Source organism: Tasmannia lanceolata, unplaced genomic scaffold (assembly GCF_043159265.1).
Source record: "Tasmannia lanceolata isolate RefF3 unplaced genomic scaffold, GAP_Taslan_0.1 ptg000015l, whole genome shotgun sequence".
NCBI lineage: Eukaryota > Viridiplantae > Streptophyta > Magnoliopsida > Canellales > Winteraceae > Tasmannia > Tasmannia lanceolata.
The window spans coordinates 42,306,447-42,450,625 of record NW_027518692.1 but is presented as its reverse complement, the minus strand read 5'-3'; the positions used below and the strand labels follow the sequence as shown (position 1 = coordinate 42,450,625).

The following is a 144,179-nucleotide window of genomic DNA, read 5'->3' as shown; positions in this document are numbered from 1 at the left end:
GTAGGGGTGTAAATGAGCCGAGCTTGGGCCAGCTCGGCTCGGCTTGTTAAGCTCAAAAGCTCGGCTTGGGCTCGAACCAGGCTCGCGAGCCTTACCGGGCTCGGGTTATATTAAGAGCAATGATATATTCACACCCTTCATCTTCCCTGAACAGCCCTATCTACTGTAATTTGACTACTATTTTTACACCACGGGGGTGGTCCAAGTAACAAATGGGGTTCCAAAAAAGAAGTGACATATTTTGCCTCTCCCTTTCACTCTCTGGACAACCCTTTTAGTGTATATATTAATATATAATATATATATTTAAATATATTAAATCCTTAACGAGCCTTAACGAACCGAGCCGAGCCTGGCCTAGCTCAAGCTCCGGCTCCGGCTCGGCTTGTTAAGGATTCGAGCCGAGCCCGAGCCAAAATTGACACCCTTAACGTGGCGGTTTGGAATGCGTTTTGTGTGTTCTTTTGGAGAAACAGTTCTACCTATTGGGAAATCGAGACCGTTGATCTTGTAGAACAACACGAGGGGACCAAATTTGTGATAGATTATCTTGTAGAACATCACGAGAGGAGCTCTCTCTTCTTGGACCATCAACTATCATATGAGAAGTAGTAAGTTTAGATTAGGTAACCAATTTCGATTAGGTTTAGGGAAATGATATCTCCAAAGGAGAAAATCCCCTCTTTAATGGTTTCTGTGAAAATAAAGAAAGGGGGGTATCACGATTGCAGTCAGCAGCTGATCAATGACATGAACTGCCCATCTGACAAGTCTTGCTGTCACTCGCCTTCCCAGCATACAATAAGAAATGTATAAACTAAGTTCTTGTATGGTGGAGGGTCTCTGATGCTAGTGTAGTAATAATTACAATGGTACCCACATGTGGGTGATATAAATCATTCATTTATTGGCCAACAGGAAGAGAGTTCGTGCCTCCAAAATCTTATCCATAGGATGATTCCAACTGTCTGATCTATGGATGTTTAAAAATGGTGTAGTATAGAAACTCTCATGGATTGGAGGGTTTGGATCATCCTATACAATATTAGTATACAATATTAGTATAGTATAGAAACTCCTATGGGTTCGAGGTAGACCTGGCAAAAGCGACCGTGCCCGTCGGTCGACCAGACCCACCCGCGAATTTATGGGCACAAGTCTGAGTTTTAGTGACCAGTCAAAACTAATCCGTGGGTGATCCAACCCGCAAAAACACGGGTCGGGTCGGGTCAACCCGCGGGCACCCGCGTCTCTTTCTATGTCTCTCGTTTACCAATAATAACTCTAAAATATTCGAAAAATTGAGCTGTTATACAGGTAGTGTCTGTGTATTTCCTACATGGAGGCCCCTATGGACGAATCATGACAAAAAAAGATTTTCAGAACATGGCCCAGCAGATAAATGGTTTAGATCATTTTAGGCCCCACCTATAATTGTAGGTGAAGTAATTTAGGATTTCATGTAAATTACCAAAATACCCTTCCTTTCCTTCTCTTCATTAATGAGAGGGTAGACGTGAAATTGATGAGGGATGGAAATCCCTGCAAAAAAATCATGAGTCATGACCATTGACCAAGGAGACGAGAATAGAAAACGATAATTCATAAATAGACTCGAAGGGGCTGTCCCAGGTAAGAAAAGAGTATGAATATATAACTTTCCAAAAAGGTAAAAACCCAGTTGGCAAACAGATTGAAGACCACGAAAGGAATTAAAAAGAGAAAAAAGGGGCGTTGCAAGAGTGAGATTCTCAGCAGATGAAATAAAAAAACAAATGCTGAAACCATAAAAAAATAAAATAGAAAACTCATCTGCTTTTGCCTATTTGTTTGTTAAAATGCTGTTTGTCTGATCTGCCTTTAGAATCCAAATTTCATCTCCCCCCCCCCCCCCTCCCTCTCTCTCAGCAAATGGCTAAAGAGAAGCTCAGTTCAAAAGGTCAAGCATGGTAAATTTTTCCCTATTTTTTTCCTTCCTCTTCTTCTTCTTCTTATTCTTCTCTTTGAAAACTATTGATTTGGGGCACAACCTATTTAGGCTGTGGGCCATCTAATGGACGGTTTGGATCATCCCACGGTGCCGGTCATACCCCCGTCATCAAAATCCAGTGATAATATTTTCCAAAATAAACTACTGTTTGAATTTGCGGGTGACCCACGGGTTGACCCGGCCCACCCGCGGGCCGCGCGGGTCACCAAAATTCTGACCCACAAAAATGCGGGTCATCTCCTTACCCGACCTGTGTGACCTGCACCCGCTGGTTGACCCGGCCCGACCCACCCGTTTGCCAGGTCTAGTTCGAGGGTTTGGATCTTCATATACGGAAGATTATTGGGACAAGGCCTGTCTATGTCAAAGTCCAGCAACTGAATGGTTTAGATCACCCAATAATGTGGACCCCACTTTATGTGTTTTGCTATGGATAAGTTGTAAATTGGGGTGCAACTTGGGTCGGGCTCAACCCAAACCCGATGGGTTCAACCCCAATTTTAGCTTGGGTTTGGCATTTCCACGAGTTGGGTAGGGTTAGGGTTGGGAAAGGCCAACCCGATTTATTTTCGGGTTGGGTTAGGGTTGAGGCCTTCACAACCCGACCTGACCCAAACCGACCTCCGTCCTCTAATTTTATCTCTATTTTCTTTGACTTATTGCATTCTTCTGTTTAGCCCTAGGTGAACTTGAATCCAACCCGACAACCCGGCCCGATTTCAGGTTAGATGGGTTGGATTAGGATTGAGAGACTTAGAAGTGGGTTGAGTTAGGGTTGACCATCCTCAACCCAAGGCTCGGGTTGGGTTAGGTTAGGGTTGAGGGAGTGCTAACTTGGGTTGCGTTAGGGTTGGCCTCAACCTGATCCACCCGACCCAAGTTGCACCCCCTAGTTGGAGACGTGGGTTCATAAGATTTTGATCACCCGATAATGTGGGCCCCTTCTTGAGTTTTTTAATGGGAAAATCATTAAAAAAATGCAAAGTTTATGCGAAATTGTGAACAAAGGGTATTGATTTGAAATTTATAAAAAATGTGTTGTCAGGTGAGAAAAGATGGCTTTTAGGACAAATATACCCCTCATACCTCGTTTTTCTCTTCACCTTTTTGCACCTATCTCTATGCACTTATTACCTTCTGTAGACACCCCATTTTGACCGTGCCCTGCACCTCCTTGTTTTGTGCATAACCTTTTCAAATCAGTGTGTGTGTGGACCCCAAAATACGCCTTAGGCTAGCTTAGGGTCCCACCAGGATCCCTGCAAAATTTCGTCGGAATCCGAGCTAATTTGCCCAGCGAGCAAACCTCAGAAAGTGTCGTGAGGCAAATTCAGAAGGGTGGCGATTTAGCCAGAAAAGGGGCTGTGCTGGAATCTGAAAAACCAGTTCAAATTAGCCGTTGAGGGCTGTCCAGGGGGATGTGTGGGTGCACAGATTAATGTATTACATAATCGAGGGGTGCATTATCCAGGAGCTGGGCATTTCTGTAAATAAGAAAGATTCCTTTCTTCTTTTGCAAGTAATCATTAGACCCTAATCCAGTTTAAGGGGGGGTTAAGGGTTATGATTAGTTGAGAGAGCATCTTAGGAAGCTTCCTTGGAAGCTTCCTAGGTTGTTAGGTTGTTAAAAAGCCCTCGATCCCAGCCCTCCATCCATAAAGGTGATTTGGAGGGTTGAGATCAAAAGAGAGAAGATATTTTGCAAAGATTTATCCCCCCTATTTCCTACCTGGACCACTAGCCCTGTATAGAAGAATACCAAAATACATGGATGGGGGCTGCCCAGGGAACAGCAGGGCTTTGAACAATATCATTTCCATTTTTCTCTCCCTGGCCACCCCCTTTGCTGTGTAAAAGAGGGGTCATTGAATACATTAGAGGGGTTGTCTGGGAAGAAATGGGGGGGGTCGGATTTATCACTACCCCTTCGTTACATAAGCCCGTCGAGTTAGGGTTAGGGAGATTGTTTTTTTTTTTCTTGACCAGAGAGCAGAGAAAGAGGAAAGCAGAAATCCCTAAAAATCCAAACCCATTCCCACCACCTAGCCACCATCCTTATCACCATTTGCAACCCCCAAATCCACCACCAAAACCCATTTTCCATCAAAACCCTCATCCACCGAGCTCCGACGAACCCACCGGAATCACCACCATCAAGCTCCACCATCGGCCTCCACCCGGGCAACCATCTCTCAACCATAGCCGCCGGCCAGCCACCAAACCTTCACCACCGTCGGCCGCCACCCCCATTCTCTCCTCCATCACCGTCGGCCACCACCCTCATTATCTCCTTCACCTCCATCGGCCGTACCTCCACCAAGCCTCTTCCACCGAAACCCACCGAAACCCTCTTCTCAACCACCATTCACCACCACCAACCGCACCACCCAAACCCAAAACCCATTTCGAAAAACCCAAAAAAAAAAAACCCACACCAGCCTCCTTCCCCTCTGCAACCCATTTCCATCTATCAGCAAAAAAAAAGAAAAAAAGAAAGAGAGAAACAGAGAGAGAGAGAGAGAGAGAGAGAGAGAGAGAGAGAGAGAGAGAAGAGAAGGGGTCGGCCATTGTTGGAGCTCCAATTCCGGCCAACCTCCGCCACTCCATGCTGGAATTTGGTGAACCCCCATCATTCCCATCCCCTGTACAAGCCACCTTGGCCTCTCCCCATCAAACCCATTCCTTGTTCTCCCTTACCATCAGATCCTGACCTCCATTGACACCATCTCAAACCCTTTTCTTCCATCAACCTGAACCCACTTGCTCTGGCAATTTTTTTTTTTTTTTTTTTGCATCTCTGAAAAAGAAGAAAGGGAAGGGTCGTAGTCCTTCTTGTTTCAGAGGAAATTCTGAGAAGGGAAATCAGCTCATCATTGAAATTAAGGTGATATCCAAAAATCCTTTGCATTATCTTGATTGATTCTTATTCACTAGATCATAGTGTTCTTGTGCTCATATGCTTATTCTTGAACTGTATTGCTTGTTTGGATAGCATTTTTGTAGGCCTCTTTACAATTTTGGGGTTTTAGAGGATTTCATTCGTTTTATGTGTTTTCTCTGATTATGGCTTTGCACAAATCATACTCCTGATCTGGGTTGCTTATGGTTCGGAGTCATTTATTTATTTTCGTAATCTGTGTGAATTGCCTTCGATCTTCGTTATCAAGTTAAGTGTATATCTTGTATAGTTTTTCCAGGTTAAAATATATATATAAAGTTAAATCCCTGTGAAGGTCTTTGTGTCCCATTGCTCTTGGTTGGCATTGAATTGTTTGAAAGTCAACTAGACAGCATCATTTAAGAATCCAAGAGTCAAATAGCAGGGTGCAGCTCTCTACATGTTTCTTCACCTGCATTTATTCACCATACTATATTCGTGTCAACTTTCCTTACATCTTGTGCCATTGCATTTATAAAAAAGAAGAAGAGGAGGGCTTCATTTCAGAGAAGATTTGTAGAGTTTTGTTACTATGAGTAAAATGTTCTCATACCTGAGTTGCGCATGTTTTGAAAAAGAAAAAGGAAAGACGCAATCATTTTCTATTGCCAGGACAATTCAAGTCTGTCCCCTTTCTCTGATTGGGTCTCAGTAGTCTCTTGTTATCATTGTTGAGGTTAATATTAGCGCAATTATGTTTAATGGCTCTTGACCTTTGTCAAAGCGTTACTCAGGTTTCTTGCTACTGTTCACTTTTGACATGAGCATTCACTATAGTAGCATGCTCCATCTTTCGATCTCCTGGACCCATGTTTCTTTTCATTTTTGATTCTACATTTGCAATCTCTCAACTCAATAGGTTATTGATTCTTCCTGCTTATCCTAACTCCTGATTTTTTTTGCCCCTCGGCAATTCTAGTGTAAGGAAAAGTGATAATGAAATTTCATCAAGGTTTCGACCTCATGAATTGTCCATTTAAATCTTGCTTTTGTAACAAAATGTATAAAAAAAAAAAATGATACCCAATGTTCATTGAATTGAGCGAGCTTTACCTGTCTGCCTCGTCCTATTCCTTTTTGGATCACAGGAGTTGCTCATAACTAATGTGATAAAGAGACAAGTTGAGTGGGGTGATTAGCTAGACATATGCATGCTGCATGCTGTTTCTTTTAATAGGCTTGTGAGAGCTTTCGGAAGTTGAAATAACATTCTGACAATTCTTCAATTACTTACTGTTTATTTTAAATTGTTTACTGCTTAGAAGTGTGGGAATTGGGGTAGATACAGCTAAATATATTTTAAATTGCTTGCTGCTTATTCAAATTTTCCTTGATTCTTTAGGTTGCTTGAGAAACTTTGAGTTCATATGACATAGACAGGTTTCTATAACAATGATGATATTGCTTAAGAATTTTTCATCTCTCTGATGCCATACATAATTGAAAGTTTGTTCTAGAATGATTTTATTGCAGGGGCGATGAAGGCGCTAGCCCAAGCCCATCCTTAGGGGACTTGCTCAGTCCAAGTAGCGTTCCCCTCATTTGTATAGTAGACTTGTTTAGTCTTTTAGATGCCTCTTAGATATTAGTAGCCCCATTCATTGAAAGGGCAATGATGAGGTTACTTGGAGCCCGTCTTTATGTTTTATGGCTCACCGCTTCACACTTGGATCTGCACAAGTTGATGTCCCATGTATGCACTGAAATTTTTAATAAATTGGAATTATCATAATCTTTTGATATTTTTTTATATATATTCTTCTCTTGTACTAATCTTTGAGTTAGGTTTTGAAGATGATAATAAATGGACTGCTCAGGTAAGACTCTCTTGAGGTTCATAAACTTGTCTTTTATTTAAATAAATTGTTTTAGGAAAGAAGGAGATCAGATGACTACTCTATTCGATATTATCGACATGAGTACTGTCTGATCTCAAGGCGGTTTGTAGGAATATTATCATGTGTATTATGATATCAGATGATTACTTTAGCATCATCTGATTTCATCCCCATATTGGGGTGGTGTTTGTGGTTGGGCATAGAAGTGTTTGATATTGTTTTCTTTTACTTTATTAGGCTATCCAGCGGCTGGTCTGGACTAATTAATGTTGTTTATCATTTTATGATTGCTATAGATTGTGTATTTCTTCTATTGAAAATTCTTCTTTGCTTAGCACTTGATTTATTTTTATAGGAATAAAATGGAATTTGCGATTATCTGGTAGCCTTTTCTTCTCTTTTTGATAGACTAACACAGTCTTATGGATTTCTGTTAAATTTCTTTAGATACTAGAATCCCCTCTCATTGCGAGGGCGATGAAGGCGCTAGCCCAAGCCCATCCTTAGGGGACTTGCTCAGTCCGAGTAGCATACCCCTCCTTTGTATATAGGAGACTTGTCCAGTCTCATTCTCTTGCTAAACCTCGTCCTTGTGTGTCGTTTGGTTTTGGGAGAACACCCTACTCGGCTTGGCAGCATACCCCTATCCTTATGGGTATTGGGTTGCACATTTGTTGCACCCTGCGGCTAGGTAGCTGTCCGGCCCGGCTGGGTGTTTCACCTTTGCCAAATATGCACAAGGTCTCTTATTCCTTTTAGACCCGCCCGGTCTCTTTCTCTTCCTAAACCTCCTCTTTGTGCGTCGTTTGGTTTTGGGAGAACACCCTACTCGGCTTGGCAGCATACCCCTATCCTTATGGGTATTGGGTTGCACATTTGTTGCACCCTGCGGCTAGGTAGCTGTCCGGCCCGGCTGGGTGTTTCACCTTTGCCAAATATGCACAAGGTCTCTTATTCCTTTTAGACCCGCCCGGTCTCTTTCTCTTCCTAAACCTCCTCTTTGTGCGTCGTTTGGTTTTGGGAGAACACCCTACTCGGCTTGGCAGCATACCCCTATCCTTATGGGTATTGGGTTGCACATTTGTTGCACCCTGCGGCTAGGTAGCTGTCCGGCCCGGCTGGGTGTTTCACCTTTGCCAAATATGCACAAGGTCTCTTATTCCTTTTAGACCCGCCCGGTCTCTTTCTCTTCCTAAACCTCCTCTTTGTGCGTCGTTTGGTTTTGGGAGAACACCTTACTCGGCTTGGCAGCATACCCCTATCCTTATGGGTATTGGGTTGCACATTTGTTGCACCCTGCGGCTAGGTAGCTGTCCGGCCCGGCTGGGTGTTTCACCTTTGCCAAATATGCACAAGGTCTCTTATTCCTTTTAGACCCGCCCGGTCTCTTTCTCTTCCTAAACCTCCTCTTTGTGCGTCGTTTGGTTTTGGGAGAACACCTTACTCGGCTTGGCAGCATACCCCTACCCTTATGGGTATTGGGTTGCACATTTGTTGCACCCTAGGGCTAGGTAGCTGTCCGGCCCGGTTGGGTGTTTTACCTTTGCCAAATATGCACAGGGTCTCTTATTCCTTTTTACGTCATTTGTGTCTCGGAGACAAGCCTTGTCTCCTGTAGAGAGTTTCTCCTTTAGGAGGCTTACCTAGCCTCATGTTAGAATAACCCTTCCTCCTGGCGAGTCTTTGACTTTTTTTTTACCCCTTTCTTGGTAGTGTTTTTAGTGAGTCTCTGACTCATTTGTGCTCTTCTCTTTTAGTGTGTTAGTTGGTAGTTCGCCTTTAGATTTGTTGTCATTCATCCTTGTTTGAGACTAACTCAGTCATATAGAGCCTTCCCTGCTTGGGATCTTAGATTGTTTTCTCTGTTCTTGGGGCACTATCTTTCTTGTTGTGGTTTGTCTCTTTGAGACGCCAGTTTCTTGTTGTGGATCGTCTCTTTGAGACCTTTGTTGCTTGTTTGGGGTTTCCCCTTTTTGCTTTAAGGCTTTGCCTTAGTTTATGGTATTACTTGCGTGTCCCCTTTAAGATTGAAAACATTTAAAGGTTTAGAGCATTGGAAAAGCTTTAAAATCCAAAAACATTAGAAATTTAAAACTCAAAAACATTTGAAAACTTTAAAAATATCAAAAACATTTGAAAATATACGAAAACCTTAAAAAAATCTGAAGTGTTGAGTGTTTATTTTAGAAGCGTAGTTTGAGAGTTCGTTCGAACTACGTTGGCTTGATCCTCTTCCACGAGGTACGTAGTGCAGCTTGGGATTCTTATCCCAGGTCCAGCCAAACTTTGTAAATAAATGCTTTAACCCATTTTCTTCAAAACCTTGTTTTCAGCAAAATCTTCCTCTAGAGTTAGGAGTCTATCCTAGATAGAGAGTTTTAGAGTTAGGGTTTTTGTCTTTGATATGTTGTGTGCTTGTTTGTGTTGTTTTAGAGTTAGGAGTTGTCTTTTGTTGTGTGCTTATTTGTGTTTGTTTTAGAGTTAGGGGTTTGTCCTAGCTAGGAGTGCCTCCGCCCGGTTAGTTGGCGATTCACATCGCCGACTGATGACTAGGTCTTGGATACGTTAGCAATCCTATTGTTTTCCTTAGGGCATGCAGCCTAGTTACACGTAGGTTATAGGATTCACCTGCATTAGCTTAAGGTTAACTTGCATTTAGTTAGGGCATATAGGGTGTCCTAAAATCTACAATTCACTGGAATTTAAATAATCGTTCAAGAAGCTTTAATAACTAGTCCGGTCTTTTAGATCGAGTCTAAGATAGAGGTCTAGGTGTCTTAGGCATCCTAGCTTAGAATAGACGCGAAGAACTACGTTGCCTTGATTCTCGTGGAGGCGGGGATACGTAGGCTTCTTTGGATGAACATCAGACCATCCGAGGACTCGGGCTAAATCATTTAGAGTCTTAGGATTTGTTGTGTTGTTATATTGCATATTTTGTTGTGTTTTCTTACTTTCTTGTGCAGACCTTATACCTGTAGTTGTGGCATGCATGTGTTCGTCCACCAGAACTTAGACACCAGTTAGGTATGTCACTCATAACCTAGCAATCATTAGGCGACACATCTTTTATTTTATTTTATGGGTGTTTATTATCTTTATCCTCAGGAAATGCATGCTTAGGTAGACGACTCCTGAGGATTGTTCCCATTTCACATGATTTTCGCCTAAAACTCTTCAAGGTTAATAATAAATGGCATAAGAGACCAAGTGTTCGCACTCGGGCGAATTGGGGGCGCTCTTCGGACCTTCTCCATTCGTCATCAGGCACGGACCTTTTGTATCTCTGGTTATCCATTGCAAACAGAGCATTTGTTTTGGTTCCATGGCGTGTCCATGGATGGCGACTCTGAGTTATTTTTCAGATACATCTTGGTTTCGAGCCCTGGCTCCTGATCAGGATGTATCTCTTTCTTTTTATATCGCCACTCATGCTATGCTGTGAGGGTGGCATCCGTTTCGAGAGTTCCTTGGCAGAGCTCTCTTCCGTTGTGGAGATCTTAGAGGATTGCAGGAGGGATCTCGTGTCCCTCGCCGCGCTCGTCCTCGGATCGGGTTCCACAGGCTGGCGACTCTGCTGGGGAATTCTTGAAACATTGCCTAACTCTATAAAAATGCCATTTTTACTAACTTTGGAGAAATTTGAGCTAAAATCATTTTAAATGGGAATTCTATCGTTAGAATCCAGGGGCACCAGATAGGTGCGTAATTAAAACAAGGGATTCACACACTGCACATCATGCATTTTCATATTTGTTATTTGTTTCATTGTTTTTATTGTTTTTTATTATTGGCTCCACGGGATAGATATAATGCGTGCCTCATGGGATATCACTATCCAGATGTGCTGTTGTATCTATTACCAAGCTATGCGCCGGTGCTGCAGCCGTAAACACTAGGTGTACTTGTGTTTACAGCAGCCGATGAGCAATGAAGCATATTATGTATAACACTAGGTGTACTTGTGTTATACATGTTAAGTATGTTTCATACGCATAGTACCCATTAGATTGAGTCCGGAGCCCTACTCTGTTTTATATATTATGTATATACTTACTGACCTAGTGAAATCCAACTAGGAAGTACCCTTGTGTATATAAGTATATTGCATTCATATAAGGGTCGAACATGTGTTGCTCACGCATGCGAAGCCTAGAGTTAGGAGCCTTGTCCCATCTGTAGACTAGGGTAGCTCACCTTGCGTGGCTACAGCACGGTCTTAGTACACTCACTGATCTGTCGCAAGTCGAGACTTTCTCGACTCCGTTAGATAGATTACGGCTGGTGCCCCTGGTTAGGATATATGTATATGTGAATATACCTATATATATATATATACTGATTATGTATATTAGGGTTCTCTTAGTTGGAGTTCCTTATTCATTTCATTTGGTTATATCCATTCTTTGTTCAGATCTAAATTTAGTCAGTGGTTTTGCTTGTCGTTACTGCGGCCACGATCTGTCCTTTGATCTGTTGTCCATGGGATTTGACTAGTTGTCGTAGGTTCTCACCCTGGGTCAGCCCTTCAGTTGATCGCCATTATCTAATGATCATATTTCAAGCTCATCTTACCCCCCATTATTCGCATCCCCTTTGGTTGAGCTGTGGGAATCCTTGGTGTAGCCGTTATGCTGCCGGATATTGTCCAGACCACTTTTGAGCATAAATGCTACTTCTTAGAGTTAGGAAAAACCATGAGTTTACCTTACCTTGACTTTCTTGTTTAGCGTCGTTATGCTGTCGGATTTTATCCAGACCATTTTCGGGCATGACCGCTATTTCGTAGAGTTAGGAAAGCCATGAGTTTACCTTATCTTGACTCTCTTGTCTAGCCGTTATGCTGCTGAATTTTTCGCAAAAATATTTTTAAGCATAACTTCTATTCTTTAGAGTCAGTTTACCTTGTTTTGATTCCCAGTCATAGCCTCAATTAGCTTAGAACCCATTTTTTGGTAAAAGCTTCGGGTTTGGTCAGCTGTATTTGCACCCTTTCAGTTTCACTAAGTGCGTGGCCTGTATATGTTGTTCTCGTGGCCGCAATTTATTTGCTACTCATTGATTGTATATTTATTCTTTTGTTGTGTCATAGATTCATTTTTTGCATCTATTATTGATTAGGATATATGCTTGTCTGTTTACTTATCTCGTCTTGAGATCTGGCCGGTAGCTTGTCACTGTTCCTATGGCCGCGGTCTATCACTTTGATCTCCTCGATTGTATAGTTATTGGTATTCATCGCTGGATTTAAATCCGGTCTATGACCTACTTCTGTCATTTTGTGGCTGTGATTTATTTCCTTATTCACCGATCATCTTTGATCGCTGATGAAAAATTTGGTGTCGCCGATTGTATCCTCCCCTTATAATTGATCATCAAGTTTATCCTTATCATTTGTTTATGGATATCTCCATTCTCTCTGATTTTGTCGTTGTATGAGTGTTAGGTTTGATCATGGCGAACAACGTGTTGAAGAGTTGGATAAAGGAGACTATTAAAACTCTTCCGTGTGAGCATTCAAAGCGGAGCATGGCCGAGAAGTTTATTAGTGCATTCAATCATTTGAGCATACTCGGCATAGACTGGAAGTTTCTCCAAGCAGCTGCCAATCTTTGGGATCCTACTCTTCATGTCTTTAGATTCGGTTCATTTGAATTTTGTCCTATCTTTGAAGATTGGTGCGTCTTATTGGAGCTCCCATCGGAAGGACTCTGGGTCCAACCTCTGAGTCCAGATGACCCTCATTCCATTTTCTGCAAGTTGTTCAAAAATACCACGGTTGACGCTCTGTCATATTTTACAGACACAGGTGTGCGAGTTCAAGACCTCATCAAACTTTTTTCTAAAAATATCGACCCTGTCGACTCCCGTTTTCAGAGTTGTCGGCGCAGCGCCTTGATTTTCGGCGTCTTCGCGCGTTATGTCATTCGTGGAGATTCTTATAATGCTCCTTTGGCCTTGTTAGCTGTGGTGGATCAAATCAATGAGGGAAGGAATCCTGTTCCCACCATACTAGCAGAAACTTTCTCCGGACTGGACCTTATTGCTCGTCAGGAGGTTCATGATAATTTCTTTGGGTGTGTCAAACTGCTTTATTTGTGGCTTTGTGAAAAACTCACCATCCTTCGGCCGCAGAGCTCCCTTCAGTACACCCTCAAGGATCACCTTTCGTGGCAACCAATGGCCAATAAACCCCAATCCATTGATGAGTGGCATAATTGGTTGCAGCACGTGGAGAGTGATCAATTTCATTTGGTGAGTCACTCATGCTTGCACGTTATCACTAGCACCCACCCATATCCCTTTGTGTATCTTATGGGTTTGGAAAAGTCAACCTTTTATGCACCAACCCGTTTGCTTCATCAGATCACGGGACGCCCATGTTCTCCCGGAACTGTAGCGCCTCCTCCTTGCGAAAAGCTATCCCCTGATCTTATCAATACCATTGTGGCTGCTTGGAGAAACAAGGTCGTAGAGAGGAGATTTGGCTTAATATCTAAGGTCCGATGTGGGGAATTAACAGGAAAGCTCGTGGGCAAGAGAGCTCGGATCGAAGAGCTTTGAAGATTCCTTTTCATAAAATTGTCATTTTAATTTCTTCAAATTTCATTGTAAATGGTTACTTTCATCCAATTGTTAACGAAGACTAATGTTTTGATTGTAACTACATTTTGACTATTGATCAATGGAATAGCATTTATGTCTTTCTCTTATCTTATTTGGTACAGAGTACTTTATCTCAATGTTTATCGTTTTAATGTAGTATGTTAATTTCCAATTCAGGATTCTAAAATCGAGCAAACATCGCTCCCTCAGGTGTCAGTCAACCTGCGTGGTCTAGACAGTCAACCACGTCTAGACTCATTCGTCAATTCGAACCGCTAACCTTACCTGAACAATCTGCATCCTCTTTATCTGAATCATCTGAATCCCTAGAATCTGTCCAGATGGCTGAACCCAATGATGCGCTAACTAAAATTCAAGAGATGATGGTGAATCTTACCCGGGATATGGCCTTTATGAAAGAAGAGATGGCCCAAATGAAAGCCCAGTCTAATGAAAAGGTCTCTACTTCTAGAGCACCTGCAGTTCAACCCCCTCCCGGTATACCGGCAAATCCGAGCCCTGCAAATTTGAACCACCCTTTCATTTCACCAGTAGACGTCGACCTAGAAGAAGGGCAGTACGCTGCAGAATATTGCATTCCAAATGTGGCCCAGTATAATAAGGAAAAACAGGTAGCTGATCAATTGGAGAAGCTGACAAAAGAAATGGAAAGCTTGAAGCATCAAGGCCCAAAGCAGTTCGATATATCTGAGCTGATAATGTCTCCGGGAGTCACCTTGCCCCCTAAATTCAAAACCCCCGATTATGACAAATATGATGGGACTGGATGTCCCCGGAATCATATGAGGTGGTTTATTGAGATGTCGCAGCAGTGTGGGCTATCTCCTGAGCAAATGGCCAGGGTCTTTCCAATGTCTCTTACTGGGGTGGCGAAGAAGTGGTTTCTGCGTCGTAAACCTGAAGAGGTGCAGACCTTACAAAGCATCTCCAACAAATTTGTAGAGCAGTTTTCTATGGAAGAAGGGATAGAGGTTACCAAGAGGGATCTCAAACAGTTAAAGCAAGGTCCTCTGGAGACCTTTACCTTTTTCATCCGTCGTTGGCGTCGAAAGTCTGCCCAGCTGAGCGAGAGGCTATCAGAAGAAGATCAGATCAAGTTGGTGATCAAGGGTTTGTCGCCGCAGTATTTTCATTTTATGTCCCCTCAGCATTACACCGATTTTGACCATCTGATTAAGACTGGGACGAGGACTGAGGATGCAATAGCTAAGGGTCTGAGGGCCAGACTTCCATCAGACATCAAGGAAGGAAAGAGACCCGTGGTCGTACAGAAAGAAGTTGACCACGTAAACCATGTTCGCCCAGCGGCCAGGACTGTAACAGAGGTGGCGAGACCAGCGCCAGCCCCGGTAGAGCAGAAACCTCAGAGGCACTTTGATCCCTTACCATACCCTTTACCTCTGATTCTGAAAAAATTGATAAGGGATAAGAAAATCAGACTACCTGATATTAGGCCAGTACCTAACCCGTTACCCCCATATTGGAGAGCAGACCAGTATTGTGAATACCACAGAAATTCGGGTCACCTCACTGAAAGATGTCTGGCCTTAAAGCATGCGCTCCAGACTATGTTAGAGAACGGAAAGCTTGAGGTGGAAAGGCCCAATGTAACGCGGAATCCCCTTCCCAATCATCGTGCAATTCCTCCTCCTGTAGCGAATGCCATTTTTGTCGAAGAGCCGGTTCTTGATCCATCCATTCTCATTTGCGCAATCACTCCTGATGAACCTTATATTCTAAGATTTGATCCTGAAGAGATCGAGGAGATGGAAAGGGAAAAGTCTTATGACCTCTGGAGGGGGAGCACCAGTTTGGCAGAGACATCCTCTCCATGCGTCCTTCGATGTGAGGATGTTGAGGCAGAAAAGGAAACGCCTTATGTTCTAAGGATGAGTGATTTTGAAGAAGAGGAGGCAATTGAAGCTCCGTATGTTCTGAGAATGGATGCAGATGATTTGCTTCTGTTAGAAGATCAGTGTGACGAGCTTCGTCACGTTACCAGGGGTGGCCGTGTGTTCAAGCCCGCGGAATTGAGAGCAGAAAACCCCGCAGAAGCAGTGAGAGCAGCCGAGAATCAGGGGCAGAGTAGGCCGAGTGCAGATGAAGAAGAAGATAATCTGTTGAAGCAGTTGAAGAAGACCCAAGCAAACGTTTCTATTTGGGGCCTACTTATGTCTTCGTCTAAGCACAGGAAGGTTGTACTCAAAGAGTTGAATGCTGCTCAGGTGCCAACTGAGATCACTCCCGATGAGTTGGTAAGCCTAGTCGCTGTAACTAGGGCTTCCAAGGTGATATCTTTCGCAGACGATGATTTACCTCCTGAAGGGAGTGACCATGCTCGTTCACTCAAAATTACCGTGATCTGCAACAAGAAAAGGGTACCTGAAGTACTAGTCGACAATGGGTCCGCTCTGAATATTTGTCCACTGAGTACTGCGGCGACTTTGGGCTTTGGACCTGGAGATTTTATTCCCTCAGAGCAGGGTATATTAGCATATGATGGCACCCGGCGAGATGTCATCGGAACCCTGGCCACTGAAATTCAGATTGGGGGAGAAGACTTTGACATAGAATTCCAGGTTTTAGATATTAAAGCTTCTTTCTTGTTGTTATTGGGTCGACCTTGGCTGCATAAGGTCGGAGTTATCCCTTCTACCCTTCATCAAAAGTTGAAGTTTGTTCATAACGGCAGGGTAGTGACTGTGAAGGGTGACCCAGATTTAGAAATTGGACAGATTTCGCAGGAGCTCGTAGTTGGGAAAGAAGCCGATGTCAGCTTGACAGGTTTTTCACTAGAGGTGTCGGTCATATCCATGAAAGAAGCCATGGGCGAAGAAGTTTTCTTCTTGACTAGCACCAACTCGAATGTGGTCAGGATGATCCGTAAACAGGGTTATATTCCAGGCGCAGGGCTGGGCAAATATCATCAAGGCCCTACTGAGTGGCCTGTGCTCAGAACTTTCAATGGTCTCTTTGGCCTGGGATATGAGCCGACCAAGCAGGAGGTCAAGGAAATGAAAAGATACATGCTGAAATGGGCCGAGTGCCGCCGCCGGGGTTTAGAATTGCCTATGGGGCCAATCAGTCTGATCAGAAATGGCATTTTCAGAAAAGAGGGGGCAGATTTTCCATTTTGCGGGTTTGCTGAGCCGTGGACTGATGATGTGACAGGGCAGAGGTTTCCAGGTTTCGAAATTTTCTTTAACCTAGAGTTATCAGAAGCGCCAATGAGTGCGCAGATTACTGAGGCAGCACCGAAAACTGATTGGGCCGATGTTTTAGAGCCGGGCTGTCTGAATGGCATGTTTCAGATTGAATATCCAGTGGCAGCAGTGGTTGGCAGTGAGACCGAAGCGTCAGAGGTGGCAGTGATAGGCAGAGATGCATTCATTCTGAACCCCGCAGAGTTAATCACCCCAGCCGAGGGACCCTTGACCAACTGGACCTCCCAGGTTTTACCTCGAGTAGTCTTTCAGTATAGTCCCGTTTCCTCAAAAGAGTCAGTAGTGTCTAAGTATACGTCTACTTCCCAGTCTGATATTGAGTTTGTTTATTCTAACGATTCTTTTGATGCAGGTACTGTAGAAGTTGGATCTGGTTCCGGAGTCGGTGACAAGTCTCTTTCTAATAAGGTCGAGTCCAAGAGTACTTTAGATGATGAGTTTATTTCTTCAACTGCACATATGCCAGAGTTGGCTGAGTTCAATGTTGAGTTGTCTGTTGAGTCTGTGAATACATCGTTAGAGTCCAATACAATGCCTGCTGTGGGCTATTCCATTCTTGATGTAACCAATACTATGAATGAAATGAAAGACTCTTTTACATACATTCCTGTTTCTGTTTCTCCTGTTTCCATTTCAAGTACTGAATCTGCTCTTAAGACTGATAATATTAATAATGATAATCAAGATTCCTCCTCTGACGAGGATGCCGACGAAACTCCCCTTGAAATCAAACATATGATTCAACAAGAGGAGAGTCGCCGAGCAAGACCGCTCGAAGAGGAAATTGAAATTGTAAATATTGGTGACGAAACCTTAATTCGGGAAATTCGAATTGGCAAAACTTTATCTCCCGAAGAGCGTGAGGAATTAATCACTTTACTTAAGGAGTTCAAGGAGGTTTTTGCTTGGTCTTATGATGACATGCCGGGATTGAGCGAAGACATTGTCCAGCATCGGTTGCCTTTAATCCCTGGCGCGAAGCCAAAGAAGCAAAAACTCCGAAAACTTAAAACAGAATGGGAGTTAAAAGTTCATGACGAAGTTAAAAAGCTATTAGAAGTAAAATTTATTCAAGTTGTTGAATATCCAGAATGGCTAGCGAATATAGTGCCGGTGCCCAAAAAGGACGGAAAGGTCAGGATGTGTGTGGACTTCAGGGACCTCAACAAGGCGAGTCCGAAAGATGATTTCCCGCTTCCGAACATTGATCTTCTGGTGGACAATACAGCTGGTCACGCTCTGTTATCTTTTATGGATGGGTTTTCGGGATACAATCAGATTAAGATGGCGCCGGAAGATATGATCAAGACAGCGTTTACTACTCAGTGGGGAACTTACTGTTACAGAGTAATGCCTTTTGGGTTGAAGAATGCAGGCGCTACTTATCAGAGGGCTGCGACTGCTCTTCTTCATGATATGATCCACAAAGAAGTCGAAGTCTATGTAGATGATATGATCGTCAAGGGAAAGACTCGGCCGGAGCATACTGTCTCTTTAAGAAAATTCTTTGAAAGAATCAGACAGTATCAGCTTCGTCTGAACCCTAGCAAGTGTGTATTCGGGGTTACTTCAGGAAAGCTACTGGGATTCATGGTGAGCGAAAGGGGAATTGAAGTAGATCCTCAGAAAATCAAAGCGATTCAGGAGATGGAACCGCCGAAGACCGAAAAGCAGATCCGAGGTTTTCTCGGAAAAGTTCAGTATCTGAGACGGTTTATAGCTCATCTAACTATGACCTGTGAGCCTATTTTCAAGCTTCTAAAGAAGAATTCATCGAAGAAATGGACCGAAGAATGCCAGGTGGCTTTTGAAAAAATCAAGCAGTGTTTGTCCTTACCTCCTGTTTTATCCCCTGTCATCCTGGGTCAGCCATTATTGTTGTATTTGTCCATCACGGATACGGCGATGGGTTGTATGCTTGCTCAGCAAGATTCAGGGTCTAAGAAGGAGAGGCCTGTATACTACATCAGCAAGAAGATGCTAGAATACGAAGTGAAGTATACAATCTTGGAGAAGACCTGTCTAGCATTAGTTTGGGCAACTCAGAGACTCAGACATTATTTGTTATCAAGCAAGGTACTTCTGCTTTCACGGATGGATCCGTTGAAGTATTTGTTTGAGAAGCCTGCTCTTACGGGAAGAACCGCAAGGTGGCTGTTATTGTTATCTGAGTTCGACATTACTTATGTCACTCAGAAATCTGTTAAAGGGCGGGTCATTGCAGAGCAGTTAGCTGATTCACCTGTGGAAGAGAACGCATTCCTGAAGGCTGAATTTCCTGATGAAGAGATTATGGATGTTGAAGAGGATACTCCAAATACAAGATGGGCAATGTATTTTGATGGTGCAGTCAATAACCAGGGTCAAGGAATAGGAGCAGTACTCGTATCCCCTCAGAAGGAGTATATTCCTATATCTATCAAGTTGCAGTTTGAGTGCACCAACAACATGGCGGAGTATGAAGCTTGTATTGCCGGACTGGAGGCAGCCTTAGCTTTACAGATTCAAGACATTGATGTGTTTGGAGATTCCATCTTGATCATTTACCAGACTAATGGAAAATGGAAGACTCGGGAAGATAGATTGATCCCGTATAATGCATATCTCGAATCTTTGGTCCAGAAGTTCAGGAGTATTACATTTACTCACTTGTACAGAACAAAGAATCATTTTGCTGATGCTTTGGCTACACTGGCTTCTATGTTAGACATTTCAGCAGCAATGGAGGTCCAGCCGCTTACAGTGCGATTGCAATGGGAACCATCGCATGTGAACGTTATCGAAATAGCAGCTAGGTGTCCAGATGGAAAGCCCTGGTATACAGACATCAGGAATCTCATATCCGGTGAAGGGCATCCACCTGGGGCTTCTGGGAAAGAGCGCAAAACCCTTCAGAAATTAGCTGCCAATTTTGTTATTTGTGGTGGTCAGTTATATCGCAGATCTTTTGATGGGATCCAGCTTTTGTGTGTTGATGAAGACAAAGCAGTTGAGCTTATCGAGCAGACCCATGAGGGAGTTTGTGGACCTCATATGAATGGGAAAATGTTGTCAAGAAAGATTTTGAGACTTGGATTCTATTGGCCCACAATGGAAGCAGACTGCTTCGCATTTGTGAAGAAATGCCATAAGTGTCAAGTCTATGCTAATCTTATTCATGTACCTCCTTCGGAGTTGCACTCCATGACTTCTCCATGGCCGTTTTCAGTATGGGGAATTGACATAATTGGGAAGGTTCATCCAAAGTCTTCGAGCGGGCATGAATACATTTTGGTCGCAATTGATTACTTTACGAAATGGATTGAAGCCGCTTCGTATGCTTCCATTACTTCGAATACAGTCGCAAAGTTCATCCGTGCCAACATTATTTGCAGATATGGAGTACCTCATGAGTTAATCTCGGATAATGGTTCTCACTTCAAGAAGGAAGTAGCGCACTTGTGTGTAGAGTTTAAAATAAAGCATCACAAGTCGTCTCCTTATAGGCCGCAGACGAATGGAGCCGTTGAAGCAGCAAACAAGAACATCAAGGTAATCATCAGTAAGATGACAGAGACTTACAAAGACTGGTCAAACAAGCTTCCTTATGCTTTGTGGGCTTACAGGACATCGATCAGATCTTCTACAGGTGTCACTCCGTATTCTTTAGTGTATGGAATGGAAGCAGTTTTGCCTGTTGAACTTAGAATTCCATCTCTAAGAGTGATGATAGAGGCAAGCTTGCCGGAATCTGAATGGGTGAAGGCCAGGCATCAGGAGCTGCAGATGATAGATGAGAAGAGGCTACGAGCTCTGTATCATATCCAGGGGTATCAAAGGCGGATTGAAAGGGCGTTCAATAAGAAGGTTCGTGTCCGAGATTTGACACCAGGGGATCTTGTCTTGAAGTCCTATAGGGCACCGGTATTTGATCCGAGAGGGAAGTTTCGTCCAAATTGGTCTGGTCCTTATATTGTCGATGAAGTCCTGCCGGGAAAAGCCGTAAGACTCCTCAATGAAAATGGAGAAAAATTAACAGAACCTACAAACCTGGATCAGTTAAAGAAATATTACGCCTAAAAACACTAGAAGGCCATCTTTGGACGACTTGAGCTTTTTAAGCCAATAGCCCAGATTTCAAAAATGAAAACCCTTTTTGCTAAACTCCTTTGAGCCAAAAGCAAAACCTCCTTATCAAACTTAAACCAGGGGCATCTTTTATGACTTTCGTCATAAAAGATATTAACCTCGAACTACGCGGGACCTGATTCCCATTTTCTTTGGGGATACGTAGGCAGTCTGGATAGTCCAGATTCGGTCTAATTGCTCAAAACTTACCAAATGTTATCCTGTTTGAACCCGAGCCTACCTAAAAGTCCTTCTGGTGTTATTGGCCCAGGTTTGTAAAAAAAAAAAAAAGAAAAAAAAAAGAAAAAAAAAAGGGAAAGAATGATGGAGTCTTGGACCCGCTAGACTGAAAACCCGCAAGGGCGGTTTAGGCAAAAGTTAGGGTCATTCACCCGCTAAGTTGAAAACCCGGAAGGGCGGCTTAGGCAAAAATCAGGGTGCTGAGCCTGCTGGATGGAAAAAGCTGCAAGGGCAGACAGTCCAGGCAAAAATTAAGGCGTGCGGTCCGCTGAATCGAAACCCTAAAAGGGGCAATTCAGTATGGCAGGGATTTCACGAAGGATGGCTTTTGAAAGCCGATTGTGCTTCCGTTTTGGGCATTACTTCAGAGTCTGAGTAAGCGCCAGCATAATTTCTTTCGATACTTCTTCAAGTTAAAGTGGTTAAAACTAAGTAATCCAAATGAGGTAATAACCATGACTGAAATACCGAAAAGAGGAATGAAACACTTTTAGATGCGGTATTCAAAAGATCCTAAGAGCGGTAGACTGTTACCACCTTAAACATTTATCAAATTAAGAAGCAGATTCAGTCTCTTTTAGAGTCTATGTTGTGCATTTATCAAAGTTTTCGTCAGTCATCTGTCAAAGTCTCGTTTATCGTGTGTCAGAATCTTTCATTGTCAGGTCAAAGTCAGGTCTTTAAGGTCAAGTTTAGCCTTTACTTCTCTTGAGGCTGGGGCGATAAACTTTAAAAGCAAGAAGTTGCATCTCCTGCGGACAGAGCCAAACAGAGCAGAGTTCAGAAGGGGCAATTTTTCAAGTTTATTCGGAATGTTATCACGAAGTGCAGGAGGAAGAATGCTTTGAGCAGAACCCTTTTTCCTGTATTTGTAAAAGCTTTGTAGCCTCAAGTATTTCTTTGAAATGAAAGCCTTCAGTTGAACCCTTGAGTTTGGCTCTCTTTTGAATCTTGTAATGGAAATAAAATCATACTAGGGGCATCTTTTATGACTTGGTTTCCCAAGTCATAAAAGACGTCGAACAAAACTTTAGAGTTGAGATGGCTATTCTTGTCAAATAAAGATAAGAAAAGCTCAAGCATCCCTTTTCGAGCTAAGCTCCTTGATCAGTTTTTTTCAAAAAAAAAAAAAAAATAAAAAAAATCCAATCATCGTTGGAATTTAAAATTGAGTTTTGTTTTTTTTCAAAATATAGGCGGGGTTTTGGTTTATTTGTTTAAAGGGGCCAATGCCCGCGAGATTTCATCGAATGCCTTTGAGTTATACCTGTGGTAAAGGTTATGATTTCCAGATCTATTCCAGCTGTGCTGTGTCTTAACTATCTTTCCTCCTCTCTGACCTCTAGGAGGTTAAGTTCGGAGTGACCTGATCGTCTTTTTCAGAATAAAAAGCTTGAGATATCATCCTCTCCGGTATTGAAAATTTGGGTCTTCTCAAATATTCTCTACCCGTCTTGTAATCCGGTATTGATAGTTTGAGTCTTCTCAAACATTCTCTACCCGTTTTGTATCCGGTATTGATAGTTTGAGTCTTCTCAAACATTCTCTACCCGTTTTATAATCCGGTATTGATAGTTTGAGTCTTCTCAAATATTCTTTACCCGTTTTGAATGATCTGGCTCTCGATTCCAGGATAAAAACTCGATGTATCCGGTATTGATAGTTTGAGTCTCCTCAAACATTCTCTACCCGTTTTGTATTCCGGTATTGAAAATTTGAGTCTTCTCAAATAATCTTTACCCGTTTCGAATGATCTGGCTCTCGATTCCAGGATAAAAACTCGATGTATCCGGTATTGATAGTTTGAGTCTTCTCAAACATTCTCTACCCGTTTTGTATCCGGTATTGATAGTTTGAGTCTTCTCAAACATTCTCTACCCGTTTTGTATCCGGTATTGATAGTTTGAGTCTTCTCAAACATTCTCTACCCGTTTTATAATCCGGTATTGATAGTTTGAGTCTTCTCAAATATTCTTTACCCGTTTTGAATGATCTGGCTCTCGATTCCAGGATAAAAACTCGATGTATCCGGTATTGATAGTTTGAGTCTCCTCAAACATTCTCTACCCGTTTTGTATTCCGGTATTGAAAATTTGAGTCTTCTCAAATAATCTTTACCCGTTTCGAATGATCTGGCTCTCGATTCCAGGATAAAAACTCGATGTATCCGGTATTGATAGTTTGAGTCTTCTCAAACATTCTCTACCCGTTTTGTATCCGGTATTGATAGTTTGAGTCTTCTCAAACATTCTCTACCCGTTTTGTATCCGGTATTGATAGTTTGAGTCTTCTCAAACATTCTCTACCCGTTTTATAATCCGGTATCGAAAGTTTGAGTCTTCTCAAATAATCTTTACCCGTTTTGAATGATCTGGCTCTCGATTCCAGGATAAAAACTCGATGTATCCGGTATTGATAGTTTGAGTCTTCTCAAATATTCTTTACCCGTTTTGAATGATCTGGCTCTCGATTCCAGGATAAAAACTCGATGTATCCGGTATTAATAGTTTGAGTCTCCTCAAACGTTCTCTACCCGTATTGTATTCCATATTGATAATTTGAGTCTTTTCAAATATTTTCCACTCGTCTTGTATTCCGGTTTTGATAGTTTGAGTTTTCTCAAACGTTCTCTGCCCGTCTTGTAGTCCGGTATTGAAAGTTTGAGTTTTCTCAAAATACTTATTTACCCGTTTTGGTAATTTCATAATCCGGTTTTGAGTCTTCTCAAGTATACTTTACTCGTTTTAGCACTCGATAATTAGCCAAGTGATTCTTGGTTTAAATTGTCAATCAAAATCTTCATTCTTCCATGCAAGCACCGAGTTAAGAGTCGGTGAGAGGTTATCTCCCTTTTGTTTTCAGTCTTTGAGTCTCGTAGTGTTATTCTGTTGTTTCACCCTTGTGAATACCATTTTAAAATCAAAACCCAAAAATTTGCTTTTTTCTTATTTTCGGGCCGGCCAAAATGTGTTGCCTTGTCAGCTTTGCCATTCGTGTGACAAGCACACTCTGCCAAAGAGGGGCATCTGTAGACACCCCATTTTGACCGTGCCCTGCACCTCCTTGTTTTGTGCATAACCTTTTCAAATCAGTGTGTGTGTGGACCCCAAAATACGCCTTAGGCTAGCTTAGGGTCCCACCAGGATCCCTGCAAAATTTCGTCGGAATCCGAGCTAATTTGCCCAGCGAGCAAACCTCAGAAAGTGTCGTGAGGCAAATTCAGAAGGGTGGCGATTTAGCCAGAAAAGGGGCTGTGCTGGAATCTGAAAAACCAGTTCAAATTAGCCGTTGAGGGCTGTCCAGGGGGATGTGTGGGTGCACAGATTAATGTATTACATAATCGAGGGGTGCATTATCCAGGAGCTGGGCATTTCTGTAAATAAGAAAGATTCCTTTCTTCTTTTGCAAGTAATCATTAGACCCTAATCCAGTTTAAGGGGGGGTTAAGGGTTATGATTAGTTGAGAGAGCATCTTAGGAAGCTTCCTTGGAAGCTTCCTAGGTTGTTAGGTTGTTAAAAAGCCCTCGATCCCAGCCCTCCATCCATAAAGGTGATTTGGAGGGTTGAGATCAAAAGAGAGAAGATATTTTGCAAAGATTTATCCCCCCTATTTCCTACCTGGACCACTAGCCCTGTATAGAAGAATACCAAAATACATGGATGGGGGCTGCCCAGGGAACAGCAGGGCTTTGAACAATATCATTTCCATTTTTCTCTCCCTGGCCACCCCCTTTGCTGTGTAAAAGAGGGGTCATTGAATACATTAGAGGGGTTGTCTGGGAAGAAATGGGGGGGGTCGGATTTATCACTACCCCTTCGTTACATAAGCCCGTCGAGTTAGGGTTAGGGAGATTGTTTTTTTTTTTCTTGACCAGAGAGCAGAGAAAGAGGAAAGCAGAAATCCCTAAAAATCCAAACCCATTCCCACCACCTAGCCACCATCCTTATCACCATTTGCAACCCCCAAATCCACCACCAAAACCCATTTTCCATCAAAACCCTCATCCACCGAGCTCCGACGAACCCACCGGAATCACCACCATCAAGCTCCACCATCGGCCTCCACCCGGGCAACCATCTCTCAACCATAGCCGCCGGCCAGCCACCAAACCTTCACCACCGTCGGCCGCCACCCCCATTCTCTCCTCCATCACCGTCGGCCACCACCCTCATTATCTCCTTCACCTCCATCGGCCGTACCTCCACCAAGCCTCTTCCACCGAAACCCACCGAAACCCTCTTCTCAACCACCATTCACCACCACCAACCGCACCACCCAAACCCAAAACCCATTTCGAAAAACCCAAAAAAAAAAAACCCACACCAGCCTCCTTCCCCTCTGCAACCCATTTCCATCTATCAGCAAAAAAAAAGAAAAAAAGAAAGAGAGAAACAGAGAGAGAGAGAGAGAGAGAGAGAGAGAGAGAGAGAGAAGAGAAGGGGTCGGCCATTGTTGGAGCTCCAATTCCGGCCAACCTCCGCCACTCCATGCTGGAATTTGGTGAACCCCCATCATTCCCATCCCCTGTACAAGCCACCTTGGCCTCTCCCCATCAAACCCATTCCTTGTTCTCCCTTACCATCAGATCCTGACCTCCATTGACACCATCTCAAACCCTTTTCTTCCATCAACCTGAACCCACTTGCTCTGGCAATTTTTTTTTTTTTTTTTTTGCATCTCTGAAAAAGAAGAAAGGGAAGGGTCGTAGTCCTTCTTGTTTCAGAGGAAATTCTGAGAAGGGAAATCAGCTCATCATTGAAATTAAGGTGATATCCAAAAATCCTTTGCATTATCTTGATTGATTCTTATTCACTAGATCATAGTGTTCTTGTGCTCATATGCTTATTCTTGAACTGTATTGCTTGTTTGGATAGCATTTTTGTAGGCCTCTTTACAATTTTGGGGTTTTAGAGGATTTCATTCGTTTTATGTGTTTTCTCTGATTATGGCTTTGCACAAATCATACTCCTGATCTGGGTTGCTTATGGTTCGGAGTCATTTATTTATTTTCGTAATCTGTGTGAATTGCCTTCGATCTTCGTTATCAAGTTAAGTGTATATCTTGTATAGTTTTTCCAGGTTAAAATATATATATAAAGTTAAATCCCTGTGAAGGTCTTTGTGTCCCATTGCTCTTGGTTGGCATTGAATTGTTTGAAAGTCAACTAGACAGCATCATTTAAGAATCCAAGAGTCAAATAGCAGGGTGCAGCTCTCTACATGTTTCTTCACCTGCATTTATTCACCATACTATATTCGTGTCAACTTTCCTTACATCTTGTGCCATTGCATTTATAAAAAAGAAGAAGAGGAGGGCTTCATTTCAGAGAAGATTTGTAGAGTTTTGTTACTATGAGTAAAATGTTCTCATACCTGAGTTGCGCATGTTTTGAAAAAGAAAAAGGAAAGACGCAATCATTTTCTATTGCCAGGACAATTCAAGTCTGTCCCCTTTCTCTGATTGGGTCTCAGTAGTCTCTTGTTATCATTGTTGAGGTTAATATTAGCGCAATTATGTTTAATGGCTCTTGACCTTTGTCAAAGCGTTACTCAGGTTTCTTGCTACTGTTCACTTTTGACATGAGCATTCACTATAGTAGCATGCTCCATCTTTCGATCTCCTGGACCCATGTTTCTTTTCATTTTTGATTCTACATTTGCAATCTCTCAACTCAATAGGTTATTGATTCTTCCTGCTTATCCTAACTCCTGATTTTTTTTGCCCCTCGGCAATTCTAGTGTAAGGAAAAGTGATAATGAAATTTCATCAAGGTTTCGACCTCATGAATTGTCCATTTAAATCTTGCTTTTGTAACAAAATGTATAAAAAAAAAAAATGATACCCAATGTTCATTGAATTGAGCGAGCTTTACCTGTCTGCCTCGTCCTATTCCTTTTTGGATCACAGGAGTTGCTCATAACTAATGTGATAAAGAGACAAGTTGAGTGGGGTGATTAGCTAGACATATGCATGCTGCATGCTGTTTCTTTTAATAGGCTTGTGAGAGCTTTCGGAAGTTGAAATAACATTCTGACAATTCTTCAATTACTTACTGTTTATTTTAAATTGTTTACTGCTTAGAAGTGTGGGAATTGGGGTAGATACAGCTAAATATATTTTAAATTGCTTGCTGCTTATTCAAATTTTCCTTGATTCTTTAGGTTGCTTGAGAAACTTTGAGTTCATATGACATAGACAGGTTTCTATAACAATGATGATATTGCTTAAGAATTTTTCATCTCTCTGATGCCATACATAATTGAAAGTTTGTTCTAGAATGATTTTATTGCAGGGGCGATGAAGGCGCTAGCCCAAGCCCATCCTTAGGGGACTTGCTCAGTCCAAGTAGCGTTCCCCTCATTTGTATAGTAGACTTGTTTAGTCTTTTAGATGCCTCTTAGATATTAGTAGCCCCATTCATTGAAAGGGCAATGATGAGGTTACTTGGAGCCCGTCTTTATGTTTTATGGCTCACCGCTTCACACTTGGATCTGCACAAGTTGATGTCCCATGTATGCACTGAAATTTTTAATAAATTGGAATTATCATAATCTTTTGATATTTTTTTATATATATTCTTCTCTTGTACTAATCTTTGAGTTAGGTTTTGAAGATGATAATAAATGGACTGCTCAGGTAAGACTCTCTTGAGGTTCATAAACTTGTCTTTTATTTAAATAAATTGTTTTAGGAAAGAAGGAGATCAGATGACTACTCTATTCGATATTATCGACATGAGTACTGTCTGATCTCAAGGCGGTTTGTAGGAATATTATCATGTGTATTATGATATCAGATGATTACTTTAGCATCATCTGATTTCATCCCCATATTGGGGTGGTGTTTGTGGTTGGGCATAGAAGTGTTTGATATTGTTTTCTTTTACTTTATTAGGCTATCCAGCGGCTGGTCTGGACTAATTAATGTTGTTTATCATTTTATGATTGCTATAGATTGTGTATTTCTTCTATTGAAAATTCTTCTTTGCTTAGCACTTGATTTATTTTTATAGGAATAAAATGGAATTTGCGATTATCTGGTAGCCTTTTCTTCTCTTTTTGATAGACTAACACAGTCTTATGGATTTCTGTTAAATTTCTTTAGATACTAGAATCCCCTCTCATTGCGAGGGCGATGAAGGCGCTAGCCCAAGCCCATCCTTAGGGGACTTGCTCAGTCCGAGTAGCATACCCCTCCTTTGTATATAGGAGACTTGTCCAGTCTCATTCTCTTGCTAAACCTCGTCCTTGTGTGTCGTTTGGTTTTGGGAGAACACCCTACTCGGCTTGGCAGCATACCCCTATCCTTATGGGTATTGGGTTGCACATTTGTTGCACCCTGCGGCTAGGTAGCTGTCCGGCCCGGCTGGGTGTTTCACCTTTGCCAAATATGCACAAGGTCTCTTATTCCTTTTAGACCCGCCCGGTCTCTTTCTCTTCCTAAACCTCCTCTTTGTGCGTCGTTTGGTTTTGGGAGAACACCCTACTCGGCTTGGCAGCATACCCCTATCCTTATGGGTATTGGGTTGCACATTTGTTGCACCCTGCGGCTAGGTAGCTGTCCGGCCCGGCTGGGTGTTTCACCTTTGCCAAATATGCACAAGGTCTCTTATTCCTTTTAGACCCGCCCGGTCTCTTTCTCTTCCTAAACCTCCTCTTTGTGCGTCGTTTGGTTTTGGGAGAACACCCTACTCGGCTTGGCAGCATACCCCTATCCTTATGGGTATTGGGTTGCACATTTGTTGCACCCTGCGGCTAGGTAGCTGTCCGGCCCGGCTGGGTGTTTCACCTTTGCCAAATATGCACAAGGTCTCTTATTCCTTTTAGACCCGCCCGGTCTCTTTCTCTTCCTAAACCTCCTCTTTGTGCGTCGTTTGGTTTTGGGAGAACACCTTACTCGGCTTGGCAGCATACCCCTATCCTTATGGGTATTGGGTTGCACATTTGTTGCACCCTGCGGCTAGGTAGCTGTCCGGCCCGGCTGGGTGTTTCACCTTTGCCAAATATGCACAAGGTCTCTTATTCCTTTTAGACCCGCCCGGTCTCTTTCTCTTCCTAAACCTCCTCTTTGTGCGTCGTTTGGTTTTGGGAGAACACCTTACTCGGCTTGGCAGCATACCCCTACCCTTATGGGTATTGGGTTGCACATTTGTTGCACCCTAGGGCTAGGTAGCTGTCCGGCCCGGTTGGGTGTTTTACCTTTGCCAAATATGCACAGGGTCTCTTATTCCTTTTTACGTCATTTGTGTCTCGGAGACAAGCCTTGTCTCCTGTAGAGAGTTTCTCCTTTAGGAGGCTTACCTAGCCTCATGTTAGAATAACCCTTCCTCCTGGCGAGTCTTTGACTTTTTTTTTACCCCTTTCTTGGTAGTGTTTTTAGTGAGTCTCTGACTCATTTGTGCTCTTCTCTTTTAGTGTGTTAGTTGGTAGTTCGCCTTTAGATTTGTTGTCATTCATCCTTGTTTGAGACTAACTCAGTCATATAGAGCCTTCCCTGCTTGGGATCTTAGATTGTTTTCTCTGTTCTTGGGGCACTATCTTTCTTGTTGTGGTTTGTCTCTTTGAGACGCCAGTTTCTTGTTGTGGATCGTCTCTTTGAGACCTTTGTTGCTTGTTTGGGGTTTCCCCTTTTTGCTTTAAGGCTTTGCCTTAGTTTATGGTATTACTTGCGTGTCCCCTTTAAGATTGAAAACATTTAAAGGTTTAGAGCATTGGAAAAGCTTTAAAATCCAAAAACATTAGAAATTTAAAACTCAAAAACATTTGAAAACTTTAAAAATATCAAAAACATTTGAAAATATACGAAAACCTTAAAAAAATCTGAAGTGTTGAGTGTTTATTTTAGAAGCGTAGTTTGAGAGTTCGTTCGAACTACGTTGGCTTGATCCTCTTCCACGAGGTACGTAGTGCAGCTTGGGATTCTTATCCCAGGTCCAGCCAAACTTTGTAAATAAATGCTTTAACCCATTTTCTTCAAAACCTTGTTTTCAGCAAAATCTTCCTCTAGAGTTAGGAGTCTATCCTAGATAGAGAGTTTTAGAGTTAGGGTTTTTGTCTTTGATATGTTGTGTGCTTGTTTGTGTTGTTTTAGAGTTAGGAGTTGTCTTTTGTTGTGTGCTTATTTGTGTTTGTTTTAGAGTTAGGGGTTTGTCCTAGCTAGGAGTGCCTCCGCCCGGTTAGTTGGCGATTCACATCGCCGACTGATGACTAGGTCTTGGATACGTTAGCAATCCTATTGTTTTCCTTAGGGCATGCAGCCTAGTTACACGTAGGTTATAGGATTCACCTGCATTAGCTTAAGGTTAACTTGCATTTAGTTAGGGCATATAGGGTGTCCTAAAATCTACAATTCACTGGAATTTAAATAATCGTTCAAGAAGCTTTAATAACTAGTCCGGTCTTTTAGATCGAGTCTAAGATAGAGGTCTAGGTGTCTTAGGCATCCTAGCTTAGAATAGACGCGAAGAACTACGTTGCCTTGATTCTCGTGGAGGCGGGGATACGTAGGCTTCTTTGGATGAACATCAGACCATCCGAGGACTCGGGCTAAATCATTTAGAGTCTTAGGATTTGTTGTGTTGTTATATTGCATATTTTGTTGTGTTTTCTTACTTTCTTGTGCAGACCTTATACCTGTAGTTGTGGCATGCATGTGTTCGTCCACCAGAACTTAGACACCAGTTAGGTATGTCACTCATAACCTAGCAATCATTAGGCGACACATCTTTTATTTTATTTTATGGGTGTTTATTATCTTTATCCTCAGGAAATGCATGCTTAGGTAGACGACTCCTGAGGATTGTTCCCATTTCACATGATTTTCGCCTAAAACTCTTCAAGGTTAATAATAAATGGCATAAGAGACCAAGTGTTCGCACTCGGGCGAATTGGGGGCGCTCTTCGGACCTTCTCCATTCGTCATCAGGCACGGACCTTTTGTATCTCTGGTTATCCATTGCAAACAGAGCATTTGTTTTGGTTCCATGGCGTGTCCATGGATGGCGACTCTGAGTTATTTTTCAGATACATCTTGGTTTCGAGCCCTGGCTCCTGATCAGGATGTATCTCTTTCTTTTTATATCGCCACTCATGCTATGCTGTGAGGGTGGCATCCGTTTCGAGAGTTCCTTGGCAGAGCTCTCTTCCGTTGTGGAGATCTTAGAGGATTGCAGGAGGGATCTCGTGTCCCTCGCCGCGCTCGTCCTCGGATCGGGTTCCACACCTTCTCACCTACCACCTTCTTCTCCCTCAAGACTTTTCTAACGTGGAAAACTCCATGGAAGGGTTTTGAAGGTTGCCATTTACAACAGGGTTTGGTAATCATGAGGGTTTATTCATGATAAACTTATCGAAGGAGTGTTACAAAATGCAAAGAAAATGAATTTTGGGCTTAAAACTGAATTTTGTTGTTTTCCCCATTTTCAAGATAAATCTATTTTCTTTGCATTTTTTTATTCTAAAACATTAAAATCAAGCTTCAATTTATGGTTGCCTGCATGACACTAAGATCACAATGTATATCCCTATTGTCCTTCGAATTTTTACTCAATTTGAAAATAAAAATCTTTGGAATTATCCCTATTCTACTGGCTTCCGTCGGAAGTCCGAACAAAACTTCAGACTTCCGAATGGAAGCCAGTATACATAACCAAAATATTGGTTTCATTCGGAAGTTCGAAGGTTTGTTCGGACTTCCGAAAAAAGACGGTCAAATTTTGTAGTTCGGTAATTGTCATATGTTAGTGCATCCTTTTGGTATTTTTTCGTAATTTTTCATTTAAAACTTAGCACTTCAGCCACAAATCCATAATGATTACTATTTTTTGCAATTATACTTTTGCTAGCCACCTTTGCACCCATATTACTTCTGCCAATCTTTGCATCATAAGATGGGCCACAAGCCGAGAAGTTGCCCCGGCAAAGGTAGCTAGCAAATTCCCATACAAAAAAAGGGAAATGTTATCCACACTACTGTATTTTGATGAGGGCACTCCTCATTTAATTAAAAGTACGGTATGGCCCCCCATAGGATGATCCAAAGCGTCAATTATATGGGCCACAGCCTAAATTGGTTGTGTCCCAAAAATCATTTCCGTAGGTTGATCCTAACCCTCCGATCTATAGAGGGTTAGGACCAACCCTCTAACATTCTGATCAGAGGGTTAGGATAAACCTACGGAAATGCTTTTTGGGGCACAACCTATTTAGGCTGTGGCCCATCTAATGGACGGTTTGGATCATCCTATGGTGCAGGCCATACCGTACTTTTAATAGAGTGAGGAGTGTCCTTATCAAAATACGGTAGTGCGGATAACATTTCCCAAAAAATCTTAAAAAATACGGCAAAAATTCGGGTGACATGCTGGTCGACCCGGCCCGTACGGGCCCGGCGTGGGAACCACATTTTCTAACCCGGAACCAGTAGGGAACCACATTTTATACCCCGGAACCACTAGGGAACCACATTTTCTACGCCGGAACCACTAGGGAATCACATTTAATATCTCGGAACCACATTTTATACCCCAGAACCATTACGGAACCACATTTTATACCTCGGAACCACTACCGAACCACATTTTATACCTCGGAACCACTAGGGAACCACATTTTATAACCTCGAACCACTATCGAACCACATTTTATGCCTCGAAACCACTAGGGAACCACATTTTCTACCCCGGAACCACTAGGGAAACACATTTTATACCTCGGAACCACTAAGGAACCACATTTTCTACTCCGGAACCACTAGGGAACCACATTTTCTACCCCGGAACCACTAGGGAACTACATTTTATACCTCGGAACCACTACGGAACCACATTCTATACTCCGGAACCACTACGGAACTACATTTTATACCTGTGGGACCCGATCCCGCGAGAGGGGTGGGGCGCGAGCCGCCACGCTCTCTTCTCTTGGTCTCTCGTACCCACGCGATTGGCGTGTGCCTTTTATTATTAATTTTAATTCATCTTTTATGTGAACTTGGGATCACTAAGGCAATCCGAATTCCACACAAAAGAGACTGACAGAGTCGCCACCTAGATGTGGGATCTAGGACCCATAATTAACCAGAAATCTAGACTCGCTACCTGGTTACAAGAATGGAAGGTATGGGGATTTATCCACCACATGCACCATTCCTGCCCGATAATCGGTCTTCAATTCCAAAAGTTAACTCTTTTAAATTCATTTTTAATGGCTCATTCAACTCTCTGTTAATGTGCTATCTATGTGACATGCATCCTATGATCTAATTTCAATGTGAATCCTAAATGTGTATCTTGATTTCTTAATTGGTTTGGATTCAATCTAAGTGAAAGTTCTCCTAAAATTCTAATTTCATGGAAAATCCTAAGTGATTTGATTGTTTCAACAGTTTTAAAAGTGATTAGCCCGAGTCCTCAGATGATCTGGTATTCATCCAAAGAAGCCTACGTATCCCCGCCTCCACGAGAATCAAGGCAACGTAGTTCTTCGCGCCTATTCTAAGCTAGGATGCCTAAGACACCTAGACTTCTATCCTAGACTCGATCTAAAAGACCGAACCGGTTATTAAAGTTTCTTGTACGATTATTTAAATTTCAGTGAATTGTGGATTTTATGACACCCTATATGCCCTAACTAAATGCAGATTAGCCCTAAGCTAATGCAGGTGGTTCTTACAACCTATGTGTGACTAGGCTGTATTTCCTAAGGAAAACCAAGGGTGGACTAGCGTATCCTACTCTAGTCATCACTCGGCGATATGGATCGCCGACTGACCGGACGGAGGCGCTCCTATAACTCTAGGGCAGACCCCTAACTCTGAAACAAACAATCAAACATTCAAACAACCTATCAAAAGAAAAACCCTAACTCTAAAACTCTCTATCTAGGAGAAACTCCTAACTCTAGAGGAAGATCTTTTGAAAACAAGATTTTAAAGGTTTTTGAAGAAAGTTTAAAATATTATTTACAAAAAAGTTTGGCTGGACTTGGGATATAAATCCCAAGCTGCACTACGTACCTCGGAAGAGGATCAAGCCAACGTAGTTCGAAAACGAACTCTCAAACTACGCTTCTAAAAGAAACACTCACACTTCAGATTTTTTAAGGTTTTTTTATATTTTCAAATGTTTTTGATATTTTTAAAGTTTTCAAATATTTTTGAGTTTTAAATTTCTAATGTTTTTTGGATTTTAAAGCTTTTCCAATGCTCAGGACCTTTAGATGAATTCACTCTTACAGAGAACAAACAAGCATAACCATAAACTAGGGCAAAGCCCTAAAGCAAAAAGGGGAAACCCCAAACAAGCAACTAACGCCTCAAAGAGACGAACCACAACAAGAAAGATAGCGTCCCAAGAAGAGAGAAAACGATCCAAGATCCCAAGCAAGCAAAGCTTTAATAAGACTGAGTTAGCCTCTAATCAAAGCGAAGTAATCAACAACTCTAAAGGAGAAACTCCGAACTAACAACACTAAAGAGGGGAACAAATGAGTCAGAGACTCTCTAATACTACAACTTAGAGGAGGAATGAGTCAAAGACTCCCAAAAAACGCCAACAGAAGAACCAATGAGTCAAAGACTCCCTAGTAATACCACAAAAGAACGAATGAGTCAAAGACTCTCTAATAATACCTACTAAGAAAACGAAGTGAATCAAAGACTCTCTAAAAGAAAAGGAAACACGAGTCAGAGACTCCACTAACACCCACTAAAGGATAGATGAGTCAAAGACTCTATAAAAGAAATGGAAACATGAGTCAAAGACTCCACTAACACCAACTAAAGATAAATGAGTCAAAGACTCTCTAAGAGAAAAGGAAACACGAATTTGAACATTTGGCAGAGGTAAAACACCCAGCCGGGCCGGACAGCTACCTAGCCCTAGGGTGCAACAAATGTGCAACCCAATACCCATAAGGGTAGGGGTATGAAGCCAAACCGAGTATGGTGTTCTCCCAAAACCAAACGGCGCACAAAGAGGACTAACGAGAGAATGAGACCGGGCGGGTCTCCCAAACAAACACAAAGATGGGCTCCAAGTAACCTTATCATTGCCCTTGCAAGGGGGAAGCAAGGCTAAGACAACTAATTGACCAAATTGGTCTCTAATTAACAGAGGCACAAATTGAGGTGCAACCTCAGAGAGGATTCTACAAATGAGGCAAAGCAGACCTTCTTAAGGAATTAAGATGTGACAGAATTTAAGGTCCTTTAGAGATTTTAAGATGATTTTCAATTAATTTCGGATTTTCAATGAATTTTATCAATTTTAATCATATGAGTGATTTTACAAGTGAAGTTGTTGCAAACGAACTCAAAATGAGTTGAAACTTCTCCAGCAACAAGATATGATGAGATGTAACTTACTGGAATATTTTTATAGATTATTACATTAAACTCATATTTAATTTGGATTTAAAAATTAATTGACCAGATTGCAAAAATAACACAGAAACTACTAGAAATAGAAATCTAAATTCCATGAAATTTCTACAGTAGTAAGATATAAGTGAAAATAGCATGCTGTGAGATTTTCATGAATTTAGAAAACTATTTACTATCAGTTTCGGATTTTTCAAATGTCAAACCAGATTATGAATTAAGACTACAGCTCATATGAAACAAGATCAAAATCACTTGAAACTTTTACAGAAGCAAGAAGTATAGAATTTAAGACTACTGTAAAAATTTGGAGAATTGAATCTGTGATTTGACATCAGTAACAATTCTCCCAAAATCTGATAATTTTCAAAGAATGCGTAAAATAATATACCAAACAAAATCCAAAAATGCTCACAAATTCATGGTAGAATGTATCATTATCATATTATTTTCCCACGAAATTTCATTATTTTTGGAATCTGTTTAGTATATCTTTTAGTTTTCTTCGTTAAAAATCATACAAAAATCCGAAAATATACCAAATAATTCTAAACAATTCCGAGAACGGTGTACCTACCTGTGATCGAAATCCTCGCCGAATCCGAGAGCCGAAAAACTCGAAAATTCCGCCTCCGTGCGATCGCTTCCGCTTTCTTTCTCTTTTTGCTTCTTTTTTGTTTCTTTTTCTTCTTTTCTTGTTTCTTTTCTTTTTTTTTTCTTTTCAACCCCTCATAGCAACTTTGTTAGAACACATGATAGAAGAGAAATGAGTTCTCCCTCCCTCTTACTCACCCTCATTGAACCATTTATAGCAAAGGAATGGGAGGGTGGTGGCCACCATTGTGGACTTATTCCATGGTAGGTGGCCACCATTGTGGACATATTCCATGGTAGGTGGCCACCATTGTGGACATTGAATTTTGACATGTGTGTGGCCCCATGCATGTTTTTTAAAGTTCTTTTGAGTAGGTAAAAGATAACCCAAATGGGTCCCATATGTGACCAAATTCCCAATTGTGCATAAAATCATATGCCCCACTCCAAAGTATGATCGGAACCGTTCATTTGATGGGCGACAATGTGATTTAATTTGTGCTCCGCTAATCAATCCTATGGGCTGATCCAAGCCATCCAATAGATCAAAATGTGAATATGTTACCCCATTTTTAAATCACTCCCATTTGATGATCCGAACCGTCCATTTGATGGGCGACAATTGATGATCTTGACCGTTCAAATGGTGGGTCGCAATGTAAATTGGTTGTGCCCCCTTAAATCATTCCTCTATGACGATCCAGACCATCCAATTGATGGGTCCCCTACCTAAGTAGGTTGTGTCCTCCTAAATCATTTCAATGGGCTGATCCGAGTAACTCAACCTGATGATCGAAACAAAATTGGTTGTTAAAACGACTTCTCTGAGATCTTGACCGTTCTCTTGATGATCATCTTTAGGTGTTGGATCGAAGTAGGTTCAAAACTCATTTTTCACTAAAACAATGTGCGGGCCACCCTGTTTGATCCAAATCTAAACAAATGCTCAAGACGGGCCCATCAATCGGATCCAAATTCTCTCTTGTTCGGATTCTTGGGAATAATCTCTCTCAACACTTAACGGAAAAGTGCGAAACATGGCGGAAATGATTGAACGGGATTTCGCCCAAGCATAGCGAACTTGGGTCCGGTCAAAATGGGGTGTCTACAATACCCCGGAACCACTACGGAACCACATTTTATACCCCGAAACCGCTAGGGAACCGCATTTTATACTCCGGAACTACTAGGGAACCACATTTTATAACTCGGAACCACTAGGAAACCACATTTTATACCCCGGAACCACTAGGGAACCACATTTTATACCCCGGAACCACTAGGGAACCACATTTTCTACCCCGGAACCACTACCGAACCACAATTTATACCTCGGAACCACTAGGGAACCACATTTTATACCCCGGAATCATTAGGAGGGGTATATTTGTCCTAAAAGCCATCTTCTCTCACCTGACAACACTTTTTTTATAATTTTCAAATCACTACACTTTATTCACAATTTCGCATAAACTTTGCATTTTTTAATGATTTTTCCTTTTTTAATTAATGGTCATTGTGGTCAAGATATATTGTAGGAGATTTTATATGGTGGCCGTCCGTCAGGTCCAGTGAGAACGGTACGGGAGACCATCCACCCTCAAAATCTCATCCAACGTCTATTCACATTTTGAGTGTAAAAAATTGGGTTTTTTTTGCAAAAGAAGTCTTCTACTTTGCTTTATTTGCCAAAAGATTCTTCAAGTTTCACAATTTGCAAATAGAGTATCAAGGTTCGGGTGAATTTTGCAAATCGAGTCATTCCATCAATTTGTAAACAAAATACCTATAGCAGATTTTTTTTTACTCACAAAGGACCAAAATGTCCTTATATCTGAAAATCTGAAAATTACGTCAGTGATGTGTTTTGATAGGATGGGTCCCACCTGCTCAATTCACACACATGCATCGGGTGGGGCCTGCCATTTTTTCCTCGCATTTTTTTGACGGGTCTTTCACATGAAAATTACCTAGTAAAGGACCAAAATACTCGTGATGGCAAGAGAAAGAGATAAAATGTCAAGAATCTTGTACTTGTTGCAGAGATTTTGGTTAAGACTTAAGAGAGATGTCTCACAAGCCTTTTTATCTCTCTCACCCCTCTCTCCTCTCTCCTCTCTCTACATCCATTTTCTCTTTTCTGCTCGAGAACCAGAAAAAAACGAGGAAATTGGATTTGCCTGCAGAAATTGAAGTTTGTGTGTAGCTTAGAATCCTAGAATCTCAGACCCAAATCATCTGTTTCTATTAATTTAATATCTCATTTTTCTTCTCTTTTGTCTGTAATAAAAGAAGGAGAAACGAGTAGTCATAAAAAGGTTCTCCAAATTTTTTTCCAGGAAAATGTTTTTCTTGCAATCCAATGGTCAGTTTAGTTGATCTACAACACTTCAGATGGGTGGAAGCTGAAAATTGTATCTACTAAATGATCCTGGCCGTCCAATCTTGTGGCATACTTTTGGTTCTTCAACTGAAGGAGGCCTTAAAAACGGCAATCAATCCAACGGATAGGGTTATTGTGAAATTTTTTGTACTTTGGTTGATCCAATTGGATGGTTGGATCAAAACAAGGCAGCCCACATGGTACATCCCACATGTAAATATATGACACAAAAAAATCATCTTGCCAAAATCTTAAACAAGGCTTATGGATAGGGAGAATTACATTGAGAAATTCGTCTTTATTGGCTGCAATTGAAGACTTTCTTTAAGTTTTCTTCTTCAAAATCAATTGGAACCTACTACGGGTGCAACTCGGGTCGGGTTGGGTTGGGTTGAGGCCAACCCGAACCCGATCCGAGCAACCATTTGCTCAACCCGACCCGAGTTCCAACCCAACGAACCCTTTTTGCCAAACCGAACCCGACCTGAACCCAGTTCAACCCGACCCAACCCGAGATTTTGAGCTTAAATAATAATAAAATTATTAAAAATGTCGGGTTCACTCTGGTCGGGTTGCCAAAGCCCTAAATCTTAACCCGACCCGAACTCAACCCAGGTTGAGAAAGCCCAACCCGAACCCGACCTGAACTCAACCTAACCCGACTTTTTTCCGGGTTGAACCGGTTGGGTTCGGGTTGAGCCCGCCCAAGTTGCACCCCAAGTACCTACATATTTGGTGAACTTTCTATTCTTAAAGTTTTAAACCATGGAACTCTTTGTATTGCAAGAAGAAATCGAGTTCAGATTGCAAGGATCACATCGTGGTTTAGAAGATCTGAATATTTTGCCCATTTGATACAATTCTCTACATTGAATTCATCTTTTGCAGTAAATTCTACTAGAGGACTCAAAACTTGAGCAGAAACATCAATTTATGGTACAAATATGATTTCCAAGTGATTTTGTAAGCAAATTGTGTTGCATGTCTTAGTCTTTTAATTGTGAAGACTTTATGTAGAGTTAAAGTCATGTGCCCATTTGCCCGTACCATTTTAGCACCTTGGTGATAATGGCCTAAGAGGCCCTTGGGAGTATTTTTGGTAGGGCTGCAACTTGGGTCGGGTAAACCCGACCCGCATCGACCCGACCCGAAAATAGCTTGGGTTGGGTTCATGTTTCTCAGGTTTCGGGCCGAGCCAGGTCTACAATCCAAAAGCCCGCACGAATCTAGGGTCAAACCGGGTTTGAAGGGGTTGTTACTTTAAAAGTGAAAACTTAAAAGTAAAACTCACGCACGCAAGCAATCACAGGGGTTTTTTCCATCTTCTGTTCAATCCCCCCTTTAGCTCTATGGTTTCAAGTTTTAACTAAATAGATTGTTGTTTATCTCATATGACTAAGCCAAATTAAAGAGGAAACAAAAGTTGGAATATGTTTCCTGTCCCAAGAGGTGGTATTCTAATTCCACCCCAGCTGGAATGAAATTTTTTATTGTAATTTTTTGAATTAAATTGATATTCTTTCTCCATTTCTACAGCTTTATTCTTGCAGAAAAAAACCAAATTAATTTCTTAATTGTTCTTAGAAATGATATGAAATGAAGGAAAATTACTTGGAGAGAGAACAAAAATCATTTTCATTTGGTAATGCATCAATTTATTCTCTTTGGACTACTTATTAGTTAATGCACTAAAGAGTTTCTTTTTTTGAAATAGAGCACTAAAGAGTTTCATGCTTGAGTTTTTCTACTTCTATGAGTTGAGTTGAGTTGCCTTGCCAAACAAGAGTTTTCCTTAAAAAATTGCGTCAATGTAAAAAAACCCGACCCGAGATTTATCATGGGTAGGGCCGGGTTTGGTAATTGTGGCTTTTCCAAAAAATACCCGACCCGACCCAACCCGAGTTGCAGTCCTAATTTTTGGGCTCAAGAGATTTATCATGGGTAAGGCTTATCAAATGGGACGGTTCAGATCATTCATAGATGGGAACTAAGGCCTGTTTAGATTACAGGGATTTTCTGAAAAAGTTTAAGAAGGAAAAATATTACTAAAATTTCCTAATTTTTTACACACCAAAAAAATTACTTGAACCAATCCTATAACCCCACACCATATATCTCCGGGTGATCCAAATCATCCACTAGGTGGCCCAATCACTCTGCATATATATAAGCGAAGGTGGAAATTCATGACCAAAAACATATATTATAGGACGCTAGAATTGTCCCATTGGTATAATTCCCGGGCAATTGGATTTCCAACATAGGACTTATCTATTGGACGGTCAAGATCAACCAAAATAGTAAACTCAAATAGCTACGAAGTTGGTTTTTCCCGAGGTTTTATTTGGTCAGTCGGCCTGAAATCCAGTATTTTTCGAAAAAGTGCAGTGGGGCCACTTCATAAGATGATCCTAACCGTTCATTTGTTTGGACACTAGGGTAGATAGGCTGTACCTAAAAAATCATTTCCATAGGATGATACTAACCCTCTGATCACGTTATAGAAACATCCATAGATTTGACGGTTAGGATCATCCTATGGACTTCCTATGAAGTGGCCCAACAGATAAACGATTTGGATAACCCTATGAAGTGGGCCCAACTGCCAACAAATAAACGATTTCTATGAAGTGGCCCCACTCCACTTTTCAAATAATACTGGACTTCAGGCCCACAAACCTTATAAAATCTCGGACTTTCCTATCACGTTTCCATTTATTCAAAATACACAAGACCAAGTTCCACTCTGTTTAAAACTCTTCTAAAAGTTTCCTATCACGTTTCCATCTATTCAAAAGTCAAAACACACAAGACCAAGTTCGACTCTGTTTAGAACTCTTCTAAAAGTTAAAAACAGAAACAAGAACTTGAGCGGGATTCTACCACTCCCAGTCCCACACATTATAAATTTAATCCTCACCACTTTTTCTACCTGCAATCTCAATTCACATCTGGGTTTTTCTGGGTTTTGAGAGATACCAATTGCAGAGAAATTTCTTAAAGTTCTAAGCAGCATCTGGTCTGATCTGTTTAGCCATGGGAGGTGGTGATATAACACACTGTTGTGGAGGATCTCAATGTAGTCAAGAACCATGGGGAGGCAATGGAGTTGAAGAACTAAAGGGATTGTGGCTTCAACTTGACTTGCTCTATCAAATAGGATTTCAAATTGAACCAAAATTAGTACCTCGCCTCGAGAAACAAAGACTGAATTTGTGAGCAATTCGTCATCAGATTTCCCAGATGAAAAACTATTTCCTTTGGTTATCACATCAAGAAGAAGAAGAAGAAGGAGGAGGAGGAGGAGATGGTTCTTCCTCATCGTTTTTTTCTATTAATTTGGACTCTGACAAGGAAGAAGAAGAAGAAGAATTAGTAGCAAGAAGCACACAAGCACACCGTCCCATAGCAGCACAACTAACCCATTTGATCCAAGGAGATGATTCTTCCTTATCTGATTTTTCTATTAATGTCAACTCTGACAGTTCGTTGTATACGTCAACTGAGGAAGAAGAAGAAGAAGAAGAAGAAGGGGAAGACGAAGACGAAGAGGAAGAGGAGGAGGAGGAGGAGGAGGAGGAAGAAGAAGAAGAAGAAGAAGATGAGGAGGAGGAAGAAGAAGAAGAGGAGGAGGAGGAAGAAGAAGGTTTTTCAAAATTCTTCTTCTCAAAAATCTCATGATGCTTCTCCTCTCCTTTCTTATTCGTCAGAAACAAACTCATCAGATTGAGAATATATATACTCCTACCAGCTCTTGCTTCTGATCCATTAATCCTTTTTTTTTCTATACATTCCTCTGTTCTTCTCTGTTTTTTCTGTCAATCCAATTTAGTTTTCAAGTAGGAATCTGTTCTTAGTTATCTTTTGAGTAATTCTGCAGTCTTCAGAGTTCAACTTCCCTTCCATATTAAAGGTGATTTCAATCTTTTTTCAAAGGAGTCTTTATCTTGTTATAATTAGTTTCCTTCTCTATCAAAGAAAATAGGCGATGAGATTTGAAGAGAACTATGCTCATAAATGTATGAAGGTCGAGTTAGTGTTTAGATAATGATAATACTTCCCTTATTTACCATTTTTGGTTTCAAGATTTCAATAAAAGATGTTTGTTCTGTTATCACTTCTTTGTTTGTCACAGGCTTCCTCTATGGTTACCATAAGGAGCATTTTTAGAAATGAATCTCTTACTATTTAAATTTTATTGGCCTCCTATTGCCATAAGATTTCCCAAAAACTGTAATTGGAAAGGATCTTGTTACCATGATCTACAATATAGCTTGACTACAATGACCAGATCGTCTACAATATATCTTGACCACAATGACCATTAAATCGGCTACGTTTGGTTGCCGGAATTTTTTTGATTCTCGGGACTTTTGTGGAATTTTCGCAGGAAACCCACGTTTGGTTGGTGGGACCAAAATAATCCCAGGAACCAAAATAACCCCGCAAAAAACCCCAGGAAGGGAAACAAAATACTCACAGGAACCAAAAATAAGCTGGCAGAAGAAATTTTTTTCTTCCCAACAGTTCAATCGACCAAACAAAGCATTTTTTTCCCACCATAGTCCGGTCAACCAAACATGGGATATTTATTTTACCGGGATACTTCCAGGGAGTTCCTTTTCGCACCAATCTCCCAGGAAGTTTTTTGTTCCACAAAAATCCCAAGAGCCAAAAAAATTCTGGCGAATGGTATGGGAAACCATCCACCCTCAAAATCTAATCCAACGCCTATAGACTTTTTTAGTGTAAGAAGATTTTAACGAAGAAAGAAAAGGAGATAAAAAGTCAGAGACTTGTACTTGTTGCATAGGTTTTAAATGTGTGAATAGGTATAGGATGAGAAAGATGTGTGACAAGTCTCTCTCTCTCTCTCTCTCTCTCTCTCTCTCTCTCTCTCTCTCCATCCATTTTCTCTTCTCAACTCTACAACCAGAAACTGGAAAAAACGAGGAAGACCCTCTCCTCTTGTTGTACAACAGAAAGGAGAAGAAGAAGAAGAAATCGAACCGGGGATCTCTACCCATCTCACCATATCTCTCCGGCCTTAAAATTTTCAGGTTTTTCATTATTGTTTTTTTCCATTTGTGTTATTTTTATAGAGAAACATTTTTGTGAAGTTTTTTTAACCCCACGAATATCTAGGGTTTGTAAACCCTAAAAAAATCAGTTTTCCCATCTTCTTGAAGAATCATGCCATTTATGTAACTTTAACCGATCCTTGAAGGATCTAGGGTTTTTAAAATTGCAACAATCAAAAGACCAGCTAAGAATCACTTCTTAGGTCTGGAATTTTGACACTTGTTTTAATTTCTAGGGTGTGAACATGGTTTCAAATTTTGGTTTTGTAATGCGTTTTGGTCCTCACTGAAACCAAATTTTCGAAATTTCGGCCAAAATCCGACGAAATCAATTAAAATAATATTTTATCTCACACAAAATTTCGGCAGAGATTTTAGGAAAATATTAAATAATGAACAAAATCGAGATTTTTCATTTTTGGGGAGAAATTCCTTAAATTTCAGTGGAATCCAACCTTGATTGTTCCATTTTTCCTGAACAAACACTAATCAAGATGCGGGTTGCGCCTAGCGATTACAAACGCTTGCTATCATGGCAATCCATTTTTTTGTTGTAGTTAAAAAACTATTGTTTTTGGCAAATTGTCATGGGGTCATGGCAATCCATTTTTTGTTACAGAAACTTCACTGATAGCTACTTGTAATCCACTTTTTGGAACACAGTAATGACATATTGGGCATCTTTCTTGGGGCCATGGTTTTTTATCTTTCCTTTCATTCACAACTGTTTATGTATTTATTTATTTATAGAATGGTTGCACAACTGTTTAGCTTGTGTTGAAGATCCCATTCTGCTAGTTATGTTCTTCAAGAAGGTAACGATGTTCTTCAAACTCCATACACAATGTCACAATTAGTCAAGTTGGTAAACTTCTTCAATTGGTCAAGAGTTTATTGCAATTTGTTTGTAAACTTGCGCTCTAAATTGCATACCGAAACATCAATGGGTGGTTTTCTTAAAGGGTTTGTGGAGTAAAATTCTTGTTTGTTTTTCGCAATGAATTGAAGATGATTTTGTCATTGGTCCCTAAATGCGTAGTGGTGTATGGTGTTTCTTTTCTTAGTTAGTGGAGATGATACAGACGTGAATAAATCAAGAGCTAAGGACATAAAGATGCAAAAAAATGAACTAGGAAAAGCATCCAATAACCTCTAAGCCTTTGTGATACATACTTAGTATGGTGTATGTGAATTAGTACAAAGTAGTTATTACAGGATTTTGCATTTTAAATTTGTGGGTGTTATTTACTTGTTATGTGTCATGTAAGTAGGTGTTGGTTAGTTGTTATGGGTTGTGTAAGTGGGTTAATGGGGGTAGTGATGTAGCACTTCTTCATGCTTGTATTTAAGAAGTGTATTGTAATAAAAATAGGGAGAAGAAAATTTTTACAGCAAAGGAGACTTAATTTATGAGAGTTATGGTTCCTCTCGAATCGAACCGTTAGGAGGTCCGGTTGCCTCGAATCAACATCTCTCCCTCTCTTTTTCTATGTTCTGTTTGTTTGCTTGTGTTACGGCCAATTAGGCACGTAACACTCTCTTGTTCTATTTTTTCACTGAATTGCAGATACAATATACGTTGAAAATGCTTATATTTGTTTTGGTTTTTCTTGGACTACTTAGGTTTGTGCTTGATGTATCGTCAGAACCAGGGCGGATGAGGACGATGGGATTAAAATTGCATGCCATAGGCCCACTATGCTTCACGCTATTACTAACCACTATCTTAGTTTTGGATTAACTTTGGGATAGACTGACATATTTGCTTGCAACCCATCACATTGAATGGGAAGGAGAAAGAAGATGCAGAATGGTATCGGGAGACAAGCTAAGATTGGGTTTCCCGTCCTTCTTTATTTGTACCGGGAACTATGATTGGGTTTTCTCTTCTGAGAGAAGAATTCATGTGTTTGGTTTGTGTGTGTGTGTGTTTTTTTTTTTTTTTGGGTTGAAAATGGTGTTTGGTTTGTGTTCCTTCAAGGAATTACTGATATTTGTTGCAGTGGTGATTTAACAATTCAAATTCCCATTTAGCAGTCTTGTATTTGAATTTTTTTCGGTGACATCGTAGTAATTTTTGGGCCATTGCAATTAGAGTCTCTCTTTAGGGCTTGCACCAAGCAGACGTGAGATGGCCATCTATTGGGTAGGCATCATTGCAAGCTCTCACTAAGAAGAGAAAAGACAAGGTGAGTCGGTGCAATTAATAAAACATGGTAGTCCCAATATCAGTAGCCTCATTTATGGAAGTGATATAAGCGCCCCATTTTATGCTTGTGACAGCCCTCTCTAGTGTATTTATGACTACTCTTTTACCCTAGATGGGGATGTCCCAAGTCAACAAAAGGGGGCGAATATATCATTTCCCTTTTTCTTTCATAAGTATTATTGGCGCAACCAAAATTTGATATTTGCACAAACCCAGGTGTCTTTTCTTTGTGAGGGCTTTTTGGGAATGTGTTAACCTTCTGACAGCTCTTTAAGTACTAAAAGACAAGATGTTGTTGAACGTAAATTTTTACTACGAAATTTTGACCCCTCCCTTTATAACGACAGAAGTACATATTTAAAAAAAGACAAACAAACGTTAACTGAAAATTACATAGTGAATCTAGCTGTTTCACGCAAACACCATCTCCTTCAATTTGTCAACGAGATCTCTAATGAACTTCTCGTGAATCTCCTTATCAAGAAGAAAATCTTTCCATTTCTTTTGATTAGCCCTCACGGATTTACCCGGTTCTTCTTCCACTCTAACCATAACCGATATTACTGCTTCACACAAATCATCCTTAACAAAAGACCCATCTTCATCCTTCCTATTGACTTCCAATCCTGCTTTCAAATCTCCACTCACCAGTTTGGAATTCAAGTATTGATCTCCCCTCATTGGCAAAAGAACTAACTGACAATCGTTTATCAACCCTTCTGTGATAGAGCTAAAACCCGCATGGCAAACGAAGCATCCAACGCTCGCATGGGCCAAAATCTGTTGTTGTTGGACCCACCCTGTATGAACCCTGCCCTTCTCCTTCACCTGTTGGGACAATTTGGAATGGTGAAAGTAAGAGACACAAAGGAAAATTAGAAAGAGGGTTAGAAATGAGAAGTAGACGAGGCAAGCCTAAGCTTTTTGTTATAGACTTTAATTTCCCCACTTATACAGGTGGCTACAAGGAAAAGAGTCCCAAGGATACAATGTCTACTTCAGCTAATTAAGAACAAGAACAAGGGTTACACCCCAAGTTCAAGACAATCAGTATGCCCCCTAGAGAAAAAGAAAATAATGAAAAAGGAATCTTTTGAAAAATAAGGAGATTTTATATGCCTTCATGTCGTTTTATCTTATGTAAAAGAAGGTTTAGGCTCTCATTTTTGAGATTTTATATGGTGTAGGCCTGTATATTCCGGTATCTCTTAAAAAGTACCGTATGGCCCACTTTATGGGAAGATCCGAGACGTTCGTTTGTTGGGCTACAACATAAATAGGTTGTGACCCAAAAATCATTTCCAAAAGTTGATCCTAATCCTCCTTATCTATAGAGGGATTGCACATTTAAAATAATAGCTTTTATCAACTTCGACACGGATAGGGTAAATCTTCAAATCCATGAAGAACAATCACTACTTTCTAAAGAAGAAAGAAGGAAATTTTCCATTGTTTCATAAAAAAAAAACTAAAGAACACTTTGTCAATAGTTCACACCCTTGCTATACCTACCTCTCTCTCTTATACAAGGGTAAGATTGTAAGGATGAGATTATTTCTAATACGCCCCTCTCTCTCTCTCTCTCTCAAAGTCACATCAAAACAGGTTTGATAGGTCAGAGATTTTTTTCCTAAAAAATCTATAAGCTTTTCTGAAAAATCCATATTTGGAATTTCGTTCAAATATGGCATGAATGCCTGTTATTTCTCTCCAAAATGACTCCCCTTTCCTCTGCTAAAAGACAAAATAAACCTGTCTCCATACCGTGTGTGGAAGGAATAGATGTAAAGTCAACATTTACGCCTGTCCCAACCCCTCTCTCTATACAGTGTGCTGTTTTCCTCTCCCTCTAATCTATTAGAATATCATATTATGGGGTTTGCTACCCTCCTTCTCAAAAAACACCTCCGCGCTGTTCCCCAATAAATCCTTTCGTTTATCTTTTCTAATTCTAGGTTAAAATTCCATTTCCAATTCGCCATTATATCACACTTTTCTTATAAATTTCTTTATGTGGTACGAGTAAGAGGAAGAGAAGGCAAATCTGAGAATGATCCGTTCTCAGGGAAAAGAGGTGTCTCTTTCACAAATTCATATCTATTCCAAACACCTGCTCTCATTTCTGTCTATTTTTTTATTTTATTTTTTTGTATTTTCAGCTTATTCTTCCGATGCATAAATGGGTGTTGTATTAGCAAGTTACCGCCACCGATGTGTGGCAAATGTTTGACCGACTCCATTGTAAAAAGTGTTCGCATTTCATGTTCTTCTCTCCTGTTCATTTTTTATTTTGTCTTTTTATTTTTTCTAAAAGTAGATACATATTTTAATTTTTCATTTGGGCTAATTGTTATTGATAAATTTAATTAATCTTGCAGCCAGGCGTATGCATTCCTCTCATGCATTTACCCTCCACCAAAAATTTCATAATTATAATAATACGAGAGCAAGTGAAAAGGCAATTTGGATGAAACGTGGCCGCAAGCTTCAAGCCCAAGAGAAAGCTTAATCGGCCTTCGGATCACATGTTGATGTGTCATTTTCAAGGTCCTTGATAATGACCTTGGTTGAAAATTTTTCAAAGATAACCTTCATAATTTGTTGATGTGCCATTTTCAAGGTCCTTGATAATGACCTTGGTTGAAAATTTTTCAATGATAACCTTCATAATTAGCCATCAAATCACATGCTGATGTGCCATTTTGTCCATCCAATCTCACCTTATTTCTCTTGGAGCTCTATTGTATGCGAATTGCAAATCTATTCACCTAGAAATTGAGATAGTTTCACTTCGTTTTTTTTAAGGTCCCACAAATTTTATTTTATTCAGTTTATTCACCATTTACAAATATGACTGCTTTCTTATTTTCTATTTTCACTTCTATGATTTTTCATGTGTATGTTGTGAAATACTATTCTTAGAAAAGTCATTTTACTAATTTTTACCTAATTATATGTTGTTATTATGTATAATATTTAGCTCAATCAACTTTCCCTTTCTATGGGTTTCTTTCCCATCAAAATTAACATTCAACCCTTGCATCGCACGGTTGGTCCCACTAGGTTTTGTTAACAGAGAGGTTAACGAAATAAGACATTTTTCATTGCTTCTCTATGGTCATTCAATGGGTTAACAATTAGGAATGCTTATTCGTCATGAATTATTTTTCATTGTTCTCTCTCTAACTTTTCATTAGTTGTTAGAGCGACAACTTTTTCCCCTTGTTCTTATTTCCTATACAGGATCAAAGTGAACTTGTTGTCTTTTGTCAATCTTTTCCAAGCAAATCTTCTGTCAAATCTTATTTTTTTAGAAAGTCAATATTATCTCTAATTCTATGAAAATTAATTGATTTAGGAGACTTACTCCTTTTATATTTGGTGAAAAGAACCGTGCTGTTTTAGATTTCTTTGAGAGGGGGTCATTATAAAATCTATGACATGAGTAATCTTATCTATAGGGTATTTTATAGTCTTTTAAAAACTTTCATTAAGTAATTTTTTTAACCTATAAAATAAATTAAATATTGCCCAATAGCCTTTCCCAGTTCAAAGACTCGGATAGAGTTCATATGAGAAAATGACCGGATTATATGAGTTTGACATGGATGTGCATACGAGTGTTTTTAGGAATGCAAATAGCAAATTAATTCACCCTAAAACGTGATCACCTTTTAAGGGATCGAGACTGTGATCACCTTTTAAGGGATCGAGATCTATGGCTAGATAAGAAATCTGTTAGGAAAAAAAAAAAACTAATTCCACGCATAAAAGGTGACTTAGAAATGCTATAAAAGCAAACAATTTTTCACTGTCGTATATTCTTAAAACTTTTAGTTTCTTCTAACGCCCGCATCGTACGAGTGTGCAACTAGTTCCATAAATTACTAAACCCGTACGGACTCAACTACGGGTGTGCAACTAGTTCCATAAATTACTAAACCCATATGGACTCAACTACGCATTCCCCTAAACTCTAGCAACATCAACACTAATATACCACGACTCTTTGTAAGTTTTACAGAACAAAACAAATAAAAACTTAGCAGTATGCTAAAGTTTAGGGACTAACGCTTTTGAATTTTTCAAAACTCTTATTTTATGAAGGCATGACTCAGGAGACGTGTGCTACGTTCATCTTCACACCACCAACACCCCCACCAAAAAATAGGGTATCTTTAAAATGAGTTTTTATATGGTATCTAACCGTCAAGTCCCCTCTGAGCCGTACCACCATCGATGTTTGATCCAACAGCAGACCACTTTTTAAGAGGCTGTTGTCGGATCAAACATCAAGGTAGTACTCTTGACGCGGGACTTGCGGGCACCATATAATTTCTCCTTAAAAATAAAGCTCATTTTTCTATTTTAAACAAGAGGAATGATAGAACGAAGAGCACCTTTCAAAAATCAGCTCCAAGGGAGCCCCTATTGGTTGATTTTTGAAAAGTGAAGCGCATAAAAAATTCAACCAATAGGTGCACCCTTGGAGCTGATTTTTGCAGCGACGCCCTTCATTCTATCATTCCTCTAAACATTTTGAAAATATCCAACATTACCCTCTCTTCGAATCCCTCCGGCAATACTGTCCTCAAACGGGCTTCACTGTCTTCCCCTCCTTGAAAATTCAGAACCACCAAAAAAGGCAAACCCACCATTTCCAAACCCAAAACAAGCTCTCTAACCTGTTCATCTTTGAGAAAAGTCTCACTCCCAAAAGAACAAAACACAACGGATTTTGAAGAAAACCCATTTAACCATTCATCCCATCTTTGCGCCAGCTTCGCCGGATTCGGGTCAGGAACCACCGGCCCGGCCAAAAGAACCGGTTTACCTGTTAAAATAGAAAAGATTAAATAACGTCATGTCCCACAACTTAAGCTTATTGAGTAATTGTTTGTTTCACATGCTATCAGAGCACTTGCCCAGGATTCAAAACTGCTCGATGTAAAAGATCCACATGTAATGGCCAGCCCAACAAAAAAAAAAGAGTATTAAAGATTATACCGTACTGGGTTTCCACAAACTTGATGTAAGGCCCTTCCATTTCAAGACAAGACTTGATAACAATGGCAGAGCAGTTTTTTTTACAGGCCACGACTCTGTCAAAAACGGAGGGCCCACCAAAGTTCTCAAAAACATAAGTGAAATCTCGGGCAATGAATGTTTTGAGGGAGATGATCGAGGAGTCACCGGACGGGAATCCCGGCGGCGGATATTTCAGGTCGCCGGCGGTGGGGGTTTGGCCGGAGGCGGTGAGGAGGCGAGCAGGGTTCATTAAATAAGCAGATGAAACTGCGGCGAAAACAGAGAAAAATAGGGTTTTGATGCCGAGAGGGGAGGCTATAGAGGGGAGCCATTGGTGGGCAAAATCGTGGAAAATAATGTGGGGTTTGAGTTGGGGGAGGAGAGTGGAGATTTGGGGGGTCATATTGTCGACTGCTCTTTTGAGGAGTTCGGCCATATGGGGTGTCATTTCGGAGGTGGATTCGATACCGGGAGGGAGGCCTTGGAGGGGTGGGATTTGGATTGGGAGGATTTGGATATGGGGGGCGAGGGAGGGAGAAATGCGGGGTATGTTTGAAGGGGCAGAGAGGAAGGTGATTTTGATGTTGTGGGAGGAGAGTTTGTTGGAGAGTTGGATGAATGGGCTTATGTGACCGAATGCAAACCACGGAAACATTATTACGTGAAGTGACTCTCCATTGTTTTCCATTTCTCTCTCCCTCTCTGTTTTTGCTACTGCCTCTATGTTCTTGGTCCTTAATCTCTACTCATTGGAAGAGGGGTTTGTGTTCGTGTGGTGGTTGGAAAGAGAGAGGGAGTGGCACGTGGTGTAGGGGTGTAAACGAGCCGAGCTTGGGCCAGCTCGGCTCGGCTTATTAAGCTCAAAAGCTTGGCTTAGGCTCGACGAGCCTTACCGAGCTCAGGTTATATTAAGGGCAATGATATATTCACACCCTTCATCTTCCCTGAACAATCCTATCTACTGTAATTTGACTACTCTTTTTACACTACGGGGGTGGTCCAAGTAACAAATGGGGTTCCAAAAAAGAAGTGACATATTTTGCCTCTCCATTTCACTCCCTGGACAACCCTTTTAGTGTATATATTAATATATAATATATATATATATTTAAATATATTAAATCCTTAACGAGCCTCAACGAACCGAGCCGAGCCGAGCCTGGCCTAGCTCGGGCTCCGGCTCTGCTCGTTAAGGATTCGAGCCGAGCTCGAGCGAGCTTCCGAGCCCGAGCTAAAATTGACACCCTTAACGTGGCGGTTTGGAATGCGTTTTGTGTGTTTTTTTGGAGAAACAGTTCTACCTATTGGGAAATCGAGACCGTTGATCTTGTAGAACAACATGAGGGGACCAAATTTGTGATCGATTATCTTGTAGAACATCACGAGAGGAGCTCTCTCTTCTTGGATTATCAACTATCAAATGAGAAGCAGTAAGTTTAGATTAGGTAACCAATTTGGATTAGGTTTAGGGAAATGATACCCCCCCTTTAACGGTTTCTGTGAAAATGGTTCATTGCATGAGGATAAACTCACCACCTAACGTTTTTCTTTGCATTTAAAACTTAAAGAATAACGTTTAGAGGGGATTTTATCCGTGAGAGGGGGGGGGGGGGGGGAATATTGTTTCCCTAGGTTTATTTTTTTCTAATATTATCTTTAGGAAGATGATATTTTCACCCATCTCTTCAAGTGAAATCATGCGCCCCATTGGGGCGCATGATTTGAGGTGAACAGTGGGAAACTTTAATGCTTTTTGACGTCAAATCATGTTAAAAGTGGGGCGCATGCATATTGCGTGGGTGAAAATTAGATTAGTGAAAATCACAAAATTTATCTTGGTATTAGAGCTTAACGGTTTTGTGAAAATGGTTCATTGATTGAGGATAAATTCACGTCCTTTAACGTTTTTCTTTAGCTTTGAAACTTAACGAATAACGTTAAAGGTGGGGATTTTAGCCGTGAGAGGAGGGAAAATATCATTTCCTGAGAATTTATATGATGCCCGACCGTGAAAATCACAAGGGCAGCGATCTAAAAAAGGCAAGGTTTTGACACCCTGCCTTTTGACTCCCTGCCCTTGTGATTTTCACGGTCGGGCATCATATAAAAACTCTCATTTCCCAAAGTTTATCTTTTTCTAATATTATCTTTAGGGAGATGATATTCTCACCCATCCCCATGCGCCCCCCTTGTAACATGATTAGTCATGAACAGTGGGAAACTTTAATGCTTTTTGACGTCAAATCAAAAAATATCATTGTCCTTATCTTTGTTTCTTTCTATATGGCTATGTTCACTTGCCTTCGAACGGAAAGGAGAAGAGAGTAAGCCAAATTTTTTCGTGATTGGACATGATTTGACATTTTCGCTGTTTACTTGTTTTCTCGGGAAAAGCGGAATTACACAGGTGGAAAATATAAATAATAATGTGGAAACCAACTTTCTTGTATTTTCCCTCTAAATTTTCTCACCAAAAGGATGAGAAAATCACTTTCCTTAGAATACCACTTTGCCTGCATAGTTTCTTTTCCTTTCTTGGCAAGTGAACAGTGGAATTTTCTCATAAAAAGGAATTTTCTCACCAGCTCTTTTCCTTTCTTTTCCAGTTTTCCACGTCATATTATTTTCCTTTCTTTTCTTTTCTTTTCCTGCAGCTAGAAACAGAGCCTATGTTTAGCTGTAACTACTTTATTTAAACATTCATTAGATATTGATGAAAATTGTGTGTGATTAGCGAAAATCGCAAAATTTATCTTGGTAATAGAGCAATAGATCTTGTCACTCACTATCTAATGATGAAATTTATCTGTGATTAGCTAGTGAGAATCGCAAAATTAATTTGGTATTAGAGCAATAGATCTTGTCACTCACTCTCTCTCTCGTCAAGTAGCAAAATAAAGAAAGGGAAGTAGCACGATTGCAGTCAGCAGCTGATCAATGATCTGAGCCGCCCATCTGACAAGTCTTGCTTTGACTCGCCTCCCAACATCCAGTAAGAAATGTATAAACTAAGTTCTCGTATGGTGGATGGTCTCTCATGCTAGTGTAGTAATAATTACAATGGGACCCACATTTGGGTGATCTAAATCATTCATTTATTGGCCAACAGGGAGAGAGTTCGTGCCTCCAAAATTTTATCCATAGGATGATTCCAACTGTCTGACCTATGGATGTTTAAAAATGGACGGTGTAGTATAGAAACTCCCATGGATTGGAGGGTTTGGATCATCCTATACGGAAGATTAGTATAGTATAGAAACTCCTATGGGTTGGAGGGTTTGGATCATCATATACGGAAGATTATGTCTATGTCAAAGTCCAGCAACTGAATGGTTTAGATCACCGAATAATGTGGGCCCCACTCTATGTGTTTTGCTATGGATAAGTTGTAAATAGGGGTACAACTTGGGTCGGGCTCAACCCAAACCCGATAGGTTCAACCCGATTTAAGCTTGGGTTTGGCATTTCCGTGGGTTGAGTAGGGTTAGGGTTGGGAAAGGCCAACCCGATTTACTTTCGGGTTGGGTTAGGGTTGAGGCCTGCTTGCGAGGGTTGAGTTATATTGATGATATTCCAAACCCTCCCGGTCTCATCCATAAACAAGCATTGCCAAATGTGTGGATTCGTCAAGGTGTCCAGCTAGGGCTGCAACTTGAGCCGGGTTTTACCCGACCCGAAAATAGCCTGGATTGGGTTCAGGTTTCATGGGTTTTGGGTCGAGCCGGGTTGAGCATTCAAAAGCCCGCATGAATCTCGGGTTGAGCCGGGTTTGAAGGGGCCCAACCCGAGTTACATAAGTTATAGTATGTACATTTTTTTCTATTGTTAGTTAAAAGTTAAAAGTGAAAACCCACTCACCCACTGTTATTGTATGTGAGTGTAATTTCTGCTTCTATGAATTGAGTTGATTCAAGTGTTTGATTCAGCATTGTTTGATTGTAATTACAACATTGTTTGATTACAACATTGTTTGATTCAAGTGTAATGTGAGTGTAATTACATCATTGTTTGATTCAAGTGTAATGTGAGTGTAATTTCTGCTTCTATGAGTTGAGTTGCCTTGCCAAATAAGAATTTTCCTTAAAAAATTGCGTCAACATGAAAAAACCAAACCCGACCCGACCCGAACCGACCCGAGATTTATCATGGGTAGGGCCGGGTTTGGGAATCGTGGGTTTTCCGGAAAAAAACCCGACCCGACCCGACCCGAGATATTTCTCGGGTAGGGTTGGGTTCTCCAAAACCCGACCCACCCGACCCGAGTTGCAGCCCTATGTCCAGCATTACTGACTTGTGGATGTCTAGGTGTTCCCAAGGGCGTACTTTCAATGGCAAGAAAAGATCTTCCTAATCCAGAAGAAAAGGATGGTCTACTCAATGGTCTATTCGAGGCCCCGTGCCCAATTCTAAGAAAGGGGATGTCTTCAGCACAGAAACCAGATGCCCATTCAATAGAATAAGTTGCTCGACCTTCTCCAAGTGACCCACTAGCCAAGAATTAATGAAGAAAGAATTCTTATAAGCGAGACCCTAAAGACAAAGCCCGGGGCAGACTTATTCCTTGTGGCAAGGAGCAAGCGGCAACCCGACCTGACCCGAACCGACCTCCGTCCTATAATTTTATCTTTATTTTCTTTGAATTATTGCATTTTTCTGTTTCCCCCTAAGGGCCCGTTTGGATCCGGATCAAATCCTTCGATTTCCAAATCAGAGACTGGCAGTGGAAAAAAATCAAATTTCCAAATATGCTGTGGAAATAAGTAGTTGGAAATCTATAGATCTGGCAGTTTCTGTCACCCTCTTTGCTCCTCAACCTCTCCCCTCTAGTAGGAAGTACCTTCTTCCCTCTCTGTCTCCCTCAACATGAGCTGGCGGATCTATTCGTTTTGTATTCAAAACTCAATTCCAAATCCAAATACAAAATATGAGGTATCCAAACGGGCCCTAAGTGAACTCGATACCAACCCTACAACCCGACCTGATTTCGGTTAGATGGGTTGGGTTAGGTTGAGAGATTTAGAAGTGGGTTGAGTTAGGGTTGACCATCCACAACCCGAGGCATGGCATGGCATGGGTTGGATTTGGTTGGGTTGGGTTGGGTTGGGTTAGGGTTGAGGGAGTGCTATCTTGGGTTGTGTTAGGGTTGGCCTCAACCTGATCCACCCGACCCAAGTTGCACCCATAGTTGTTGACGCAGGTTCATAAGATTTAGATCACCCAATAATGTGGGCCCCTTCTTGAGTGTTTTAATTAATGGTCATTGTGGTCAAGATATATTGTGGATCATGGTAACCATTTTGGTTGCACTGAATTCTTTGTATGAATTGTTTTTATTACAAAGGATCTTTTCCAATTACAGGTTTTGGGGAAATCTTATGGAAATAGGAAGCCAATAAAGTTTATATACGAACATTTCTTAAAAAGCTCCTTATAGAGGAAGCGTGTGACTAACAAAGAGGTGCTAACAGAACATACATCTTTCATTAAATCTTGAAACAAAAATGGTAAATAAGAAAAGCATTATCATTATCTAAAAACTAACTCAACTTTCATACATTTATTAGCAGGGGCGGAGCCAGGAATAGTTGTTATACATCAATTAATAAATTATTATAAAGTCAAAAAATTAAAGTTGCACAAATTTCTATTCAAATTAGTTTCACTTTTAAAATTATATGATGGGTGGCTGTACAAACCTCTTTCAGTTAAAAAACTATATGATGGGTGGCCGTACAAACTCTTAATTTTTCAAAATGTACAGGTACGGCCCACTCCATAGGATGATCCAAACCGTCCAATTGTTGGGCCCCAAAAACCATTTCCGTAGGATGATCCTAACCCTCCAATCTATTGAAGTTTCCATAATGTGCAGTCTCCCTATAGATCGAAGGGTTAGGACCATCCCATGGAAATGATTTTTTTGGGCACAACCGATTTACGTTGTGACCGAACACATGGACGCTTTGGATCATCCTATGGAATGCGCCGCAGTGTACATTTTGAAAAATATGAGTTTGTATGGCCACCCATCATATAATTTCTCGTGAAAAGGTTATTACATTTCCCAAAAAGCTCTCAAAAGCCTACTAAAGAAGAAAATAGAGCTGGGTTTGTGCAAATATTAAAATATGGTTGTGTTGATAACAGTTCCCAAACTAGAAATATAATAATTTTCCTTGTAGAAAAAAAAATGGAAAGTAACGATCTATTTGGGGCAGCCCCTCTGGCCCAAGTGTGACTCCTCTTTAGAATAGAGTGGGCTGTCCCAATTAATAAAAGGGTCGAGTATATCATGTCATATATTTTATTCTGGAAACTTCTCGTTTAAGTGCAGCGAGTCCTCTTGAACAATGAATGGGACCCACATCAAAAACCTTACCATTATGCTGTTGGCTTACGTTTCGATTTTGAACAACGAATGGGACCCACATCAAAATCTACCACTATGCTGTTGGCTTTTCGTACAGAGGAAAAAAAAATTGGGCTTTCTAAAACCAGACAGTATCCAATCCCCTCGGCTCAGAAAATTTTATGCAAAAATCGATTTGGGGGGGGGGAGGGGCTTTGGCTCCGTCCCTGTTTATGAGCATAGTTCTCTTCAAATCTCCATCGCCTATTTTCTTAGATAGAGAAGGAAACTAACTATAACAAGATAAAGACTCCTTTGAAAAAAGATTGAAACCATCTTTAATATAGAACGGAAGTTGAACTCTGAAGACTACAGAATTACTCAAAAGATAACAAAGAACAGATTCCTACTTGAAAAACGGATTCCTACTTGAAAAATAAATTGGGTTGCCAAAAATAAAGAAAAAACAGAGAAGAAGAAGAATAGAAGAATGTATTGAACAAATGGGATTAATGGAGCAGAACTATAATAAACTTCAATAGAAAGAAGCAAAAACTGGTAGGAGTGTATATATTCTCAATCGGAAGAGTTTGTTTCTGAAGAATAAGAAAGGAGAGGAGAAGCATCATGAGAATTTTGAGAAGAAGAAGAAAATGTATAAGAAAAAGTGGAGAAGACAAAGAATTAGGAGAGGAAAGAAGGGGTGATGGAGAAGGAGAAAAAGAATTCAGAGAATAAGATGAGGAATAAAGTGAGTGGTTCTCTCTCTCCATGCCTGTCGAACTATCACTGTAATATGTGGCATCTCTTTCCATTGAATCCCGCAAAGACCCTTCATTCCAATCCTCTCTTTTGAATCTTACTGAAAAACAAGATGAAGACAAACCTTCTTCTTCTTCTTCTTCCTCTTCTTCTTCTTCGGAAGATGGCGTATACAACGAACTTTCAGAGTTGACATTAATAGAAAAATCAGATAAAGAAGAATCATCTCCTTGGATCTAATGGGTTTGTTGCTCTGGTATGGGACAGTGTGTTTGTGTGCTTCTTGCTACTACTTCTTCTTCTTCTTCCTTGTCAGAGTGCAAATTAATAGAAAAAAAAAGATGAGGAAGAACCATCTCCCCCTCCTCCTCCTCCTCCTCCTCCTCCTCCTCCTCGTCCTTCTTCTTCTTCTTGATGTGATAACCAAAGAAAATAGTCTTTCATCTGGGAAATCTGATGACGAATTGTGCACAAATTCAGTCTTTGTTTCTAGAGGAGAGGTACTAATTTTGGTTCAATTTGAAATCCTATTTGATCGAGCAAGTCGAGTTGGAGCCACAATAACTTTAGTTCTTCAACTCCATTGCCTCCCCATGGTTCTTGACTACATTGAAATCCTCCACAACAGTGTGTTATATCACCACCTCCCATGGCTAAACAGATCAGACCAGATGCTGCTTAGAACTTTAGGAAATTTCTCTGCAATTGGTATCTCTCAAAACCCACGAAAACCCAGACGTGAATTGAGATTGCAGGTAGAAAAAAGTGGTGAGGATTAAATTTATAATGTGTGGGATTGGGAGTGGGAGAATCCCACTCAAGTTCTTGTTTCTGTTTTTAACTTTTAGAAGAGTTTTAAAGCGAGTGGAACTTGGTCTTGTGTATTTTGAATGGGAGAAATAGAAACGCAACTTGGTGCGTGGGCGTGAAGTCCTGTATTCTTTGAAAAGTGTAGTGGGGCCCACTTCATAGGATGCTCCAAATCGTTTATCTGTCGACCCACTTCATAGGATGATCCCAACCCTCAGATCCATTGATGTTTCTATAATGTGCAGTCTCTACGGATCAGAGGGTTGGGATAATACTATGGAAATGATTTTTGGGACACGGCCTATTTACCCTTGTGGCCAAACAAATGAACGGTTTGGATCATCTTATGAAGTGGTTCCCACTGCACTGCACTTTTCGAAAAATACTGGATTTCAATGGCCAATAGGACAATTCTAGTGTCGGATATTATATGTTTTGGTCATGAATTTCCACAGTTGGTTATATATACATAGTGATTGGACCATCTAGTGGATGATTTGGATCACCCGGAGATATATGGTGTAGGGTTGTAAAGTCCATTTTTTTTTTTTAAAGTACAGTACAGCCCGCTTCATAGGATGATCCAAACCGTTCCTTTGTTTGCCTACAAAGTAAATAGGTTGTGCCCCAGATAATCATCTCCATAGAATGATCCTAGCCCTCCAATCTATAAAGGGATAACACATTATTCTAAGGATCTTGAAGTTTTGTTATTTTCCGTTTCTTTAAATAAGATGACTAAGATTCTTCTAATTTTAATTGGACAATCCTACCATATGATTGGATGTTAGCAATGTTCAATTGGCTGGATTATGGGGCCGTTGAAAACCTAATCTAAGTGCTCTGAAATGGACCTAGACGGCCCCATTGATGACCCTCCCAATCCGAACTTAGAAACTGAAAAACATTGGAACTAGACGCATCACTAGGATCCATGGACACATTTCGGATTCCTATTATAGGATCTTAAATTATTTTCCATCGGATCTAGACATTCAACAAAAGCCCGTGGGAAACTCGTAAATCTGAATTTATTATGGGAGATGATATTTTCACTCCGCCTGCATTACGCATGCACTCCCCTTAACACGTGATTTGAAGTGAAAAGTGGGCAACTTTAACCCTTTTTACGTCAAATCACATTATAAGGGGGGTGCATGCGTAATGCAAGGGGGGTGAAAATAACCCTTCTCCTCCGCAGAACACCCCCTTGGCTGTTTTTATGACAAATTTTTTACACTAGAAGAGGATAGCCCAGCAAAGAGGGCACGCCAGGGGGGGGTGTGGTGGGCGAAAGCAGACTAATACCATGTTTGGCAACCATGAAAAATTATTTCTTGAAATTTTCGTTGGCCCCACTCAATGTGATGGGGTGAGAAGGAAGGAGTGTGAGGGAATGGTGTGGGCGAAAGCAGAGATAGCATAAAAAAATCCCTAAAATCTATTCAAAAGAAAATACCTATTTAGAATTTGTTTTTTTTTATTTTCCTTCTTTTTTATGAGCTTTTATGCTCCCCCTGGCCCCACAAATAATCCATGGAATATTTTTTCCATGGTGGCCAAACATGGCTTAAATCTCCTGGCAGAGAGATTCCCACTATCATTGGTTGAGATTCCCACTATAATTGGTTGCAATAAGTCGCCGGTGACTTTATATTAAGAATCAATTACCAATGGGGAACAAAATTTAGGTGGAATTATCAACAGGACCCATGCTTTTCAGAAATTATTAAGGAGGGACAAAAGAGGTCTTGTCATTAAAAGCTGGACGAAAACGCCATTTTCTTAATCAACACGTTTTGCTTTTCCACTTTTCCCTCTTCTCTCTTCTTTCCCTCTCTTTTTTTTTACTTTTTCATTTTCAATTTTGTTTTTTTTACCTTACCAGTCATCTTCTACATCATTTAGCCACCATTTGAGGCGGGAAAACTCGAAAATTTGAAACGTAAGTTCATTCCCATCTATCTCTCAATATTTAGCTTTTATTTTTCATTTGTTTTAGCGTTTTGCATTTCTCCTTCTCCCTTTCAATGGAGGATGAGAAAGATAAATCGTAGGGTAGAAAGAAAAAACCGTGACAATGAACGAGTAAAAAAAAACAGGAAGTAAAAATGTGTTCATAAGGGACTTGATAAGCCCATTCGGAATTTGGTAACCCCATTTTGATACTGGATAACCCCAACCCCAGAAACTTGAAAACCCCCTTCCAAAACTCCAGTACCCTTGAGCAATTTTAAGGGACTTGATAAGCCCATTTGTAAATTGGTAACCCCATTTTGATACTAGATAACGCCAATCCCAAATACTTGAAAACCCCCTTCCAAAACTCTAGTACCCTCCGCCGATTTTCAGGGACTTGATAAGCCAATTAGGAATTTCCTAACCCCATTTTGATAATTGATAACCCCAATCCCAGGGACTTGAAAACCTCCTTCCAAAACTCCAGTACTCTTGGCCAATTTTCAAGGACTTGATAAGCCCATTCAGAAATTGGTAACCCCATTTTTTATACTAGATAACCCCCTTCCAAAACTCTAGTACCCTTGGCCAATTTTCAGGGACTTGATCACCCCATTCGGAAATTGGTAACCCCATCTTTTATACTAGATAATCCCAATCCTAGAGACTTGAAAACCCCCTTCCAAAACTCCAGTACCCTCGGCCAATTTTCAAGCACTTGATAAGCCCATTTGAAAATTGGTTACCCTACTTTTGAGAGTTACTAACCCCCTTCCAGAGAGTTGATAAACCCCTTCTGCGACAAAACCCCCTGCCTATAGCAACTCTTCTAATGGCATTACAATTCTACTCATGATAGAAATAACAAAAGAAATGGATGTTGTTTTCATTAAATGTGCTTCATGTATTACATCCAAATTTGTGTATTACAAAAAAAATAAAAATTAAGTAAATCAAAAAATGTGTAGCCATCCATTCATGTATTATTACATCAACTTTTTTTTATACAACCACTTGTTTTCTAAAAAAGTGAGTGAAGCTATCCGTGCATTATCTCTAGAACTCACCCTAAAATGCAAATCGCTTAAATCCTAAACAAGATAAATCAGAAATAGAGGAATGAAAAATAGTGCAAAACCCTAAAAAATAAAAAAACAAAACCTAAATACAAAGAGATAGATGGTCAGAACTCAACATTCAAGTTTTCAAGATTTGCCCGCAACAATGGTGGCTGAACAAGGAGGAAGACGACTAGTAGGGTAAAAAATCAAAAAGGTGATAATGGAAAAGTAAAGGAAGAGGGAAAAGGAAAAAACAAGGTCAAAATGTGTTTTAAATGCAAAAGGGCATTTCCGTCCAGCTTTTACTGACAAGACCTTTTTTGTCCCTTGTTGATAATTTTTGAAAAGCATGGGTCATGTTGATAATTTTGCCTAATGTTTGTTCCCCATTGGTAATTGTTCCTTATATTAAAGTCAGATCTTAAAATGATAATTTTTTTTTCAAAAAAAGAATCAACTTATAAATGGGTAATTCTGTCATTAGAGGATCACTTATTCACTTCGTTGATTTTTTTCACCCTCTGAAGGATTATGCGTCCCCCTGGTTACGTGATTTGACGTCAAAAAGCGTTAGAGTCTGCCACAGGGAGGCGCATAATCTTACCAGGGGCGAAAAAATCATGTCCCCCAAAAATATTCTGTCTTGGAAGTGTTTTGTAAATCCGTCCGTCAAGTGGCCATTTTGATTGTATGTGGGACCCGATGTTACACGTGAACAGTTGTCAATAGACATTGACACCTCTTTTTCTATATAATAAATCGCTTATTTAACTGCTTAAACATCCGGATTAAAAAGTAAAATGACGATAATGCCCTTTACTGAGTGGAGAATATTACAATTTGATATTGGCAGTCTCATATTTGTTAATGGCACCATTATTTAATATGGAATGATGCAGATGTGGGATTGTCCATGATAATATTTGCACACCTATTTAATATGGAATTATGTCTGATAATGACGTTCTTTAGGTGTGCTATTATCAAAATAGGGGACTATGGAAAACCCGTGACAGACTAACGGCTGGAGTTTTTTAATTGAGGAAGGGCAACAGCAATACCCTTGCTTTTCTGATAAACTACCAATATGCCCCATCCCGATTTTGAATGAAGGTGACAGTAGCGCTGTCTTCTAACGAACACTCTCTATCTACTCAGCATAACTTTCATTCCAAGCTAAATATTTTCCTCGTTTGACCAAAATGGGACCAGACCAGAAACTGATTACTACTGTCCGTTATTTTGGTAGGCACCCCAAACCGTGTGAAGTAGATCCAAGCCGTTGATCTCGAAGATCTGTGCAAGAATACTTGGCTACCTGACAAAAACTCAGGGTGCCTACATCAATTCTTATAGATACATAGAAGGAAAGATGGAAAAGAATTTAGAGTACGATAATCTAGAAGACAAGACAAGCTAATGTTCTCTCTGAAGGGCGTGGACTTGTCAGCCTTTTCATCTTTTTAGCAATCGGCGACTCTTCTTGATTTTTCAAGATATATACTCCTGTATTGTGGTTATTGCTCCTTTTCAGCAACTCCCTCCGGAGGTTTTTCTATCTCCTTTAAAAATATGCTTTTTCATCTCCGATATGGCCTATCATTTAGGTCCTTCCCAATCAAATCAAGGGCCCAAATTAACATCCTGAAAGATTTTTCATCTCCAACCCCGCGAGACTTCGCATTCTCAAAATGGCCTCCACCACTAATGACACATATCCATAAAAAAACAATTATCCTCTCACTAGGTGGGATAATGTCAACCACCTGATGCGCCACCCTACACCAACTGGTTTACCAAGTACCAACCGATGTGGCCTGCTCATTATTTCTCAATATATCCCAAATGCACATGCCATGAGATTTATAAAGACACTTAGTTAGAAATCAGTTTCCAATTCAAAATAATAAATATAATATAGTTTATGGGAATGATATCCTTCACCCCAATGGCTTCTATGAGAATGGTTCACCGCTTGAGGATTAATTCACCCCCTTTAACGTTTCTCTTTGCCTTTAAAACTTAAGGAATAACATTAAATGGAGGATTTTATCCACTAGAGGGGAAGAATATCATTTCCCTAATTTACAAATCAATGCATGTGCATGGGGCTTGTCACTTAATTATCCTCACGGTCACAAATCAAATCTATGATCGAAGACTGATGGCCACACGATCCAACAAACCTAATGAGCATCGCTAGACCAATAAAGCCATGATGGCCCCTGAAAAATTGGGAATTTTCAAGTTCTTGCTAAATGCGATAATAGAACTTTGATCGATCTAAACCGTACACTTGATAGGCTTCACTCTGGATCTCTTATGAAAAAAAATACAGGTGGCCCACTAGATTAATTGCAATTGATGATTGCCGTTGCTTCGTATTATCATCGTCCGTTTAACGCTTTCAAAATGGAGGGTCAAGATTGTCCGATTGAATGCAAAGTGAGTGGTGCCATTAACAAAACATTGAAGTGCGGATATCAGTCTCCTTTTTCTACAAAAAAAAATACTACTGAATCTCAATCACCTATGATGTCTCCGAGCGTGATTTTTGCCATACGGGTTCTGTTCTGTTATTTATTCCAAAAGCAGGGGTATTTACAAGAGAACTCAATTTCAATTCTTTATTTCCATCAAGTGCCCTCAACTCCCCAAAACTCTCTCTCTCTCTCTCTCTCTCTCTCTCTCTCACACACACACACACACACAACTAGGGGCAATTACAAACAAAAAAAGAACTAATCAAGTAAGTCATATATTCAAACCCTTTTCTTCCCCGGGCCACCCCTATTTTGACTCCACTTTTTACACTACAAGGGGTGGCCCAGATAAGAAACGGGTGCGAATGAATATATCATTTCCCTTGCCAAAAATATATTTGCAAGTTCCAATTCTTTATTCCCATCGATTGCCCTCCTTCACACGCTGTGCCCTGGACATTCACTGTCTCATTCTCTCTCTCTCTCAAACAGAAAAACCAGCTTCCTTGTCTCTTTGTAATTCTTCAAAAATTCCCCAAAAATCTCTCACATTCTCTTCCCACACTAAATTCCATGGCTTCTCCTAGTGACACAAACAAAACCAAGCTTGAACGCTACAACAGCTATCTCCGCCGCGTTAACAGCACAAAACTCCTCGCCGCCTCCTCCAAGTTCATTTTCCGCGCCACCCTTCTCCTCTCCCTCCTCCTCCTCTTCCTCACACTAAACATCCACCCCTCAACTTCCCTTACGCACTCCCACCCCACCACATTCTCCTTCTACAGCTCCGGTGCCACCTGGGAAAAACAAGTCCGCCACTCGTCCACCCCTCGCCGGCCCCACGGCTTCTCCGTCCTCGTCACTGGCGCGGCCGGCTTCGTAGGGTCCCACGCCGCCCTCGCCCTCAAAAAACGTGGTGACGGGGTCCTAGGCCTAGACAATTTTAATTCATACTATGACCCTTCTCTAAAACGCGCCCGCCAAATCCTCCTAAAAAAACGCGGCATATTCATAGTCGAAGGTGATTTAAATGACACCCCTCTCCTCGCGAAGCTCTTCGATATCGTCCTTTTCTCTCATGTCCTCCACCTCGCGGCCCAAGCCGGGGTGCGCTATGCCATGAAAAACCCACAATCCTACATAAACTCAAATATTGCTGGATTTATCAATATTCTTGAGATTGCTAAATCCGCCAATCCACAGCCATCCATTGTGTGGGCTTCTTCCTCCTCCGTCTATGGCCTCAACACCGAGAACCCATTCTCCGAATCCCACAGGACTGATCAACCGGCAAGCCTCTACGCCGCCACCAAGAAAGCCGGCGAAGAAATCGCCCACACTTACAACCATATTTATGGTCTCTCCATCACCGGACTCCGGTTCTTCACCGTTTACGGCCCATGGGGCCGGCCCGACATGGCTTACTTCTTTTTCACCAAAGACATTCTACAAGGAAAACGAATCTCCATCTTCAAATCCCAAGACGGAAAAGAGGTATTGTTGGTGCAAAAAAGCATACACTCTACTTTGGCCCTGTTCGTTTATATTATAACAACCGATTGTGAGTCCAAAGCCTATTAGGCCCTGTTCGTCTGGGATAATGATAACCGATGGTGAGCCCCCAAACTGATTATTGGATTCAAATTACATTCAATAATCAGTTTGGGGGCTCACCATCAGTTGTCATAATCCCAAACGAACAGGGCCTATTGGACTCAAAATTTAATGAGTCCATTAATAGGATTTGGACCCGCCATTGGTTGTGTGTGTTCATATTTGACTTACTTAATTTCTCTTTTTGAATTTCAAATTCTTTCAAGAGGTTTTGTTGGTGCAAAAATCCTACACTACTTTACTCCCTGTTCGTGTCAGATTATGACAACTGATTATCAGCCCTAAACCTATTATTCGACTCAAATTTAAATGTAATTTTGAGTTCTATAATGGGTTTTGGACTTACGATCGGCTGACATAATCTGAAACGAGCGAGATATTAATAAGAGCAGAAATATGTGTAGATTTTTATTTGGAAATTTTATATGGTGACACCCTTCGTATTTGTTTAAACAGCAGCCCACTTTTTAAGAGGCTATCGTTGTATCAAATATCAAGGGCGGTACTTTTGTCGTACTACCTAGACTGGGCGCCATATAATTCCTCTCTTATTTGGGCTATTTAATTTTTCTCTTTTCAAATTTTAAATTCATGGTATAAGCAGGTTTTGAGAGATTTCACGTACATAGACGATGTGGTGAAGGGTTGTTTGGGAGCATTGGACACGGCAGAGAAGAGTACCGGCTCCGGCGGGAAGAAGAAAGCTCCGGCACAGCTTAGAATCTACAATTTGGGGAACACTTCGCCGGTGTCGGTGGAGAAATTGGTTTCAATCCTCGAAGGGCTTCTTAATGACAAAGCCAAGAAGAAGGTGATCAAGATGCCGAGGAATGGCGACGTGCCATTCACACACGCCAATGTCACACTCGCACAGAGGGATTTTGGGTACAAACCCACGACCGATCTAGCCACCGGGTTGCGAAAATTCGTCAAATGGTACGTCAGGTATTATGGAATTGAGATGAAGGCAAACAAGAAGGGAAGAGATTGGAGTTGAGAGTGATACTTGAGCTGATTGTGAAGTAGTTATATCAATTGGGTCTTCTTTGTGAAATAGTTCTATCAATTGGGTCTTTGTTTGTTTTTTTTTCCTTTTTCCATTGCTATTGTTTTTACATTTGCTTTTGTTGTTGCATTGCAATTTACTAGAAGATAGAAGAAAGGATGAAGAAGAAAAGGTGGAAGAGGGGGGTATAGAAATCTGTGAATTCGTGTATGTAAAAAGGTTATGTTGTGTTTGATGATTGTGTTGGGGATACAAGAATCGATTCGTCACAAAAGGCGGGTTCGAATAGACGAAAAAGAGATAGTTGGGGGCTCAATTATTGAATAAACATCAAGTTACGATACTTTTTGGGGAGTGATAAATCGACTCCCCAAATTGATGAATCGACTCCCCATGTGTCTTTCTCTCTCCTCTAGGTTAGAGAGAGAGACAGAGGAGAGAGAGAGACACATGAGGAGTCAATTTATCCATTAGGGGAGTCGATTTATCAATGCCCCTTTTTGCCTGCTTTCTTTTATTTTTGTTTCTTTTCTTTCCCAACTTGGGTCTTACAGTCTGGTTGGATACGTTATGAATAGGATTAGAGCTTGATTTGGTGCTATGTTTTCTCTCCATATCTGCTGTTTGATTTCCAGGAAGACTATATGTGAGTCTTGGAAGTTCAAGGGATGGGTTAACTTTAATCTTTGAGGACTTGCTAGGTAATTTCACAGAGGATAAGACAAAATCTGTTACGAGCTGAGTTTCCACGAAATGGCTTTATGAGAAATTGCCCAGCTATTCTCTAATCATTGATTTAGGCCCACATTCTCTTTCTAGTCATATGGGCCAAGCACATATTCTCTTCTTCATAGAAGTCATATTCTACTCTATAACCATTCAAAAGAAAAAAAAAAAAAGAAGTCAGATGAGATTCTCTTCATAAGTTATAACCACCTCTCATAAGTCATAACCATGGTATCAGAACCAAAGGCCCAGAGTTCAAACCTCCTTGATAGCAAAAATCCACATGCAATGGCCAAACCCAAAAAAGGGGCCACATGTGCCATTAGACCTGGCAAAAAGTGACCCGGACCCGCGGGTCCACCCGGCCCGCCCCTTAAATTACGGGTCCGGGTCACCGATTGGTGACCCGTTTGAAATTGACCCGCGGGTCCACCTGGCCCGTCAAAAGTGGGCCGGGTCAGGTGGACCCGCGGGTGCGGTTTTTTTCTTGGTAATTGTCATATTTTACTACATCATTTTGGTATTTTTTAGGTAATTTTTCTACTTGTGTCCTTTTTGCGGTAATTTTTCATTTCAAACTTAGTTAATTATGAGAATCTTGCAAAAATCCGTAATGATTACTTCTCTTATTGCTAGCAACCTTTGCCCAGACCGTACTTCACCCAATCTTTGCAGCAAAGGAGAGGCTACAAGCCGAAAAATAGCCCAGGAGAAGGTGGCTAGCAAATCCCTAAATAAATAAAAAAACTCTTAAAAAATACGTCAAAAATCCGGGTGACCCGCGGGTCAACCCGGCCCGTACGGGCCGGGTGCGGGTCCAATGTCAATGACCCGTAATATTTTCCGGGTCACTTTGACCCGGCCCGTTTGACCCGGACCCGTACGGGCCGGGTCAAATCCGGCCCGACCCGCCCGTTTGCCAGGTCTATGTGCCATGTGTAGGCCAACCTAAAAAGAGGGGCCACACGTGAAAGGGAGTGTTAAAGTATAAAAGATTTAATAAAACCTTCTCCAATAGCTTAAGCTTTTGGAGTAACTGGTTGTTTCACAAAAATACCATATTATTTTATTTTTTTAAATAATTCTCGAAATTTCATAAAATACTATATTATTTTAAAAAACTTGAATTCTCGAAATTGCGGCCGGAATGACCAAAATTTGGTAAAACTCGAAATTTCGGTTTCAGTCTCAACCGAAATCCGAAATTTCGAAGTTCAGCCGAAATTTAAAACTATGGTTTCACAAATACAAAATGGATGTAGGGTACTTATATCCGGATATGGTAATCTAAAAAGGGCAGCCCAGTGCACGAGGTTCTCGCCATTGCGGGGTCTGGGGAGGGCTAGATGTACGTAGCCTTACCCCTGCTTTGCAGAGAGGCTGTTTCCGTGACTCGAACTAATGACCACCAGGTCACAATGGAGCAACCTTACTGTTGAGCCAAGGCTCACCCTCAGGATGTGGTATACTAGAAACTAACAAAAACAATGCAAATAAAAAGGCTGAGAGTCAAAATGCTTAGCAACCCTCACCTCCACCACCATGGAACCCACCACTAGGTCTGTCATTAGCATAACTTACACGAATATACGCTCCATTGAGTTCCTGAAATGAGAAAAGAACATACTGTAAAATCATCCATGCATTGTTTGGAGTTTTACTATTTTTTCTCACAAGTGTATTTTTGTAAGCATGAACTGAATACTTACACCAGTAATTCATTTCCAATAAACAAAAACTCACAAACCTGGTCATCCATGCTAGACAAAGCAGTTGTCACAGATTTATCACAGGCAAAATAAGCAAACCCGATACCCCTTGACCTTCCTGTGTTATCTGTCGGTGATAACCCTAGCTGCATCATAACCAAGGACCATTTGATTGCAGGATTGTATGCAGAGGAACTCTCCATTCACACAAGCTACAACCCTCATTATGCAAGCACTATAGAGATCATATAGGGAGATACACCACTTATTACTTATTATTATTATTATTATTCATGATGACTACAAAAATATAATTCAAAATGTAGGCATGAGCATTCTACTTACCCTTTTAATGTGTGCTTACGTATTTTTTATGTAGTCTTGTATCATCGAGGTTACTTTATTTCGTTACTACTCACAAACTACTTCAAAAGCACCAATGAATATTGTAACACAGCCTCAACAATGTCACCAAATGCTGGTAAATGCATCTTTAAGTGATTGTATCAACAGTCCTGTAGGAAAGACTTACATACAAAAGTCAAAGGAATATTAAATGAGAATCACATAACATGTTTATAACCATGATAACATAGCTGCATATCAGATTTCCATTTTAATCAGTTTCTAAAATTAATTCAACACAAGAAACAACACAAATGTACATTGCATGTAGCACAAGGCACATACCTCCAATGAAAAGCTTTGAAGATGACATACCTACATGACGAACTTTTCAATAACTGAACAGGGACGACATTCCATATTAAATTAAAGTGAGCTTTGCAGAATACCAAAAAAGAATAACAATTGTGAAACAACCAATTACTCCAAAAGCTTAAGCTGTGGAGCTGGCATTGTTTACTCTTATACTTTAAAACTCCCCCTCACGTGTGGCCCCTCTTTTCAGGGTTGTCCTACACATGGCACCTCTTTTGGGTTGGTTATTACATGTGGATTTTTAATATCAAGGAGTTTTGAACCCAGGACCTTTGCTCTGATACCATGTGAAACAACCAATTACTCCAAAAGCTTAGGCTGTTGGAGATGGCATTGTTTAATCTTTTTATACTTTAACAACAATGAATTAGCTTCAGCAACAGCCAGCATTATATGGGCCACAAATCACAGAAAAATTCATTGCAAACCTGGGGAAAAAAATAAGGGAGCACAGTCATGCTTTCTAGTAAAAAACTCTTTCTTATGCATCTTCAGGCACCTAGAAAAGGTTCAAAAGTCAATGCTCTGCTTTCTAACTCTTAAATATGTGCACATCTATGTTAGAGGCCCTTGTTAGGATAGATAGCTCAGTAACTCATTTGATCTATTTTAATTTGTATAAGCTTTTTTATTATATTCTATCCTTTTTTCTTTAAGATGGTGAAAATGTCTAGATTTACACTTCAGAGATGAGCCTACTGTTGATATGATGAATCATGAATTATTATTGTTTGTAGCTTTGTAAATATTTTTTTCATGAATGATTATTGTTTGTAAATTTGTAAATTTTTCTTTCATGTTTGAACACTGTTGAGTAGTTCATAGTTCCTAATCAATATTGTTCTTACATCGAAGAATAACTGCCATTCTCATGAACTCATAAATCATCATTGAAATACAGTAGAAACATTCTCATGAACTCGTAAAATATCAACATAACTTATATACAATAGAAACCTAAGCAAAAATAGACAATTGATGTCCTGTATCATTAGGCCATTCAAAAACAAGTAGACAACCGGTATCATTCAACAAGTGGGCAAGAAAGAATCAGGCACATAATATAAATCATATGTTATAGCTCATAATGAAAAAGGTTTTTATTGCTTTTTCTGATTTTTTCGAATTTTTGCAAGATATTTTATGTGCTACGGATGTCACTCAAATCTATAGAATCACAAATTAGTGATTTGTCTCGAATTTTGAGGTATCCACATCTTGGATGCCCAACAGAGAAAAAATTGGAAGGATTTACATTAAAGTAATACCAGCTTTTCTGCTTTAGAGAGAGAAAGAGAGTGGCATTGACATTGTCGCCAAAATTGCATACACAATACTTGCATCCATTGGGAAATTTTTTATTTTTTATTTTTTTGAAGGAGCACACCATTGGGAAACATATTGGTTATATTAATTTTTTTGTATCTTGACTTTCTAGACATTGGAATTACTCAGTCACCCTTGTATAGTATACCCATCAAGCATGTTCCACTTAGATATTGGTGTTTCTTTGCTCACTAAAACATGCTGATAAAACTTTTATTCTACATGGCTCCAACATGTATAGCTTGCATACAACACTCCTTGTGCACAGGAAAGGTATGTGTCAGCAGATATATTGGCAATCCACATGGTGGAGGGACCAGTATAGTATAAACAACAAGTGAGGCCCCACAGAGATATTTATATATAAACTTTATTCTCATATTTTAAAATGGAGGAGTTGACACGTGTGCGCACAATAAGTGCAAACTATGTCGCACAGATAAGGTACAGGTGTTAGAATCCAAAGAGGGGACTGAGTGTCAAAGTCGACAAATCATAAAAAGTCGGATTGATGAATTTGGGAGTGTATCTTAAATTCTTAATCAACTTTAGAATTTAATATTTGTATAAAATAATGGGATGGTAATAACATGTTATATAATGAAAATTGTATAGGTTAAGTAACTGTAACATCTTATTTACATATAGAAAGTTAATATTAAGATGCATAGAACTCGATACCCATGAAGAATGGTATTTTTTCTAAGTAGAATTCAGAAAAAAAATAGGAAAAGGAAATAAAAAAGGGTCACAACCAAATCTATGACAAATATATGCAAAAGTATGACCAAGACAAACTATTTCACTACCAATGCTGCATACAAATAACATACCAGTAACACTTTCCCACCCTGCAAGAGGTATGGAAAGCACCTGTGTATGACTCTCAGCATGCACACATGCCAGATAGCCTTTTTTTTGTTTTTTTGAAATGGACATGCCAGATAGCTTTTGTCATACTAGAGGCATTCAATGTTTAGGGATTTCTGTTTATACTCAAAATGTACAAACTACGAACTCAATCAGATGTTGCCATCCTCTCATACTTTGACCCATTAAGGCCCTGTTCGTTTGGGATTGTTGCAGCCAATTGTGATTATAGGACTCAAAATTACATTAGTTTTGAGTCCAATAATCACAATCGGCTGCCACAATCTCAAACAAATAGGGCCTAAGACGGTTTTCAGAAATACTAATGAACATTAAAGAGGCTTTGTAGTGTTTGTAAGGTTTGACTAATGTTCAAGTGTGGAGGTGATCGCTTGGCTAGTGTACTTTTAAAAAATTCTCCTTCAATCTTCGAACCATGTGTATAATCACATGTCGAGCGGAAGATGATTGGTACATCGAAGGGTGTGCGTACATAAACCTATTGGGTGTTTGTAACTTTAATCCACTAAATCTCAGACCAATAAAGATGGACGGTAGAGATAAAGAATGAGTACTGGGAGGTTAAGGAAAATTAAGACATAGGATTAGGGTTTCTTTGTTGTTACCATTCAAAAAAAATGGTCATGGCACACTTATGTTCGGCTGCCACAATCTCAAACGAACAGGACCTAAGACGGTTTTCAGAAATACCAATGAACATTAAAGAGGCTTTGTAGTGTTTATAAGGTTTGACTAATGTTCAAGTGTGGAGATGATCACTTGGCAAGTGTACTTTTAAAAATTTCTCCTTCAATCTTCGAACTGTGTATATAATCACATGTCGAGCGGAAGATGATTGGTACACCGAAGGGTGTGCGTACGTACACCTATTGGGTGGTTGTCACTTTAATCCAGTAAATCTCAGACCAATAAAGATGGACGGTAGAGATAAAGAATGAGTGCTGGGAAGTTAAGGGAAATTAAGACAAAGGATTAGGGTTTCTTTGTTGTTACCATTCAACAAAAAAAAAAGGACATGGCACACTTATGTTTTCTTATCAGTCGGTGATGTCGAGTTTTTTATCGGTGGCCCTGATCTTTTAGCTCACATGGGAGGAGCTAATTCACTTCAATGTGTATAATACAGCTATTAGTTCACATGTGAGGAGCTAATTCACTTCAATGTGTATAATACATCTCTTAGTCTAGGCTAGATGGAGTTGGGATGTTGCCGTGCTGGTATGATGGGGCTTTAGTATGGTGCTCTCGGAGTTGAGAATGTGTTTTGGTACCAAAAGAATGGTGAAGTCTCACTTGTAAGGTTTCATTACGAGAGATCAAGGTTGGATAGTTGTGAGCAAATTAAGTTTTGGTTGTGTGATTGTTTTAGTCACTTTTAGTGGTAAGTGAATTTTTTTGAATGAAATATATTTTATTAAAGTATATAGCGTGGCGAACGCAACACCCCCCCCCCCCACACACACACACACACAAGCAACAAAAGAGAAAAGTGACAATCACAAAAAATAGGAAAAGAGACATACCATAGGGTGGGAGGAAGTCGAAAGTCTCCAATCTCTCCCTTTGGCTCCTGTTCTAACGGGTGGGCCCGAGAAACCCATCTTGTGATCCCTCTCTCATCCCTCAATAGTTCTACACCCGCCAAACATGGGTTTACTTAGGCTCCATCTAGGGATATGCACCTGATTCTGCTCTCTAGTGCTACATACCTCTTTCCAGCATCTCCAAAGATCACTTTAAGAGGTAAAAGTGCATCATGGAAGTACTTTTACCCATGACATGGTTAATACGATCCCCTTGGTGTACAAGAAAAGCGAGCATTTTTCCATACCTCTGAAGATCCTTGCATTTCCTTTCTTCCGTATCACCTAAATTGTGGCTAATAGAACCATCAATAAAATTCCTCCTTTTTCCTGCCAATGGATGAAATATCAACACTTTAGAAGATCCAACATATTTGATGAAAAGACATGATATTCCAAATCTCATGAGATTGCTGCTCCAGATCTCTCTCGCCGTCCTGCAAGGGGTGAATAAGCGATCTATTGTCTCCATCGCCTCCATGCAAAGCACGCAGTGATTCACTATTAATATTCTGCGGCTTTGCAAGTGGTTCACCATGAGGATCTTATCAAGAAAGGCCGTCCATCCGAACACACATACTTTGAAGCTTGGGTACCCCACACTCTAGCTATATTTGAGACAATGGCGGCAAGGAACAACATGGTTATAGAACGACTTGACGCTGAAATCCCCTGTGGAACACAAGATCCAAAAACTTATATCCTTTATGTTCCTCTTGATAAAGCATGCTTCCAAAGTCTCCATTAGACGAGCCACCGTATCAATCTCCTTATTGAAGAAGTTGTGTTTGAAGTTATTATTCCAAAATACTCGCCCCTTCACCCATTCAAAGCAATCTTTTACAAAAGCCTCCTTGTTTTGCACCACGACATACAAGTCATGGAATGCCCCCCCTCAATGGTAGTTCATGCCACTTATCCTGCCAGAATTTGCTCCTGCCAGCTTTGTCGCCTACTCTATATCTGACTTCCTCATTAAAATGGCGTTTTTGCCTTAGGATGTCCCTCTAACAGGTTAACCCATAAATATTTAATATATGAGATAATGAAATTATTATGAATATGTTGAATGTTGAATATTAAGTGTATTTGTTCACTGATGAAACACTTGTAATTATTAAGAAGAGGAAAGATTAATTTATAACCCCTAATGTGTACAGATTTGGGGTATACTTGGAAGGGAAATGATATCCCCTCCCCCTCCTCCTTTGACGGATAAGATCCCCCCCCTTTAACGTAATCCGTTAACTTTTAAAGGTAAGGAAAAACGTTAAAGGGGTGAATTTATCCTCAAGCAGTGAACCATTCTCACGGAAAACGTTAAAGGGGGGGATTTTATTAAAAAAAACTGTCAAAGGGAGGGAAAATATCATTCCCCTACTTGGAATTATACCTAATCTCAATTTAAGTATAATTAGGAGTTTCTTTCAAAGCTTAAATTGAAATTATAAAATTCTACTTTATAAATACATGTAGGGTTTCATTCAAAACATAACAACAAAGAAACCCTGATTGATGATTAGACCCACAAGTGTCATAATATAATATCATGGAATCTTTCTCAAGCACACATGTCATTTCGTATCATTTTATCTACCTTCCTAGCAATACCCTAGTCGGTCGGATCCATCACAACTATTGGTAAGCATGTCAAAGTAACGATCACCAACTTCAACTATCTAACAAGGTAAGGGGTTATTTAGGGCACAAGGATCACTTGCAAGATCAGCTTCTCACGTGGTAACAAGAATATGGATCAATCTTGTACCTGTAGGTAAGAGTCTACAACACGTGTGGTATGATAGATCATGATGTACTTCTAGAAAACTTAAGCAATCGATAACTAAGTGTTGTCTAAGTACACCATAAGGATATATACCCATCGACTCAAGCTATCTGACTCACTTCAGATATCCTACCTTGGCATGTGAACAAGCACCCATTCATCTTGATCTCTTCAGGAATCAGTGCAGCTTATCACCTACTCGTGATCAGCCACATCCTACTCAACAGGTTTGGTCTTGTTGTGCAAGTAGGAGACCAGCCTGCTGACGATCATTATTTAATTAACTAGGGGAGCAACTCGGGTCGACCCGACCCGAGGAACCATTTACTCAACCCGAACCCAACCCAGCCCGAGTTCCAACCCTATGAAATTCAACCCAACCCGAGGAACCTTTTTTCCAACCCGACACGACCCAGCCCAACTTTTTAAGCTTACTAAAAAATGATAAAAAAATGCCGGGTTTCACTCAGGTCGGGTTGCCCAAGCCCTACACCTGAACTCAACCCGAACCCGATCCGAAGGATACCAGAACCCGACCTGACTTTTTTTCGGGTTCCATTCAAAACAATGGGGGATATAGGCAACTCAACCCGACTCGAACTCAACCCAGGTTTGTAAAACTCAACCCGAACCCGACCTAAAGGATACCCAACCCGACCTGACTTTTTTTCGGGTTGAACCCGACCTGAGTTGCATCCCTATAATTAACTAATAATCCTAGTAACATAATATACATCATCACAAGCATGCAATAATAAGCAATAACAGCTCAGTTAAGCAAACATAATCATGATTATTAGTGAGCATAAATTATTACGTATTCAACATGTAAAATTGACTGACCACACAAATGCCTAACAAGAGGCTCACCAGCATAGCAGAAATGCCAATGAATATAATGACCCATAGAACTCGTACCTGTTGTTCCCTACGACTTTCTAGTTACAATTGATCCAAAGAGGGGTTCAAGCTACAAGTCAGAAAAGGTGCATCATGTCAAGGAGAATTTTCATTATAATCATGTAATCTTACACAATTATATGGATTTTCATTATAATCATGTAAGCAACTTTGGGTGTTGTGAGTTGTGACCGCCACTTCAAACCAATCAGGTATGAGACCCACCAGCCTCGCAAGCAGTGGCCCCAAATTTATCAATTGTCCAAATCATTGTATTGAAACTCCCCGATTCAATGACTCCCCCAAATCGATTGGGTTTGGACCCGATCAAGTCAATAAAAAACTCCTTTAACTAGCCCAAGTTAACAAAAACTAATTGCATCAATCATTGACTCATCCGAGTCAAGAATCAACTCAATTTTAGCTTGGCCGAGTTCTTGTCCTGAGTATGGATTTTTAAAGCACCGGTAAAATCAAGTCAAGGTGGATTGTTAAATATACTTGCACATACAACACGCCAACTCACTGCCTAAGAATTATCTAAAATGGTTTCAAATATGAATATGAATACAAAAAAAAACAAGAGAAATGCTACCTGCAGGTGAAAGGGCAGTGGATGCACCTCAAACATAAAACATTTGTATTTTGAACCGTTTTAACCCCAAAATAGCAGTCTGAGGACAGGTATTTGAGGTGCATCTGAAGATAGCAAGCCTCTTACAAAAATAAATAGAATCATTAAAATAAGTTTTGGCCCTACAGTTTGACTGAACTACCAACTAGAAACCGTAGGGGGTTATTCCAGAGATTCGATTTTGCACAAAAACCAAAGCAATGGTCTGAGGTAATACATTCCACATCAAAGGTAAAACTTTTACTCCTACCAGACTAGAACACGAGACCTTTGATTCCGAAATAATTGGCCTGCTCAATTAAGTACCAAACCAGCACGCAGCCAAGTCCAACCAAACCTAAATTAGATTTGGTAGGGGTGTCAAAGGACCATTCGAATCCGACCTTAAATGGACAGGATTTAGACACATTGCAAGGATCCATGGGCACATTTCAGGACCCTACCATAGGATCCGAAATTACTATCTATCACCCAGGCAGCTAACAAAAGCCTGTGGGACAGTCCTATATCCGATTTTCTTAACCATTTTACAAAAATACCCTCTAATTTTTTAACTCTTGAGTGTTATTTCAGGGGAATTTTAGTAAAAATAAGTCATGCATTTTTCGAATTTTCGAATGACTCCTATTTTTAGTAAGTTTTCATTCATCTCTCACGAAGTCTTGAGTCACCCTCTTCTCTTCCTTCTCTAACCATTGACCCTAAGTCCCAAACACACTATGACGCCACCATTACTGCTCAGCCTCGCAGCTACCAGTCACATCCATGCTCACCCTCTCCCTCGCCCTCTTCTGAGAATTTCGAATATGTAAGATAAAAGTAGGATTCATTTCATAGAAGAGTGGCAAAGTTTACGGCCGGCTGCCAACCTGACGCCAACCCTCCTCCATTATTCTGGCTTGGGACAGGCTGTGAAAAACACAGGCTCAGAATGTTGGGCCACCAAGAAGCAGTATGTGCATAAGATGAGTGTAGCGGAGATGCGAATGCTTAGATGGATGTGTGGCCACACAAGGTTAGATAGAATTAAAAATGAAGACATTCGTAAAAAGGTGTGGGTGGCACCAATTGAGGAGAAGATGAGAGAGCACCGCTTACGATGGTTTGGACATATCCAACGTAGGCCTTTGGATGCTCCAGTGAGAAGAAGCGACTCGTGCCAAGTTGATGGAGTAAAAAGAGGTAGGGGCAGACCGAAAACAACTTGGGTAGAAACAATTAGGAACATAACAGAGAACATGACCTCGGATAGGAGAGAGTGGAAGAAAATGATCCATGTAGATGAACCCAACTAGTGTCATGATTAGACTTAGTCAATTTGCGCCGGGTAGATTCTTTGGCGCAGCCCAAATACCAAGATCAAACAAAACCAAGAAAGAACAAGTAACAAGAAGAACTCGTACGAAATCTCACGTATGCCGTGAAGATAAAATTTTATTCAATCTCAAAAACTCCCTCAACTCCAATCTTACATCTCTTTTATTACATTTCTAAAATCTAAAAAATAGCTAAAAATGATATTGGCATATATATCTAAAATATTAAAGTTTCCTTAGCTAAAAAACCAGCTACAAATAAGAAAAGCAACTAGAACCTATCAAATCTAGTAATTAGCTAAATTAGAAAATGATAACCTTTTAGGAAACAAAATACTTCAAGGGAATAGGAAATCAAAATTTTCCAATTCTTGAAACTTGTTAAATCTCAAATCTTGTAATCTTGCAAGCTTTCCAAGAATGTAAGTTTTCCATATCTCAAAATCATGTAAGCTTAGCAAGTTTCCATTCCGCCAAAACACCTCCTTATTCACGAAAACTTTTCGTATTTTCCACTTGTGAAACTTCCACTTATGAATCTTCCTAAAATACCTATCACCAAAATTTATTGCTAATTTTTGGATTGCATCATTCTTTCACCTTCTTCATGAAAATTTTCTAAAGGATTCATTAGCCGACCCCAACTAGTTTGGGACAAACGCTTAGTTGAGTTGAGTTGAGTTGAGTAAGATAAAAGTAGAAACTAACAAGATGCTCGGATAGACGGTCCAATAAGAAATTGATGGATCATGACCGAGACACGGGAAATAGGATCTGAAGAACACCCTGAAACCGATCTGACCAATAAGAGATTTGAATGGATCGTGACTGTAAAACAATAACGTGCTCACCATAATAAGAGATAACGATTGGGGAAAAAAAAAACAAATTATGCAAAATCAAATATCAGTAAATACACATCTTTTGAAGGATTGCAGCATTACAATTATTACATATGTTCCAATTTAAAAAGGAAACGAATAGTGAAACCGCACAAAAAAAAAAAGATGTTCATCCGCATGAGAGAGAGAGAGAGAGAGAGAGAGAGAGAGAGAGATTAGGGTTTAAAGGATCGTACCTATGACACTCGTTAACAAATCCCCCAGTCACCTATAAAAAGATGAAAATTACCATTGTACAAAAGGGATTTGCGAGGAAGGCATTTCGCGGATGGACGCTAGCTAATCCCTTGTAAGAAATATACGGGTGACGCTCCCCTCCCTATGCATAGGCTCGGGTGGATATCGTGAGCCCCAACCCCATCAAAACATGAGGTAAGAAGGTGGGCCCCACCCAATGCATGTGTTTGATTTGAGTTGGTGGGACCCACCATTACAAAACATTAAAGAGCTCTGCCCCATCGAAACATGAGGTGTAAAATGGTGGGCCCCACCCGATGCATGGTTTGAGTTTAGCTGGTGGGACCCATCCTATCAAAACATATTGTTGAGTGCCTTGGGCATTTTGGTCTTTTTACAAATATATGGGCATTTTTGGTGTTTGTACAATTCAAAAAAGAAAGAAAAAAAAAATCTACCGTTAGTATTTTGGTCACAAAATTATGGCATGATTAAAATTGCAGTGGTCACCAAAATGTGATGACTCTATTTCCAAACATGGTTTTAAATTTCGACCGGGATTTCGGTGGGGACCGAAACCATAATTTTCCAAACTTTCATTTTTCACCATTTACCAAATTTCGGACCCATAATTTTCCAAACTTTCATTTTTCACCATTTACCAAATTTCGGACTGAAATTTCGATTAAATGCCATTATTTATTTTAAAAAATGTGTTACGCCAAAATTTCTGTTTTCGGTGGGGTCTGAAACGGTTACCGAATCCGAAATTTTAAACCATCTTTGCAAATGGTCAATCAGAGAGACTATTTTTGCAAATAGAGCAAAGTAGAAGACTTCTTTTGCCAAAATACCATTTATTTTATATCTCACGTGTATTCACTAGGCCTTGGTTGGATTGGGAAAAAAAAACATTTGGGGTAGAATTTTTTTTTCTTGTGATTTTTTTACTGTCCACATTGTAGAAGGAAATGATACGATTATGACTTATTTAAACGATTATGTCATCAAGAATTAGATTTCCATCTAAATAATACTGGAAATCAAAAAATCCAAGAAAAGTTTTTTCCCTTCCAGGCATTTCCAGAAAAAAAAATTGCAACCCAAACATGCCTAAGTGACTACTTGGTGTATGAGAAGACTATATATGTACTATGCATGGGTAATCATGTGTTGAAGTGTTTCTCAGGACGAGGAGTACGGGCATGTGTTCGCGACCATGAAAAATTATTTCATGGAATATTCATGGGCTCGAGTGTGAAAGAGGAGTTTAGAAGGGGAAGGAGGAAAGAGCTAGAGGAGAGCATGACAAATCGCTAAAAAAATGAAAACAAATACACTACTTCAAATTGGGTTTATTTTTCCCAATTTCCTAGGGCTTTTCAAGCACCCCACTCCCACCTTCCAAAGTCTCTCTGTGTCCGTTCATGTCCACAACTGACCCCACCAACATACTATCGGGATATATGGATTTTATAATCTATGACTGTTTACAAGCTAAAACCTAGATTTTACAATACATAGATTATAAAATCCGGCTTTTAGCTTTAAAATCCAGGAATTTTCAATACTGATTTATAAAATCTATGTATTCAAACTGGCTGTAATATTCCATTGATAATTTTTCCAGAATGCCAAACATGGCCTATATATTTCACCAGAAATTATATGGTGGGCGCCCTTTACATATAAAGGGCGGAGAGAGAAAATACCAACCCCCTTGATTTTTATCAAGGGGGTTGGTCAAATAAGAGAGTTCGACCTGGATCAAAAATCAAGGGGGAAGTTTTTCTCTCTTTGCCCTTGTTGTTGTTTGACGGTCGACCACCATATAAATTCTCTATATTTCACTATCATAATTAACATATGAGATAGAGGAAAATATTTTTTGGGTACTCAATGCATAAAAACTTGAGATCAAATGTTCAGTGACTTCAATCCTCTCACTGTTGAATTGGATAGAGATTCACGAACAATTAGAATATCTTGGTGGTATATTAGGCAAGTGAGTTAAATGAGGTAACCTAGTTAGATTAGACAGCTAGATTAAATTAGTAATTAGGTAAGATCAGATAGCGATTCTCAACTGACAGGTGCCCCTGCAAATTTGAGCTAAAAGGGCGCCCTCGTTGGGTAATAAATGCACTTTGGTGAGTTTCACCCAATGGGAGCACCCTTTCAGCTCAAATTTGCAAGGGCTGTGAGTTTAGAATCCCTCTAGATTAGAATATTCTATTGTTATCTCCTTTCATGCTTGTCATAGTATCTTTCTATGTTTGTTATGTAAGTGTTCTATACAAGCACGAATTAGTTCGCTTGTAAAAGGTATTCGAGTTTATTGAAATCCTAAATTTATGACGGACAAAATGGGCAAAACAGAATCACTTGGGGCGACTCCATTTTGATTCTTGAACTCAGAATTTTCATCCCCCGCTGTGAAAAAATGCAACATATGGCAGGTGAGAGTTAAAGAACACAGCCTTACTCTCCACTCCTCACACTCAAAACTAGGGCTGCAACTCGAGCCGGGTTTTACCCGACCCGCATCGACCCGACCTGAAAATAACCTGGGTCGGGTTCAGGTTTCATGGGTTTCGGGTCGAGCCGGGTTGAGCATTCAAAAGCCCGCATGAATCTCGGGTCGAGCCGGGTTTGAAGGGGCCCGACCCGACCCGACCCGACCCGAGTTACATAAGTTATAATATGTTCATTTTTTTCTATTGTTAGTTAATAGTTAAAAGTGAAAACCCACGCACCCACTGTTATTGTATGTGAGTGTAATTTCTGCTTCTATGAGTTGAGTTGATTCAAGCATTTGATTCAGCATTGTTTGATTGTAATTACAACATTGTTTGATTACGGCATTGTTTGATTCAAGTGTAGTGTGAGTGTAATTACATCATTGTTTGATTCAAGTGTAATGTGAGTGTAATTTCTACTTCTATGAGTTGAGTTGCCTTGTCAAACAAGAATTTTCCTTAAAAAATTGCGTCAACGTGAAAAAACCCGACCCGACCAGAGATTTATCATGGGTAGGGCCGGGTTTGGGAATCGTGGGTTTTCCGGAAAAAAAACCGACCCGACCCGAGATATTTCTCAGGTAGGGTTGGGTTCTCCAAAACCCGACCCGCCCGACCTGAGTTGCAGCCCTACTCAAAACACTCACATGTTTCTTTACACTTGTTAATGTTTTCCACATTTAACATATATCTCTAGACTCTTGTCCTCCCAAAACAACGAAGAAAAACTTAAAAGCCTAAATTCTAGGACATATGCGGTCCCACCATCTCTCTATAAGAAGCAACTGCCACGTGTACGGACAGATCTATACCCCAGTTGGAATACAGTCATACAGATAGGAATTAGGAAATGGCTGATGGAAAAAAGAGGACACGTGTAACCCAAACTGGGGTTGAGAGAGAGAGAGAGAGAGCAACCCACATGTGCTTGTCAAAATTTTACCAGTTGTATGGATGACTTTTCTTTCGTCTCTCCTGCCATTTATTATGAGAAAATGATATCCACACCCTGTGTATTCTTACATGGTCCGATGGACCATCTGAATCCGATCTTAAACGAACAGAACCTAAACATATTAGCAGGATCCATCGACACATTTCGGGATCCAATCATCGATCGGAAATTCTTATTAGATCTAGACAACTAACAAAAGCCCATTGACCATCTTAAATCCGATTTTATTATACTATCTTATGAAAATATTCTCTAAATTTTGTTCACAACTTTACATATTTATCAGGGGTATTTTAGTAAAAATAAAACACATATTTTTCCAACGCATCCCATCTCTCTCACGAGTCACCCCCCTTCTCTTCCTTTCTCTTTCTACCTCTCCCTCACCCTCTTTTAAGAATTTCAACACCGTAAAATGTAAATAGGAGTGTAGGACATTAGGACCTACTAGGATACTCCAATGGACGGTCCATTTTGAAATAGATCGTTATGGAGACATATGAACTAGGATACGAAGAACACTCCGAACCCGATAGGTCCAATAACAGATTTGAATGGATTGTGACCATAGTTTCAAAATTCTGGACCGAACCCAAAATTTCGGATAAAATCCAACGAAATCAAATAAAGCAATATTTTATCTCGCATAAGATTTCGGCCAAAATTATTGAAATCTCGGGTAAATATTAAATAAAGAATAAAATCCAAATTTTTTTGTGAGATTCCTCCGAAATTTCATGGAAACAAAATTTAACTGAATTTCGGTCAAAATAAAGCAACGTTTCGGTATCCACAGAAACCCGAAATTCGGATTTCGGTCAAAATTTAAAACCATGATTGTGAGTTGTGAGTCTCTTGTGAGTTGTGACTACTATGACACGGGTGGATCCGATCCGAACCGGATCCGTTGCAACCCTAGTTACTAAAAGTAAAGAGTGGAGTGCCGTTACTGAAAAATGTGAGTGTGGATATTCCTTCTTGCTTTCTACACTCTAGTACTTTCCTACACCTATTTATTGATATAAATACCCCACTCTCATTTCCTGTCAAACTTCTCTTCCCTTTTGGGGGTTTTTGAAGAGAGAGAGAGACAGAGTGCATTCGCGTGTAACTTCCGAACAAACCCTAGATTTTCATTCGATACCCAAATTCCGAGTCTGATACGGAAAGAGAAATAGAAAACCCTAACCCTAAGAGGAAACTGAGACAGAGAAGAGAGATTTCAAAAACAAAAAAAAATTTCTCTGGAAAATACCCTTTTATTCTTCATTTTTCTTACTGAATCTGAATTTATCTATTTGTTTTCCCTTTAGGAAGTCTTTGATTAGGGTTTTTTTTTTTTTCCTTTTTCCACTCTCGCGGGGGTTAGGGTTTGGTCGGATCCCTACTCCAAGATTCTGTAATTAGGGTTAGGGTTTAGAAGATTACTTTTATTGAGTGTTTTGGAGATTGTTTCAGATGGGTTCCAGGTTGGATCTTGCTGGAAGTTGGCGTGGCGGATTCAGTAGTTTCGGGGTTGAGTTTCTTGACATTTTCCGCTCATTAGATGGGTTCTAATCTGCGTTTAGGAGATGGTACAACTCGCGTTTTGGACATGGAAGAGGACTGCACTTTAAATTTTTGTGTGGGAGTTGTTTGAATTATGGTAATGTGATCTTTGTTCCTTTGGAGTTTTCGGCATTTTCGGAGTTCTGACTCTCCAAATAACTGATCTCTGCTGGTAATCGTTGCTGGATATCGAGCTGTTTTGCGAAACCCCATATTGGTTTTTGCTACTAAGGAGTGGGTGATGATCAGAACATGTGATCAGATTGTAATGGATTTTGTTGCTTGAGATGCCCATTTGGATTAGTATAGCTTAAGAGGTTTCGCAGCGCAAGAATCTTTTTGGTCTTGTTGTCTGTGTTATTCCATCCCGTATCTAGGATCTATTAAGGTAGCAGAGTTTTGAGCAAGAGTGGATTTGACTTGATTGGGCTTGAGTTTTAAGCTTTTTGCTATTGTTTTGGATTGAATTCCATTCGAATTTGCTAAATCAAGACTTTCCTATTTGGGTTTTGGATTATCCAATTCTTAAGTTTCCATTTCTGGGTTGGAGTTTTTGCTATTGTTTTGGGTTGAATTCCATTCGAATTTGCTTAATCAAAACTTTTAGTATTTGTGGCAAGAGGGCTTTGGATCGACGAATTTGTAAGTTTCCATTTATGTGCCATTGGGATGATATGAAGATGCAGTGTTCTTGAAGCTGAAATGAGCGTGGTGACATGGTGCAAGGGACAGGAGCACTGTTACTGGTTCGTTTTCATTCAATTTTTGGAGCAACATCACTGGAAATTAGGTGAGGCGCTCGTATCAGTGGAAGGAGCAGGTGTCACTAATTCAGTGATATCGTGCAATGTCTCGCTGCTTTCCATTTCCGCCACCAGGATATGAAAAGAAAGATCGGAATGATGATGTAGATTTACTAACAAAGGTTCATCCATCTCCCTTTCCATATATTGGTGTTTTTTTGCTGATTTTAGTAATTGCCTTTTCATGATAGCTTACATTGGAAAAGTTAGTACGTGAGATGAAGAGTTTGTTAGGTTTTATATAATTTTGTGAGAAGTATGCATTTATTTTGCACATTAGATGAAGGAATGTGTTCTCTCAGATTACTGATGGTTTCTCTATGCTGAATTGGCTGTATTAATGACATTTTTGGTCATGAAGTGCTTTATCATCTGAAGCATTTGATGGAATTATTCTTCCCTATGACTCACAATAGTGAATTTGAACATATTACTGTTTGCACCGAATATGCTTGTTTTATCTGCCTCCCTAAATGTATTTGTGGAGTTTTATCACAGTCATATCACTCTTAAGACCAGTGTTTCAAAATGCGGCCGAAGAAAATCCTAGTCATCTCGGCACGATGCAGTAGAATACTCGGTTGACGCTGTCATAACTCATGAGAGTCAAAAAAAAAAATTATTGACTTTGTAGGGCAAAATGCAGAACGTGATCAAGGCAAAAGGGAGTCAACTCCGGGGAGTCAATGATGATGCAGGGGAGTTTTGAAAACTCTTATGCTCACTTTTTCATGAAGTTCTGTTGCGGGCCTGGAAATTCATCATTTGACAGCTCAATGCGGATTGGCAATCACCCAAAAGTGCACCTCTTTAGGAGTACCTTCGACTGTCTCTCGACCACTTGATGATATTATGAGATTGATTCAATGATCTCCAGGACCATGTTTGAATACAGATCCAAAGTCTTCTATGACGCTACTTCCATACAATCACTAACCAGGGGTCTGATTATGCTCTTTATGTTTTTGAATCACAAGTACTCCCATTGTCGAGGAGTTACATATACAAAAGAAGCTCATAAGACCTTAAAATGTCAGCGTTTAAACATGAAAAAAAAAGATGCTATGATTCCTTCTAACCCCTTGCTCATACTAGCTCAATACATTTTGATAGTTTCAAATTGAGATGATGCTGAAAATTGAGAGGACATCCAAAAGTACCACACTCAGGATTATCTATAATAAGGAGCGCCATGTGATGCTAGATTTTGCTATCCTAACAAGTTCTTCATCACTTCAACACTAGAGAAAGAGTTATTAGGCATATTCTTTGGCTTCTCCGTTTTTTGTTGCAAAATCCAACCCAAACAAAATACAATGCCCCTACTCGGTAGGGAAAGAGTCAGAAAGGGCTATCCTGGATTGATTTGTCCCTGCCTTAGCTAACTCAACTGCCATAACATTTGTTGTCTGGGGGACGTGGGAAAATGAGATGCCCATTTATGCCCTAAGGTCACAGATACAAGAGATTATGTCAGTGCATCTCCAAGGCCATGAGGATCTATTAATAGCCCGGGATTTTTTTTTTCTGGGAGTCACCTTCCACCCATTTTTTACACTGGATCTCCATATGAAGGATAATCCCTTCAAGGAGACCTTTGACTTCAACTTTGCTCAAATTGGCAACCACGATAGGACCCAAATAGGCTTTAATCACCCCACGCCTTTCATTGGGAATCACCCGTCCAATCCCAGCCAAACCAGGATTACTCTTAGAGCTGCCATCAAAATTTATCTCTATTGAATTTGTGGCGGGGGCTTCCATCTATGTAAAGGTTTGCTCACAGAGGGCCTGTCCCTTGCAACCTTTATTCACCATCTTAAAGTATGTGATGCAGAAATGGACCGTTTGGTGGTGTTGTGGGGGGGGGGGGGTGTTGGGGGTTGGCAGCCATCATCCCAATGAATGTTCAGTTTGGTGAAGGTGATAATAGACCCAGACTGCGATTCTTTGTCTTCAAAAGTTCTGTTGCTCCGTTGGTTCTGTATTCTCCAAACTGCCACAAATGGGGTAGTAGACAACATAACATTGCCTCTTTCCCGAGGTTACAGATCTTCCATTCGTTGAGCTACTTGCTTAATGAATCAGCTGGAAGATACCAGTGCACGTAAAAAACTAAGAGGATGGTGCACCAAATAGCACACACAACTCAGAATGGATAAACAAGTGATTGGCAGATTCCTCTTCTTTTTTGCATGATTTAGCTGACAATTTGAATTTATTGCTAACACGCGTGCTGACTCATGCTGACATTGACATGTATTTGAACACGTATTGCCACTTCTTTTGATACTTGTAAATGTGCTGCTAGAAGTATCCGACTTATTGTGTGTGTGTCAACTTAATGTGAGTGTGTCGCTTTTTGTACCATGTAAAGTGAAATGCTATGTATTATTGAATATAATGTTTACCTCTTTGGTCATTTACTCTTATTTTACTATTAACTCTTCTTTAACTAATATTTTTTATCCCCCTCCCCTAAACCTAAATCCCTAAACAAACTCTTCCAATATTATATTCATTGTATCCTATTGGTTTCTCTTCTCGTTGCATATTGGAGACTAAGGAAAACTAGATTAGAGTGATGGGTGCATTGTTATTTGATTATCTCATGTTTGTTTAGACTTATATTTGCTTAATTCTAAGATTTATTAGTTTGTTAAATGAATAACATATTTATCTTGTTGCAAATTGTGATTAGGAACCAGTAATTTTATGTGTATGCATATGGGCTTGTCCCCATTTCTAGATTTTTAGGGCTTGTCATGTCAGACACCTCGTATATGTGTCGACACCTCGTATCTGAGTCGACATTCGACCCACGAATTCATGTCCATAGATTAGTCTTTTTTGCTAATCACAACCAGTAATTTTATGTTTATGCATATGGGCTTGTCCCCATTTCTAGACTTTTAGGGGTTTTCGTGTCAGACACCTCGTATATGTGTCGACACCTCGTATCTGAGTCAACATTCGACACATGGATTCATGTCCATAGATTAGTCCTTTTTTGCACATTATGCACCGGTTTGCTAGACAAAATTTTTTCTTCTTGAGCATGTATGGCATATTGATGCTTTAAGAAATAGTAATTCGCACAAATGTCGCAACCCTTGATGGAATAGAGGCAGTCCAACCCAACCTTTTGGGGGTGCGGAGGGCCAGTCCTAGCCCTCCAATCTATAGAGGCTTCCATAATTAAAAAAGCATAAAGGAGGGGGGTAGGATTGAAATTATGTTGCTTTAATGGGTGCCTTTGTTAAAAAGCATAAAGGAGGGGGTAGGATTGAAAATATGTGGGTTGAATGGGTGCCTTTGTTAAAAAAAGTGATGTGTAATTCTCATAGAATTTTGGGAGAAATTCAAATAATTCTCTCATTTTCTCCTCTGCTATATATATATATCATATCAAGGGGATTTTTGTTCCCAAGGGTTTGGTTGATATCTTGCTCAAAAATAGAAAAGAATATATTTTTTGAATGACAAACTTTATTAATGAAACGGATAAAGAGCAACTACAAGGTGGCCAAGATGGTCGGGAAAAGAACCTTGACGGGTGTGGCTCTTTGGCTTAAAGTCATGGGTATGCTCCCCATTGATGAGAGTTTGAATCCCCATTGTAGTAAACCGATGCTTGTGGTTTACTGGTGATTGCGTGCATCCATAGGGATTAGTCCCACCCTAAAATGGTGAGGGGATACCCTATCTCATTAAAAAAATAAGATGATCGAGAAAAGAAACGAAAAAACGCATCTAATAAAAAAACACCCATGTGGGGTTGGTTTTTTTTTTTTTTTTTTTGGGGGGGGGGGGGGGGGTTATGTTTTGGGACTGGGTAGCGAATAGATGCATTTCTTCAGCGCGGTTTCCATCTTGAACAATGCCTCTTTTAAAGGTCCCTTCAAATCCTCTCGAGGTCTTGAGACAGGGTGGTCCATTGTCATCTTTTTATTGCAATGGTTGAAACCGTTGATAGAATGCTCGATAAAGGAGTTGTAGTGTCATTGAAGGATTTATAGTGGGGTCACGGGATTGGAGATTACTCATCTTCAGTATGCACGCCTTGATTTTTAGCAAGGTTGATGCGGCAAGGTGTTAAAACTGAAAGCTACTCTTCGGTGATATGAGGATGTCACTAGGCAAATAACTAATTTTGGCAAATCAAAGTTGGACAGTCATCTTCCCAATGAAGAGAGATAGATACCCAGGCCTTCCTCTATGCGAGGGCAAACATAAAAATAGAGCCTGCGATTTGGAAAATGCTTATCGTCTTGGGAAAGAAGCCTCATCTCACTTGGGGGTAGTATAACTCTCATCAAGCCAGTGTTAACCAATCTACTGATTTACTACTTGTCCTTGTTCAGGTGCCCTATTGTATATATATATATATATATATATATATATATATATATATCTTACACACACACACACACACACACACACACAGAGGGGTGAAGGTGCAGTGAGAGATATTGAAACAGAAGTCCAATTTTTTTAAAAAAGGAATCAAGTATAGAGCATCAAGGGCTATAGAATTAGGTTCTGGAAAGATGGTTGGTGTAAGAATGTGCCTTTAATAAATTTATTCCCTAATCTCTATACAGTAGTCTGTAGCTAATAAAAAAGCAACGGTTCATGAATCTTTTGCCCGTATAAAGGGCAGGATTTCTTAGAAAATGAACTTCCGACACAATTCTTTTGATACGGAGGTTCCAGAGTGGCCACGTTTATGATTTATGAATCTTCTAGATTCCATTTTCATTCGGAGGGAAAGAAGCGACAAAATGGTGTGGATCTAGAATTCCATTGAGGTCTTTAATGTCAAACCCTTCTAAAATTGTCTGAACTTGTCCTGCCATCCTCGCCAATACCATTGCCTCTCACAGTAATGCAAGCTTCCAGTCATACATGTATTGTTGGGATTTGAGGGCAATCATTACTGAAGAGTTTTCTGTGGTTTCCATTTATGCACCTTGAATTTGAAGTCTCTTGAATGGGTATACTCTTTTTCAGAGTCACTCCTTTGCAAATCCTATGATATTTCAAAGTAATTTCTACATGGTTCTATTACTTCCAGTGATGATTGCTTTATCCGTGTATACAAGGGTGATAATTCCATTTGGACTGTTTTCTACTTCAGGATACTCAAATTTTAAACTGGCCAGCAAAGTATTTGTTTTAGAATTGTACTTATGCCATAAATAGTTGTCAATTATATGCTATGCTAATTTGGATAGTCTTATTCTCAAACTGTTCTCGCTTATGTACTTTTTCTAAGTATCCATGTGACAATCATCTTTTCGGCCCCTTGAACATACATCTCAGTTAGTTGTTTCTTGTATTACATGATTTTCCTAGAAGGCTTATTTTCTGATAGTTAAGAGAGGATTGCTACATTGTTGGCTCTTCGGTTGGATTTTCTTTACCTAATTCAAATGTAAATTTCAGGAGAAGCACAAGGAGAAAAAGAATAAAAAGGAGAAGGAGAAAAAGGACAAAGAAAAGAGAGAAGGTAAAGAGAGAAGCAAAGATAAACATAGAGAAAAGAAAGATAGAAAGGAAAAGCACAAAGACAAGAAGAAGGACAAGGAAAAGAACACCACGACATCAGATGATAAGAGAATTGAAGGTAAAACTGTGAGCTACAATGGAGAGAAGCTTGATGAAAGCAGCCAGCAGGGTGAAGAGCATAATTATACTAAATTTACGGAGGAGTTGGTCCGGAGGATCAGAGATGACAGAGGGGCAGGAAACCAAATGGTTGAGACCTTCACCGCTACAGATCAAAGAAGAATTGAGGGGATGGGCAGACCGCCAGAGAAGTATATTGAGAAGAGGACTGGAGGGAAAGAAAAGAACAAGGACAAGGACAAGGACGGGGATGGTAAAATGGGAGACGGACACAAGGAAAGAGACGAGAGAAGAGGTACTGGTAATGAAATATTTCAGAACCTTTTTGGTACGGATCAAAGAAGAATTGAGGGGATGGGCAGACCGCCTGAGAAGGGTATTGAGAAAAGGACTGGAGGGAAAGAAAAGAACAAGGACAAGGACGGGGATGGTAAAATGGGAGACGGGCACAAGGAAAGAGATGAGAGAAGAGGTACTGGGAATGAAATATTTCAGAACCGTACTGGTACTGACCAACGAAGAATCGAGGGTGTGGGAAGAGCGGTGGAGAAGGATGCCGAGAAGAAGGTTGACAGGAAAGAAAAAAATAAAGACAAGGGAGGTGATGATAAAAGCAGATATAAACGCAAGGATGGAGATCGAGAAGAGAAGAGAAGCAAAGGAAAGGATAAAGACAGGGATAAAGGGAAGGAAAAAGAAAAGGAGAAAGGCGAACACAAACATGAATTGCAGGATAAAGTAAGGGACAGTGGCAAGAAGGAACACGTGGATGCCCTCAATATTAGACCCTCATATCCTCCCAAGGACAGAGAAAAGAGTGCTGCCACCCAGGGAAATCTCAAGAAGAGAACACAGCACGAGATAAATGGATTTGTACATGGTGAGTCTCTTTCCCTATAGTTTTTTTTTTAATCTGTAAAAAAACGTTTGCTATCGTCTTTGACCCTAACTTTGGTGAATCCCTTTTTATCTTTTGGTGATTATCGATCTTTTGTTACTTAGTCGGACTTTTTGGTTACAGAAAATGATCTTCAGCGTAATAAGTTTCCAAGACCAACTTCTTCCTCCAATCTGTCCATGGAGAATGGAAGGAAATTAGAGGCATGCCAGGTTGCTATTGATAGGCAGGTGGTGACTGATACCAGGAAGGTTGAAATCAATAAAGAACGTAAGGTTAACGGTATAATAGAAGCCCAGCCACCTTCGGTAACCTCGAGGCCTTCAATTTCTCTAACTGCTTGTGAAAATGGTGAAGCATCTACCAGACCGCCTCACCCCGACTCTAAGTATCTGAGCCAAATACTTACTGTACCCCAAAAGGCTGAATGGTCTGATTTTGACGACCAAGAGTGGCTTTTCAGCAGTGAAAATTGTCTGTCGAAGCCTAAGGTGGCAGTCGAGGTTGGTGAAACACCACTAGTGTGGGCGGACGCAATACGGATAGATTCAGGCGATATTTGCGCTTTGCCATATGTCATTCCTTACTGATATATTGGATGTTCCCTTTCCTAATGCTGATTCTCAAGGTACCCGGCAAAGGTATGGCAGCCAAGGATTGAAATTTCGGTTTTGGTTTTGGTTTCGGCCTCAGCCAAAAATGAAATTTCAGTCATTTTGGTGGAAATCTTATGATTTCGGCCAAAATTTTTAAATTTCGGTTTCAGTTTAAAATTTCGGTCCTGTCCGAAATCCAAAATTTTGGTATTTTGGCCGAAATTTTAAACCATGTCCTGACTTGTTTAATATGGCATCTGTCACACACCATTCATCACTTGCTCCATTAGGTTGGTGCATCTTGCAGGACGCTGGATAAAACTGAGTTTCGTCAACTTATCTAATCTCTATCTCTGAGAATTATGTTTTAAGGGTTGAGAAAAGCATCCTTCATGGAGTGGAGAACCCAAAAGTCCAAGCCATCAGAAGGAGAATGTGCAAGCTTGTGTGCTTTAATTCGTCCTAAAACCGGAGATTTAATCGAAAGAACTTTAGTGGAAAGAATTTTAGTGGCCGTGCTGCTGTGCGACGCAATTTTGATTTGTACCATAAATCTTATTACAAGAAATGTACACTAGAAAAAAGATGCAATCTCATTCATTCATCCTTCTCTTCTGTGATGCAATCTCATTCATTCATCCTTCTCTTCTGTGAGCCTGTTATCCCATTCATTTTAGCCTCTGCAAATATGATGATCCGATTGATTGCTGGCAATTCTCCTCATTTGGCAGATGCATGCAATTCGCTGCACCCAGTCTTTTATTTACATTCTAAAGGCTATTGTGAGATTCAATGCAGAACACCATACACAGGAGCTCAGTTCATACTCAAAACCTGAACTCTTCTCATAATGTCCAGTGATGGGAAATCGCCCCATCAAATGATAGGATGGAGTTGGTTTTATATCTCTATCTGGGTGGTGGCCAAATCAATTGAATGGAAAGCTCTGTTGTGTTCTCCAGTTTTAGATGTGGTCATGCCATATGGTGATTTGAACTATTCATCGGCTAGATTTTTTTGCCTGGCCGTAAGCTTTGAATGGATGATCTTAACCACCTAAGCAGATTGTGGAAACAAGACCATATGATGTTCATGGGTTCCAACTCGACTCGAGCGGGGGAGTTGAGAAAAAATGGAGCTATGGATTCTTGTTCAGAACAAATAAAAAAGAAAGATTTTACAGATTCACCATATCATTGGGGAGAGAGTCTCAGAGTAAACCAAGTCCCTCAAGGCCCCAGGCTTGGCGAGCCGATGGGCAAGATCAGTGGCACTCATAAGACCAAGTAGAAAAGAAAGGAACCGATTGTTGGTCCATGGAGATTAGCTAATTTTTTAGACAAGATTAGTGCTCTGCTTAAACATTTCTTTCAGACCCGGACTTTTGGCTGAAGGGTGCGGACGTGTTTTTCCCCCCCCTCACTGTGCGGATGTTTCTGCTCACTCCTGAACAGCAAGTTGGGGTTTATTTAATCCTTGGGTAGAATTTCTATCTCTGTTAGGGGGGGTATCAATATTTTAAAATCTTGGATTTCCTCAAAATCCTGGATGGGAGATGAGAGAAGGAGACCGTCCGTCGTTTTCTGATCTCTCGCCCCTCTTTTTGTTGAACGAGAGAGTAGGAGATCGTCCTGTTTTTACAGGTTTTAGAAATCTCAGGATGGTGGAGAGATTTCTAAAACCTGGATTTCTTGCTTAAAATCCAGAACTTTACACCGTTTTTTAACTAAAACCTGGATTCTAAGCCCCATAGTGTTTGGGAATGAGAATTAATTACCATGGGAAATTTGATACGGAGAACAGGAGACAAAGTTGTTGAATGAGAATTAAAACTGCTGCTGAGCCATCATATCTCAAAACTAAAATATCAAGACTTGAAAATGATAAAGGCACATCTCAACCATTTTTTTTTATTTTTTTTATTTTTTTTTTGAAATATGACGGAGTGATATTATATTATAAATCATACGGAATTTACATAAGATAGGACCTCAACCCTTTTTTTAGCTTGTGGTTCCTGCCGTTATGCATGGCATATTTTTGTCATCGATACTAGATTTAGTGGACTGACCCGAGTTAAAACCCTAGCAAGAAGCCTCTTGTTTCTCTATCTCCGGTGTAATCGAAAATAGTAACGTCAGTCACCGACGCCATGGGTTCATAGAAGGTCCGATAGCCCGGCCCAACACACCATCTTAGTCTTACAGCATGTACAGCCTACAAAAATGCGTCATAGACTGAAGCCTGATCTTCGGTAGATGGTTGGATGTTCCTAAAGAACTTAGTTAACATTGAATCGAAGAACTAGTAGCAGGAAGCCAGAATTAGTAGAGCATGTCCCTGTGCCTGATGCTCCATTTTGCGTGATCTTAGATCCAACCAGCAGCTGAGGTGAAGGAATAGAAAACCCAGTTCTCAGTTTTCTAAAAGTAGTTCATAGGTTCAAACTGCGAAGCTTCAAAGTGTGGCACTAAACCAACCTCTTACAGGCTTTCTTTTGGGAAATGTTATCAGCACTACCATATTTTGATGATCACAATCCTCACTTTATTAAAAAGTAAGGTATGGCCCGCACCATAGGAGGATCCAAACCGTCCATTGGATGGGCCATAGCCTAAATAGGCTGTGCCCCAAAAATCATTTCCATAGGTTGATCCTAACCATCCGATCTAAAGTTGGTTAGATTTAGATCGGAGGGTTAGGATCAACCTACGGAAATGATTTTTAGGGCACAGCCTATTTAGGCTGTGGCCCATCTAATGGACGGGCCATAACTTATGGTGCAGGCCATAACTTACTTTTTAATAAAGTGAGGAGTGCGATCATCAAAATATGTAGTGCTGATAACATTTCCCTTTCTTTTCCATTTCCATTCTATTTGTTTTCCCTTGAAGTTTCTGCATACTTAACAAGGAGAAAGAAAGATGGCCAGGGACTCTGTAAGAGGAACTCTAAACAGCCAGAACTAGTGTTTAAAAGGTCTAACTCTGAAAAGAACTCATCCAAGGCTTAGCTCTAGCCTCTAGGTCTAGCTCTAAGAGGATGGTTCTGATTCAATGCCCCATGCGAAAAGCAATTGATGAAGGTTTTCAACTGGATTTTCAGTCCTCCCCTTTGGTTGGTATTTACTTTTCATGTGATGATTCCTGCTAATAGATCCATATGAATTATACTACTTATGCTACTTGTCATTACACAGCAATAGTGATAAACTGCGACAGTAAAGGAAAAAAGCTGCATGGAACGTAAGAAAGAACTCAACCTTACCCTTGGAGGGTTGTATATAAACTAAAATTAGATGCATATGGATTCTCAATTTCGCCTCCCAGACATGGAAGCAAAATGCAGATCACCATCCCATCGTACAATATCGGCTCTGCCGAGAATTTATTCTCTCGTGCCCATACAATAGGGAGCAGAAAGAATGCAAAACAATTTTTTCAAATAAATATGAAAATGGAAGCTGAAACAAGATGAATACCCATAAATTCATCCTCTGGATTCAGTATTGTTCGAAATACTCTGTAGAAAATTTTCCTTTGCCGCAGGGTCATTTGAGAATTGACCCAGAACAGCGATAGTTGCCGTACTACTTCCCACCTTCTCTATCCCTCTGGACATCATGCATATGTGTTGGGCTTCCACAACCACCATTACACCTCTGCTAAACACAGAAAAAACTGTTTCAGCAATCTGCCGAGTGAGTCTTTCTTGCACTTGGAGCTTGCAACCATGGAAGTGTACTATTGACTGTAATATGGATCTATCAAATTCTGCATCTTCTTCAAGGAAATAGGCTATATGAATCATTCCATGGAATGGGAGAAGATGATGCTCACATTGTGACCAGAATGGCAAGTTCAGTTCTGACTGGAACTTATTTCGATCATAGCCAACATCACTTGCTTTCTTGTGCAAATTGTGATTACGCGGACCTATTCCACCATAACTAAAATTGTTGAGCTTCATCTCTGTATTGGATGTCTTAAAGTTCGTAAGCCAGTGCACAAAACGATGAGGAGTGAACACAAGCTCTTTCCTCAATGGGTCTTCACCCAATGAGTGGAGAATGGAAGCTACGGCAGCAACCATGGCAGGTTGGCTAGGTCCCGCCTTGGTAGAAATTCTACCATTCAAGGGGTTCCTCATGGTATGTCCATTGCAAGGCAGTGTCTCTGGAGATGTAGATGTGCACCACAATCGCGTAGGGGTCAGACTCCTCTCAATGTTGACACCCCTAAACTTCAGAAGAGCTAAAAAATCAGCCCAAGCATCACCGTCTTTATTTCCAAAAACTCCCGAACCGGAAGAGACTGAAACCTGGACCCACCCTTGCATATCTAGTTTATTAGGGTGACTTGGGTTGTGACTAGTCCTTTCCACCGCGGGGAACTGAATGTGCAAACATTGAAGAATGACGGCAACACCAGCTGGGTTGATACTGTTGTGCAATGCCGTACATATTTGATCAGAAAGTCTCTGTGGGTCTTGCAACCTCTTGGCAAATACATCTGCTACCCTAGGAAGCTTGCTTAGGCCCACAACTCTTTGGCCTGATGGAACATAACCCACGTGGCATCGAACCTTAAATGGAAGCAAGCAAGATTCACAGTATGAAAAGAGGTCAATATCTCGAACAACCACAAGCCCGCCCGCTCCACCTGCATGGCCAATGCCACCATCCAAACCAGCTTCTGGAAACAAAGCGCCTTGAACAATATCCTTCACCTTTTGCGAGTAACCTGAAAAGCAAATGTATGTGTTTTAATCAGTATGACACTAAAACTAACAATTGATTAGTGGTTTTTATTCAGAATGGTTATAAGTACTATGAAGAGAGTATAATCATTTTCTGATATGGAAAGGGTTTGATCATTATATTCCTGCACTTCACCAAATCTGGCATTGACATCTTTCAACATAAATTGCACATATTAGTTAAGAGAGCGGTTTGTAGGAACAACTTAACTATGGTTTCAAGGTCAGATTTAATCCCATGAATAACAATTAGATTTTGCATAACATTGGCAGAAACAATTCAACGCAAACCCACAATCTGCATATAACAAATAATGCCATTGGTTTTTATATAATCTGACAATAAACTCTTAAGCAAATACAACACCTCTGATTTTGGAAAGATGGTAAAGACCAGAAAAATGATACAATAGCAATGCCTAATGAGAACTCTGGTTATATGCCTGAATATAGTAAAACTTCTTATGTTATCAAAGCACAAACAATGAAGAACAAGTTGAAACTACTAAAAGAAGGCACTTGAGAGTTACGCCTCAAAAAGAGCCCATAACATTGTCCCTATGCTACAACAAACATGCAATATTGTCAAGCTCTAGTAGTTGGAGCTGCTAACCTATCGCAAAACAAAATTCTATGTGGCCATAGTGTGTGCTTCGCTTGAGCTAGGAAGAAACTAGGGCGCCGCTTGGACACGCAGATTTTAGAAACCAGGTTTTAGGTTAAAAACAGTGTAAAAGAGAGTTCATTATCGAGCTGCTGCATGCTACGCTGACAGCGTTCTTGGACTTTAAGTAAGAAAACCAGGTTTTAGAAATCTCTCTCCGCATCCTGAGATTTCTAAAACCTGGAAACATGGGGTGATCTGCTGCTCTCTCGCTGCTGGAAAGAAGGGCGAGAAATCAAAAAACGACAGCTAGTCCCTTTCTACTTTCGTCTCCCGTGTACAATTTTGAGGAAATTCAGGTTTTTAAAATCTGCGTATCCAAACAGCCCCTAGATGTATTGGTGGCACAACTTTTGAGATGGAATGCCACCTCACCTTAACTCTTAATTCCACCCAAAAAATTATTGTTTTAAGGGAGAGAGACAATCCTAGTTGGTGACATGGTCTCTACTCTCTACAGCTAGTTTTGCCTGACGTTAGGAAACTTCCCCCAAGAAAGACATGCAGTACATGTAGCAAACACTAACCATGAAAATCACACAGAATTAAAGGTTATTTTAGAAGCTTCTGGATATATTATGAAGCAACCAAAATGATTATAGAGAATGACAAAACCCACTAAATCACAGCATAACACAAGCAAGCCTTCAAAAATGTCATTTACATATCAACTCGATCCCATGTGTATAAAATATACTGGCATACTGGCATAACACCAACAAGTCAACAACGCAAGTAAATGCATGAGTTGCAGCAGTAAATCTGTTCAGTAGAGGCATTAAAAAAATTACTTCATAGAGAGGGATAGTTCACCCTAGGAAGTAGTTACTGCAGTGCTGTCGCCTCCTATGGTGAAAGCCTTCACCAATGACAAAGAGCCATTGATGACACAACACCATCACTTGCAACCAAGTCTATATATAGGTAGGAAAACTATTAATGCAACTAAATGGGAAAAAAGAGGAATGACGTCTAACAACACACACTTTGATAATTCCTTATAATGGTAAGCATTTTAAAGTGAAAAATGATAATTCCAAAGTCCAAACAAACATAAGTAATTATGATCTATACAACTGTTCTGGATGAATGATGAGAAAGGAGTTCATCTTTAACCATGCATGTGCGGAATCAAATACTAAACACTTATGATACATGCTTCCAACACCCTTTTGAACTTAAAAATTGGAAACGGTTCACACATATATACAATAATTCCACGGTATGCTTTATCAATAGTCATGATACCCAATACCAGTGTAGACGAACATACCATGTCTGACACGATACAACATTGTTAGCCCATATGCCCATGTATGTGGGGCGAGGGGGTGTTAATTGGGGTTTCAAAAACTTTTTGCACTTTAAAAACAATTTTATCCTTGCTAAGATTAACAACTTGAAACTTAATCCAATTAAGAAGATAAAAATAAAATGCACAAATTAAAGTAGCGAGAGAATGAGAAAGAGTGGACCAGTGATTTTTATAGTGGTTCGATCCAAATCTCAGACCTACATCCACTCATGGTTTTAAATTTCAACCGAAACGAACGTTTCGGCTGAAATATTTCAGTTTCGGTGGAAAACGAAACGAAATTCACATTGAGTCGGAAAAGTACCAAACTTCGCCAAAACGTTTCGTCCGTTTCGGTGAAGTACAAAATTTCACCGAAATTTTGGTGAAATTTTTACAAGATTTCATCCGAAATTTCGTACCGAAACCGAGATTTAAAACCTTGCATCCACTCCACCAAAATCCTTGGTGGCTTCACTAACCGGACTCCTTGCAGGCGTAGTCCAATCCGTTACAATCACTGGAGGTGGCTCTGCGCCTCACCACTTGCCGACGGAGATGGCTATGCATCTCCCAACACTTGTCAAATACAAAGAAATGAAAGAAAGAAAGAAAGATCACCTCTTCACAAAGGCTAATACAACAATGCGCTCACTAAAAAAGATATACAAGTTTAAGGCCTAGAATCCAATCCCTCAAAGATAATCCAAGAGAGATAGCACAAGGGTGTATAACACCCAATAAGGTGTTCAAAATTTCAAATGACGTTTAGGAGTGAGTCCTCTAAGTTTAGGGTTCATACAAACCCTTTTATAGAGTTTTCAAGCCAAAACTAAGTTGTTATGGCCTTTAATGGCTAGCTCAGACCACCCTCGGTTGGCTGAGGGTTATTATTTAAAATGCATGAAAAGTGGCTGTCTACTTGGTCGGCTGTCAGAGCCATTTGAGGAGAGGTCAGTCGGCTGTCCAGTGCATTTTTAGATTTGTGCAGTTAACTTCGGAAACTCATATCTCCCTCGTATCTTCCTCATTTCTTATCGGATTTCGATGATCTTGTGCTCTATGGAAAAATATTTTGGTTCTTTTTCCATTTTAATCTCTCTTTGGCATTTGGGCTTTAGTCCAATTGATTTATTTAGTTTATTTAACTTATTTGGGACATATTTTAGTGCCTCTTGATGCCACTTATGGATCCGTGAGTGGGATTGGATTTTACATTCTATTTCAACTAAAACAGACTTTTGATCTTCCATTGATATTCAATCTTCAAGTCTTCCTCTTCTTCACGGATCTCCTCTTCTTTCCTTCGGCTTCCTTGATCTTCAAGTTTGCTTCAAGCCTTGGTCAATGTTCCTCGACTTTAACTTGATTAGATTTTCAAAGATCTTCAACTTAAAACACAAAATTTATTAGTATAACTCAATGAATCAACTTGTGTTTGGAATCATCAAAACAAGACTAAAAGATTGCCAAGGGTTGAACCATTGGGCTTAGAAACATTGACACTATTACTGGATATTGCATGTAAGAATGGCGCTTCATACAAATGCCACTCTTTTCGAATTAATTTACCATGCTTTTGCTTTTAAGGTCATATATTTGCAATTTGAGTCATATATGCTATAACCATTATATTATTACTTATATCTTCTAAGTTAAATCTAGTTCTCTTAATCTTTTAATTATACATTATTCGAATCTTATCTCATTGCATGAGAAAACCGTATTGGTATCTGGGTCCCAGATTCTCAAAAAAAAAAGGCAAGTTGTAACCTCATTCCCTTGTCTGTCTGTATCCATAGTCACACCTGGGTATCTTAGATCAATAGTTTGAAGAATCAAACTAAAATGAGTAAAATGTAAAACATGTCTGGAAAAATATAAATTGAGGCCATAGGCATCCACAAATGGCATAAATTCCATGCAATCCAGGGTACATCAGCCTAGACAATAGTAACTTGATTCATGGTTGTCTACTAATGGTTATAGCAAGAAAACTGCTACGGCCATAAAAAAAAGTAGCCCAAAATCACAAAACATATGTGGTCCCTTCCAATGGTTGTTGCCTGGATTTTTTTTTCTGCCTGGATCTTATAAGCACAAAGAGAAGGACATGGTTCATAAATTAGTCTATGGCATAGTTCACCTCTCCTAAATCATAAAATATCAGTGCAGCATTTGGTGCCTTCTTGTACATTAGGAGAGGAGGATGGTATGGACTTCTATTGTTTTGTATGCACTATTCTCAGGTTTGAGTAAGACAACCAATACATGATGCCCAAGTGCTGAATCAAACTTAGTCAAATATCCCCGCTATTGGATGCAAATTTGAGGAGCGTTCACATATTAACAAGCACATAATCTGGATGATTCATTGCTACATGAAGAGTATGTTGGGTACTTGATCATTGTACAAAGATTGCAATATTCACATGGGTGCACCTGAAACTGTTCAATATGCTGGCAGGAACAACAAACACACAATTCTGAATCCTTTATCATCCTTAATAACTGACTCAGAAGATGCACCCCGGAATTTTCTACAATGTTCCTACTCTAGTAGGGGAAGTAGTCATTGGTTGTCCCAATCTAGCCATGGGCTAATCCAAAGGCACAGAAACCTCATAGGTTTCATTCCTTGACTGCTTGACCTACGGAGAGAGTTCTTAGATTCGATTATATGATGCTCGTGGTTTTGGTCAACCAATTTGATATACTCCTAACCATAGAAGCTTGCTGTATTGGTCCTTCAGAAGTGGGATGCTCAAGATTATTGAAAGGGAGGACCTGGCTCATCCCTAAATAACTCTACATGACTCTTTGCAAGAATAGGAGCAACTAAATGCTTCCTCCCATGCCAAATATTCATTAAAATGGTCTATTTGTTAATTCTCCATGCTAAGGGAAAGGCATGTGAAAAGTCCTCCCAAACAAACAAAGAAAAGGGATCAGATTTTCAATAATTCAAAATCCCCAAAGCTGTGGAACAGAGGCGGCAGGTGCTCAAAACATTATGCAGCATCCAACTTATTGCTCAGAGTTCAAATGAACTCACAATGCACCTAAGAGTCAAGCCACCAAACCTGCTTATCATTTCAAGTTGGATAATATCCTATCAAATCTTAAAATTGAAATGATAGAATACACGGATGTCAGAGCCGCCATATCCTTTATAAGCAATAAACTAGGCAGAGAGGAGCAAACATTCCCACTAAAACAAGAAAAATCAAGGCTGAAAAGTTTAACAACTCAACCCAATTAAAGTAAAAGTAATCATTGTTCATGTTCATCAAGCAAAAGGAAAGATTGCCTTACCAAAAATAAATAAATAAACAATCAATAAGAAGAAGCTATGATACTTCATAAAAAAAATTCAGGAACTCGAGAGGCCCGGATTAAAAAGAAACTGAACAATTGAATCTGTAGAATGTGAAAACAGTGACAAACCATGTCCGAATGAGTAAAAAAATCATACAATGGCCATGTGGATAAAAAAATAGCATATCCAGGAAGAGAAAAAAAATGTTGGGAGAAATTCGTTTGGTGAATGATCAAACGGTGGACACAAACAATCAAAGTGAGAAACACAAAGAAAAATAGAAAGAGGGTTGGAAAAATGGGAAATAGCCAGATAGGCAAGGCAAGCCGAGACTTTCTCTTAAAGACTTTAATTTCCCACTTATGCAGATGGCTACCATGGAAATAAGTCCCAAGGATACAACAATGCCTACGCCAAGAACAAGGGCTGCACCCATAGTTCAAGACAACCAGTATGCACACACTTAGAGAAAAAAGAAGAGAGTGAAAGAGGAGAGAATCTTATTCAGAACGAGACCCTAAGCCTTCTTTTATAGAAGATAAAAAGACACGAAAACACCCTTGCAAACGAAAGTACATGCGAAACAGCCAATTACTCCAAAAGCTTAAGCTGCTAAGAGTTGGTCCTATTTAATCATTTACAATTCAATTCAATACTCCCCCTCATCTGTGGCCCCTCTTTTTTTGGGTTGTAGATTTTTAATATCAAGGAGTTGCTGGGTTTTGAACCCAGGACCTGCCATAGATTTTTAATATCAAAGAGTTGTTGGGTTTTGAACCAAAAACCTACCTCCAGTAAGACAATAGCTGTTATACCATGTGAAAGAAACCAATTACTCCATAAGCTTAAACTGTTAGAGTTGGTGTTATTTAATCATTTATACTTCAAATTCAATACTACCCTTTCATTTAAAATAACTCTTAAATAATCAAAATGCCTATTCACAATAAAAGAATCTTTTGAATGGAATACCAAGTGTCTCTTTGAAAAAATTCGATTTTATATTTTAAAAAATGAAATATTTTGAAAATATAGTGCACAAAAAACATCAACAACCACAACAAGTGAGGAAATCAATCTATACAGATTCAGATACAAATATTCACCTTTGGTTCCTTCTCGAAGCGCCTTGGCAACACGCAGAGGGGTCTTCCTGAGACCTTCTCTACTTGAATCTTCCCCCAAACCCTGAAGCAAAACCCTAACCGCGTTTTCAATCACGCCCGTCTCTGACCCGCCCTCCAAACCCAGCTCAAGAATCCCTAGCTTCACCCCGCCCTCCAGCTCTGCATCGAGATGACCCTCATCCAAAGCGCCCATTTACACAAGAAAAATCCAACAAAAATTGAAGACCCAGATGGGGAAACCCAAAAAAATGAAAAATAAAAAATACCCAAATCAGGAAATCCAACAAAATTGAAAAATGAAAGGCACCCAGATCAGGAAATGCAACAAAATTGAAAAATCAAAGGCACCCCGATCAGGAAACCCAACAAAGTTGAAGAATCAAAGGCACCCAGATGGGGAAACCCAACAAAATTGAAAAATGAAAGATACCCAGAAAACCTAATTTTAAAAAAGAAAAAGAAAAGAAAAATAGGGCACACAGATGAAAAAGAAAGAATAAAGAAGAAACACGTAATGGGTAGGTATAGCTCTAGATAGAGAGTGAGAGGAGGCGGAATTGTAAATGGAGGGCTGGTGTTGGTCTTGGAATGTGTGGGGGTGGGGTCCACTGGACTGGTTTTCTATGGAGATGTAGGATTTACTGTTGAATTTTTCCTGGAAAGAGATTGGGTGGAAATTCACTGTTTTTTATGTGGCGGTTTGTGCAGAAACTTGTAAGGGGTTGGAAGGCCCTTATCTCCCAACCGGATGGCGTTCCGTGTAAGAAAGAGAAGGGCTCCTGTGGGTCCGGCTTAAGAGAGAGAGAGAGATTCTGGTTCAGACCTTCGGATATCCGGATCTTGCTTCAACCTGTTTTTGCTCTAAAAGCAGAATTTATGCACCCCCTTTTTTTGTTATTGCCAAACCCTCGTCCTGCTTTCACACGGTTAGTTGGGGAGGGGATTTGCTAGGCAATTTCGCGGAAAGCCATTTCGCAGCTCACATTTGCAAGAGAGAACAGCCACCTTATATTAATTAAATGAATAAGGCAAATTATGCTAAAAAGTGAGCCAGTGTGACTGTTCTCTAAAGTGAGCTGCGAAATCGCATGGGCCAAGTTCAGTTCATAGGTTGTTCATTTGTTTGGTCATAACATAAATTTGACTATACCCTGTAAATTGTCTCCATAGGGTGATCCTTACCCTCTGATCTATAGAGGTTACTATAATGTGCAGTGGAGATCTAAATCATCTCCATCATGAGCTGAGGAGGCAATTGTCGGAGTTGCAAGATGCCGGATTTATTCTGCCGGATTTATTCAGCCATCAAAGGTTCCATATGGTACCCCAATGTTGTTTCAAAAGAAGCATGATGGGAGTCTTCAACTTTGCATCGACGATAGAGCTCTCAATAAGGTGACAATCAAGAACAAGTACCCAATCCCTCATTGAGGATCTGTACGATCATGTAGGAGTACGGTACTTTTCAAATTTAGATCTACGGTCTAGTTACTGAGATCGGAATTGCTGCGGGTGATGAGGCAGACTACTTGTGCCATCCGATTTGGTACCTTGGAGTTTGGGGTGATGCCTTTTGGCTTGACCAATGCCTCAGCAATGCTTTGCACCCAGATGAACCGGTTGTTCTACCCCTATGTGGGCCAGTTTGTGGTCGTCTATCTTGATGACATTCTTGATGGCATTGTGGTTTATTGTGGGACCTAACTCTCTGATTCATAAAGGTTCTTATATTGTGCAGTCCCTATATAGACTGTAGGGTTTGGATTTTTCTATAGAACTGATTTTCGAAGTACTGCCAATTAACACTCTGGCCCAACAAATAAACGGTTTGGATTATGCTATAAAGTGGGTCCACTGTACATTTTAGAAAATAAGACTTCATACCCACACATCGTACAAAATCTCGTGCTTTTTAACAGGATGGTTGCAGTTGTAAGGGGTACGTCACAAAAAATGTGTCTCGTTATAATGTCTAATGATTTTGTACGAGTACAGTACTTTTGGTTTGTTAGATCTTCTTTGCAAACTAGTATTAAAAATAAGCTTTGCACTATGTTAATTTGTCTTATATGTGGTAAATGTAAAAACAAATCAAATAAGACAAAATACCATAGTGCAAATTGTATAAATTCATGAGTTGGAGCCACATATGCTATTTAGAGAGCCAATGCAAGAGAGAGAGATTATACCTTCTCCGTTAAGCTTTTATACGCTGTGAAGTCAAATATTTCTCAAAAAGTACATTGGGACCCACTTCATAGGATGATCCAAACTGTTCATTTGTTGGGCCACAACAGGAATATGTTATATCCCGTACATCATCTCTCCATAGGACGATCCTAACCCTCCGAGTTATAGATGCTTGCTTTTATAATGTACAATCCCTCTACCTATCAAAAGATTAGGATTATAGTATGGAAATGATTTTTAGGGGCACAACCTATTTATGTTGTTTTGTGACCCAACAAATGAATGGTTTGGATCATCCTATAAAGTGACCCCACTATACTTTTTGAAAAAAATTGGACTTAAGCCCACACCCCTTTCCATTGTTTTTTCTACAAGTAAAACTTCGATAGCGTCTGCAAACAGGTGCCGACCTAGCTCAGTTGGTAGAGCGCATGGCTTTTAACCATGTGGTCGTGGGTTCGAGTCCCACGGTCGGCGTTTTTCCTTCCCTGACAAATAAAAAAGGATTTAAATATCATTTTCCTTATCAATGATATTCTCACCCCCATTTTGTTTTGGAAAGTGAGTGTTATTATCATAAATCAAAGGAAGGGAAAAAAGAAATGAATAAGGTTGCTTCAAGTTATTTTTCCATGTAAATATCTTTCCTTCCCAAACTTTTTCATAACAGGGCAAATGAAAAGACAGTAAATGGGAGGTTGATATCTGACAATCTGTTTCTTTAGACATACAATGAGTGTAAAATAAATTGTACGCCCATTTTAAGTAGGAAAACGGGTCCAAAATTCATTTTACGCCCATTTTTAAGAGAGTGCTAAATCGACCCGGGCCGATTTAAGATATTTGGGGGTCGATGGGTCGATTTAAGATATTTGGAGGTCGATTTATCACTGCCCCCAAATATCTTAAATCGACCCGACCCGGTTGATTTATCACTGCCCCCATATATCTTAAATCGACCCGGGCCGATTTAAGATATTTGGGGGTCGATGGGTCGATTTAAGATATTTGGAGGTCGATTTATCACTGCCCCCAAATATCTTAAATCGACCCGACCCGGTTGATTTATCACTGCCTCCATATATATCTTAAATCGACCCAGGCCGATTTAAGATATTTGGGGGTCGATGGGTCGATTTAAGATATTTGGAGGTCGATTTATCACTGCCCCCAAATATCTTAAATCGACCCGACCCGGTTGATTTATCATTGCCCCCATATATCTTAAATCGACCCGGGCCGATTTAAGATATTTGGGGGTCGATGGGTCGATTTAAGATATTTGGAGGTCGATTTATCACTGCCCCCAAATATCTTAAATCGGCCAGGGTCGATTTAAGATATTTGGGGGTCGATTTATCACTGCCCCCATTTTATGTCAAAAGAAAGGAGCCTTATCTAATTGGATGCCTAACTTTATGGGAATTGCAATAGCTTTTAAGAGATGGTTAAAACTGTATAAAACAAAGGGATTCATCCTAGCTATTATCAAAATATGGTCTTTTACTCGTTCAATCACGGATAATTAAGCCCCCAATTGGCCCCATAAGTAAGTCCAATGTGTACTTTCATGCGGCCTCACTAGTACGCCTGCCACATATTAAGACAATGAGTCAATACATCTAAGGATTTGGCCCTACCCGATCCACCACAAGGCAGCAGAGACGCATAAACTCCAAAAGTAATTACCCCAACCCGACCAAGAAGATAATGTGATATTCTCAGCTCTCAATAGAATCAATAATCGTTCTCAAAAAACAAAAACAAAGAGACGAGTGGTTTTTCATCACTCACAAGAATGAATATCTACACAACCATCTCTCAATCTCGATTTTCATTTCACTCCAAAACTAAAGCTTCTTGTTACAAGCGAATCATAGAATCATTTTAATGCAAGACTTTGCTTTATAGAGTGCATATTGCCAAAAACATCTGAAAGAGCTGAGACCATATCATCTTCCAGTCTTGAAACTATTGATTCAACCATCAACAATCCAACTCAAAAAAATAACTAGATGATGAGGAAGACCAAGCTACAAGAATAAAGGAAAGCTCGTGTGGTTAACAATAATTTGTAAATCACCGAGACCAGAGATCAATGGGGTAAAAAAAAGAAGCTAACAAATCAGTAATCAAGAGAAACTGAGAAACCCACCTTTAAATGTGATCCATCAGTATAGGTACGTGTCAAAATCCGACATAGATATCGAGATTTGGCAAACCTCAAAAAGAAAGATTCAATGATTCACCAAAATATTTTAATCGTCGAATTTTAATTTTTTTACATAATTATATAATTATAAAAACTAACGAGTAATACATTAAAATTTAAAATGGGTAAACTAAATACAACTTTTATTTCTATAAAAAAAAAAAAAAAACGTAGCGATAGGGAAAGTAAAAATCAAAACATGAAGTAATTGTGAAATTTTGGTAGCCGTATTCTGGAAAAAAAAAAAAAAAAGATAAAAGAGATCTAGAAATGCCTCTGAGAATCCAAAAGTAACTTGAATCTGACACGTGTCCAATATGGGTCGCATATTCAGAAGAATCTGTGTAACAGGGAACCTAAGGCAATGACCGATGCGTGAACCTACACATGACAGATGATAATGAAGAACATACAAGGCATGAAATGATGGAAGACATTGAATAGAACTCTCTGATTCACACTAGACGCACCTATGACCACGCAAAATGCCCGAGTGCGGAAAATGAAGGGTAACAGCATGCAGCAGCTTGATCATGAACCTTCTTTTACACTGTTTTCAAACTAAAATATGGATTCTAAAATCCGAGTATCCAAACGGCCATTCAGATACACAGATTTTAGAATCCAGGATTTCTTCAGAATTGTAGATGAGAGATAGGAGAAGAAGCAGCCCAAACATTTTCTGACCCTTCTTTCTGTCAGCAAGAGCGTAGCAGATCATCTCATGTTTCCAGATTTTAGAAATCTCAGGTGTGGGAGAGACTTCTAAAACATAGATTTCATACTTAAAATCCAAGAAACACTGTCACGACAGCATGCAGCGGCTTGATCATGAACCCTCCTTTACACTGTTTTCAAGATCATGAACCCTCTTTTACACTGTTTTCAACATAAAACCTGGTTTCTAAAATCGGCGTGCCCAAACAGCCCCTAAAGGTTTAGCAAAAGCCCCGAGCAAAAATATTTAAAAAAAAAGTCAATGCTTAAAATAGAAATGCTAGAAGCACCATTTTAAAAAAGTTACCATCAATCAGATAAAATAAACACAAATTAAACAAGATATATTCATCATCATAGTTGGTAATGCCATTCCCTGAAATTCAAAGCTGTATCCATCATTTTGACCATAAACATAACACAACCCCTCACAACGACAAGGTCTACCACCCAGCCAAATCCATAGAAGCTTGTGATTTCAACCCGGTAGCGTTCATGGAGACAAGTTAACAAATAGAAAGAAAGACAATAGTTCCAAAAGTGACACCTTATTCTTTTGTGCACAATTTTTCTCAATGAAAACAAGTGCTTGGCCTAAGCACTCGCAGACCATGTAGAAAGATTAGGATTCAAACCCTGGGCATTTTGCTTTCAACTCTCGTCATCCATAGCTTACCCTAACCAAAAGAATTGTAAACCAAAGAAAAAAGAAAAGACGAAAAAAGCAGAAAACAGACAGTTTAAGACAATATATAATATAATATAGCTTATATAAAGGCCAATGATAATAGAAATATTTTTCAGGAGCAAGATCAAATAATGAGCACAAAAACAGCAAGTTTACAGATAAGCCCAAGAATCAGGAATTCCATATCAATGACATTTTGAAAGTTTCTTTGGATGTGTTCGATACATCTCAAAATTCAAAGGAAAGTCACATAACCATGCTATCCTTTTCCCAAATGAACAAAACTAACCCAAATCTACAAAATAACCGAAGGGAGTAGACACAAACTAGTGGTAAAGAAGACACATTATTGTTATTACCTAAAATACAGGGTTTTCTTTTGAAAATTCAGGTCGCACTGGTTGTTTTGATAAGTCAAGGGGAGGTTTTCATGATATAACAAAAGCCTATCAAGGACCACAGAGCCAGCACTCACACCCTATTAAAATAACTCTAAACCAGCCTAAAATTCCCTGTGGTTAACTAATTTCAATCACCTGAGCAAATCGAAACCAGCAACTTCACCATATTACCTGTTAAAATTAATGCACAATTAACCATGGAAAAAAGGACAAGAACCATTCAACCAATCTATTTATAGACTTCAGTGATAAGCTCAAGCCAGCAGCATCTTGTTTCACTCTGCCTTAAAAGAAGCCTACCTAAAAAGAAAAAAACTTAAAAAAGAAATGAAAAAAAATAAAAACAATAAAAAAAACACTATTGTTAAACAAAACGAAAGTAGTCCGGGTAAAAGCTCAGCTGATACTCTGAAATTTTTCAAACTTAGTTTAAGAGCATAACTGTCCATTACTAAGGTAGAAGAAGGCTCTCCTTACGAAACTGCAGTCCGTAACTAAACAATTCCGCACGCCTTATGCAAGATCAAAGAAGATAAACTCTGCCAACTTATTCTCAAAGCTCCAACAGAGATCCACCATGAAAATACCTGCACATTTTTCAGATATGATGGGCAATTTAAAAGCAATTTACATCAGCCTACAATCACTTAGCCTGAATGGCTTGTCATAAAAGCCAGACTCCTACTGACCAGTCAACACACTATGAAAGTAAAAAGGACGAAACAAGATAAGAAACCTTATCGTGTGACAAAATAATATAATATCCATCAGAATGAATCCTGTAAACAAATCCACGGTGCAGGTTATCCTTCACACATCCTCTAAGGCTACGACTGCAGGATCAACAAATATAAGACGCGGACCAGTCACTCTTGTTTCATAGAACATAGCACCCTGTGACCAGTAAAAAAGCCAAAAAAGAAAAAGAAAAAAGAAAAACAAAAGTGAAAGAAGAAAAGGTCACTAAGAGGAGCTGACACATTAGAAGACATGCAAGTGTACAAATGTAAGAACAAACAAATACAGATATCTACTGAAAATTTCAGCAGATTTAAGAGCATAAGCCATGCAGAGAATGCACCTCAGCAACAAGTTGGCTTTTATGTTTCCATTGAAAATCATTCATGCAGCAACTTATTTACAGCAAAGCCCCTGCAATGGTCCAAGTATTAAACACCAAAGGGTTTTTTTTTTTTTTTTTTTAAATGGTGGCATGAACAGAAGTGTTAAATACCAAAGTTCTAAACAAGAAAGGCCACGAAGGCTTAGCAGAGCATTTTGGCATCCTTAAACAATAAATACGGAACAAGAATAAAACATAGGAAGATTCATCACCGAAACAAGACAGTCTGATTGAGAAACTACCTAATGATGGAGGGGCATAATAGGAACAATTTCACTGCCAAGTGATAGATTTCCATCATACAATAAGCAGTGAAACAACTCCATTACAATCATTCCATGACAGAACCCACTCCGCACAATCTTGGATCCAAGAAGCAAGATACTCTTCGAAGACACTTGACCAAACCAAGATCTCTCATTCCGGTTCTCTGCGGACCTGCAAAAGTGAGCAAACACGAACACAAGTTTAAGGAAACTCGAGTGCCAGAAGAATTTAGTGCAGAACTTCCACCCATTAGCCTTATCACTAAAACTGTTAGCTTTGTCCTTCAGAACTTAAACTTGGTGAAATAGGTTTAGGAGAGCCCAGATGAGTTTCCCTCCGCCAACTTGAGCTTTTCTCGTAATAACTGTACTCTTCATCATCTCCTGGAGAAGAAACACCTGAAGATCTGTGCTCCAGTTTCGACTTTTTATGTTGATTCAGATCTGATGTATCCACAGATGTACCATTCTCGGGGGACATTGAAGTTTTGTGAGCCTTCATATCTTCCCTTAAGTACGTTGAATCATCATCAATGCAATCCCATTCTGAATGAGACTTATCAAGATTCCCATACTCTGACTTTAAGATTGTATACGCGCTTTGATCTTTTGTACCCGTGGACCACATGTCATCGGGAGTCGAATTCCCATGAGTCGTCAACCTTGGTGAATCTGAAGTCCCATCATCTTTCAGTTCAGTCAAGTGATCAATAAAATCATGAACCTTGATAATAGAATTGGTTTTCTCTAACTTTATGTAATCCAATTCTAAGTTACAAGAAACATTCTCATCTTTTGTTAATCCCACTGAATTTTTTTCAATAAAATCCTGCAACTCGGTTATGGGATCAGTGTCAGGTTGTTCATTCCCCAGTTTCAACTTTTCAGGCCTGCTAAGATAAGCAGTTTCATCTACATGTGGCGATGAACTCCGCTTACAAGTGCTCAATTTAGGGGAGCCTTCATCCCTGCCCTCCCTTTCGTCAACTGAGTAATAATTATCAAAATTGTGTTCCTTTCTAACAGTATCCTTTCTTTCAGGTTTCGAATACTCCCATTTTGACTTTTCATCTCTGTTTTGATCATCTGCATCCCTTGAAGATCCATCTTCCAGATGCTTTGAACTTCTCTTGTGAGATTTTGATTGTGAGATTTCATTATCCGAATACACGCGCTTTGACTTTTCATCTCTGCTTCGATCATCTGCATCCCTTGCAGACCCATCTTCCAAATGCTTTGAATTTCTCCTGTGAGATTTCAATTTTGAGTGATCTGAAGCTCTCCTGTCTTCCTTTAGGTATGTAGAATCATGACCGATAGAATCTTGTGAGATTTCGTGATCCGAATACACCCGTTTTGAATTTTCATATCTGTTTCGATCATCTGCGTCCCTTGTGAACCCGTCTTCCAGATGTTTTGAACTTCTCTTGTGAGATTTCGATTTTGAGTGATCTGAAGCCCTCCTGTCTTCTTTCAGGTATTTAGAATCACGACCAATATAATCTTGCTCCTTTGAAACGGACTTACTTTTTTCATGTTTCTTATTTTCCATAGCTGACTTTTCATCCCTGCTTAAATCTTCCATATCAGCACGAGTTCTATAATCCACAGATAAGGCACTTCCCTTGTGAGATTTCATAGTTGATGAATTTATAGACCTCCTACTTTCACGTAAATCCATGGAGTCATTCTCAACAACATCTTGATCCCCGATGGTAGCCTCATTTTTCCGAGAATGTCTTTCATTCAATCTATCCTTCTCATGCTTATGTGTATCCTTCCCATTTTTTACGGTTCTATCCTCTGGCGACAAGGATCTCTTCTTACGAGTCAGTGAAGAGGAATCTGTTTTCCTATCTTCCCTCGAGTCTCTTGAATCCTTTGGGGCAAAATCTGGGTCCTTGGAAGCTTCCTTAGTTTTGTCAGTCTTCATGTAATCCAATTTAGACTTTTCAGATTTCCTATTATCATTTCTATCATTAGAACGATGTCTAGCATCAGCGGATATAGATCTGGAGCGTCTATTGCGGTGAGAGGGGGTCTCATGAGTACGCCTCGGAGATGATCTACTTTCCCTGTGATGTCTTGGAGACTTCGAATCGGCCCGAGCTATTTTCCTTCGTCTAGGACTTACGCTTTCTCTAAAACGCTTTGGTGACGCTGAACCAGCGCGAGCTGATTTCCTCGTTCTTGGACTCACACTCCTACTTCTGTTCCTCCGTGAAATAGAGGAATAGTGATCACGTGATCTTTCATGTTCCCATCTTCGAACCCTGTAGTAGTCATCCTTAGCATCTCTATATGGCCGCCGGCCACTGCCACGACTCATGTAATAATGAGATCTCACAGGTGATCTGGATCGTCGATCCCTGGGGTACCGAACTGACGGTGATATAGAGCGAGACCGTCGACTGCGTCGATACTTAATAGGTGATCTTGACCTGGACTTTGATTTCTGACGGGGCCCGGATGGTGACCTGATCATAAAGTTAACTGTCAGTCATGCTAGTGTCACAGTGGAAAGAGTAAGGAATGCTTGCCAAAGACATGATTAACTATGCCACAAATATCGTTCTCGGGAATTTCTTGGCGAGGGAAAATCTCGGCATACATTAAACTTTTCTAATTTTTTCGGGTTTATATCAGGAAAATGATAAAAATAAAATATTTAAAAATATATAAATTTAACAAAAAATATAAAATAAAAATATCGTATTTTTTTTTAATGGTGATATCGTAAAAATATGGGAATATTATCGCAATATTTTTTTGAAATTGGGGATATTATCGCGATATTTTATGACAAAATTGAAAATATCGACATATTTTTCAAATATCGGGATTATTTTGGGATTTTGTCATTTTATCAAAATGTCGCGATAAAAATATGATATTTTGAAAACATCGGAGATATTTGTGGCCTTGCCAAAGACATGGATAATAAATTTTATACAACCTTATTGATAAGATATCCACAAAATTTTTTTTGGATATTCACAATTAAAGATATAATAATTCTTTTTTATGAAAACAGAAATGGAAATTAAATACCTGGACTTTTGGGTCACTTCCTTCGGTTCATCACCCACGCCATCTGCTTTCAACTTCTTACTTATCTCCGCAGCTCTTGCCGATGCCATCTCGGTTGCGGACTTCATTGTTGCGGCTCGGTTGGCAGCCTGCTGTGAGGCCATAGTTTGTTGCATGATCAAAGCTTGTTGAAACTGCATCTGTTGCATCGCAACTGCTTGTTGCATCACCATAGGCAAAGAAGACTGTTGCCCAGAAGAGTTTATAGCTGATTTAGACGGTAGGGATTTTGCCATCTCAACATTTAATGGACGACCTCCAACATCCATATTGTTGAGTGCCAATGCCGCAGTTGCTTCTTCTGGCTTTGAATATTCTATGTAAGCGAAGTGTTTTGAATCTGTAATGCTACATTCGACAACAGTACCACAATAGCTAAACAGCTGTTTTAGCTGTTCTACTGTAAGCAGTGGGCTTAGATTGCTAACTTGCAGTGTTTTTTTCAGGGCATCCGCTTTTCCCGCTTTGTCAGGTGAACCTGGTAGTATAGTTAACATGTTAATAAATTCTTCCATGTCACAACCACACATAAAAGTAGGCAACCCGTTCTTGATACTTTAGACATATATCTCAGAGACATCATTTTCTTTTTTGTAGAAAATTCCAGTTCTCATAATTTCAATCAAATGTCAATTGATGATACAATATCTAAGTTCTATGGAAGCACAAGTAATTGAAGTAGGGAACCACAGATAAGAAGGGCAGCTCATACATGAATGAGACTACATAGGAATGATGAATAGAATACAAATCTCAAATCTACTCCAATGGTTGGCAAGATAAAGTCAATTGGCTTCTAAATATGCAGGCTCAACATAGTTACTAAAGCACTGATTATTACTCCATGTGTGAGGACTTCTGCAAGTACATAAGTCTGCTTCACAAGATATTCTGAAAAGGGATTGGAAACGAGAGTGGGGCCCATTGGAATTGCAGTAGGCCCTTTTATTTTAGTATGATTGTATCAATTATATTGGGATTTTCAATTTTGATGCAATTGGGATGGGTTAGTAGTTTGTTTACTAAAGGTTTACTATCAAGGTTTTACATTTCGGTTTCGATATCAGTTTCGGTTGCCATGGAAATGGAAATGTTTAGGTTTAAGTTGGAAATTTAGATAGAAATCCAGTAAAATCACAGAAACTCATGGGAAACATATTCAAAGATGGAATTTTAAGATGAAACGCCAAGAAATGATAGATCAGCACAAATACACATTTAAAGACCATCACATAAGCACGCAGCGCAAAGACGGTGATTACATAAAAGAAAACCTCCATGAAAATTATGCCAAAGTGGAAGCCTCCACCGGAAGGGTGGGTTAAGTTGAACTTCGACGGCAGCTCTATGGGGACGCCAGGCAATGCGGGAATCGGTGATGTCCTACGTGACGCCAAAGGCATGGTCATTATGTCCTTTTCGGGGCCTGCGGGACATTGTGATGCTAATGAAGCGGAATCGAGGGCCATGCTTTTTGGTTTGAGGTAGTATGTGCAACACAATCTGGGGCCACTTATTGTCGAAGGCGACTCTGCTAATGCTATTGCATGGGCTGCGAATCAATGCCCAGGGCCATAGAGAATTGCAAAAATCCTCGATGAGATCCAGGATCTGATTCGTATCATCCGTCCTCAACTCGTTCACATCAGGAGAACGGCTAATACAATGGCAGACACTCTTGCTAAGGAGAGGGGCCTGTGGCCAGAGAATCTTATTGTATGTGATTAATTAGTTCTACAGGGTCTTTTGTGGTTATCACTCTCTAGATGCCTCTTGTTTCCTTGTATTTGAGCTAATCTTGTACGGGGACTACTTGTCCCCTATTTGTCTTGTATCTTTATGATATTAATGAAATCGTTACTTTTGAACAAAAAAAAAAAAAAAGGATCATCACGTAGCAAGGAAATGATAGATAAGCACAAATACACATTTAAAGACCATCATATAGCAAGACAGTTATCCATAATGGTTTGACGTTGAAATGATGCAGGACAGTCCAAGGAAGGGACGTTAGGAGTGAGAAGGATGGGAGAAAATTACAGTTTTTGATCTATGTAATTAGATTGAAAAAAATATTTCTTCAAGGTTTAGGGTAGGTTTAGAATCAGACGTGTATCGGGAAGGTGCAAACGTATGTTAGGAAGGTATAGGCAAGGGTTTGGGAAAATATTAAAGGGCGCATGGTTTAGACTAAGATGGGATCGGTAAAACAAGAAGGAAAAATTAGCGTCTTAAGGTTTTAGGAAAAGGAAAGAAATATTTCCGGTTCCCAGACGGATTGTTTGTGTAGAAGAAACCAAGAAAAAGAAGAAATAAAATAGGAAAAATCTAGATTTCAAAGTAATGAAAAAACAAGACATTGTCTTCACAACAAGAGTTTTCTTTGGCATCTCACCAAAGATGAAGAAGATTATGCTATAATCACACTAGTAATACCCTAGGCATCACACCCATGTTCCCAGCTTTGCACCTTGGAGAAGATCAAGGCATCACACCTTCAAGGATGAAGGCTTCCATACCCACAATTTTGCAAAGCGGCAAGGAACAATCCTTTTCATTCATTCATCCACCCATAGCATTAATCGTTAATGCCATCATTATTATTAAAAGAAAAGTCCCTATAAAAAAGAAGAGAACTAGAAAATTCTAAAAACTTAACATTTTTAGACTAAAATACACTCTAATGACTTAAAAAACTTGCTCCCCACTTAAAATTCTGGTAATACATGTGTGGAGCCTATTTAAAAAACTCATAACTCAAAAGGCTTTAGTGATTTTGATGAGAAAAGACAATGGTTCCCCTACTATAATTTAAATGACTTAAAGAAACCTAAAAATTAAAATTTGGACCTTACGTTTGTCCCCATCACAAACACCCGGTGCATGAGCTGTCACGCACGTCCGGCAATTCAATACATAAAACATTTCACATGCAATTCATATAAATATTCATACATAATACGCACACCACATTTCATAGGTGATTCATATAAATATAATTATCAAGGTTTTAAATTTCGGTTTCAGTGTCGGTTTCGGCCACCACCAAAACCAAAATGTTTTGGTTTCGGGCTGAAATTTCGGCCGAAATCATGTAAAAATATGATTATGATTTTGTTTATTTTTTTTAATTTCGTCCGAAATGTCTAAAATTTCGGTGTCAATTTCGTCGATTTCGGTTAAAATTTCGGCTACTTCGGTAGAAATTTCATAAATTTCAGTGGAAATTATAACATTTTGGTGTGCATTTTTAAAATTTCGGTGGAAATTTTTTTTAAAAGTCAAAAAATGAAATTTCGGGGTGAAATCTTGTAAAGAAACGACTACATGTGAATTTCGTGTCGGTTTGTGCCGAAAACAAAATATTTCGGCGAAACAAAACGTTTCGGACGAAATTTAAAACCATGATAATTATGTAGCACATTCTAATATAGTATATTAGCACCAATACACTTAAGGTTTTTATTTTGGTATGCATTTTGGTTACTGTATGTGTTTTGGTAGGATGAAAACAGAGATATTTCGACTGTTTCGTGTCGGTTTCGGTGGTAATTTAAAACCAAGTTCATTATTCATGTGTCACTATTCACCCACATGTGCATAAATTGTTTTACTTGAAGCTAGCAACTTTGTTTTACTTGATAAAAGGTATTCATGCGGGTCCACTTGCTAACGCAGGTGATTAGGTGGCTGGCTGGCGATACCAAGAGAAAAGCCTGATATCGGCCCAGATTCTCCCTTCTTTTTGTGGACTTCGTGGGCTAAGAATAAGGGAAGATCTACTGGGCTCATCACCTAAGTCACGTTCCAACATGGGGAGCAATGCCTCAAGAGATCAAGATTCAAGACTGCTAGTGTTACTACTTATTACATCACAATAACAATTATAACCGTGACTCCATTGAAGTGGATTGCACGTATATGCACATGTGCATTAAGAATCATATTCTTGTGACAAATAAGCACTTGGGAAAATCCTACATTATGGGGAAGTTTGACTATAAACAAAATCAAGGTTCGAGATACCCTCATGATTTGAAATGACTCTATGGTCCATGATCTATTAAATACTCCATCTGCTACTCTAGCAACTATATAAAGACAGTACAATCCCAATCCATTTTATTTGAATTATCCATGATGGATCATAAAAAGTATATATTGACTCCATATTCAAACTTTTGAGCCAAGCCCAGGGAAAGAATAAAACTACCTACCAACATGTTGACTCTCCATCTCAACGCCCCACACCGCCCCCCCCTCCCCCCTCCCCCCCGGGCCCCCTGCGGTGTTTCACCCAGCCCAAACCCAGGTCACATGATGGCTAATTTGCTAGTTAAATACTTTGCATACACTCATGTAATAAGGGCCAACCATCATGTTAGTAGCTGGACACATTATCTATATATTACGATACATAAAATAAGTCATCCAACCATTATGTTAGTATCTTGCCACATTATCTATATACTGCAATACATAAAATAATTTGGTCCATCTAGCAGTATATTGCATCCTATTCAATTAAATTATGTCCCAGAAAACCTAAAAAAAGAATCAACCAGTCAGTCATCCACCAGTCAACTCAACTTTCTCACGTATAAGTCATTAGAAAAACAAAACAGAAATCGAACAAGTATGGAATCAGGATGCTGTTAGCACTTTCTGGTGAAACTGTCCAGTTTTCTTTAAAGATTGCATATGTAGGCCACACACCAAAAATGTTAGACATTCAACAGCACAATTATGCAGTTAATTCTTTCCATCAGACAGGAATATAACACAAATTATCATTCATGAAGAAATGAATACTAAATAGGAAGCAAGGAAAACTACATAGTTGTTAGTATCAAACAGAAAACATTATTAAATGATTGAGACAATGCTAAATATGAGATGCCGAGGGAGAGAAGGCAAACCAGATGAATCTCCTGTGGTTTGAGCTTGTGCCTGCACCTGAGCAGCATGAGCTTGAAGCGCTTGCGCGGCAACAATTGCTTGCGCTGCAGCCATAGCGGCCGCAGACGGTGCCATCGGCACCTGACTTAGAGTCCCCATCGTGGTTGTGGCAGCCAACGCAGTCATAAGCAAATTGTGCGGCGGATGGTTAAACTTACAATCACTTTTCATGCACTTTCCATTCAAATATTCCTTACAAACTTCCCCAAGTGATGCTCCAATGCCAGGCAAAATCGCCCCACCAGACGCACCTGGGATGATCCCCGGAATCATCCCGAGCAATCCAGGAAACGCCCCAGATACAGAACCCGAATAATTCGGCATGTTGGGCATCGTCTGGTTGACAAGATTCGGGTATGGGGACGTCGTGGGTAGGCCCACAAGCCCTCCTCCGACTGTACCAGCACTGAAGAACACTGGAAAAGGACTACCCATGATAGCTCTCCCATTACACTCCACATGAACCATGTAATTCCCTCTCTTTGGAACAGCGTAAGTAACAGTATAACTCCCATCACTCATATCCTTCACCATCCCTTCCTGTTCAGACCCACCCACCCCAACTCCAGGCAAAATCCTAACTTTCATCTGAGCTCCTCCATTAGGGATTTTCCGGCCATCGGAATCTTTGGTGATAACAACGAAGGACGACGGAGCACAGGCCGTGCCGCCAGCAATTCCGGCACCGGCTGCAGTGCATTTTGCCGGATCTACGGGGCCGATTGGCTTGCTTGTCGAGTACTCGGCTTCTTCGGCTTCGCTATCAGAAGAAGAAGCTGCTCCTTTCTCCCCGGATTTCTCCACGTCCTTGAACGTGGCTTCAAAGGCGGCTTTCGCAGCCGCAGTCTTCTCGGCCTCGCTCTTTATCTTGGCTTCCTCTGCTTGTTTCATCCATATTGGCCTGGCAACAATGGTACCACGATCCGCCATTGATTTTTCTGATGTACTCTCCAAAGGAAGAATGGGAGAAGATAACCCTAACTTTCCCTAAGCCTAACCAGATAAAAACCCTTAAAATCGAGATTTTCGTAGGTATTCCTTCTAAGATCAATCAGAACAAGGCTTCTCCGTGATCTGCCATCGATTTTCCCAGTGTCGACTCCAAAGGAAGAATGACAAAAGAAAAGACAACCCTAACTTTTCCCCAAACCTAACCAGATAAAAACCCTACAAAAGAGAACTTTTTGTAGATATTCCTAGCGAAATCAATTAGAAGAAGGGGGTTTGAAGGAAGAATGAGAAAAGATAACCCAAACTTTCCCAAACCCTAACCGGATAAAACCCTAGAAATCGAGAGTTTTGTGCTGGTATTCCTTGGGATATCAATCAGAACAAGGCTTCTCCAATCACAGATCTGGTATCAATCGATCGATCTTCGGGACTACCCTAAATCCAAACCTAGTTAGGAATTAGGGTTAGGGTTTCTTCAATATTTCTAGGGTTTTTGCATAAATAGATGAGAGAGAAAGAGAGAGAGATTTGAAGGCGAAAATAAGGCGATGTAAGTGAGGAAAGGGGGTTGCGAATTGGAGATTGATAAAGGACGAAGAAGATCTAAGACGATGATGTCTTCGAGACGATAAAAAAACTGTAATAAAGAGGGGAGTGCCAATATCAATTATAGAGAGACCTGAGGATGTCATCATCTCAATAAGCATGTGCTCATCATGATGGACGGTGATGATTCGCTTTTGCACCTAACAAAAATCTTGGCTGTACACGTTAGCTGAATGAGCGATAGAAGTTCTAATGTGCGCTGCGGCATGAAAATCATGTCAATCGTCCGATCATTGGCTAATGGGTCCCACCTTTAATTGATCTAACCCATCCATCTGATAGGCCTTTGGTTTGGATCCAAAAATCTTTTTAATTTGTTGGCATTAATCATTGATGGCCCCCACAATGTTATATAGGGTGAGCCTCATCGTATTAGTGTACAGCCTATTTATGTTGCGGGGCATGTTTTGAACGGTTTGGATCATCCTTTTTTTAGTATATGAGCTGGGATCGAACCTACAAAATGGGCCCCAAATTTGTTTTTGAAAAAAATACACTAGACTGCATTGTTGAAGTGTAAATGATTAAATGGCGCCAACTCTAACAGCTTAAGCTTTAGGACTAAGATTGGAGTTCAAAAACCCAACTCATTTAATATTAAGGGCTCATCTCGCTACCATGAATTTCTTTCTCTCTTTTTTTCATGATAAAATGGGTAAAGTGGCTAAAATTCAGGAAACAAGAACCAGTAATTGTTGAAGTGGCTAAAAATCATTAGACAAAAAACTCTTATCAAAATAGGATCAACTTTTTCCCCGATTTAAGCACTTCTAATCCTCATAATTGATATCAACACTCCAATGTTTTGATATCACGCTCTACCGCTTTGTCTTTGAGTATTTAAAAGGGGTTATTACAGTTCCCAAAAAGCTCTCACAAGCCCATTAAATAATAAATATTAAAGCAAGGAGAGCGTGGATATCAAAACATTGAAGTGCTGAAATCATTTCCCTACATGTAATCATCTTAAAATTCCAGCGACTAGAGAAACAAGAGAGTCGTAGTGAGAAGCACAAGGAGGGTGCATAAGAATTGAATCTACAGGCATATATATATATATATTCCTCATTACATAATATTTTGAACAACAACAACAAAAGTCCAATTCCACAAAGGAAATGAGAGATCAGCTCTGGGTAGATGTTGCTGGATTGCTACCGGGAAATGAAGCCAAACCTGTGTTGTTTTCTGGGTTGGGAGCATCTGAATTGGCATGTTGAATAAACTCTTCAGAGGACATGTGGGAACCGTGGCAGGCGCATACAACTCTTATTTGATTTTTGCCATATTTGTAGGTGACACCTGAAATGGTCCTACCATTTGGGCCTGGACCTGTAGCTGATACCCATGGAAGATCCGGGTACGAACCACATCCCCCAAATTTCAGACTAGATGCAATCCCCGACCTTATAGCAGAACCTTCATGAGTAAACCCTTCAACAACTGGTTGTTGGTCTGAAATTTCTTTTGGCATAAAAATCACGTTGTTGTTTCCCTTGGCTTCATCTTCCACGTGAGAGGAGGAACATGTACCAACTTCTTCAGAGGTATTATGCTGATTCCCAACGCCTTTTGCTAATTCTGAGGCCTTACCTTCATATGCCAAAGCTTCAGATGAACTATGAGGGACCTGAACAGCTGCATCCACACATTGGATAAGAAAAATCAAGCAAGACCATGTGCCTCTTCTGTAATTTAAAGAGCAAGTCGGAGTGTTGGACAAGATCAGCTTCCCAAATTATAGGCAATCAGATGAGTAACTTGCAAGCCAAAATCACCTTACAAAAGTGAGACATACAAAAATTGTAGTAAGGCAGTGCCTTGTGCTACTACTCATATTTTAAAAAAAAAAAAACAAACAAACTACCTTGAGAATCAGCACTCTCAACTTCTGACTCGTGTTTCTTTTGATGCTTTATCTCCTCAAATGGCATCTTACGCTTGTGAGAAGCCTCTGGCCACAACTTTCCACCAGTCTCATGCGGGTCTGATATATCTTCTACGACTTCTGCTGACCTGTTGTTATTTGCTGTCCACAGTTCTTGATACCTTGTGAATTGTGAACTATTTCCAAGCGTTGTGTCTGTAGAAACATCCACCTCCTTACCAGAGCATTTCCCAAGGTCTGTCCAAAAGTTCTCTTGCTGCTGTATTCCTAGATCACCTCTCTGTGGAACATTTGAGTCCAATTTCTCAATGCTAAGGTGAAGGAAATGCTTTACGTTGGTTGTTGATTTGCTGTTATCTCCTTCCTCTGTCTTAAGGTCAGAGGAACCATCTTTACCCTTCGATTTTCCAGCTGAACCACCACATGAAAGACCCAGGCTTAACTCAATACCATTCTCGTCCTCCATTACCTCAAAGGAAGGTAAATAAAATTTACAAAGTCAATTCCACTTATCCCTCTGCTCCCTCTTGCCTATAGATCCAAAAACTCATGTCATAATCATCTTGAAATGGATGGCTGCAAAGAACAGTTTCTTATTTCAAAGAGAAGAAGAAATGACAAGGGGAATCTGATTTCATTAGAATATCCTCGCAGATTCTATTTTCTAACTCTTAATTTTTTTTCACAAATGAAGAAACAAAAAGGAAAAGGAAAACAAAAACAGAAAGACGTGGAAATCTAAACCACAAATTCAATGAGAAATTTCATGTGGATAAGTGAAAGACTTGTTCGAAGAATCAATGATCTTTTAAATTGCCACAGTATACAACTACTTGCATACAACCACTGGTCTAGATCATATACAATCAAGATTACATCTCAAACAAAACACATGGGAAGCACAAGTGTATCACTTAGTTACTTAGAGTTTTAGGTGTTAAAAATGGGGCCCACAATTGTATTATGAAAATCTTAAGTGACCTCCATTTATCTTGTTAATTCAATAAGTGACCTCCATTTATTAACAATCACGACTATAAACCCAGTTGTGACATTCATAGAAATGTTGCATTTTCAAAATTCTAGGACATCGATGCAGATACGGGTGTCCCATACTATGAGATGAGACACAGGACATGTATAAATAAAATATTATGAAACTTAACTAGATTTAACTTAAAAGATGGAACTAATAGTAAATGTAAAATAGCATCTATATATTTGACCATCTTGGTCTCTCTTTTAGTTTAATGAAATCTGTTACCATTCAAAAAAAAAGGCATCTATATGACTCATGCGTTAAAAATTATAATGGCGAATGTGACGGTAACAAGCAAAAAGCAGGATGGTTAATTCAAAGAGAGTGACATATGTCTCAAGCATTATAGCTATTTTGACCAAGAGAAATATCCATGAAGTATGAGCAGAAATATCGGTATCATAGCGTGTCGGACACAACTTTTCGGTAAAAAAAATTAGAAAGTCTTACCTGAAATATTTTTTAGCAAGAAGATAGGTTATCAAACCTAAAAAATGATTTTGTAAGGAAAACAATTCACAAAAATGTTTCCATGGTTGCCAAACCTGCCCTCAAAGCAATAAGAAGAGCGAAAAAAGTTAGAAACACTCAAAAGTCGACAATCATAAATTTCTGATGTGATCCGGACTTGATAGCTTGACATCTTTAAGGACATTTTATTCATAGTTTCTATTTTTCTATGCTACACACTTTTTAGTTTGATATTCGTGCTATTTTGGAGCCTACGCGTGGGGGTTGTCGACATCACCTAGGGCCACACCACCTCACACACTTCATTGCAGACTTAGACCATATTAGCCCGGAGTGAGTAGTATTTAATTGTGACTTAAGGGTATTTAAGTCATTTATCAATGATTTATGACTTAAAACTATAACATCCTATTGGTTATTGATAGGGCCCACTCAATTAAGGCAAATATCACCTATAAATGTCTTTCTACAACCCCTAACTGAATCATTATTGGAGAGAAACATAAATTGCAACGCAAGGTTAGGATTTCTTTCTTCTCCTTCCTATCTCTCCTTCCGAATCTCCCCTTCCCTCTAGCTACCTTCTTTCCTCCCTCTTCTCCCTTGGATCACTTCTTCTCTCCCTATCTATTCTATTTTCTTCCTTTTGGATTCCTTCTCTTTCCTTTCTCCTTGTCTTTATGTTTTCATCCCTAAATCAGTCCCCTTGATTGATTTGTTGCAACAGCCTCAACAATCTCATATCATCTCATTTTTTTCATCCCTTCTTTTCACCTATTTTCTCTTCTGATTTGTTGCAACAGCCTCAAAAATCTCATATCATCTCATTTTTTTATCCCTTCTTTTTTGAATGGATTTTTTATCCCTTCTTTTCACCTATTTTCTCTTCCTTAATCCTCATTCTGTTGTTCTCTTCCTTCCAACTTTCTGTCCCAGCAGTCCTAGGGCTGTATGGTAGTATTTTAGGGGTTGTTCATTACAGTAATCCACTTTGCCTTCTTTTCACATTCCCTCTGTGTTCCTACGTTGTCCTAACATAGTGCCTTGCTGTCCAGGACAATCTTGTGGTGTTTCCTTCCTCGATTCAGTCATGTTCCTGCATATTCTTATTTGTTCTTGGCTTCTTTGCTGTCCCAGGCTGCACGAGCGTTTCTCAATCATATTTTCCTTCTTGGCCTACACGAGTGGTGCCGGTTGCAGCTCCTTTGGGCTGTTCGAGCTTCCAGGCTTCTCCACCACCCTCTTTGCCTCTGGCATGTGAGATTCGAGGTGGATGCACAGACTTTCTAGGTGAGATCCTTCCTACCACCATTTTAGTCACATTAGACCCTATTTTGAGCCATCGATACCCTTAGTATTGTTATCTTTGCATATACCTTATCCATGAGCCTATCTTATCTGGTTTGGTGATTACTTTGGGCCCCAGATTTCTCTTTTTTCGGATTGTATACAAACCATACATTTGTTGCTTCCATATTTATCTTAATTGCTCTCTTTTGGTGACTTGTTATGGAAAATTTCATGCTTTGTCAAATTTAAGACCATTGATGAAAATTTTTTAAAGACTAACTCCGAAGTAAAACCCTAAAGGCAATTTGACTAACTTTTCGAACACTTAATCTGAATTTGACACTAAATGTGCTATTTTATGTGAAGATTAACCCATCAAGCTCCAAAAGTTCTCCGAAATATTGCATTAATTTCACACCACAAAACCTAATTTTCCCACAAAAAAAAAAAACTAGTAAGGGAAGAAAGATAGCAATGATGAGAACGCTCGAGCTCTAGCACAAGGTAGCAGATCTCCCAATGTAATGAAAGCAAGTATCGAATTCGGTGCTGCAAATAATTTGAAATATAGTTACATCAGAACCCCTAAATCAAGAAAGACTATCAGCTTATCTACAGTGGGGGACCAACAAGTAAATGGTTTAGAACTTTAGATCATCCAAAATAGGTGGGCCCCACTTTTTTTATGAGTGTATTTCCACATCCACCATATAAATTCTCCATGTAAAACCCCATAATTGAAATTTGACAGCTCGGATATGTACTATTGGCCATCCTCCAAACTTAATTAGGACCCTTTGATTGGGTTTTTCCAGGCGAATCGGGGTCCAATGAATAGTAGATCACCAAACAATGGCACCATATGTAGGTCCGATGAATAGTAGATCACCAAATGATGGCAACATATGTAACTGATAGAAGTAACAATAGGGTGACAGTAGGGTGTCAGAGTCTCTTCAATAATGTATAGGTTGAACATTTGCCACCTAATCACATCACATTAGCAAACTTCAATCGAAGGATACAACTGTACATGCACCCGGAGGATGCCACTTGAATCTTTTCATCCTTTTCTTATTTGAATGACTAACAATGTTACCATTCTAAATATAAAAAAAAAAAAAAGAGACCAACAATGTGCTCACTGTCCCAACCCCAATGTGAAATAAAGACTCGGCAACTTAAGTAATAGGACTTTTCCAACTCGAAACCCTAGACCGTCCAGAGTTTCCCGCTATGAAATGTTTTCTCGATGGGGGTAAGAAAATTTCGTTCTATCTCTCGCTCATCCTTCTAACGAGAAGCCTACAAATTTTATATTAATCTTTTGTCCACTCTTCTCTTTTTATGAAAAAATCTATTTCGCCAATGTTATGTTCTCTCTGGAATTTTAGTAGTTGAAAATTTCTCGTCTTACTTTGTTCACCGCTTTTTCCCTTGCATTTGAGTGTAGTTTCATTTTCAAATTTGCCTGCTCATTTCGCTTATGCTTCTAGCAATTTGTGTTGGTCCTTTTGGAGAAGTATATATGTGAGACTTATGACGCATTTGGAAACTTTTAACATGCATTTTGGATTTTGTAATGTACCTGTAAATAGATGCTAATAGGTCTTTACTGAAGCTACGTAATTGTCTGCTTTGTTACCACTATTTTCTAAGAAAAACTTTTTAATTGTTTGGCTTACCAAGCATGGAAAGGAAAAGCTTTCCCAGGATAAACTTTTCTACTGTTCGTTTACCAAGGATAGAAATATCCAATAAAGCTAGAGGGACCTACATGGAAGGCTCGATGGCCATAAAGTTGGAGGGGCCTACACAGAAGTCCAAATGGACAAATAAATTTGGATCCCAAGGCCATGGTTTTAAGCTTCCATAGATGGGCTTCTTTATGACTGGTAAAGATCCATTGAAATGAAAAAAAGTTGTTATCATTACAGTTCACGTATTCAACCTATATAGTCTATGACATCCTGAATGGGGCCCATGACTTGCATTTTCTATATATATAATCATTACTCACTCGTATAGGGTTCGAAAGTGGAGGACTACAACATCAACTATGACTATCTAAATCAGAAAGAATTTCTCACTTGCCCAAATAATGTATTAGGAGGGGGAGGACTACCACCACCTAGACTTTGAACAGACGACAGCAACAATTTTAAAGGTTGCACTCACAAGAGTAAAGCTCTTTTCAATTAGACAAAGGGAGGCACGGGGAAAGAAGCAATCATTTTATGTATGATCTAACTTCAAACTCAAATAACTACCCTATCATCTTAGGGATATATTCAGTATCTGCAATAAAAAAAAGTTAAATCAGCCATTTTCTTCTTCCCTGTGAATAATTTAGGTAAGCCATTGTATAGAGATTCCCGAGGTAGTTCAACAAATACTCGATAGTTTTTAGGATAGTTTGCTAGAATTAATGATTTCCAAGCATTGTTAGTTTCCTAGTGTTATTTACTAGTTGATTTAAAATCTCCATGATAGAAGGGTGGTTTTGCTTAGCTTCAAGATCTTCGGGGAAGATCGCAAAGGTTTTTGGGTGGTTTCTTTCATGGTTTTTAGGAATGATCCCCTAGGTAGATAGTAAAGATGGTACTTATGTATGGAATGTGTGTAATGGGATAAGATGAAAATTTTGGGAGCTCTTCTTTGCCAGGGCCTAGAGTTATATCCTAGGCCATCATTGAAGTTAGAGGGGACTACTGGTCCCTTCTCTATGTAAACATCGTTTGAATATAAATACAATTTGTCACTTTTCAAAAAAAAATCTCTTATGTGAATGTAATCAAAGAGATATGGTTTTGGGTGTTAGCAAACGTTTGGTCTCTTTTTTTGTCATTTTTTCTCCATGTTTCATTTTTAAAAATCCACTTATCATCGAGATCCTGATTCAATAAGTTGACAATCATTTTGTGTGGAAAAAAATATAAGGAACTATCCATAGTTATTATTTACAAAAAGGAAAATTTTATTGATTCTTGTAAAACAAAAGGGGCCGTTCAACAAATACTCGATAGTCTTTAGTATAGTTTCCTAGAATTAATGATTTTCAAGCATTGTTAGTTTCCTAATGTATTTACTAGTTGCTTTAAAGTCTCCAATGTGAATGTAAGCAAAGAGATAGGCTTTTGGCTGTTAGCAAAAGTTTGGTCTCTTTTAGGTCATTTCTTCTCCATGTTTCATTTTCTAAAAATCCAGTTATCATTGAGAACCTGATTCAATAAGTTATCAATCATTTTGTGCTGAAAATAAAATATAAGAAACTCTCTATAGTAATTATTTAGAAGAAAAAAAAAAGAAATTATTATCTTTGATACTCTTAACAGTAGATCGTATCTTTACAGAGAAAAAAAGGTATTAAAAAGACATTACCAATGACATTAGTCAGTCAAAAAGCAAACAATGTTCATTTGCAGGCAATTAGGTACAATTATATGTATGGAGGGGCATGAGGAATAATAATAAATATACCTTCTTTGAAGTTAAGAGATGAAAAAAACTTATGAAACTACAAGCTGCAATGGCACACCAGCTTGTTTTATGGTGAATCTGTAAGGAAATCAAAGATCTTGATTGGCATTCAATATTAAAAGAAGGGGATATTCTATATCTCTGAAATGTTTTTCATATTTACGTTGGTTGTACTTTTCATGATTTTGTGAATTCTGTTGAGAAAATTTAAAAACATGAGAAAATATATATTTGGGAAAATGACACAAAAAATAGACTTTTTGCTAGATATATCGCATCAGAGGGGGTGCTTTCTAAATGACCAAAAGAGGGTAAAACGTACGGTCTTTTTCCAGCTGAGGACAGAAATGCCCTTATGGCTTATTAAAATCATCTTCAACGGATATTTCACTTTTGCTTTACATTTTACAAAGGAAGTGATATGCCCTCACCCTTTTTTTACTTTGGACGGCCTCCTCTAGTGTATTTATGATTTCTCTTTTACACTATAGGGGGCAGTTCCAAGTAAACAATAGGAGGCAAATATATCATTTCACTTTTTCTTTACGTTTACACTAGGAAGTGATATATTTGCCCCTTTTTTGCTTGGACAACCCCCTCTAGTGTATTTATGAATTCTCTTTTACATTACGGGGGGCTGTCCCAAGTAAAAAATAAGGGGCGAATATATCGTTTCACTTTTACTTCATGCTTTACACTGGGAAGTGATATATTCGCCCCCTCTTTTACTTGGGACGACCCCATCTTGTGTATTTATGAATTCTCTTTTACACTATAGGTGGTTGTCCCAAGTAAAAGAGGAGGCGAATATATCACTTCCCATTGTAATACAAAAAGTAAACTTGAAATGATATATTCGCCCCTTATTTTTTACTTGGGACAGCCCCCATAATGTAAAAGAGAATTCATAAATACACTATAGGGGGTTGTCCAAGCAAAAAATGGGTGAATATATCACTTCCCAGTGTAAACATAAAGAAAAAGTGAAATGATATATTCACCCTACTTTTTACTTGGGACATCCCCCTATAGTGTAAAAGAGAAATCATAATTACACTCGAGGGGGTTGTCCCAAGTAAAAAAGGGTGAGGGTATATCCCTTCCTGTGTAAAATATAAAGCAAAAGTGAAATATCCATTGAAGATGACTTTAATAAGCCATAAGGGCATTTCTGTCCTCAGCTGGAAAAAAACGTACGTTTAACCCTCTTTTGGTCATTTAGAAAACACCCCCTCCAATGCGATATTTCTGGCAAAAAGTCCATTTTTTGGTCATTTTCCCTATATATTTTTGCAATCAATGCCGTCTTTGAAAAAGACAAGTAATTGTTGCCATATTTAAAATTTTAAATCTTCTACTTAATTTTTAATTAAATCATATTTTTATGATATTTTTTGTACTTATCTTACATGTTTTGTCATACTATGATTTTATGCCCTTTGGTTTACATGCATCAATAAAAATTTCTTCTTTGTAAATAAAAACTATAAACAGTTCCTTAGGCTTTATTTTCAGCACAAAATGATTGACAACTTATTGAATCAAGCTCTTGATGACCAAAAGGTCACTAACTTACACACAAAAGCATATCACTCAGATTTACATTCACATAGGGAACTTTAAAGCAACTAGTAAATAACACTAAGAAACTAACAATGGTTGGAAATAATTAATTCTAGCTAAGTATCCTAAAACTATCAAGTATTTTTTGAACTACTACGAGAATCTCTGGACTCTGGCTAACCTAAATTATTCATATGAAAGAAGAAAATGCCTACTTTACTTTTTCTTGTAGATACAGAATATATCCCTAAGATGATAAGAAAGTTACTCGAGTTCGAAGTTAGAGCACATAGAAAATGATTGCATCCTTCCCCACCCCACCCTCCGTCCAATTGAAGAGAGCTTCACTCTTTTTTTGAACTGGTAAAAGAGCTTCACTTTACATTCTGTAAGCAATTGAGACCCCACTCTACATTCTGCAAGCACTTGAAAAAAAATTTATTCAGATATCAATAGTTGATGTTGAATTCCCCCGCTTCCTCACCCCATACGAGTGAGTAATGGCTATAAACTTAGAAAATGCAAGTATTGGGTCCTACTAAGAATGGGTCATAGACAACATAGATTGAATACCTAAATTGTAATGTGTGGACACCCCATTTTGTCAAGACAAGGCTAATGATGGGTTACTGCGATGATGGATCCTATAATGAGTCCCGAAGCTTCTCCGGTCTTTCGATATCTCTCAGTATTTTCCTAAGTTTTCGACAACACAAAGTTAACCAAACCACAAAGACACCAACAACCAAACCTACATCCAGAACCATTCGAGTTCACCAAAACCTTCCAAAAGAGCCCTGAATTGGTCTAATAGAGATCCCAAGGATAAAGCCCGATAGCTCGGCACTCGTTTTTTTATAGCAAACACAACATTCTGAAGATCCAATCACCAAAACTCAGCAAAAGCTCCACCGGAAGCCATTTATGGAAACCGGGACCACCTTTCAGTCATAAGAAACCACTTTTTGGGACCGGAAACCCCTTTTGACTACCAGGAACAACCTTCCTAGAGCCAGAAGCCACCTGTCAAATAACCCCCAAACCAGAACAAGCAATTGAGAACCCGGAACCAACTTCCATTGACCCAAAACCCATTTCCTGGAAGCAGAAACCACTTTCTGGGAACCAAAAACCATACTCGGTTACCAAGAAAGACTCCTTAGGAACCAAAGATCACATTTGGCTACCAAAGACATTTCTTTGGAAACTAGAAACCACTTACTGGCAAACCAGAGCAATTGACCACGTTTATGTCACCCAAACCCATAAAGTAACTACCAAAAGTTATTTTTCACTACTCGGGACCACTTTCCGACAATTGGAGATCAGTTTGGGTCACCGAAACAACTATGTTGGAGCTGTCAAGCATTCCTAAAGCCAGAAATCCACTCCCGGAAACTCGAAACCCATTCCCGGTGCCTCGAAACCCAAACCGGAGACCCGGAATCACTTTTGGAGGTGGGACCCACCCATTTCTGATCCCAAAGGCTGCGACTTTGGAAGCTCTCAAAGTCGCAAGCTACAATTTTGTGGGGAAAGTCTATAAAAGGGACCCCTCCCCCTCCTCATTTATCGTCCCTCTCTCAACCCTTTTTCACTCCCTCTCCCATTTTGCTCTGGTCCCCCCCCCCCTTGATACTTACACGCCTTTAGCATCTTGACCCCCCCTATTTGCTATTTACACCCCTTTAGCATTTAGTACCTCCCTCTTTGATAACCACACCCCTCTAGCATTTAGACACCCCCCCGCTCTATTAGTATTCAGACCCCCCCCCTTCCCCTTTTGGTTTTAGAAAACCCTAGAGAGAGAGAAAGTTAGAGAAGCTTCGGGAGATTTCCAGAAACTGATCATAACCAGTTTCACCAGTTTCTGCCGAAATCTCTTCTGATATATCGCCGGACGTCGGAGCTTTGCCAAAATCTCTTCCGATATACCACCGGACGTCGGAGTTCTGCCGAAATTCTGAGAATTGGGAGCAGCAACAACCTATAAACTAAGTATATTTATAGCTTTCTGTACTTTTTTTTACAAAACCGGTAGCGGATAACTACGGGGTTTAGGGATCCTCATCCCCAAACATTTAGCATAAATCCCCTCCTTCTCTCCCCTTTTCATTATTAAAGGAGTTTCCTTAATTCCGGTTCATTGTATTCAACAATCAATCTGATTAGAGATCGACCATGCTTCTAGGTGCTTAGAGCGAAGCGTTGTATAGTCTATCTCAATCTTTTGAGTATTGTTGTCTATGAACAACTAGATTAAAGAGATTCCCTTAGTGTCTATAAGTCTAATTAAATGATGCTTCCTTAATTCTCGTTCTCCATATTCAACAATCAATCTGATTAGAGATTGACCATGCTTCTAGGTGCCTAGAGCGAAGGATATGGTCTATCTCAATCTTTTGAGTATTGCTGCTATGAACAACTAGATTAAAGAGATTCATTTATTGTCTATAAGTCTAATTAAATGATGCTTTCTTAATTCCAGTTCTTTGTATTCAACAATCAATCTGATTAGAGATTGACCACGCTCCTAGGTACCTAGAGCGAATCATTGTATGGTCAATCTCAATCTTTTGAGTATAGTTGACTATGAACAACTAGATTAAAGAAATTCCTTTATTTCCCTCTATATTGTTTTTTCTTTATTTCCCAAGTCATGTAAATTCCATTTTCCCTCTGTATTTGAGAGCAAAAGACCCACTTTCCTTACCTTTATTCTCTTTCCTTATGTCTAAAATCCAACTCAAGAATAAGCTTAATCGTAAAAAGAGTTTAAAATCAATTTTGCTAAAGTTTTCCCATATCTACCAATTCAAGTCAAGAGATCAGGTTTTCCTAGGCATGAGGGGTGCTTAACCTTCCCCTCATGTGACCATATCCCTTACTCAGATTTCTAACAAGACCATGCCGAAAACACAGTTAATCGGGGGCCTAGGCCCCAAACTAGATGGCAACTTTAGTTATTGCCTTTCTCGTTAAATTTGGATTCTTATCCCAAATTCACTAGAAATGCAGATCATGGGTCCTAGGCCCTAACCTAGGTGGTGACTCTGAGAACCTCTCTTTTCCAGTGAAATTCGGATATTTATCCCAAATTTACAGGAAACGCATACACAAACACACCCATAACCAAAAGGGAACAATAAACAAAGAACACCACCACCCGCATGTGGGGATATACGGAGAGACGGCGTGGGCCCCCAGACGGGACGGCGCGCTCCCCTCCGTTATCCGGGATCCACATAATGACACCTGCTTCTTTTCATTTCAATTTATTTTTCCAATCATAGAGAAGCACATCAATGGAAGCTTAAAAGCATGGCCTTTCGATGTATTGATTGGAATTTTCTTGATTGAACGGCTTTCTGGTTTGATTTATTTGATATAGGTTATATGTCTATTCATGCTTTTTGGGCCTTTCATGTGTGTCCAACTGGCCTTATTGACTAATTTCATGTAGGCTCCTCCAACTTTATAGTCCATCTGGCCTTCCATGTAAGCTTCTCTAGTGTTATTTGACCATTGATCCTTCCATGTGGGCCCCTCTAGCTTTATTGGATATGGCTACCAGATGGAGAACTGAATGGCAAAAAAATTTCCAAAAAAAATTTACCTTTCCATACTTGGTAAACCAATAACATAAAAGTTTATCCTTTCCATGCTTGGTAAACCCAACAATTGAAAACTTTTTCTTAGAAAATAATGAAAACAAAGTTTTTTTCAAGAAATTTTTTTTTTTCGTTTACCAAAGAGGCACATAGGTACTGGCAGGAAAGACCTATCAGCCTACATCTATTTAAAGTTACACTCCACATTATAGAATTCAAAATACACAATAAAAGTTTCCAAATAAGACAGAGGTCTCATATATATGCTTCTCCAAAATGGCTAACACAAATCACTAGAAGCAAAAGAGAAATTGGCAGACATATTCATCTAGTGTACACTCTAATACACCGATTCCTTTGATTGTTCGCAATTATGTGCAAGAAAATCGTCTTGCTCCTTGACACTAGAGTGGATAGTATCTTCAAGTTGACCCGTGCTTTCAAATAATGTAAAGCAGCCACGAAAGATGTCAACATTCATTCTAAGTGGAAACAGTGGTCCTCTGATAACACAGCAGTATGTCGTGTTAAGTACCCACTTTCATAGGGTGCTCTCGCAAGGTTTTGATCGTACAAATCTAGAAAGAAGACAACTAAAATCGTTGCCGCAGTCATTATTAAAGCTATAGCTTCTATAATCAATATTGTCCACTTAGTTGGGCGACGAGAAATAATAACAAGTTTGTCCTATTCCTGGTATAATGTGTGTGTGCATAAGAAATAGAAGAATCAACAACCACAAGAAGTAATCCATATAACATAAAAAAAATAATAACATATCAGGTACTCCATATAACACAAGAAGTATTCTGTACTTCATATTTTGGTTCCTATCAGACAATAATGAAATTCTAGTTTGACCAAAGACACCTTTCACCAGCACAATTGAAATGTGACAATACCAAAATCCAACTCTTTTGACGGATCTAGCTTGGGTAATTCAGGGCCAAAGGGTGTTGGGGGTGTTCTTAGAGATGAGCATGGCTCCATCAAGTGGGCCTTTTCGGGGCCGGTTCGCATTAAGGACTCAAATGAGGAAGAAATCATGGCCGCCCTTCAGGGTACAAGGCTAATGGTGGACAGAGACATGGACTACCTTATAGCGGAGGGAGATTCTCTCACAGGTGGTTGAATAGGAAATCCCCTCCTCTTTGGATTATTTTTTTTTTATATAATGAGATCCTCGATAGAGTGGAGGGTCGAATAGTCCAATTCCATCATGTCAGGAGATCGACGAATGGAGAGGCGGATAGGCTTTCCAAATCAGGGGTGTCTAGATCAGCATTAGAGGCTTTTGATTTTCTTTCCCTTGAGTCTTTCTCTTGTTTGGGTTTTTTCCCCTCGTTTTCTCTTGTACTCTTTATGCGCCAACTTTCTCGGTCGTGGGCTGGCTTTTCTAATATTATTCAGCCATTTCAAAAAAATAAAAATCCAAAACTCATGCATCATAAAAAAGAGTTGAACTTGAAGAATCGATTCCACAGGTCACATGTAGCATGTGGAGGATAATGTAAAATATTCCTGTGATTCAGATATACAAGTCACATTTAGCATGTTTGGTGGATACCAAACACTGAATATAAAACCCAAAAATAAGCAAATAACAAAGACATTCTCACCAAAGCAGGAGTATTTAATGTAGGGAATAGACAAAACAAGAATTTTATCATCAGAAATTTGAAGATAATCCAGATCTATCAACTAGATAATTAAAGGAACAGGATACATTCTAAGATATGACATGATTTAGAAAACAACAATTGTGAGAAAAAAGGGAAGAACGCAAACAACGCAAATCTGACCATCAATAGCTATTTTCATTTTTCATCACATTCACAAGTGTTTTCATTCTCTAGGCATATAACCAATAAACAATTACCAATATATTTATCCAAAAGCAATGAATGAGCAGAAAAAAAATACACATATATTGCTATGTTCACTTGTTGGGAAGGGGAAGGAAGGGGAAGGGAAGGAATCTGACGTGGCAAAATGGAAAATAAAGGAAAAGAAACCTAACAGAAAACCTGTCAGATGAACGTCTTGTTGTCAGGAAACCTGACAGAAACCTAACTGAAAATATGGAAAGATGTGTTCAGTTGCACAGAAACTCAACAGAAAACTGTCCGACATCATGTAAAACATAAACTGTGATAGTCCTAACATTCAAAATGGGGCTCACATAAAACCTGCCCCACAAATGTGACCATAGTAAGTGTGTCTAACATATGGTTTACAATCTACAGATGAAAGATGGTAAAGACCCTAGTGTAGGTGCAACATGGAGAGTGCTAGGTGCAACGTAGAGATGTGTAGTTCCAAACCTTCGATGTGGATGAGTTTGGACGTGGATCTCATTTTGGTCATATGGAAAGCCATTTTTAAAGAGCCCAATATTAAAGCATGTCCGTCCAATAAGTAATCGGCTAGAACTTTCTTGAAATTGTTCCAATTCCACAATAATTTGTGCATATATGACGGCACCCAAAACATGCAAATAGCAACTAGTCAATGAGAATATGAAAACCCAAGGATCAAAACTGTCCAATATATTGGCCAATCATGGGGGAGAACTGAAGATAATTGTGAGTGCTGTATTGACAAGTGCCGCAGTAACTTTCATCCATGACCATAAGACTGCCACTAACACGTAATGCTAAAATTGTGAACTCCTAATTGCAACATGCCCACTGCTAATATAGGATGCATATACGAGATGCATTCTATACCTACCAAAAAAAAAATATAGGATGCATGCATAGAAGAGTTAGGACAATCGATATGAACAGCACTAAATTTACTTCGAGAGTTTGAAAAGGCTTAACCTCAAAAACTTAAAATGCATATACGAGAGAGACAATAACCACATACACTTTGTAATTTGTAATGCTGATCAAATGAAAGGACCGGAAAATATGAACCTTGGACCCAATTTCGTCAATCCCTCCCTTTGGCCAAATAGAAATTCAACACTTCATAAACTCAGGTAAAATAGACAATCACCACAAGTATCCACAATAAGTAAACCCAAATCAGATCACTAGAAACCAACAAAATTAAATCATACGCAAATTCATAAACTCATTCTCCTTCTCAAAATCAGATTAAAAGAACAGCCCTAAACTTGAATCAAAACCCTAAAAAAGAAAATCCTAAATCTGTAAAATGTAGAAGAAGAAGAATAGTAAGAGAGAGAGAGAGAGAGAGAGAGAGAGAGAGAAGAAGAAGAAGAAGAAGATGAAGAGGAAACCCTAATCTAGAAACCCGAAATCTTTAAAATCTATAAAACCTAAATCTGTGTAAAATAATGAAGTGAACACACCAATAAAAAACAAACCCCAAAATCACACAATACCCAACAAAAATTACTGAAAAACAACAAACACCAGCCAAATTATCCAAAACCAGAAAACCCCAATAAATTATAACTTAAGACCCTTTAAATCCCAAACCCATCAAGCAACAAATAAAAAGATTTCTCAAAAATCACCAAAAAACAACCAAATTAACCAAAACCAATAGAAAATAGAAACATACCTGCGACCAGCCTCGGAGATTCGGAGCAACAGAGAGAAGTTCTACCCTCCAAAACAAACCCTAGTAAATGAAATCTATAAACACCGTAACCCATAAGGAGTGTTGCAAATTTTCCCAAATAGCTGAAAGAATTGGTGTTTTTCGAAAATACCCCGGAAAGATTTTTAAAAGGGCATTCATCCTCTTCACGTAAAAACAAGAAATTCAAGGAAGCAATGGGCAAATATGGAATTCTGATAATGATGTTTGGTTGTAGGATAGAGTTTAACCTTTTTATTGGTATGTTTTGTAGGTGAACAGTATCCCTGTTGTGGTATCTTGTTTTAATAATGACACTCACTAGTAATTGTGAATTGGTATGCAGAGCTGAGCTCAAAATTTGGGTCCCACCTGGAGACCTGGGTGTGCAATTGTGACCATTGATCATGTGGAACATAATGACATGATGAAGTGGCAGCATTCTTTAGAGGGTGTTGGCACCTTTATGCACTCAGGTAGAACAAACAACTGATCCCAATGGCATGACCCTAATGCATAGAATTTGGATACACATGTGGGTCCCACCCTAATGCAAAGGTTTGACCGTTTGAGATACACATGTGGGCTCCACCCTAACAAAACTTGAAATGGTAGGCCCCATGTTTTTCTCTTTTTACGCTATAGGGGGGCTGGCCTGTGGAAGAAAAGGGAGTGGATTTTATCATTCCCTGTTCTTTCAACATAATCTTATAACCAAATGATTTGAAGTTAAATATTAATTGCAATAGCTTTAGATATGATATAGTAAATGACTGGCCATAACCCATAATGTTTCATTTTTTGCAAGTACAATAAAATGGAAAATAGTTTTATTTGCCGTTGATATCTGCAAACCCTTGCCTCAATAATAAACGCTCTACTGTGTACTTTGTACTATATAGGTCTCTAAGGCTCCATTTTTAGTAAAATGGGCCTAGAATTTAGGGTTGCAACTCACGTCGGGTTGAAGCCATCTTGAAACTCTAAACCGTCAACCCGAACCCAATCCAACCTGATCAAGGTAAACCAGACCCAACCTGAAAAATTAATATCTCAACCCAAACCTGACCTGATTTCCGAATTCGGCCCAGGTTGAGTTGGATTGACCTGGTTATGGTGATATCTTTCCCCTTAAGATTTTTATGTTATAAAAAAACAGAAAATGGTAAAAAAAACATTAAAAATGTTGGATTTTGATGCTGGTAGGGTCAGCCCGAACCCAACCCAACTCGGGTTCAACTTCTTCAACCTAAACCCTAACCCGACTCAAACACAGCCCAACCCGTGATTTTTTCAGTTTGAACCCAACAGGTTCGGGTTAAACCTGGCCCGTGTTGCACCCCTACCGTAAGGTCCGTAACACACACGGATCACATATTGCTACTATGGAAGCCGAGAATGGAACCGAACAAATCCCTCCACGCCATATGACATAAGGGTAGCTTTGCCATTTTAAGAAACAAAAAGCATATAGCAAATGGGTTTGTGCCATTAAAAAAAAACGAAACAAAAAGCATATAAGCTCTGTTTGGTTGCCTTTTTTGAGAAAAATAGCAGGGAATGTAATTCTATTGATTCGTTGAAGGGTGTTTGGTAGGGAATTTAGCGAGATTTGGGAGTTTGACTACCGGGGATGTCGGGCGCTTGTTGGTTGACGTGGAATCCTCAAAATTCGCTCGATGAATTTCTCCAAATCGAAGAAAAAATGGGAGAAATTCTCGAGCAAATCTGATATTTTGAGTTTTATTAGGAAGTGGCAAATCTTCGGCAAATCTTGGTCAAACCAAACAACATCTTTTAGATTTGCTCTCAATCACCGCGTTGACTGATTTTCTTTTGATTTGCTTTTAATCTCCCTTTGACTTCTTCTTCTCCAAATCCTCCCAACATCTACCAGCAACCAAACAGAGCAATAGGCTACTGATATTCGCAATACCATGTTTTGATAATTTCACTAACTAACCTTGTCTTTTATTAGTTACCCCGCCGTCAAAAGGTAAACATGATAATAGTTAGCAGAACGACAAAAATTCGAGTTTAATACGATATTGCTTCAAAAAATATCTCTGTAAAAAAACATAAATAAAAAAATGCATTTAAAATCTTGTAATTTAAAAATATAGTAGGTGTAAAATTGAAAGGCGTTAAAGTTGGGATTTGCTAGCCAATTTCGCGTTAAAAAGCGTCAAAGAAAATACCATGTTTGGGATTTGCTAGCCAATTTTGCAGAAAGCCATTTCGCAGCTGACTTTTGCATGTGAGAACAGCCGCACAGGTTGACTTTTTGTGAGATTTTGTCTTATTCATTTAATTCATCTGAGGTGGCTGTTCTCACACGCAAAAGCCAGCCGTGAAACAGCTTTCCGCGAAATTGGCTAGCAAATCCCTTATAATTTTTGGCTTAGATTTGTCACACAAGGGTGGATTTTGGTGGCTTAAAAAATAAATGATTTTGATTATTGAACGAGGGGGCCTCAGTTGCCGCTCATATTTTTTATTGGAAAAGTCTATGTATCACTCATAAATAATTTTAAATTAATAATGATAATGTCAATGAAGGAATGCTAAACTGAAGGGCGCCCATTAAAAAACAAGCCATAAATGGTTCCCCATTGGATCCACGTCACCTCTTTGCATTTATTATTCCTTTACTTTCTTCTTATATACATTATAAATTCAAGTATGCGATATTTTCATTTGATCAGGATAAATTTATAATTCCTTCCCAAATGTATTTATAGTAAAAATGACACTTGTTAAGCTTATAATTGGTAACAGGTACGGCAGTGACGTAAGGGCAGAGCTGGATGACCAGAGGAACCGAAGTGAAGGAGTCGAGTTCGGCGCGATTGAAATGAAGTGGCTGTGCTCTGCACAGAAGCAAACGAGGTCAGAAGACCAGCCCGGGTGTTACTCCGGACAGGCCCTTCGACACTCAAGTCAGTATATGAGCAGGAGTGCAGAGCTACTTTAAGAGTTTTTTTTTAGGAGAGGAAGGTTATTACCCTTTGGTTTGAACTTTGAACCCCCTTTTATAGAGGGAAACTCGATGACGTGGGATGACCTACGCCAGAACAGGTGTCGGCCTGTGATAGGCTTGAGTTCACCTACTCCAGGACATGTGTCGACCTACTACATGCTGCTGTTTTTACACCCCATCAACACTCTTTAATTTATCCTTCCCTGTTTATAAAGGATGGACTGCCACCATGGAAGAATTCCCTGCCCAAGTTTTAGACAGCACACCCCCTCTGATGGGCCTTCTTTTGAATCTCCTACGGCCCAAAAATCATACTAATCATATGATCCTATCAGTATATACAGAGATGGTCAGAAAATCATGTGCCTTGGAGGAAACTTGGAATCTGAGATTAACCCACAAACGTGTCGATGAATTTATTTTTTAGGGATTTGCTAGCGTCCATCCACATCCATTTCACTTTTCCGATGTGGGAACTTTTTGCCTTTGCGTAGAACCCCAACAATCTCCCCCTCCACACGGAAGCACCCTCCCCCCAATGTGGCAGCAAGGTGGGAACCACGAGATAACTACACCGGGACTTCTGATATCTTCCCCGAGGGATATTTCCATCCTCAGAGGCTAAACCCGGGGTTACCATGCCCCCGCTTTGATACCACTTGTTGGGACCCAGCTAGAACTCGCCCCTAAAAGCTAGTCATCAAGGGAGGGTGCCCATTCCCTTATAACCCATCCCCATCGATTTCACTTATCTGATGTGGGACTATTTGCTTTTGCGTGGAACCAAACAATTCCCTCCTCCATGCGGAAGCAACATGGACAATCTCGCCTCTCCATGCGGCGTCAACGTGGGAACCACGAGATACCATACAGGGGTTTCCAAGATCTTCTGCGAGGGACATCCTGCCCTCGGAGGCAAACCGGGGTTACCACGCCCTGAGCTCTAATATCATTTGCTGGGAATTTAATTAGGTTAACTTTCGATCTTTCCGTCAACCCATTTCTTGATTTTGTGCACCCATTTGCACACAACTACTTTTCGGCTCTTTGGTAACTCCATCAAATCCCATGTTTGGTTCTTGTGAAGAGCTTTCATTTCTTCACCCATGGCTTCCTTCCAGCTAGAAGATTCATCACCTTGAATGGCCTCTTCAAATGAATTAGGTTCCCCATCCTTAGTTATTAAAGCGTCCACTATGCTACTACCGAAGACGAGTATATGGCTTTGACGAAAAGTGTGCAAAGAAGCAGTGTGGCTTCAAGGTTTGATGGTTGAAGTCATTATGATCACCCAACCCATGGAGTTGTTATGTGACAATATTGGTGCTATTTGCATGGTCAAGAATCTAGTGTTTCATAAGAGAACAATGCATATTGCGATTCGATATCGCTACGTCTGTGAAAATTTTGAAGAAGGCAAGGTACCTGTATCAAAAGTAGGAACATAGGATAACTTAGCGGATGCGTTGACAAAGACAATCTCAGGAAAGAAGTTGAAGTGGAGCTTGACTTCTCTCGGTTTTATGCTAATATGAGTTTGGTGATTTGACAATGTCAAATGGTGATTTTCTATTAAGGTGGAGATTGTTGGATTAGTGATATAAGATCACTTGGGTATTAACTTCCTTACGAAGGGGCATTCTTGGAATGCGTTTTTGATAAGTTAACTGAAGAGGGCTTTTATATTTAGTCGGTGCGACTTGTTTCTCAAGCGAGGTTAAGAGCTTTTCTCTACAAAAGAAAAGGGTTTTCTCTCTCAAAAGGTTTCTTCTTCTTCACTTGTAAGGGCTTTGATCCAAAGTTGTTGGGCTTCTTTTATGGTATTTTTGGGGTTGTGAAGACATTGGGAAGAATGTGTTGGATTTTCTTGAGTTTCAAGAAGTGGGTGTTGGTGGGATTTTCACTATTATTAGAGAGGTAACGGTTTTAACCCTTGTTTGTAATTTCTCACAGTTCATAGTGAATTTCTACTTGCCGGATTGCCCGTGGAGTAGGCCATGTGCCGAACCACGTAAATCTCCCTTGTCTCTTAGTTTGTCCTTTCTCTTTCCTTATTTCACAACACTCTTGATTTGTTACACACACTCATTTGGGATAATTCCATGGGTTATCAGAGGCTACGTGGTATTGTTTGATTTGAGTATTTTCCGGTACCGGATTTCTAGCGACAGATCTTGCCGCAACACATAGAGCTGTCAAAATGTTATTACATTTCCCAAAAAGCTCTCACGATCCAATTAAAGAAGAAAAGACAGCTGGATCTGTGCAAATATCAAAATATGATTGTGCTTATAACATTTCCCATTCTAGAAATTCAACAATTCCTGTGTAAGTTTTGGTGTATGGTTTAAAAATAAAGAAAATACCGATTAAATGTAAAAAATGTTCTAAAACTACTGACCGGGTTCCTTATGGCCCAACAAATCAACGGTTTGAATCATCCCACGAAGTGGACTCTACTGTACTTGTTGGAAAAACATTGGACTTTGTCAAAAAGATAAGGTCATTTTGATAATTTTTATGAGATAGGGTTACTTTGGTCGTTTCGTGAGATAGAGTTGCCCATTTCGTTGAGTGACATTGAACTAATGGTCGACCTTCTTTTCTGTTTTTTGTGAGATAGAGTTATCATCTCTCTAAATAATTTTCAGAAATGTTACCATCCAACCATATTTTTGATATTTGCACAAACCTAACTGTTTTTTCTTCAATAATTGGCCCGTGAGAGTTTTTTGGGAAATGTAATAACCTTTCGATATCTCTTAAAGGGTGTTGATACCGCCCCCCCCCCCCCCCTTCCCACGGAACGTTTTCCCACCATTTGACCGCTCTCTCTCTCTCTCTCTCTCTCTCTCTCTCTCTCTCTCTCTCTCCACACACACACACAACAAACACGAACAGTTGGTGGGCCCAACAGAAATCGTTGGTGGAATGGTGGGCCCATCTTTGAACAACGTAGGCCCCGCCCATACCACACCATAGGATAATCCAAAACGTCCATTTGATAGGCCATAAACGTAAATAGGTTGCGTCCCAGAATATTATTTTCATAGGCTGATTCTAACCTTCCGATCTAAATAGAAACTACATCTTATGCAACCTCTATAGATTGTAGGGTTGTGATCATCCTATGGAAATGATTTTTGGGGCACAACCTATTTACATTGTGGCCCATCAAATGGACGGCTCGGATCATCCTATGGTCTGGACGGTACACTTCATTTTCAAAAATATGGGTGGGGCCTAAATTGGGCCTTAATGTTACTATAAGAACCACACCATAGGATGATCCAAACCATGGACGGCTTGGATCATCCTATGTTGTGGACGGTACACTTCAATTTGAAAAAATATCGGTGGGGCCTACGATTGGGCCTTAATGTTAGTGTACGACCAACTTAATAGGATTATCCAAACCATGGACGGCTTGGATCGTCCTATGTTTTGGACGGGCCTTAATGTTACTTTACGACCAACTCCATAGAATGATCCAAACCATTCATTTGATGGGCCATAATGTAAATAGGTTGTGCCCCAAAAATCATTTCCATAGGATGATCACAACCCTACAATCTATAGAGGTTGCATAAGATGTAGTTTCTATTTAAATCGGAGGGCTAGGATTAGCCTATA

General features: G+C 39.7%; 8 protein-coding genes, 1 long non-coding RNA gene and 1 other non-coding gene across 19 annotated transcripts; 6 read left to right on the top strand and 4 right to left on the bottom strand.

Moving 5' to 3' along the window:
* Positions 1-13,455: 13,455 nt before the first annotated feature.
* On the top strand, positions 13,456-17,210 carry LOC143845863 (uncharacterized). The gene is made up of 2 exons (XM_077354268.1): positions 13,456-16,845; positions 16,970-17,210. Exons 1-2 carry the CDS (start codon positions 13,714-13,716, stop codon positions 16,976-16,978), a joined length of 3,141 nt encoding a protein of 1,046 aa, XP_077210383.1. The 5' UTR covers positions 13,456-13,713; the 3' UTR covers positions 16,979-17,210.
* A 1,321-nt stretch (positions 17,211-18,531) lies between these two features.
* Positions 18,532-21,812, top strand: LOC143892003 (uncharacterized). The gene is made up of 3 exons (XM_077396482.1): positions 18,532-19,046; positions 19,275-19,635; positions 21,630-21,812. The coding sequence occupies exons 1-3, from the start codon at positions 18,532-18,534 to the stop codon at positions 21,810-21,812; spliced, it is 1,059 nt and encodes a 352-aa protein (XP_077252597.1).
* A 21,384-nt stretch (positions 21,813-43,196) lies between these two features.
* Positions 43,197-45,453, top strand: LOC143846848 (uncharacterized). Its single transcript, XR_013234866.1, has 2 exons — positions 43,197-43,382; positions 45,027-45,453. It is a non-coding gene; the product is annotated as an uncharacterized LOC143846848 (long non-coding RNA).
* A 451-nt stretch (positions 45,454-45,904) lies between these two features.
* LOC143847364 (anthocyanidin-3-O-glucoside rhamnosyltransferase-like) lies at positions 45,905-51,412 on the bottom strand. Its single transcript, XM_077356175.1, has 3 exons — positions 50,620-51,412; positions 50,172-50,446; positions 45,905-46,440 (listed from the first exon to the last, which is right to left on the bottom strand). The coding sequence occupies exons 1-3, from the start codon at positions 51,326-51,328 to the stop codon at positions 46,024-46,026; spliced, it is 1,401 nt and encodes a 466-aa protein (XP_077212290.1). The 5' UTR covers positions 51,329-51,412; the 3' UTR covers positions 45,905-46,023.
* A 13,164-nt stretch (positions 51,413-64,576) lies between these two features.
* Positions 64,577-66,884, top strand: LOC143845543 (UDP-glucuronate 4-epimerase 6-like). The gene is made up of 2 exons (XM_077353921.1): positions 64,577-65,558; positions 66,283-66,884. Exons 1-2 carry the CDS (start codon positions 64,638-64,640, stop codon positions 66,673-66,675), a joined length of 1,314 nt encoding a protein of 437 aa, XP_077210036.1. The 5' UTR covers positions 64,577-64,637; the 3' UTR covers positions 66,676-66,884.
* Positions 66,885-83,912: 17,028 nt separating this feature from the next.
* On the top strand, positions 83,913-92,532 carry LOC143847362 (uncharacterized). Its single transcript, XM_077356172.1, has 3 exons — positions 83,913-85,301; positions 90,628-91,690; positions 91,832-92,532. The coding sequence occupies exons 1-3, from the start codon at positions 85,224-85,226 to the stop codon at positions 92,296-92,298; spliced, it is 1,608 nt and encodes a 535-aa protein (XP_077212287.1). The 5' UTR covers positions 83,913-85,223; the 3' UTR covers positions 92,299-92,532.
* Positions 92,533-95,550: 3,018 nt separating this feature from the next.
* On the bottom strand, positions 95,551-104,279 carry LOC143847361 (GTP cyclohydrolase 1-like). The gene is made up of 2 exons (XM_077356171.1): positions 103,446-104,279; positions 95,551-97,046 (listed from the first exon to the last, which is right to left on the bottom strand). The coding sequence occupies exons 1-2, from the start codon at positions 103,657-103,659 to the stop codon at positions 95,794-95,796; spliced, it is 1,467 nt and encodes a 488-aa protein (XP_077212286.1). The 5' UTR covers positions 103,660-104,279; the 3' UTR covers positions 95,551-95,793.
* Positions 104,280-106,060: 1,781 nt separating this feature from the next.
* Positions 106,061-106,133, top strand: TRNAK-UUU (transfer RNA lysine (anticodon UUU)). The gene has a single exon. It is a non-coding gene; the product is annotated as a tRNA-Lys (tRNA).
* A 3,741-nt stretch (positions 106,134-109,874) lies between these two features.
* Positions 109,875-120,687, bottom strand: LOC143847360 (RNA recognition motif (RRM)-containing protein). Of its 6 annotated transcripts, none has more exons than XR_013235022.1 (6): positions 119,073-120,687; positions 114,115-114,631; positions 111,040-113,540; positions 110,756-110,826; positions 110,411-110,568; positions 109,875-110,261 (listed from the first exon to the last, which is right to left on the bottom strand). XR_013235022.1 is itself a non-coding variant. In XM_077356170.1 (3 exons), the coding sequence occupies exons 1-3, from the start codon at positions 120,040-120,042 to the stop codon at positions 111,335-111,337; spliced, it is 3,693 nt and encodes a 1,230-aa protein (XP_077212285.1). In that variant the 5' UTR covers positions 120,043-120,687; the 3' UTR covers positions 110,844-111,334. The 6 variants fall into 6 exon arrangements, 1 of the variants encoding a protein (XP_077212285.1); XR_013235024.1 differs by having other exon boundaries at positions 110,411-110,507; XR_013235023.1 differs by lacking the exon at positions 110,756-110,826.
* A 988-nt stretch (positions 120,688-121,675) lies between these two features.
* On the bottom strand, positions 121,676-137,703 carry NINJA (Putative interactor of JAZ). 5 transcript variants are annotated; one of them, XM_077356166.1, is made up of 4 exons: positions 137,549-137,611; positions 136,883-136,959; positions 122,537-123,133; positions 121,676-122,307 (listed from the first exon to the last, which is right to left on the bottom strand). In XM_077356166.1, exons 3-4 carry the CDS (start codon positions 123,021-123,023, stop codon positions 121,796-121,798), a joined length of 999 nt encoding a protein of 332 aa, XP_077212281.1. In that variant the 5' UTR covers positions 123,024-123,133; positions 136,883-136,959; positions 137,549-137,611; the 3' UTR covers positions 121,676-121,795. The 5 variants fall into 5 exon arrangements, with proteins under 5 accessions (XP_077212281.1, XP_077212278.1, XP_077212280.1 ...); XM_077356163.1 differs by lacking the exon at positions 136,883-136,959 and having other exon boundaries at positions 137,549-137,703; XM_077356165.1 differs by lacking the exon at positions 136,883-136,959 and having other exon boundaries at positions 122,537-123,088; positions 137,549-137,700.
* Between the last annotated feature and the right edge of the window lie 6,476 nt (positions 137,704-144,179).

Bases quoted from the DNA above. Each gene is read 5' to 3' on its own strand.
- LOC143845863 (XM_077354268.1), top strand. From the start codon at position 13,714: ATGGCTGAACCCAATGATGCGCTAACTAAAATTCAAGAGATGATGGTG.
- LOC143892003 (XM_077396482.1), top strand. From the start codon at position 18,532: ATGCTTGCTCAGCAAGATTCAGGGTCTAAGAAGGAGAGGCCTGTATAC. The intron at 19,047-19,274 runs GTTTGAGTGCAC...TCACTTGTACAG, and splicing joins CCTATATCTATCAAGTTGCA to AACAAAGAATCATTTTGCTG. The intron at 19,636-21,629 runs GTTTGTGGACCT...TTTCATTGTCAG, and splicing joins TCGAGCAGACCCATGAGGGA to GTCAAAGTCAGGTCTTTAAG.
- LOC143847364 (XM_077356175.1), bottom strand. From the start codon at position 51,328: ATGGAAAACAATGGAGAGTCACTTCACGTAATAATGTTTCCGTGGTTT. The intron at 50,447-50,619 runs GTATAATCTTTA...CTATTTTAACAG, and splicing joins GTTTGTGGAAACCCAGTACG to GTAAACCGGTTCTTTTGGCC. The intron at 46,441-50,171 runs GTAATGTTGGAT...TTGTCCCAACAG, and splicing joins CGGAGGGATTCGAAGAGAGG to GTGAAGGAGAAGGGCAGGGT.
- LOC143845543 (XM_077353921.1), top strand. From the start codon at position 64,638: ATGGCTTCTCCTAGTGACACAAACAAAACCAAGCTTGAACGCTACAAC. The intron at 65,559-66,282 runs GTATTGTTGGTG...TGGTATAAGCAG, and splicing joins AATCCCAAGACGGAAAAGAG to GTTTTGAGAGATTTCACGTA.
- LOC143847362 (XM_077356172.1), top strand. From the start codon at position 85,224: ATGTCTCGCTGCTTTCCATTTCCGCCACCAGGATATGAAAAGAAAGAT. The intron at 85,302-90,627 runs GTTCATCCATCT...TGTAAATTTCAG, and splicing joins ATGTAGATTTACTAACAAAG to GAGAAGCACAAGGAGAAAAA. The intron at 91,691-91,831 runs GTGAGTCTCTTT...TTTTGGTTACAG, and splicing joins GATAAATGGATTTGTACATG to AAAATGATCTTCAGCGTAAT.
- LOC143847361 (XM_077356171.1), bottom strand. From the start codon at position 103,659: ATGGGCGCTTTGGATGAGGGTCATCTCGATGCAGAGCTGGAGGGCGGG. The intron at 97,047-103,445 runs GTGAATATTTGT...TTTGCTTTTCAG, and splicing joins GCTTCGAGAAGGAACCAAAG to GTTACTCGCAAAAGGTGAAG.
- LOC143847360 (XM_077356170.1), bottom strand. From the start codon at position 120,042: ATGGCGGATCGTGGTACCATTGTTGCCAGGCCAATATGGATGAAACAA. The intron at 114,632-119,072 runs GTTTGCCTTCTC...CTATACTACCAG, and splicing joins AACCACAGGAGATTCATCTG to GTTCACCTGACAAAGCGGGA. The intron at 113,541-114,114 runs GTATTTAATTTC...CTTTATGATCAG, and splicing joins GAAGTGACCCAAAAGTCCAG to GTCACCATCCGGGCCCCGTC.
- NINJA (XM_077356163.1), bottom strand. From the start codon at position 123,023: ATGGAGGACGAGAATGGTATTGAGTTAAGCCTGGGTCTTTCATGTGGT. The intron at 122,308-122,536 runs GTAGTTTGTTTG...GTGTGGATGCAG, and splicing joins TGAGAGTGCTGATTCTCAAG to CTGTTCAGGTCCCTCATAGT.